Genomic DNA, 131531 nt, shown 5'->3' with positions numbered 1-131531 from the left:
AAGAAGATGTGGCACGTATATACAAGGGAATATTACTCAGCCATAAAAAGAAACGAAATTGAGTTATTTGTAGTGAGGTGGATGGACCTAGCGTCTGTCATTCAGAGTAAAGTAAGTCAGAAAGAGAAAAACAAATACCGTATGCTAACACATATATATGGCATCTAAAAAAAAAAAGAAAAAAAAAAGGTCATGAAGAACCTAGGGGCAAGACGGGAATAAAGACGCAGACCTACTAGAGAATGGACTTGAGGATATGGGGAGGGGGAAGGGTAAGCTGGGACAAAGTGAGAGAGTGGCGTGGACATATATACACTCCCAAATGTAAAATAGATAGCTAGTAAAATAGGCAGTGGGAAGCAGCCGCATAGCACAGGGAAATCAGCTCGGTGCTTTGTGACCACCTAGAGGGGTGGGATAGGGAGGGTGGGAGGGAGACACAAGAGGGAGGAGATATGGGGATGTATGTATATGTATAACTGATTCACTTTGTTATAAAGCAGAAACTAACACACCATTGTAAGGCAATTATATTCCAGTAAAGATGTTAAAAAAATAAATATTAAAAAAAGAAAGAAATCTTCCTTAGAGCCTTCAGAAAGAGTATAGCCCTTGACTTCAGACTTGCAGCCTGCGAAAGGGAATAAATATGTGTTGTTTTTGTCCACCTAGTTTGTGTCTTTTTTGTTATAGCAGCCCTAGGAGAATAATATAGAAGGGGAGAGAGACAGAGACAGAGACAGAGAATAAGAATGAATGGGAGGCACAGAGGGAAGGCTAGTGGGTTCTGCAGGGGCAGTTGTTGTGAGTGGGTGTATTCACTAAACCAATACGTACGGAGTGCTTGCTCTGTACCAAGTTTAATAAAAGGAGTCAGGAAAATCCTTGTTCTCCCTAGCCTTCGTTCCATCTGTACTGGGATGTGGACATTTCTGCCCAGTTGCCTCCAAATTTCCAGACTTGGCGGTGTGTGTTGCAAACTAACTCCCCCCAGGCTCCTCCACTGGAACCCCAGGGGTGGGGGGCCGGGGCGGGGGTGGGGAGTGCGCTCTGGGACAAGGGGCCCTGGCCTATTATCTCAGCAGCTACAGGGGTTGAGCCAACAGACCCTGGCTCCTGCGGGGGACTGGCTCCTGCCGGGGACTGGCTCCTGCTGTCTGCTTTCCAGCCAGGGGCCTATTCTTTGCTCTCTGATCCCCCCTCCTGTTTGGCCCCTGCAGGCTGGGTCAGCGCCCCCTGGCACCGTTGCTCTGAAGCCAGCAGCCCTGCTGGGCCATTCACAGGCATAGCCTAGCAGGGGTGGGGGACAGATGTTAGTTCCTTGTCCCCCTCCCCAACAAATACACACACATATGCTTGGTCCCTGGGAAAGGACCAAGGCAGAGAGAGTGATGGGAGGCTACAGGCTCTGGAGGGATGTAAATGGACTGTGTGTGTGTGTGTGTGTGTGTGTGTGTGTGTGTACTAGGGAGAGGCAGGGGCAGTAATCAGTGTGAGATAGGGGGGCTGTCCTCAGACTGCTCTCCTGGGCAATTACATGCCAGCAGCTCATCCACTACCAGCTGGCATGCAGGCTTTGAACCACCAAGAAGCTTCCCATACAGCCCCCAGCTTGGCCACTGAAAATTCCCAGCTATGTTCTCTGGCCTATGTGATGGCTCTAGGCCATGGAAGTTGACCTGGGGTAGCTATTCTCTCCATAAACACACACGCCCACACCCCAGACACACATTTCTTCCCACCAGACTCCATAACCCTATCAGAAGAAACTTACCCTCTCTCTCCAAAGACTCAACTCTCCCCATCCTCTCTGCTTCTTGCTACTCTCTTTTTTTGCCAACTCCCCTCAAAACTTCCTTTTCTCTTTTTTACTCTTTCTGAAGTGCAGACTGTTGCTGATAAAACCCTGGGAAGGAAGTAGTCTCCTGCGGCAGCAGAAGGGAGGGGCCTGGAACTCAAGTCCTTTCTCCAGCCTAAGGTGGAAGTTAGACGAGGACCCTCCAAGTATAGTGCAGACACTGAGTGCTTTAGGTCAGGGGTCCCCAACACCCCCCCCCCCCCGGCTTCGGACCGGTAGCAGTCCCTGGCCTGTTAGGAACCGGGTTGCACAGCAGGAGGTGAGTGGCAGGCGAGCGAGTGAAGCTTCATTTGCTGCTCTGCATCGTTCGCCTTACCACCTGGACCATTCCCCTACCCACCCCTCATCGGTGGAAAAGATTGTCTTCCACAAAACCGGTCCCTGGTGCCAAAAAGTTGGGGACCGCTGCTTGAGGTGCTGTACCAGCGCCTGTGGTCTACAGGTTAGGAAGGGGAGACAGATGCAGCGAGTTACCTACTCTCTCTAAATAAGAGGTAGAAGCCAGAGTTGCGTTGGTCGTTTGTGTGGTGAGGTGGGGCAGGCAGTGGGGAGACGAACAGGAGGCAAACTCCTTCCAGAACTGCCTGTGGGAACAGCATAGAGAGAAGCAGGACTGGAAAATGTGCAGGGCCAGTGTCCAGGCTGCCCATCGGACCTTAAGAAAGGGAGGCTGGGCTTTTTCTGCCCACTCTCTGCCCCACGCTCTACTAAATCCAGGGCTCCAGGGACCCTGAGCGGGCTGGGAATTGGGCTGTGGTTGGGAGGTGTTTATTCTCCAATACACCCCAGTTGAGTACTGCACCCTCTTTTGGCATTTAATATGAGTTGGTTTAAAGGGAGAGTATTCTAGAGATACAGAGAAATACAAAAAAGGAAAGAGAAGAAACAAGAACAAAAAGTGGGGAGAGAGAAAAGAGTATTGAGAAGGAGTGAGGCGTAGAAAAGGGACAGGAGATTTGGGCCAGGAGAGTCTCGGAAAGGAAGAGAGTGGCCCTACTTTGTCCAGCCTCCAAACCCAGAATGCCAGGGATTAGGAAGCAGCCTTGCCCATGGGCTGAGTTGCAGCCTCCGCTCAGGGAACCCTGAGCAAATAGCCCTGATCCCCACATAAAGGGCCAATTAACTGCGCTGTCTCTGGGAACAAATCCGCTAACAGGGTGACAAGCCCCTAGACGCTGGCAGGCCCTGTGTTTGCTGAGAGGCCCACCGGGAGCAAATCAGGGGATTAGGAGGGGGCAGGAGCCACATGGTGGGATGCGGTTTCCTGTCTGCTGCAGCCCTCCCTGCCCCAGAGCAGGGCTGGTGCCAGGACGCCGGATTTCTGTCCTGGTTCATCCTCTGACGTGATGGAACCCAGGTGACCTGGGTGGGTCAGCAAGGAGGGGAGCAGAGGGCTCCTGAACCGGGAATCTGAAGCATCAGAGCAGAGCAAGTAGTCCAATTTCTCCTTAACGGATGGGCAAACAGGTCCAGAGTGTGAAATCGCACTGGCAAATATAGGATTGGGACGTCTGGGTTCGTCATTCCTGAAGGGATTGATTTCTGGTGGGAAAATCTAACCCTTATCACCTCTCTTATCTGAATGCAGCCTCGTCCTGGAACAAGGATCAGACGTCAGGTCCTATCTCTTAGTAACTGGTCCTTGAGAAAGAATGTCACCAGCTCCTCTCCCACCTACCCCAATTTAAGGTCCGCTGGGGTTTAAGTCGTTTGTGGGGCGCCAGATTCCTAGTCCAGCAAGGACAGACGGGGTGCTGAAAGAACAGCTCCTAGGGCGCAGCCTCCGGTGGGGCAAGCCCTGCCCCACTGCCCCGCCCCGCCTCCGCCCTTCTTGCTTCTGTCCTGGCGAAGTCACGCGCAGAGCTGAGGCGGGGCGGGGGGCCGTAGGAAGGCACCTAAACGTCCGTTCGTTTGAGGCCCCCGAGGGCTGCTCTGAGGATTGAGGGAGGAGTTTGGGGACAAGCCCCCACCCCTTGACTAAGTCTCTAGTTCACTTGAGCGCTGCCTGCCTGAAATACCCAACTGCTGACTTAGCTTACGATGGGGTCTACGTCTGTGTAACACCCACCCCTCAGGATGTTGACCTGTTCACCCGCCTCCTCCCACTTCGGAAGCAGCCACTCCTCAAAGGTGATCTCCTCACACGGAGCCCTCCGGTTGAACCAGAACCCCACCATCAGCAGGGCCTTAGCTCAGATAGGCCCGGGTCTCTCTTCCCCTGACACCCCAAGGCCACCCCTAGCCTAGGAAAGTGTGTGTGTGTGTCTGTGTGTGTGTGTGTGTGTGTGTGTGTGTGTGTGTGTGGAGGGGGGCGACTGGGAGATCTTCAGGTACAAAGAACGCCAGAAAAGCCAGAAGCAAGCGGGTGGGGGGGTGTCGTGTCCCCTCCCCCTAAGGAGGATCGTTATCAAGTTTGAACTGATTTGAGCGAGTCTTCCATCAACCCCATGTCTTCTCTTGCACTTGCCTTTACAGGAACAATATTGCTCTCTTTGTCTTAGCCCCAGCCTCCCTGGCTCCCCTTCAGTCTCCTCCGAAAGGTGAGACAATTTAATAAAATGTGTCAGAGCAAAGTAATGCGAAAGCATGCCGATAGATACGAGATGCCTGGTTTTCCCTGGGCTTTCCGCCTCCAGTTTTATCCCTGTTGAGTATCCTCAGGAACTACTAGATTAGTGGTGCGTCTGGGGCAAGGACTCCCCGGTCAAGACGCGCCACCTCATCCCCCGGTCTCTCGGCTGCAAACCAGGCGACTGCTGGGCAAAGGGGTGGACGCACCGCGGAATTATTCTCCACCCACTCCCAACTCCCGCCCCAAACCACGCCAGCCGTCCGCACTCCCGCAGCAAAGCCCGGGGACTTGGGAGGAAGTGGAAGCCAGGACTCGGAGAGCTAGAGGAACGGTCTGGCCCTTCGCCTCAGTTTCCTAAAAGAGGAAAAGAGAGGAGGGATTCCTCCTTTGAAGTCAGGCAGAAGGGCAGAGTGCGAAAGAGACTCATCCCTCATCTTGGGTGCTTTGAGAAAGGAGGGAAACTCTCCCGAGGTGTCCAGAACCGACGCGGGACTCGGGGAGCGGGGCGGGGACTCCGCATCTCGCGCGCGACGCGACTCTAGTCTCTGGCCCTGCTAGTGGCCGTCGGGGTGGGGGTGGGAGGGTGGAAGGCGGCGGATTAATCCCTTAATTACGCGGTGATCCGCGTGGCACCTGCTTTCTGCCCGCCCAGCTCCCGGGGGACCCGGGCACGGGGGGGTGGAGAGAGAAGGACGAGGGAAGGAGGAGGGCACGCGGAGGCACGCGCTGTACCCAGGCGCGCCGGCAGGAGAGCGGCACCGTGGCTGGGACAGCGCGCAGAAGCTGTAGAGGGGCTTACGGCTCCCGGCCCGCGGGTCTCAGACCCAGGGGCTGGGCCCCGAGCCCCCAGCCCCGGTCCCAGTCGGGTCGCGCCATGCTGCGCTACCTGCTTAAAACGCTGCTGCAGATGAACTTGTTCGCGGACTCCTTGGGCGGAGACCTCTCCAACTCCAGCGACCTGCTCTTTGGCTTCAACTCCTCGGTGGCGACGCTCAACCAAAGCCAGCTGACCCCCGGCGATCCTTATCTCAACGGTGAGACCCTGCCCCACGGGGACTTCGGGTCCAGGGATGGGGTAAGGTGGGAGGGCGGCATGGACGGGGAGTCCAAAGCGCTCCTGCCCCAAGGTTCGGGACCCAGCTACGCCCTCCCGCGCCTCCCGGGTGGTGGGGACCAATGGATAGTTTGGGGCTTAAAGCACCTGAGTGGGGATATCGGCGGGAGGTCGAGGGCTTGGGAGGAGTTGGCAGCTGAGCCACCACTCCTCTCCTCCCCAACCGATGCCCACGGACACCCCAGGTGAGAAGAACCGGCGTAAGAGAGGCCGGGACCCACAGCACGGAGGGTAGAGGAGGGGGCGCGGTCGCTGGAGGGCCTGGGCCAAGCCGGGCCACTCGGTGACCCACCCAGGTAACAGGTTTCCGTTCGGGACCCTAAGTTTTCCAAGAACTCACTTAGGACGAGGGTGATGACGCCAAAATGTTAAATGTGTTTGCTACAGAAGGCGACAGAGGCGGCGACCATTTCAGGGAAACTTAGAAGTTTGCCCCTCAGAGGTAGAACTCACCGCCGGCTCACCCCGGCAGAGCTGCGGCGGGCGGGCAGCGCTGGCGGGGAGGTCATTACCGCTAATTACGGTGATTAATAAATGATTGAGACAGCGCGCTTTCCCCTAGCGCTGCGGGGAGGCGGCGAGAGTACATCTGCCGGAGCCTGGGGAGAGGGCCAATTGCGCCCCCTGCCGGCAGCATCGGGAACTCCCGCAGCCCTGAACGACTTTGCTGTTGATCCCCCTCTGGGCACAGCCTTCATCCCTCCGCCTCTACCCGCTCGAATCTACCAGCACCGTGCTGGGGACTCCAAGGTGGCAAGAAAGGAGACCCAGGCAATGGATGTGTGTTTGTGAGTGGGGTACTCCAGGTGCTGGGGGAGGAGCGCCAGAGCCTCATTAGCATGGTCATTAGCTATTCATTAGCTGCTGTCGAAGCATCTCCTGACACCGGGAACGACAGGGAAGAAATTCCAGGGAAAGGACGCCTGCAGCTGTGTCTACAGGAATTAGGGGGAAAGAGCCGATGAGAAGGGTGTGGTTTGTATGGAGGGAGCAAGGAGGAAGGAGATGGGGAATGAGATGGGATTCTCCAACCTCCTGACCCTCTTAGATTCCCAGGAGGTTAAGCACAGAGCCCTTCTCACGGACACCCCAGACGCGCCTCTGCTCCCCCAGCGCTCTTACAGTGTTTACACCACACATTGTCTCATTCAAACTCGAAAATTCAAGGAGGTGCGTTGATGGTCACATTTTGTGACTGAGAAAACAAACTCAGAGCGGATGAATAGTATCCTAATGGTCACGAAAGCAACGTAAAGCTTGGCAATAACAAACCAACTTCCATTACACCCAAAGGCCATGCGAAGGGGGGAAAGGGAATTTTGGGGCCTGGAAGAATCTGATTCAGGTAGAGACTGTAGAGGTCAAGATAAGGTAAGGTGAGCCAGGGAGGAAGAACCCTTAACTAAAGGTAGAATAGCCATATTCATGGAGTCTTCTTCCAAGTGCTTTACATACACTCTGGTCTTGTGACAACCCTATCACCAGTGCCACATTACAGGTAAAGAAACTTCGACCCAGACAAGTTCAATAATTCGCCCTAGTTCTGACAGCTAGGAAGTGTCAGCATCTGAGATTCCAGCCCCGGTCGGTTCCACGATACCCCTTGAGCTCTTATCCACTCTAGGGTCGCTCACGTGGGGTCTGGTCTGCCTAAACGGGGACTGGAATGGGATGGAGGAGAAGAAATGAGTGAGAAGCAGAGGTTTCCATCTGAAAGGGAGGAAATCGAGAAAGATTCCTTCCTTCCCTAAGTGCGAGGGAAACCGATCTTCTTGTCCCTAACCAGTTAGATACCCTCTCCCCAGGATAGCAGCAGCACGGGGCAACCCGTGCAGCTTTGTCTCCACTAGAACTTCTTAAGAGCCGGGGCTGAGAAATGAAACCCAATCCCGTACAGAGAGGCTGGAAGCAAGAGGTCCCCGCGGATTTTGGAACTGGGGGTGGGGTGGGGAGTTGGGGGAGGGGTCGGGGGCGGGAGGCAGAGAACAGAAGCACGGGGCTGTCCTTGGTTATTTAAGGACACCAGGTTACGCGAGGCGGCAGCGACGCCTACTGGCCATAGGTTACAAATCCACTTTTGACGAATCTGGGGGTGGGCGTCTGAGCTCAACCCGTTCGAGGATCCTGGATCCCAAACTGCAGAAGAAGCAGCGAGCAGAAATCTGTAGGCCAAGTGAGGGGCAGGAGTAGACATGCTGGTGAACGGATCTGAGTGACCAAGGAAAGTGAGGGATTCCTCTCTCAATGATTCTTAGCCTTTCTTAACTATATCAACCTGTAGAATAATCTGTTGAAAACTATGCCCTCTTAGAAAAGGAGCGTTACTCACTATTCCACCATCATTTGCGTTCAATTCCCGTGACTTCACAGGACCCAGAAACGTGATTATCTGTGGGGTGTCAGTAAGAGGGCACTGTGCCTATTCACGGGCTCCAGGATAAGGAGTCCTAGCCCTCAGCCCATCATTCACTTCTTCCCTTTCCTAAGCGGGGGGCCCCAGGCTGGGCCACAGCCTCCATATCGCTGGTCCGGGACCGCGCGGAGGCGAAGAACAAATTGTCAGCGCTGGTGCACCGCTTATGGCTGTTCACAGGTCTGTGAACCAGCGCGGGTGGGGGACTGAAAACCAGTCGGCTAGAGGCGCGGTCTACTTGCCAAGCCGTGGCCCAGTCACTCTGCACTTCAACTTGGCAGGAGGCTGGCGTCGTTAGCCGGCCTAGAAAGCCGGCCTAGGAGCAGGTGTCCAGATTCCTCTACTGATCTGCCTGTCCGCAGGCATCTTCTTTCCAGCCTAAGAACGTGCGGGGCACCTGTCCCGAAGGAGATACTCGACCCTACACACAGAGAGGGTGGGCAGGAGGGGATCTTTCTTCTCTCTGGAGATTCGATCTTTCTCCCGGTTTCCGGGTCTGAATGCTCTGCGCCCCCCACCCCCCTCAGGGTCAAAGGTCGGGCCGGAGGACGCGATGCCGCGCATCGTGGAGCAGCCGCCAGATCTGCTGGTCTCCCGAGGCGAGCCGGCCACGCTGCCCTGCCGCGCGGAGGGCCGGCCGCGGCCCAACATCGAGTGGTACAAGAATGGGGCGCGCGTGTCCACCGCGCGCGAGGACCCGCGCGCACACCGCCTGCTTCTGCCCAGCGGCGCTCTCTTCTTCCCGCGCATCGTGCATGGGCGCCGCGCGCGGCCGGACGAGGGTGTCTACACTTGCGTGGCGCGCAACTACCTGGGAGCGGCGGCTAGTAGAAACGCCTCTCTAGAAGTGGCAGGTAGGAGTCTCCTGGTTGCTTCCAGAGCCTCGGGAAGGCGGAGGGCACCGGGTAATCCCATCCAGAGCTAGGCCCAATCTCAACCCATTCAGCAGCTTCCCTTTGGGACTAAGACCTTTGGTCTCTAAAGCTCTCGCTTTGGTCGGATGAGGAAGTGGGCCTGGTGTTGTCGCAACCCGGGAAGAGTTCCGGCCTGCGGTCTGTGGTGATCCACCTCTCCCCAAAACACTTTCCTGTGTCCTCACCCAGTTATGTCACCCCACACCCTATTTATTCCCCTGGTCATTCATTCTCTCTCTCTCTCTCTCTCTCTTTCTCTCTCTCTCTCGCTCTCGCTCTCCCTCTCTCCAGTCCTCCGCGATGATTTCCGGCAGTCTCCTGGGAACGTGGTGGCGGCCGTGGGGGAGCCCGCGGTAATGGAATGCGTGCCCCCCCGCGGCCACCCAGAGCCTTCCGTGTCCTGGAAGAAGGATGGTGCTAGACTCAAGGAGGAGGAGGGAAGGATCACGGTGAGGGGTGGGGCCACGGCTGGGGATCCGACCGGGAGCCAGGGTCAGGGCCAGGGACATCCTGAGGGGCGAAGCCCTAGGCTAGGAGTCTGGGACATGTGTCAGAGGAAGAAGGCCTGAATCTATAGGTCTTGGAGGGGCGGGGGGAAATGACCTGGAGGCGATAAGACAAGAGATTTGAAATTGGGGTATTAGCTAACCAGAGGTTGAGAGTCAGCTACTGAGTGGGGGATAAATCAGCAGAGGTAGGACGGAATCAGTGTAAGAAGGTGGGGATTATGATGCCCCAGGGACTGGTGGGAGGTGGTCTGGGCTGTGGGAGAAATGATACACTTGAGACCCCACCTTGCGCAAATCACTCAAGGATTCCTTATCTGATAAGTGGGGCAAATTCACTGGTCTTCTTCATTGGCTTGCCGTGAGGATCAGATAAACAAATATGCTTTGATGGCTATAAAGGATCAAAGTTTCCATTATTACTCTGCAGCTCCGTGGAGGGAAGCTGATGATGTCACATACGCTCAAGAGTGATGCAGGGATGTATGTGTGCGTGGCCTCCAACATGGCAGGAGAACGGGAGAGTGGGGCAGCCAAACTTGTGGTCCTGGGTAGGCACGTGGGGTTTTGGAGTTATGGGAGTGTGTAGCCTGGGGAGTGAGTAACTGAGCAGACCTCCTGACTACTCACTCACTCACTCTGCACAGAGCGTCCCTCATTCCTGCGTAGACCAATGAATCAGGTGGTCCTGGCTGATGCCCCCGTGGACTTCCCATGTGAGGTGCAGGGGGATCCCCCGCCTCGTCTACGCTGGCGCAAGGAGGATGGGGAACTGCCCACAGGCAGGTGAGAAGCCCCCTCCTACTGCCTGTAAGGAGACCCAATCAGCTCAAGAACATACCCAGCCCTAGAAAACTGGGGCGGGGGGGGGGAAAGGAAGGCAGATGCCTCTCACTTGCTGGCACAGAGAAGTCTGTTCCCCAGAGCCTGTGGCCCCTGCACTAACCAGTCCCCACCTCCATTCATGGGTCCATGGGTAGCAGCTTCTGTCCCTGTTGAGGTCTACCTTGTCCTTATGTACCCTGATCCTGGTGTCTGTCCTGGGGTGGGTGAGAAAGGGTTTGTAGCTGTGGCCAATCCAGCCTGGGGGTGGGGGGTGGAGCAGGTATGAGATCCGGAGCGACCACAGCCTTTGGATCGGGCGTGTAAGCGCTGAAGATGAGGGGACTTACACCTGTGTGGCGGAGAACAGCGTGGGCCGCGCCGAAGCATCCGGCTCCCTCAGTGTTCACGGTGAGGGCCCCACCTGGGACTGCCTGCAGCAGGGATGAGACGAGGGAAGACGGAGGATGGGTGGAGGTGGAGAATGAGGAGAAAGGACAGAGCAGGAGATATGAGTGCATCCCCTGAGACTTCTGGAAGGAGAGGAAGGATGGGAAAGCTAAGCAGGCTTGAGCAAAAGGCGGACATCTGCTCCTGCTTAAGCCAAGCTCAGGCGTCTCTCTCCTGTTCCCTCTGTCTCCCTTCTTAGTACCCCTGACTCCCTGTTCCTTTATCTCCCCTCCCCTTCCCAGTCCCACCCCAGCTGGTGACCCAGCCCCAGGACCAGATGGCGGCTCCTGGAGAGAGCATAGCTTTCCAGTGCGAGACCAAAGGAAACCCCCCGCCTGCCATCTTCTGGCAAAAGGAGGGAAGTCAAGTAGGTGGCCAGCTCCACAGGCCTTCCCACCAGCTTCTCCTCTGGGTCTCAGCCATCCTCCTTCTACATTCTGCAAACTTCTCTCTGGGGTTCAGTCTTAGCTTTCCTTCCAGAAACCTGTGCAAGTTATTTGGGAGGATTAAATAAGATACTGAATATAAAAGGCCTGGAACATATGATAATATGTTTTGGTGGTAGGGAACAGTCCTGTATGGTAATTTCTTGGAGAATCTTTCTGTTTTGGGCAAGGCTGTCCTGAGGATGTAGCATGATCCAATTAGATCCTTCCTCCTCCCCACGCCTGGGGTCTGGGCTTTAACATTCTGCTCCGGAAAGCGAGTACTGTACCAAAGCTGCTCAGGGTAGAACATGACACGCTTTTCTAATTACAAAGGACTTCCACCAGGGGGAACTCACAGACACCCCTCAACCTCAGCAAACAGATCTCAGCATATAGAATTGGAATGAACATGAACTGAAGTTACAACACAAGTAACTCCCTCCAAGGGAAGGGTGGGAACTTTGCTGCTGGGAAACAGGGTCAGTAGAATAAAATAAGTCTCATTAACCCCATCCCACTGGGAAACCAGGCCACCCACTGCCTCGTTGCAAATCCACAGCCACAATTTTCCAACATCTTCTCTAGCACTGGGGACTGCTGCATTTTAATTAGATTCTTAAATGAATCAAAATGCTGATGGTAGTAGCGGGTGGGAATAGGTGTCAGTCAGGGGCTCAGCATGGTGCCATTAAAACCTGCTTCCCTACCTTCTGTGTATCTAACGTAAAACGTTAAAGCCAGAAAGAAGGGGAAAGTACTTAACATTTATCATCCAATGTATTGAAAGAGTTTCAGGTAATCACTTGACTGAATCCTCATAAGTATCCTCTAAGAGTCAAATTTGGGGAAATTGGGGCTCAGGAAGGTTAAATACCTTGCTCAGTTTCCTGACTGGTAGAGCCGGGATGTGCACCCCCCAAATCATCTAATAAAACTCCCTTATTCTTGTGAATAGGGTTAACTAGTTTGCCTAAGGTCACAAAACTGGCTTGGGACAGAGTATGAACTAGAAGCTTAGGAATTTTCTGGATCCTGGGGTTGGTGAGAATGGGGAGCTCTCCCTGCCAGCTGCCAGGTGGCTTGGTTGCTTGCTCTGTCCCCAGGCCCTGTTATTCCCCAGTCAGTCACTTCAGCCCACGGGGCGCTTCTCAGTCTCTCCCAGAGGCCAGCTCAGCATCGCTGAAGTGCAGAGCGGGGATGCTGGCTACTACGTGTGCCAGGCTGTCAGTGTGGCCGGCAGCATCTTGGCCAAGGCTCTGTTGGAGGTGAAAGGAGGTACGTGCCCATGGAGACAGGGCTGGACTCACGGCCTGGAAGGAGATCATGGCTTAAAGAGATCTGTTTTTCTTGGATTCTCTGTAATATGTCTGCAAGGGGAGAGGCATGTTCCTGAGACATGTCCTTGAAGTTTGGAAATCAGGTACAGAAGCCACTAATAGATGGCTGATCCCACACAGACAACAGATGGTTATGGAAGCCCCCCTGCAATATCCAGGGGAGGGGAAGTGAAGGAGCAGAGATGAGGACAAGGGTTCTGGTTGCCTGAACCCAGGACCCTCGCCTGAGGTGCCCAAGTTCTTCCTCTCTCAGCCTCCCTGGATGGGCTGCCTCCCATCATCCTCCAGGGACCAGCCAATCAGACGTTGGCACTTGGCTCCTCTGTGTGGCTGCCATGCAGAGTGACTGGGAACCCTCAACCTAGTGTCCAGTGGAAGAAGGATGGGCAGTGGCTGCACGGGGATGACGTCCAGCTCAACCTAATGGCCAACGGTACCCTGCACATCGCCAGTGTGCAGGTGAGTCTCACTCCTGGGGCCCAAGTAACTGAGAATGGCCACGTGGTCCACATGCCCAACTCTAGTACCTGCTGCAACTTGAACTCCACCTCTGCCCCTCTGCTCTCAGACCACCTAGAGTGGACAGCATCCTCCCCATCCTTCTGTATACCCACCTCCACTCCTTCGCCCTACCTTGCTCCACTCCCAGTTTGCCAGTCCTCCACCCTCTCCTGCAGGAGATGCACATGGGATTCTATAGCTGTGTGGCCAAGAGTTCCACAGGGGAGGCCACCTGGAGTGGCTGGCTTAGGAGGCGGGGTGAGTTTTTCCTTTGTTCCCTTGTTTTGCCAGCATCCTTCTCCAAACCTGCTTCAAAGGTGGCCAGTCCCTCCCCAAACCCCAGGACTGATTTTATCTTCTAAATGCCATGGCCATGGTGGTGGGGAAAAGGAGGACAGAAGTGGTGCCCTTGAGAGGCACAAGTGAGCAGGGGTTAGTTCACTATGTCCCCCCTCCACCATCACCACTGTCACAGCGCCACAGCTCCTCTGGGAAGGAGGAAGGTTATGCTGGGGCTATCTTTTCCCCAACCTTCTACTCAAAGATTATCTCCTCACTGCAGAAGACTGGGGAGTATCACCAGACACCCCTACAGAACACAGTACCCCTCCGGGGCCTCCCTCGCAACCAGTGGTCACTGACATTACCAAGAACAGCATTACCCTGACCTGGAAGCCTAACCCACAAGCTGGGGCCACAGTCACCTCTTATGTGATAGAGGCCTTCAGGTAAGGAGAAGGTTTTGAATGCAAACATGGAAAGTTACAAGGAGGGGCCCCTGTGTCCTTAAAGGCTTTGCTGTTGTGGCGAGAGGTTTGCCAGGGTGAGGAGGTAGTAGGGGGTGACAGAGAATGGATGAGATGAAATAGACAGGTTGGGCTCGGACAGCTCTGTCACCTCATTCTTGTTGTAGCCAAGCCTCTGGCAACATGTGGCGGACGGTGGCAGATGGCGTGCAGCTGGAGACACACACCGTCAGTGGCCTGCAGCCCAATACCATCTACCTGTTCCTGGTGCGAGCCGTGGGAACCTGGGGCCTCAGTGAGCCCAGCCCCGTCTCCAAGCCCGTCCGCACCCAGGGTGAGTAAGGTCAGGGTCTCTGGATCACGGGTATAACATGCAACATGGCAGAGCACCCCCTCCCCGCAAACCATAGCACCTGCCTGGTTCCAGGTCTGTTCTGGTGGCCCGGCCTGGAATAGGTGGTCATGCTTCCGTTTCACTGAGGGAACCAGAGAAGAGGAGAGAGAGAAAGAGAGGAAGATTGATTCAGTCATCTTGGTAGCTCCTCACTTCTGAGGCTTTACCCACAGAAAACGCAGATTATAAGTAGAAGGAAACTTGGAGGGTCATCTTCATGTGAGAGATGAGGAACAGGGCCTTTAAAGGGCGCATATGTAGCCATGCAGAAAGAATACTCATGTTAGCTGGACACCCTGGCCCACCTCTGGAAGCTCTTCCCCTGACCAGCCTGTTCCTGACCCTGGAATGTGCTCCGAAGTACTAAGTAGTGGTCTGTGGGGCAGGGCAGAGGTGGAACATACTCACACTCTCAGTCCTGACTCCCTGTCCCGGTGGCCCCTGCTGAGTGGGCTCTTTGGTCAATAGACAGCAACCCATCCGGGCCAGTGGAGGAGGACCCGTGGAGAGGCCAGCGGGGACTGGCTGAAGTGGCTGTGCGTCTGCAGGAGCCCGTAGTCCTTGGGCCCCGGACCCTGCAGGTGTCCTGGACTGTGAGTGTGGCCTAGGGATGAGGTTAAGGGCGGAGATGATGATAGGGGACAAAGGAGCCTCCAAGAATGGGTATGGGAGAGTGCGAGGTGAGTGGCTGGGGAAGATGGGTGAGTGGAGGAGGGGCTGGGACTGGAGGACTTGTGTGGCTCCAGCTCTCCCCCTGGTGTGCTTTGTCCTGTCTCCCACAGGTAGATGGCCCAGTCCAGCTGGTACAAGGTTTCCGGGTGTCTTGGAGGGTAGCAGGTCCTGATGGGGGAAGCTGGTCAGTGCTGGACCTACAGTCCCCAAGCCAGCAAAGTACTGTGCTAAGAGGACTCCCCCCAGGGACTCAAATTCAGATCAAGGTTCAAGCTCAAGGCCAGGAGGGGCTGGGGGCTGAAAGCCCCTTGGTGACCAGGAGCATTCCTGAAGAGGGTAAGGGGGTGGGGCCCAGAGCTGATGGGTGGACAAGAGGGAAGAAGGAGTGGGGGAGGATGAAGGTTTGCCTGGGGAGAGCAAGGAGCCGGTGGGAAGGGGGGATGCATCTCACTTCCCTAAGATGTTGGAACTGGGAGGATGAGGAAGGTTGGGGCAGGAGGGGCAGCTTGCAATGACTGTCTGTGTTCTTCTCACCATGCTCCACCCTGGCCCAGCCCCCAGTGGTCCCCCCCAGGGAGTGGCAGTGGCCTTGGGGGGTGACGGCAACAGCAGTATCACTGTGTCTTGGGAACCTCCGCTCCCCTCCCAGCAAAATGGGGTCATCAAGGAATACCAGGTGCAGGGGTTGAGGAGGTGGGCGGGCTGGGGAGTGGAGGGAGAGGGAGGATGGAGGCGTTAGGATTCGAGAGGAGGGAACCTAGGACTGGCTCTGGGACTGGAAACGAGGCTGGGGGAAGAGGAGAGAGGTTTCAGAGTGCCCTCTCTGAGTTGAATTACGCCCGGCTAAGCCCCTTCTACCATTCAGAGCTTCAAGTTTCCCCGTGAGGCCAGAAGCCACTTCTGAATCTCTAAACCCGGGTCTCGGCCTCCCCAGATCTGGTGCCTGGGCAATGAGAGCCACTTCCACCTCAATCGGTCCGCGGCAGGCTGGGCGCGCTCGGCGGTGCTCCGGGGACTGCTGCCCGGTCTCCTCTACCGGACCCAGGTCGCGGCGGCCACCAGCGCGGGCGTGGGCGTGGCCAGTGCCCCGGTGTCGGTGCAGCTGCGTGAGTCCGGAGGGGGTGGGAGGGCGGGGCTGGGAGTTAAGGGGGGTCCTGGGGTAGCGGTGCCTCTACTCCCCTCACCTCTCTGACCCCCACAGCGTCTCCGCCGGAACTGGAGCCTGGGCTCGAGGCGGGCCCAGGGCTGGCGGAGCGGCTGGCGAGGGTGCTGCGGCAGCCCGCCTTCCTCGCGGGCAGCGGCGCCGCGTGCGGGGCGCTGCTCCTCGGGCTCTGCGCCGCCCTCTACCGGCGCCAGAGGCAGCGCAAGGAGCTCAGTCACTACACGGGTGAGAGCCCGGCCCGGGGGCAGCGCGGGAGGCGGGGCACAAGGGCGTCGCGGAAGTGGAAAAGCGGTCCTTGGAGTGGGCGGAGCCTGGAGATCCCGCCCCCCCAGGGAGGGAGGCAGGGAGGATGGAAAGAGAGGAGGAGGGGCTCAACAGCTCCCGGAGCGGCGTCGGGCGAGGGGTCGCACGGGAACTCAGCCCCTTGGACAGGGGCCGGGTGCCCAAGATGGAACCGAGAGCTGTCGGGACCTGGGCTTGGGGGGTGGGGTGACGGGGAAGATCGGGGCCCAGAGGGGGCGGGGCGGGACCTGAGTTTGCTGAGAGGAGTGAGATTTGTCCTTAAAATGTCTCGGGAAGGAGCAGGCTTTGCGGTCAGCCTCAGTAGAGAAGGGGCAAGTCTGGGGGGCGGGGGGCGGAAACTCACTTCCTGGGGGTCGGGGGCTGGCAGAGGGAGTGTGGCCAGGATCCCAGGCGATAAATTGTCAGGCGGGGTCTGGATGGAAAGGGGGGACCCGCTGAAAGGAGGAGACTTGAGTTCTGCTTCTCCCTGGGAAGGGGCGTGTCCGGAGAGATGCGAGTCTCTTAGTTCAGAGGTTCTCAATCTTCGCTACCAGGAGTCACTTGGGGAGCTTTAGAAAATTACTGATGCCTGAGTCGCACCCCTAGGAATTCCGATGAAATTGGTCCAGGGTACAACCTGAGTGGTGGAATTAGGACCAGGCCCAAGGAGTGGACCAGAATATGGATATTTCTGACTTTTCTCCCCATTTCCCCTCTTCTTTCTCTCATGGATTCCTTTTCGGAAGCCTCCTTTGCTTACACACCTGCAGGTAAGACATCTCTGCCCCCGGGGTGGGGGGGGGCGGGGTTCGGACCCCAGGTAGCCGCGCTTCTCACACTCTCCCCGTCGTCTTCCCCAGTGTCCTTCCCACACTCAGAGGGCCTGTCGGCAGCCAGTTCCAGGTAATTCTCTTAGCTCATCTCCCCAGGATGAGACCACTCCCTTCGTCCCAGGCCCAGCTGCCTCCCCGTGCTGACCTCCGCCCTCCTCTCACCGCCACACTCACCGTTACTGTCCTCCAGCTCCCATTACCCCTGCCTCCCTTAGTTCGCTGGCCTCTTCAGGCTCTGTCCCCAGCGTTCACCTGCTGTCCCTCAGGCCACCAATGGGCCTCGGCCCTGCTCCTTACCCGTGGCTGGCAGACTCGTGGCCGCACTCATCTCGCAGCCCCTCGGCCCAGGAACCCAGGGGAAGCTGCTGCCCCAGCAATCCTGACCCAGACGACAGATATTACAATGGTGAGGAGTTCTGCTTCCCTCAGGGGTACACCAGGAGGCCCTACACCCTCTCTCCTCCCGACCGGCTGGGGCAAACTGAAGGGGGCCAAGGGGTCCCAGTCTTGCTGAGGCTGTGTGATCCTTGGGAAGCTGTGAGTGGGGGGAGCCTCTCTCATGCCTTACCTTTACCCCGGATTGGGATAGGGGAAGAAGTGGCATCCCCTTGTGCCCTCCATTCTCCTCTTGTCCTCTATTTTTCTGTCTCTGGCCCGTCCCCTCCCTGGGCCTCCCTCTTTCTCCCCCTCAGAAGCAGGGATCTCCCTTTACCTGGCTCAGACGGCCCGGGGAGCTGCCGCCTCTGCTGAGGGTCCTGTCTACAGCACCATTGACCTGGCCGGCGAGGAGCTGCAGACCTTCCACGGGGGGTTCCCTCCACATCCCTCAGGGGAGCCAGGCGACTGGAGCCAGTATGCCCCTCCAGAATGGAGCCAGGGGGACAGTGGTAGGACTCCAGTTCCCAACACCCCCATTTTAGCCCTGAGCAGCATCTTCCCCAAAGAGTATCCTCCACCCTCCCTTCTGGGACCTCGCCCAGCACTCCTTTCTGACACGTCTCACCTCTGCCTCTTTCCTGCCTATATCTTGCTGTGGCCCCATCCTGCTCTCCTCAGGAGCCAGGGGAGGCAAAGTAAAGCTTCTGGGAAAACCTGTACAGACGCCCTCTCTCAACTGGCCAGAAGTGCTGCCACCCCCGCCCCCTTCCTGTGAACTGAGCTGCCTAGAGGGGCCTGAGGAGGAGCTGGAGGGCCGGTAAGGATGCGCCTCGCCCGCAGATGCCCTGTACACGTGGGACCAGCTCAGGGCCTCCTGTCGGCGGAGGGCAAAGATGCTGGGAGAAGAAGGGAAGGGGGCAGCAGAAGGCCAAAGGGAGGGTATGAAGCTACTCAGTCACCCCGCCCTCCTGCCTCTTTGCCCCCAGCTCAGAGCCGGAAGAGTGGGGCCCACCAGTGCCCGAGAGGAGCCACGTGGCAGAGCCCAGCACCAGCGGGGGGTGCTTGGTCCCTCCGTCCCGAGGGGAAACCCCCTCTCCCACACCTTCCTATGGACAGCAGTCCACAGCCACTCTTACCCCCTCACCTCCTGACCCTCCCCAGCACCCCACTGACATTCCCCATCTCCACCAGACGCCCAGGTAGGGAGGTGTATAGTACCTTGCATGTTACAGGCCCTCCGTACCTATCTATTCAGTGGGTGAATGGGTGGGTGACCAGATGGATGGATGAATCTGGGGCCCAGAGGTCTCATGGCTGTATCAGGGTACAAGTGTGATTTGGGGAGAAATGTGGAGACTGGCAAGGTCTCTCACTCCTGACACTCATTGGAGGGACTCTGCAAGCTTCCTGGGGCATTTCAAAGTTGGCTTTCCTCGTATTCCACGAGCATGGGAGCATGTGGAGGACGAGCTGTGTCCTATTCATCTGAGTGTTAGGTTGATTGTTTAGCACGGTGCCTGGCACACAATAGGCACTTACTGTCTGTTGAGCGAACAAATGAAGCCTCATGTCATTGCAGGAGGGCGCCCCTTGGGCCAAGTTCCCCTCTCAGTGTATCCCAGCCCACGCTGAGCAGCCGTGAAGGGAGGCCTGCTGGCCTGGGTGCTGACCCCACGGCCCTCCATCACAGCCCCAGCGCTGCCACTAGTACAGCCAGCAGTGCCCCAGGTGAGTCTGTAGACCCCTCAACTGGTCTCCACCTCCCCACCCCCCGGAAGCTTGTTTCCCCTTCACCCTCAAGCCCCTTTCTTTTTTTTTTTTTTTTAAATAACTTTATTTATGTATTTATTTTTGGCTGCATTGGGTCTTTGTTGCTGCACGTGGGCTTTCTATAGTTGTGGCGAGTGGGGGCTACTCTTCGTTGTGGTGTGCGGGGTTCTCATTGCAGTGGCTTCTCTTGTGGAGCATGGGCTCTAGGCACACAGACTTCAGTAGTTGTGGCACACGGGCTCAATTGCTCCGTGGCCTGTGGGATCTTCCCAGACCAGGGCTCGAACCCGTGTCCCCTGCATTGGCAGGCGGATTCTCAACCACTGCGCCACCAGGGAAGCTCCTAAGCCCCTTTCTTGATCCACTCTCTTACCCGCTCCTACCCCCATCTCCCAATGCCACAGGGAGAACCCGGCAGGCGCCTGGGGAGATGACTCCTCCACTTCACGGGCCCCGTGCCCGAATCCGGAAGAAACCCAAGGCTCTTCCCTACCGGCGGGAGCACAGTCCAGGGGGTGAGGGGGCCATGAGCCTGGGAGGTGGTGACAGTAGGGGAAGCAGGCAGATAACCAAGGGTGAGCTCTGCGGGTTGGAGGAGGGAGCGAGTGGACCCAAACCTTGGGCTGTTCGTTCAGCGCCCTCTGACGCCGGGGAGTGGGAGTGGGAGAAAGGCCCCTATAGGGAGAAGCAGGAGAGCGCTGAAAACAGGTCTCTCCCCAGACTTGCCACCCCCTCCCTTGCCGCCACCGGAGGAAGAGACAAGCTGGGCCCTGGGGCTGAGGGTGGCAGGCAGCATGTCCTCCTTGGAACGGGAGCGGGAACACAGTGGAGAGAGGAGAGTGGCGCAGGCTGGGCCCCTGGGGGCCTGGCGGGGCCCGCACCTGGGTGGTAAGGAGGGCCCCTGCTGCACAAGAGGGTGGGCACTGGGACTGGAGCCTAACAGGGTGGTATGGACCGTGCCACTGATGCATTCATTTTCAACCCAGCTCACCCCTGACCTCCAGCTGGGAGGAGGTCAACATTTGCTCAACATCAAAGACACTTGTCTCTCCAGCTCTCTTTGAGCAAAATCCCCTTAAGTTCCCAAGTTGTATCCGTTCCCAGGACTGAAGCCCAGAGGAGAAAAGAGAGGGGGCCGGGCGCTCTGTCCCTCCTTTCCCAGGGCCCTCTCTGCGTGGGAGTTCCCCACGGGTTTCTGAGCACGTGTTATGTAAAGGCCATGGGCTGTGCGCTCTGCTTCTTCTCAGCCCCCAGGATGGTCTGCCCTCAACTCTGCTTCCAGAGCTAGGATGGCGGTTAGGGGGGCACGGGGGCAAGCAGCGATGTTCTCCCCCTGCCTGGGCCCAAATGCCCCTCTGTCTCATGCTGCAGAAGAGGCCTGGCTCCCCTACAGCCGACCAAGCTTCCTGTCCCGGGGCCAGGGCACCAGCACCTGTTCCACAGCCGGCAGCAACTCTTCGAGAGGCTCCGGCAGCTCTCGGGGCTCCCGGGGCCCTGGCCGGAGCCGGAGCCGGAGCCAGAGCCGGAGCTAGAGCCAAAGGCCAGGACAGAAGCGTGGAGAGGTAGGGGCTGGGGATGGCAAAAAATGAGAGTGGAGGGCTAGGGAGCATGGGCCACGGGGTGATTAAAACTAGGAAGGCAGAGAGGTCTTCTGGGGGAAGTGTCGAAAGGAAGGGACCCCGTGAGTAAGGAGGAAGAGAGGACTCCTGGAGCACAGGTGACAAAGGATGAAGACACATGACATAACAGAGGGGCCAGGCTCTGTAGGAGAGCTGGATCGGGAGAGAGGCTGACCAGAAATGAGGTGCATCCCCACTGGGTCCTGTTTGTCCTGACCAGCGCCTTGCAAACCAGCCTCTCTCTCTCCCTCTCTCTCTCTCTAGGAACCAAGATGACCTTTGATGAACTACCAGAAATTCCATGGGGAAGGGCGTGTCCCTGGGCTGGGAGCCTGAGCAAGAGCCCCTCCCCTTGGTGAATGAGGGCTGAGCAGAGAGGAGCAGGGAGGAGTCTCTTCCCTCTCAGCAATGATGCATGGGGCTCCCTGAGAAATTGGCCTAGAAGCCAGGAGCCAGCTCTTCCCTTGCCATCTGGGACCCATTCATAAAAAAGACAATAAAAAGAGTCTGATCAGAGCCCTGGGCCCTGTTTGTCTGGTTTTGTGCAGGATGTGGGGAGGAAGGGGGCTGCGAGCGTGTGTATATCATTTGAGCTTCTTCGGCTGAAAGCACTAGGGGAGGGCAGGGCTAAGAGATGCCACCTGTTTTGCCTCCAGAAGGAGCTGAAGCCACCGTCTTCCCAGTTACAACCAGAAGGACTTTCCGAACAACCAACGGCGAGAATCTTGTCCCGCCTTCCCAGAGCGGAGCCAGGGCCTCCCTTGGTGCCCTCCTCCCCTATCAGGAAATATACCCCTTACAATAACAGTAATTTTTAAAAACTCAAAGAAAGGAGGAGCTGATGGGGGAAATCCCAGCCAAGAAGGAAAAACAGGCTTTTTCAGACAACCACCACACCCCCTCACAAAGGGTGTGTGTAGGCGGGCACCTCTTAGCCAGATTAGGCCCAGATGTAGTTGGTTAGACTGGCAGAGAATTTCTTTTTAATTTTGGCCATGAACGCCATCGTCCCCATCACTCCCGAACCCACAGCCCACGCCACTCACTGGGCACTGAGGTCTGTTTCCTTCTCACTTGCCCAGTGACTGCTCCGGGCTCTCAGGGGATGGCCGCTGACCCCCCAGTCCCAGGCTCTGACCTCTCCTGCCACTTTGACCTAAGTGTATACAAATCCCTTTTTTCTCATTTCGTCTGGCAAATGAGGTTGGCATGTTTTCAAAAGGAATTTTACCAGGAAGCTAAAAGAAAAATAAAATCCAAAAAAGGAAAAGCAAATAAAGAGGAACGGATGTGTATCCAGAGCACTGACTCCTCATCCTGAGGTCACGACCCTGGGCATGCTCAGTAGCAACCGCCCAGCGTGTGGCTTCTGCCCCTGACCTTTCCCGCCAAGCGAGAAGGATGCAGCCCTGCCTACCCTCCAGTGGTTTTCTGTGGCTCAGGCTCTGGAAGTCCTGCCCCTCCATTCCTCTGTTCTGTTTTTTGTCTGAAGGGTGCCCACTAGCCAACCCTTACAGGTGGTTCTACCTTTTGTGAAACTTAGCTGCTTTGTCTATTTTAAGAAACCATCTGGGACTGGTCTTTGGGGAGGGCAGCTGGGACCCCTGAAAGCAGGAGTTGTCTTCACAGCACAAGTTGCTAAGACCAGCAGACCCCGAAAATCCCCCACCCCTGGGACCCCTGAAAGCAGGAGTTGTCTTCACAGGACAAGTTGCTAAGACCAGCAGACCCCGAAAATCCCCCACCCCTGGGACCCCTGAAAGCAGGAGTTGTCTTCACAGGACAAGTTGCTAAGACCAGCAGACCCCGAAAATCCCCCACCCCTCCCTTTCCTGCATTCTGCTTAAAGTCTGAAAGATGCAAGTAATTCCCCCCTTCATAACAGAACAGAAAGGAGTGACACCCAGAGTGTCAGTGAACACTCGATCCCTTTCTAACCCAGGAGCCCTCCCGAGGGTGGTGCTCCGCCGAGAGGTCTCATGATGGTGGCCCACAGAGTGACCTCATAGAACTCAAGTCATCGTAGCTTTATGGTATCAAATTCCTTAAGCTTATAGTGATAAGAGTATGAGGAGGGTGTATTTGTCCCACGTTTGTCACTCCTCCTTCATCTTCCTCCCTAGACTCATCCTTTGTCTTGGTGCTGAGATAGGGCCTCACTGCCTCAGTGGAGTCTCTCTTTATGTCCCTTCGTGGTGTGTTTGGGGAGAGAGCTAGGAATCGTCCAGAAAAGGCAGAGAGGGGAGGCCCTGAGATGAGAAGCTCCTTCCTCCACAGCCCTCTCCCATGAGCCACTGTTGTCCTCCAGGCAGACATTTGGCCCCTCCACTTCCCGTGATCCAAGTGGGTGGGGAGATCAGGATTTAGGGCTGCTTCTTAGGCCCAAATGACCTGGCTGTGGACGTGGATGAAGCAGTGGGAAAAGCAAGGGCTGGGAGTCAGGTGGAGATGATTTTTTCCCCCCGGGGGGCTCCAGGTCCGCTTTGTTCATATTTTGTTTTGCTTTCGTTTGTTTTCACAATCCGGGACGGAGAACTCTGGAGGCTGGGAGAGGTGGACCCTGACTGCAGAGATGCAGAGATCAAGACCCACAGTCCACAGCCCAGGCTGGTGGCTGACAGGGGAGAGGGTTCTGATTCTCCTCTTGGCAGTCTCGGGATCAGTTCATGAGGAGTCTGTAGGAGAAGTTGAAGGAGGATGGATTTATCCCCCAGCTCCTTAGCTCTCCTGCCAGACCCCAGGTGCCCTCTTGGACCCCATCCCACTGCCAAGAACCCCTGCAGTCAAGATCGCCACATCAGCTAGCCAGCCAGACGCTTACCGCCGGCCTTGGGTGCAGGACAGCTGAGATGACTTCTCTGGGATGAGATCCGGGAGGTGGAAGGCCAGGGAGGCAGCCCCCTTCCCAGCCACTTGGTGTGGTTTTTCTCCATGTCCTCCAACCAGTCTGACCTCCACTCCCACGGGGGCAGGGAGAGGGCGGAGTTCATGAAGAGGTCATCCCGGGGGGAGGGAGGCGACAAAGCATCTGTCAGGGAGGGTAGAGGTATCTGTGGAGGGTTGTCCTTCACCCTTATGGACCAGTTTAGGGCAGAAAGCTTGGGGCTGCTTAAGGCATACACCCAACCCTAGACATAACCCAGCCCCACTCGGTCCATCACCCCCAGTGGCCACATCCACAGGAGCCTCTGCCCCAGGGAAAGGAAGATGTCCACTGGTTTCTTCAGAGAACAGCTTGAGTTCTTTTGTCCTAGCCCAGCCCTGGCCTTCTGTCCTAGGTAATCCTTGCTCTCCTATCTACCACAAGTCTGACTGCTTTTTTGTGGGGGGCAAAATGTAGAGTTAGGGTTCGTAAGATGGGTTTAGGGGATCTAATAGAGTGTCTGAGGAAGGGCACTCCAAAGGGCCACGGGGAGCCCTGACTACCTTCTGTTGATTTGGGGATGATGGTCCCACCTGCTAGACACGTGAAACAGGCCGCCCAGTCACTTCCCACCCTGCCACACACAGGACAGGAAGAAGGCCTTGAAAGCACAGGGGGACGCATGCAAGAAAACAGACCTTCCCACAGTGGGGACGAATCTGAGTCACTGGGCTGGGGAGCAACGTTTCCTGGAGACCCACATCTGGTAAGAGGGTCCTGGAGGTAGCAGAATGGACTGTACAATCGGCTGCCTCTGGGATTTTAACTTGAACAATTTATCCTGTTCTGGTAGGTGACCTTGAGCAAGCTGATAAAGCTGTTGGACTTACAGTTTCTTCATTTGGAAAGGAACGACAAAGAATATTCTACAGAGAGTTGCTGTTAATGTTGAGTGTATGTAAAGCACTTATCATAGTGCCTGGGACATAGTCATCCCTCAATAAAAACTAGCTGTTTGGGCTTCCCTGGTGGCGCAGTGGTTGAGAGTCCGCCTGCCGATGCAGGGGACGCGGGTTCGTGCCCCGGTCCGGGAAGATCCCACATGCCGCGGAGCGGCTGGGCCCGTGAGCCACGGCCGCTGAGCCTGCGCGTCCGGAGCCTGTGCTCCGCAACGGGAGAGGCCACGACAGTGAGAGGCCCGCGTACCGCAAAAAAACACACAAGTAGCTGTTTTAGGGATGACGACCACGAGGACGGTGCTTGGGATGCTTTGCCTCTTGGTTGGGGAGAAGCTGTGTCCGCTCCAGGCGGTGGGGATGAGGAGGAAGACAGTGATCTCACGTACCTGTGAAGACGCAGTCTGCCTCCCTGGGCTCCAGCCCAAAGCCAAAGCTGTCCGCAGCCACGGCCAGGGCCCGGGCAAAGTGGGCGTCGGCGAGGAAGGAGCCGTCGGAGGAGCTGACCAGGCTGGCTCTGGCGCTGGGGGCGTTGTCCTCAGATGCTGAGCCCCAGCCATTGGCCAAGGAGCCCTCGCTGGGGGTGGGTGTGGGGCAGGGCCGAGGTGGGCACAGCAAGCCCCTCACCTCGGACCCCACCCCCGCTCCAGGCCTGCCCATGTCCGCTAGCTCCGAGGCCGTCGGGACGCTGATGTAGCCATAGGTGATGGGGGGTGAAGGAGCCCTTGGCAATGGAGAGACACTGTTCCTAGGAAGAGGCAAAACGGGGGATGGGACGCGGTCGGGGTGGGGGGCGGGGCGTGGAGTGGCAGAAACAGCCCCGTTGAGGAGGGTGGAGGCAGCAGACCTAGGCATACTCCTGTCTCGCGCTCCTATCTGTATCCTTTGGTTCCCCCTCTGGCCACTCACCTGGGGGTCTCCTCACCCTCACTGAGCTCCAGGCACAGGGCCACCTCCTCAGGGGTCAGCACACTGTCTTGATCCTCCCCCAGGGATGACAGTGATGAGCTGGATAGGCGACTGGATGCTGGGCTGGGACCAGAGAGGGAAGAGGCCTGGGGACTGGAGGGGCTGGGGGGACCGGAGGGGATAAAGGCGGGGACGGGGGCTGCTGGCAGTGGGTGGCAGGAGGGGGCTTGGGGCTCCACCGATTGCCTGATTGGGGTAAGATGGCAGGATGGTTAGTGCCGTCCTTCTGGCCCCTGCCACCCCTCCCCCAGCCCCGTCCACGCTCAGCAGACACCCCACACCCCCAGTGCCCAGCCCTGCGTCCTGACCCCATGCCCTCTTACTGGGTCTGTTGACTCTGAGCGGGGGGTCCACGAGGAGGGAGGGGTGCTGCGGGGAGAGGGTGAGTCACCAGCTCACTGGGGGAGCCGAGGAGCTGTGGTCCCAGGGCCCGCCAGGCAACCAGGGCCCAGGGCACAGCTCCTGGGGAACGACAGGCTGGGCGTGAGATAGCAGAACCCCCGTCAGCCCCGGGCCCCAGTTTGCCTGTCTATCCAGCCCCTCAGAGTCCTGTCTGCACCCAGCCAGCCTCCACAGAGACAGGAGAAGCCCCACACCCTGCCTCAGCCCCTCACCTGCCTCGTAGCGCCCTCCTCTCACCTGGGCTTTGGGAAAGGTTCTTGGAGCCTCTGTTGCCCAACTCACAGGCCCAGAGCTCCACAGGGTGGCTGGCCCGGAGCAGCGGGGAGCTGTTGGCCTGGTGCAGCTCTGCAAAGCAAAGAGTCGGTGGCTGGAGGCCAAGCCCCGGTGTGCCTTGCAGACCTCAACCACAGGCTCTATCTTCAGCTTCGTCATCCAGTTAAGCTTTAGGGTTCTTGAACCCAGAGGGAAGAGGGAAGAACCTCTCTCCATCCAGGCAGCTGTGATATAATGGAAGGAGCACTAAGCTTGGAGTCAAAACACCTGCACTCGTAGCCTGGCTCAGCCACGTATTAGCTGTGTGACCTCAGGTAAATCCGTTAACCTTCCTGAGCCTGTTTCATTTGTAAACAACCGCTGCAAAGCATGGTTTGGCCAGTTAACTAAAAACAGATTGGAAAGTTCCCGGCACCTAATAGATATATTAAAAAACAACTTTATTTCTCTTTACTGTACACATTCCAATTTCCTGATCTCTATACCCTCACATTGCTACCTACTCTCATGAATTTTGCCTCCGTGAAGGCAAATACTCCTTCTTTTCTTGGAGAGAATCTGTTAATTTCCACTTCTCACATTGCAAATATCTCACATGGCTCTGGATAGCCTTGCCCTGATAAACCCAAGTGTCTCTCACTTGGAGAGATGGGTTGGGCTGTCAAGTTGAGCTGAATGAGGAAGACAAAACCAGGGAGCTCCAGACCATGTCAGGTATGAAGGGAGAGAGTCAGCTGATGGGAAGAGGAACTTTAAAATAGGAAGATGTGGGCTTCCCTGGTGGCGCAGTGGTTGAGAGTCCGCCTGCTGATGCAGGGGATGCGGGTTCGTGCCCCGGTCTGGGAGGATCCCACATGCCGCAGAGCGGCTGGGCCCGTGAGCCATGGCCGCTGAGCCTGCGCGTCCGGAGCCTGTGCTCCGTCCGCAATGGGAGAGGCCACAACAGTGAGAGGCCCGAGTACCGCAAAAAAAAAAAAAAAAAAAAAAAGGAAGATGTGTTGGTCTCACCCAGGGAGGCAATGCCCTGCCCGTGGATATTCAGTACGTGTTGAATGAATGAGTGAATGGATGGATGATATCAGAGGTGCAGGTTTAAACACAGGGTGAGAAGAATCATGTACAAGATGGCAGCTATCATCAGGCCCATGTGGCCACTTAGGAGACAGGGCTCTGCGTGAACTGTGACAATACAGAAGACCCCCTGTGTGCAATGACTTGGTCAGGCCAAAACCAGAATGGTTTAAACCAGAGAGGAGCAGAATAATAAAGGGAAAAGGATTTTCCCAAGACCAGGAACAGGAGAACATCAAGCAAAGGAGAAAAGAAACAGCCTTCAGGTTAGTGTCACGTGATCAGAAGCCCAGTTAGGAGAGGGGACCAGAGACCAGGCAGGACTCTCAAGACAGAGCTGTCTAGTCAGTCCGATTTCAAAGATCTGGGGAAGGTTCAAAGCAGGGACAAGGCATTCATCAAGAATCCATCTGGACCCTAGGAATCCATGTACAGTAGCCAGACCTTCTGAGCCACTGGGATGAAAAGCCACACAATGGCTAGACTTCCTCCATCAAAGTTTCCTTTTGTAGTTTGGCTGGTTTGGTTTTTACTCATTTCCTTTCATTGTCATATGACCCAGGGAGTCCTGGAGGCCACCTTTGGGTGCTCCAACCCTGCTCTCATCACCTTTGTCTTGTCCTGTGCCTGGCTTCTTGACTAAGCTCAGAAATGGGGGCACCTGTTGTTCATGTTGGTTTGTGTGGAAAGGGAAGGAAAAAGGCCATACTCATCCCTGCTCCTATCATTTCCTCTAAAGGATTCTGGTAACAAAAAAACCCTCCTTCCACCTTGCTTGGAATTACTTGAATTTAGTTTCAATATTATTTGAATTAAACTATACAGTAAACATGTTATCAGGGTTAGGTGGAATCTTGTTGGGCACACCTGAATTGCGATAAATATTTGTTTGAATTAATTATTTAATGAGGCTGTTCAATGTATTGATGATATGTATCAGCAAGGTGAACTGAGAATAAGATATAATGGATTAGACACGGGAGACAGCAGTTGTGAGATTATTAGTCACAGAGGAGAAAACCCAACTAAGGTCAGATAATAAGAAAAAGGGGACTTCCCTGGTGGCACAGTGGTTGAGAATCCACCTCAGGGCACACGGGTTCGATCCCTGGTTTGGGAAGATCCAACATGTCGCGGAGCAACTAAGCCTGTGCGTCACAACAACTGAGCCTGCGCTCTAGAGCTCGTGAGTCACAACTACTGAGCCCGCACTCTAGAGCCCGTGAGTCACAACCACTGAGCCCGCGTGCCACAACTACTGAAGCCCGCGCGCCTAGAGCCCGTGCTCTGCGACAAGAGAAGCCACCGCAATGAGAAGCCCGCACACCGCAACGAAGAGTAACCCCCGCTTGCTGCAACTAGAGAAAGCCCGGGCGCAGCAACGAAGACCCGATGCAACCACAAATAAATAAATAGATTAAAAAAAAAGAAAAGAAAAGAATAAGCAGAGGACACTGAGAGAGCCTGCCAGTTTTAGAAGACAAGGAATCAGCAGTCTTTCGGACCAGCTGACAGCAGTAGAGGAGCTCCATGCCTCTGAGATCTTGCTGCCACTGCAAAGAGCCAGAGGTAGGCCAAGTGTCCACCAGCCCAGGGGAGTCACTGTTCTCAGCCCATCCTGGGCAGTGGTGGGGTGGGGCCGGGTGAGGATTAAAGGGGTGCAGTGAGGACCTAGATCTCTGAGTGAGGTTAGGAAGCTTCATCTCAGAATTGGAACCTTCTGAAGAACTGAGTGTAGAAAATCGCTCACCTTTTGTGGGGTAGTATTAATGTTCTCAGGCAGGGTATACGTTCTATTCAAATCAGTGTGGCTATCCACGGAAAAGCTAGTTTTTAAATGAGACTTCTGCAACCTGGTATTTCATTATCACAGATGATTATTTCTAATGCAATAGCTCTGAGGCAAAGCTGGAAAGGATGCCAGCTTGGCTAGTATCTAGAGTCATAAAATTCCAGATATTGGACAAGCTCTTAATTACTCTGAATCCATCTTTGTCTTAATAAAAGTTGGATTATATCCACTTAACAAAACTGGCTGTTGAACATTTGTAAATCTTACTAATCAGTACAGGAGGCTCAGGAAGACAGCAGAGAGAGTGCAGACAATGAATGTTCAGAAACAGGAGAAAAGAGTCAGCGAGAGAACAGAATTGCCCAGGGGCGCTCCCAGAGAGATTCCGAAGCAGACCATTCTGGCTTCAAATTTGAGAACTGCAGCTTATGGACATGGAGTTTTGAACAAGTTACCCAATTCTGACCCTCTTTCCCAATCTTGTAAAATTAGAGAAATAGCACCTAGCCGATATGTTGTGAGGATTAAATGAAATAACAAATGTAAGTAAAGCACCTCCCATAGAGGAGTTGCTAAAGAAACAGAGATTATAATTACTTCTGTCTAGAAAGTCAAAGCAGGTAGCCGGAAGTCAGGAGAAAACTCTGGACAGAAAGGAGATACTCCTTCTCTGGGAAGCCAGTTGGAGGTGGGTACCTGGGCAGACCCATATATCGTGCACGTACATAGTACATATGGACACAGTGCGTAGTAGGGAGGTCATGAGTGCCTGAGGCTTTGGGCTAGCACTGGTTACACCCCTCCAGGTTCTAGAGCTATCTGTGTGCTGGTCAGGCACTTTCATTAGACTTTGAGCTCGTAGAGAGCAAGGATTGTATCTGGTGTTTCTGGGTCCCCCGTCTGGCACACAGTGGTGCATATTAAATGTTTGCTGAGTTGAGCTGTGGCTGCAGCAACAAGGCTCACTACTGGTGTGGCCAAACCCAAGCAAGATCATGGTGTAAAGAAAAGCTAAGGCCAGCACACTCCGGGCTGGGTGCGTGGCGATAGGCGTCCATCAGGACAGGCTGCGAGTGGGGTGCGGCCCATACCCGGCGTCGAGGCCACCCCATGCTCTCTCCTGTCCCCCCTACCACCCGATTCAGGCTGTCCATTCCCCCATCCTTACCCTGCTTTTTTTTGGCCTTCCAAGCCTCTGCAGGGGCCAGAGACAAGCGCGGAGAAGGGAGGCCCCTGCGGCCGCAGAGGCTGTCTGAACTGGCCCAGGGACTGGAGAGCCTGGCCAGCTGGGGTGTGAGCCGCCTGGCAGCTGGGGCCTGGGGACTTGGCCTGGCTGCGGGGCTGGAAGGCAGCTCATTGATGAGGGAGCCATAAAAAGTGCTGGTGTCGGGAAGCAGGGGCACACCGGGGCTTCGGGGATCCCAGGAGATCACTGCAATAAAAACGACAGGAGGAATTATGGTGAACGCATCCCACCCATGCCCGCCCCCGCTCCAGCCCTGGGACCCCTGCTCCACTGCCAGGCCCACCCCACCCCCTCGGGACATGCTCACAGGAGCGACGACTGTCTAGTGGGTCCCGGGGGTCCATTCCCAGCCGGCTGCTGAGACTGCTGCTGCTGCTGAGGTCCCGAGAGCCAGAGGTGGAGCGCCAAGTGTCTGCCAGCCACGGGGAGTCACTGTGATCCATCCTGGGCGATGGAGGGTGGGGTGGAGGGAGAACAAGATTGGCCCAAACCTCCAACTCAGCGGGTAGCAGAAGTGGGGGGTGTTCTTCTCACTGCTTCTCAGCCCCTCACAGCCTCCTTAAGATCTCTGATCTGCTGTCCCAAACTCAGCGCTGCTTTCTTATCCTGGGATCAGGGGAAGTCCAAGTTGCCCAGAGCTAGGAGGTATCAAAGAGAGATAGCTACGGGCTGAGACAGAAAGAACACAGACCTGGAGCCAGATCTGCTGCAGCCTTAGCTGTGCAACCCTGGGCCACTCAGTCTATTAGCCTCTCTAAGCCCCCGTTTCTCCATCTGTAAGATGGCAACAGTAAGGCCTTCCTTACAAGGCTGATGCTGTAAGTTGAGACGAAGAAACGTGAGATGACTCAGCCAGCAGAGCAGGAGTTTGCTACCTGAATGTTGGCTTCTCTACCTCTAGCCTGGTTCCCTTTGAATGGGACACCATGCGGCAGGGATCAGACCAAAGCACTTTTCTGCCTAAAACCTTCAGTGGCTCCCCATTTACCAAGATAGAGCCCAGCTGCCTAGCATGGCTAACAGGGCCCTCGTTGGTCTGGCTTCCAGCTCCTCAGTCTGTGCTCTGACCCATCCCACACAGTACGCCCCAGCCAGACCAAAAGGCTTGTCTTTCCCTATGAACGCAACAGGCTATTTCTTGCTGTTCCCTTTGCCCTTCCCCTTCTAACTGTCAGGGTAAATGTGAAATCTTCTTCCTCCCATAGTTCCCCTCCAGCCCCTTCCTTGTACTTGTACATGTTTCTGCACCCCCAACTCTGGATTGCATTTGTGCTTGCGTGGCTGTCTCTGCTAGACGGAAGCTGTTCTAAAGGAATGAATCAACAAAGTGATCAGAGTGGAATCTCCCTCAAGGAGAAGGGATGAAATCCCAGGGGAGCCAGAGAAAGTTCGGGGCAGAGCAGACTAAGCCCAGGAGGTAGCTGGAAGGGAAAGACCAATGAGCACAGAACAACGCAGGAACACAGCACCAGCCAGCACAGAACCTTGCTCTGGGCCGAGAAACTGACAGCAAAATGGTAGAGCTGGATGTGTCTCACATAGTAGGTGCTTGATAAATTCCTGTTGAAAGATGCAGACCTGGAATGTGAACTCTCCCAGAGGAGATCTAATGAGATAAAGAGCAGGAGAAGGTGGGCAGAGATGAAATGGTTGTTCAGTGTAAAATTCAGCCAGTAGGAGAAAAAAGGATGTTTTCTTTTTTAGTGTCGTGTCTCATAATGGGAGACTTGCTCTGGCAGCCAAACGCGCTTGGAGCAGATGTACCTGCAGGCGGGCTCCGCTGCTGAGAACAAGGAGTAAGAATCCATCACGCAAGGGCAGAGCGCCCTCTGCTGGAACTGTGGGTGGATTATTGCGAAGGAAAGATGCCTCCGTGGGTAGGTGATTTCCTGTTGCCAAAGGGACTACTAGGGAGATGCTGAGCGTACAGAGCAAATTAGAAATCAGACTGGTCCTCCTGTGCTAGTTATTCTCCACCTAGCAGCACGAGTCAGCAGGACAGTGCAGTCAGTATTAATGAGCGCTTGGTAACAAGAGCACTGGATTAGGAATTCAGAAGGCAGCTACTAGCTGTGCAGCCTTGGGCAGTCACTTGAGTCATGAGTCTTCAGTTTACTCACCTTGTCAAGTGGTGTGATAGGAACACTAATGAAAGAGAAATGAATTCTCACTTGAAGTTCAAGGGAAATTCAGGTACTAGGATGCCAAATTGCCTGGCGGTAAGGGGAGACTAGTACTCCGGCCAGTTCTCCATCCCAGCTCCACTGTCCCTCGGCCCCTCGGCCCCGCCCTCGCCTCAGGCCCTTTCGTCTCTCACCTGTGTTTTAGGATGGCGTCCTCACTGGTATGTCTGTACAGACCTGGGAGAGGGCAGGAGGAAGGGTCAGCCCAGAGTCTCCAGCACCTGGCTAGCGGTCTAAACCCCTGTAGCGTTCTGGCTGGACCCAGGGATGGCCTGATCACCTGGGAGTCCACTTCACCTTCTCACCTGGGCCCAGGTGCACCCCAGCTCGGCGCCGGCGGTGGATGCACACGGCGGTGCCCAGTAGCAGCAACCAGAGCACAACACCCCCGCTGGCAATGACCTCTGGCCGCCTCAAGGCCGCCCTCAGCTGCTCCAGGGTCCACGGGCCGTGCGCACTGGGCTCCTGGGCAGCTTGCTCCACGGCCTGCTCTGTATGGGAATTAGAGCTCAGAGGGAGGGGGCGGCCGAGGCAGGAGGGTGGGGCAGACGAGGGGGAGGAGCCGGAAGCGAGAGCGGGGAGAGAGGAAGGCGGAGATGGGGCCTGAATGGGTCGGGGTGGGGCCGGTGGGCACTGTCCTCACCTAAAAAGAGGCAGACAGGGCTGCTGGGCTGCCCAGCCCCAGCCCCAGTGACTGCGGCCACTTGTACGCAGTAGGAACCTGGCACGCGGGTGGCGATCTCCAGCCGGGTCTGCTCGCCCGCCACTGTCCAGTTGGCCGGGGGCAACGAGGTGTTGCCCAGGCTCCAGACCTGAGGCGCAAACAGAGGGGAGCTCGCCCCCTGGCACCATCCCAGCAGCTCAGCCCTTCCTCTTGCGGATCAGACTCCGGGCGTGTGGCCACCCTGTCCTGCTGTTCACCTGGGGACGCCCCCTCGCATGCACCCACACGTCCTATTTCCTCCGCCCCCCACAGAGTGGGAGACACTTCTCTCTAGACCGACAGAGGAGGGACAAAAGTAATCTGCCGAAATAGGCGTTAGACCCGTGGTTCACAAACGTCAGTGTGCTTCAGGATCACCTGGAGGATTTGTTAAAATCCAGATTGCTGGGTCCATCCCCGACTTTCTGATTCACAAGGCCTGGCAAAGGACCTAAGCATTTGCATTCTAACAAGTTCTCAGGTGATGCTGACGTTGCTGGTCCAGGAACCACCCTCTGACACCATTGCCTTAGAAGCTGAGAGTCAGACACGGCCTGGTTTGATTCCTGTTCTGTTTCCCGCACCTGTGACCTTAGCCTCACTTTCTATGTCCGTAAACTGGGGACAATAACCCAGGGCGGACTATGGGATGAAATGAGATTCTAAGTAAGTGCTCGGCAGTGTCTGGCAGACAGTAGGGTCCTTGCCCAACAACAGTAAGTTTCCCTTGCTTCTCTGCCCAAGTACCATTTCTTAGTGCCCAGAGCAAGTGTCTACAGGACGCCAGGGAAGAGGGATCTCCTGGCACCACTAGGAAGGGGTGTGTCAGTTTGTGGAGGATACCTGGTAGCCACGGATGATGCCATTGTGGTTTTCAGCAGGTGGTGGGACCCAGCTCACGAGGACACTGCCGTTGCCAGGTTTTAGGGTCACCTCCTGGGGAGGGGCACTGGGCACTGGGGAGGGGGGAGGGAGAGAGGCTGTAAGGGATGCTGAGGCAGAAGGCTCTAGGGAAAGGAGCTGGAATGGGACACAGGGTCAGAGCCACACTGATGAGACTAAGAGCCTTTCTCAGCTCTGCTTGCTGGGCCAGGGCAGGAGGGAGCCCAGGGGTGGGACCCACCATCCGCCCGGCTAGAGTGGGACAAAAAGGGGCTGGGGGTACATTGTTGGGTCTGGGGGGGGCATCTGTCCCCGACCTTGCTCGGGCAGTCTCAGGAGCAGCACGTTGCTGTCGGGGCCTTGAGCCCGCCCGGAGGATGGTCTCACTTTGAACTCGTAGTCCTGGCCCCACTGGAGGCCCTCGAGCTCTGCGCTCTGCCAGCCAGCCAGCAGGGCCTCTGCCCACGGGGCTCCCTGGCCTCCGGGGGCAGCCGGGGTCCTGAACAGGGCCGTGTAGGACTGAGCAGGTGCAGCAGGGCCGCTCACCTGGGAAAGAGCCCAGAGGGAGAGGAGGGCTCAGGGCTCTCGTGAGCAGCCCTTTCTGGAGCTGTGATGGGCTCCAGCCCAGGTCCTGGGCCTCACCTTCCAGCTGAGCCACACAGCAGGACCAAGCTTGGTGCCCTTCGCAGGGTCTGGGTTCAGCAGGGTCACGTTTTCCAGCTGAATGCGCACAGCCAGAAGCTCCAGGGGCTCCTTGTGGTCCTGGGGCTCTGTGGGGAGCACAGGGCTGGGGTGGGGCCCATAGGCCAGAACGGAGGAATTGGGTGGAACATCCCTCGGCCACAGAGGAGCCAGAACTCGCCCAGGTTGAGAGCACTCCGATTTCTATTCTAGGATGGGGGAACCACCCCTAAGTGGGGTCCCCGCCGCTCTGACCCTGATCCCAGGTTCCGCTCCCACATCCCCTAACCTCAGCCAAAACCAGACCACACCACCCTAACTGGAGCCCCCGACCTTGGCCCTGACCGCCCTCCCCTTACCTTGGACAGACACCCTGGCTGCCCGGCTCTCCCGTCGTCCTGCGCTGTTGGTGGCCACGCACATATAGGTCCCTGCGTCACTCTTCTCTGCTCTTGCCATCAGCAGGGAACCTCTGGACACCTGTCAGGACCAGGTGCGTTGTGAAGTGTCCCCTGCGGGGAGGGCCTCTGAGTGCGGAGGGAAGTCTAAGGCCTCACCGCCTCCCCTTCCTCAAATTCTGCAGGGGACATTGGGCCAGGGGGCGGGTCAGTCCCTCGGGTGTGCACAGTTGTGGCCAGGACAGGGTGAGATGTGGGGAAGGGGGCTACACTCACCGAGTGCCGCCCTGGCTGCAGGGCCAGGGGTTTCCCATCCTTCCACCATGAGACTGTGGGCTCTGGGTGGCCCCAGGGCGGCCCACACTGCAGAATCACCTGCTCGCCCACCGTGGCCACCGCATCCCGAGGCTGGACCTGGAAATCTTCCCGAAGGACTGTGGAGAGGAGGGAGGGTCGCAGAGGGCGGGACCCAGTCCCCACATCCAGGTCCCGCCTTGGCGTCTCCCAGCGTTCTGCATTACCTGCCTTTCCGAAGAGCCCCACCTCCCCGGTCTCCCATCTAGGACCACCCCCAACCCAGGTCTCCCCGCCCAGGGCTCACCAGCCACAGACAGCCGAGCGCCCCGGCTGACTGCCGTGCCCAGCCGGTTGCTGGCCTCACACGTGTAGACACCCAGGTCTGTGGACAGGACCTGGTCATCGTGGGTACGTCCCCGGGGAGGGGGCCGCAGCAGCAGGAGGGTTCCGTCAGGTAGGAGGTGGTGAATGTCTGGGGGCACCATGCTCAGGGGATGCCCATTCAGCAGCCAGCGGATGGTGGGAGGTGGCTGGCCTGAGGCCTGGCAGCTCATCTTGGCTGGGCCAGGGCCCTGGAGCAGCTGGTCCTCCGGGTGGACGAGGATCTGGGGTGGGGAGTCCTGAGCCATGCCTCCTGGGAGAGGAAAGGAGGTGCAGCCCAGTCTGACTGCAAATAGGGCCCCCAAATCCCTGCACGCCTCATCTTCCTCCTCTTGCCTGAAGTTCCCAAATAACACGCTAGCTGGGAAGGGAGAAGGCCAGCATGCATGTGTGGCACCCAGGTGAGGGCCAGTGGAGCTCTCAGTCTGTCTGTCTCACACTCAACATCACCATCATCATCATCATCACCATCGTCTCTGGTACCCCCCCACTGCAAAAGGGAGGCAAAGGAGCAAGGGGGTCTCCTCGCTGCCTTGGCCAGGCCTCAGATCAACGGAGCGGAGCGTGGGCTAGGAGTAGGGAGGGCCACACTCACCTGTGACGAGCAGAAGAAGGAGAGGCAGGGGCTGACGGTCCCCAAGGAGACCTACTCCTCCAGAGCCCATGGCTGCCCTCAGGCCTCTGTCCTTGTCTGTAGCACTTTGTCCTACTGCTCTGAGCTCACAGCGGAGGGAAGGAGGGGCGGGCGCGGCGGCAGTCGTGGTTGTTTGTGACCGAGACTCTGCCCCAGGAGGGAAGCGGCTTTGAGGAAACCGATGCTTCCTGCCTGGCCCTCAGTGCCTTGGAGAATTGGGAGGAGACCAGAGGAGAGAAAGTCTCTGACCTTGATCCTTTAGTCATAACCTCTGACTCCAAGCCCCGCCCTAGGGTTTCTCTTGTGATCTAGTCTAGGATTTCTTAGAGGTAATCTTCAGCCTAACCATAACTTCAACCACTGTTTTGATCCTTTACCCCAAGCCTCTATTGAACCCTTGAATCTCAATCCCAATCCTTTGGCTTCCAAGCGACCCCCTGCTAGAGTGGCATGAAAACCCAGGGGTGGAATCTCAGGGCACAGTGTTCTGAAGCTGAGGGTAGAGGAAAGCAGGCCCCGGAAGCCAAGTGCGGGGAGCAAGTGTGTCTTGTCATGCCCCGGCCCATTTCCTGGGGAGAGGTCAGGGTGGTAGGTCAGAAGACAGGGAAGATCACAGGCTCTTGTCTGGGAGATGTCCACTCTGTGCGCCTAGTCAGCCCAGAGACAGATGAGATAAGCTTCTGGGAGACCTCGGGCAAGTGACTTAACCCCTGAAAGTCAGTTTCCTTTTTTGTAAAGTGAGAATAATAATAATTAATAATAATAATAGTTCCTACCTTGAGAGCTGGAGTAAGAGTGAGAGGAGATAAAGCATAAAATCATCTAGTACAGTGCCTAATGCATTGTAAGTGATCAGTAAAGCTTAGCCAATATTGTGATACATTTCTTTTTATGCACATCCCATCATTGAAACTATTTGAGCATCCTTGGCAGGGATATTTTTCAGGCCCTGGAAAGGTGGTTGGAGTATATGACCTTTAAGAGTTTTTCCAGGGCTTCCCTGGTGGCGCAGTGGTTGAGAGTCCGCCTGCCGATGCAGGGGACCTGGGTTCGTGCCCTGCTCAGGGAAGATCCCACATGCCGTGGAGCCGCTGGGCCCGTGAGCCATGACCGCTGAGCCTGCGTGTCTGGAGCCTGTGCTCCGCAACGGGAGAGGCCGCAGCGGTGAGAGGCCCGCGTACCGCGAAAAAAGAAAAGAGTTTTTCCAGCCCTGAAACCTCGTGTCTATAGCAGACAGGACTGTAGCTTGTGAGCCTGCAATGTCAGTGCTCACCCCGCTGCTCCCCACCCCCTGCCTAGAGAGATGCTGCTGTCCCCTCTCAGAGCCCAGCTCCTGTTTACAGGTCTCTTCCTTCCAAATCTGGAATCTCAGACATTTCCTGGAACTGTTCCCGGAAGGCCAAGGCCAGGCTCTGGAGGCTCAGCGGAAGAATGTCCAGCCTTTGTTCCCCATTGTTCCTGGCCAGCTCCTTTGTGGGGCCCCTAACCCAGCCGACTACCTCCCTTCCTCCCCCTTCTCAGCCTGGCCTCGGTCGGTGCCAGCTGCAGCCACGGCCCTCACAGCCTATCAAGAGGAAGTCCTTCTTCACTCCTTCTTCTCTTTCCCCTCAGATGCAGACCAAGACTGATTAAGACAATTAGAGCAAGAGAACACTGTGGTCTCTCCAAACTGGGCATTTCCAAGGGGTAAAAAATTGAGTTAAAGTAACAGAGTGACAGAGCTGGAAGAATAGGAATTGGGGTCAGAGAATAGAGCTTGGTGTTTCAGAAGCGGAGAAACTAAGAGCAGTGACAAACTCCATGGCGCGTGCCTGGGCGTATGTGTGCCAGGCATAGTGGAGTAGAATTTATGGGGTCAGGGATCTGTGGGGACAGAGTGATGAAGGAGGTATTCACATGGACCCTGAGGACAGCCAAGGGTGAACAAGAAAAGGTGTGGTGGGACAGATGGATTTACTGCACATCTAGCCAATTTGGGATTTCCCAGGTCCAGAGTCCCCCAGGCCTGCCTGACCCAGTGACTACCTGCTCCCCAGGAATGTTGCTGCTAGCAGTCCTCTTTAGTCTCTTCTGCTTATGCATTGGACTTGGGGAGACTAACCAAGTTCTCTGCTAATTATTTGATGGCAGCTTGATTTGACTCAAATCTCTATAATCCAGAAAGATGGTATAAACTTCCCTTGGGGGATAAGAGGGCAAGCCTCAAAGGAATTCAGATTCATGACTAGTGCTGTCCTCAGCTGAGTTGGAACGGGCAGGTGACTCAGCGAGGAGAGGCGCCAGTGCTGTACTGCAGGAATGGAGCCTGGAGGCTGCAGCAGCTGGGGAGGGGCCCTTGCCCCACAGTTACGTGACTCATCCCTGGACATGCCGTTGGCACAGCCTCTTTCCATTCCCAGACTCTGGACACCCAAGTGCTAAGAACTGATGGGGATTGGAAGGCCCCATTGTTCTGAGCTGTTCCTTAGGACGTTAAGACTCTTTCTCCTCAGTCCAAGCATCCAGGGCACTCAGGGATCCGTGGAGTGACGGCCGAGGGGACTTCCCAACAGTGAGGTATGTCTGGGTGGCTCTCAGAGACCACAGTGATCATTTCCAGCAACCTGTCCCATCGGCATCCTGACTGTCTCATTTCCACACGCTAAGGAAGAGCCGACTGCGTGAGTCATGGGGATGATGTTAGTCAATGGGACCCACCTCCAACTATTTCAAGGAAGCTCTGCTCTGGGACCCTGGGGATGTGCTGGCCAGTGACCAGCTTAAATACTATCTTCCTTCACCCCCTAGTTTTAGAGTTTTGGGTTTTTGTGAGTAACTCTTTCATTGCTTGTAAGAGGGAAGAGAGAGGAGAGAGATTAGGTGCTCTTCAAGGACCCTCCAGAGGACATTTTTTTTCTCCTGGTTTCTCTGGTGTCTTATTCTGTGTTTTCTGAAAATGCAGCCCAGGGACTCCTGCTGGTCAAGCTGGTGGGGTAAACAGTACTAATTCAGGTGGGATTTGATGTATCTTCGTATCTTCTAGAAAAGCATTAAAATCATTACCAGTGACATCTGCTCCTCGTGACTAGCAGCAAGGCTTTGCCAAAATGTGTGCTTGACCACAGGCACCCTCCTTCACTAAAATATACAACACTGAGCTTCCTCCTTGCTTCTGGAGCAGTCTCTCGGGGCCGTCTGAAATGCTTTCTCCTAGGCTGTAGTCCTCATTTTGCCCCAAATAAAACTTAACTCACAACTCTCAAGTTTTGCATTTTCTTTTCAGTCAACAAGATCTTCTCTTTGTCTTTGGTATACTCTAGCTTTACTACATTTTATGTAGGTGTGGAAATCTTTTAAGATATCTTGTGTGTCAACCTTCTTGAATCTGTATATTTATGTTTGTCATGAGTTCTACAAAAATTTCAGTCATTACTCTTAAAATATGGTCTCTTCTCCATCTCTCTATTCTCCCCTTTGAGCTCTTGAGGAAATGTGTGTCAGACCTTTCCATGCTACATGCCGTATCCCTTAATCTCTCTTCTCATATATTTCATCTCCTTGTCTATCTGTGCCTAATTCTGAATAATTTCTTCAGGTACAACTTTCAGTTAACTAACTCTCTTCAGCTGTTTTTAATGTGCTGTTAAACCCTTTCATTTTTATTTCAATAAATTATATTTTTATTTATGAGTTCTATTTGTTCCTTTTCAAATTTGATCACTTTTGATAGTCTCTTGTTGCTTGTTCATTTTTGTAATTTTGTCTTGTATTACTTCAAGCATTTCGTAATTATTTTATGTTTTATATCTGATAATTTCAGTATCTGAAGACCTTGGGGGTCTAAATCTGTTGCTTCTTATATTTGCTGACTTTCATTCATGATGATTTGTTTCCTTCTGTGTTAATGACCTTTCCTTGTGAACTCGTCTTTGGTTGGTCTTAGTCTCTGAAAATTTAAGGAGATGTTTTTTTCCAGAGAGGATTTGTATTTTTTATTTTAGGAGCCTGGGTTGCTACCAGCTGGGGGCCAATACCAATTTAATCCAGGAGTCTCAGGTTCAGCTCCCACACCTTGCCACTGGCCCAAGTCTGGTCTTTCATCAGTGCTAATATAAATATTTGCCCTTGGGTAATCCACATTTTATGCGTGCTAAGAAGTCAGGACTCACCTTACATTTCTAAGCTTTTATATATGCTGCTCCCTCTGCCTGGAATATGTGTCCTTTTATCCCCCCCACCACGCCCCATCTGATTAATCAATCTTTCTAAGACTAAGTTCAGGTTTGTTCTCCTCCAAGATACCTTTGCTGATGATCCCTGGTCTGGGTTAGATGCCGCTCTTACATGCCTCTGTGGCACCCTGTATCTACCTGTCGTTGCATTTTCCACACTGTATTGTGATAATCTGTTTACTTATCTGTCTTCCTCCATGAGACTCTCTTTGGTGGGGTCATGGCATAGTCACGCTGTTTCCCCAGTGTCGGGCACAGGGTGGGTCATGGTAGATTAATACATGTTTGTTGAATAAATGAAAGACACCTGAATAAATGAATGAATGAATGAGTGAGTGATGATTTTGGAATGGACAATATGGGATTTCCAGAGAGGGTGAAGGATGATGGAGGGATGCGAGAAGAAAAGAGAAAAGGGAAATGACTGGTATTTTTAGGCTGTTTGTTTGTTCTCCTTGATTAAGTGGAATAAAGTTGTCACTTTATTTCATCAAAAGTTTATTGAGCATCCAGTATGTGCTAGGCACTCTGCTAGATGCCAGTAATACAAAGATGAAGATCAAAATGAAACAAAAACAAAACCACTCCCCCCTCACCCCATTTAAGGCAGATTTGGCTTGAGCCTGGGAAGCTGGCCTCTCAGGGATGCAGAAGCGAGGTTTGGAATACAACTTGCCTGCATCTCACCTTAATCTTCACCCTTGCCTCTCAAGGCTGACCAGCATGTACCCATCTCCAAGTCCTGCATCTTCCACCTGCCTGAACAACTTTCCCCTGCATGCATTATCTCCTTCTAGATGAGGCACCTGGGGAAGTGAGGGGAGCAGTTCTGGCTAAGGAAGGGGAGCTGCAAAGGCACACCTGCTCAGAGGAGCCTGGAGAAGTGCATAGGGGCAGGGAGCTGGGAAGGGCACGACGTCCAGGTAAGAGCAGAGGGGACCAACTAGAAATGTTGTTGCCCTTGGGGCTGGGACAAAACTGGCCCCAGTGTGGAGTCGTGGGGAACAGGGACCTTGAGAGTCGCTCTGTGGGATGGTGCAGAGTCGGAGCAGGAGCTTAGGAAGTTAAGGAGGGACCAGGGATGCACTAGAGGCCTCAGGGGAGAGAGGTCAGAACACAGCGAGGGACTTCTCTTTCAGCTTTTTAATTGCGCTCTCTCTTCGCACGGTAGATTACTGTTCCTACAAACTGTTCAAGAGGCGGCGGCATGGGCGTGGCCTGGCTACACAGTGGACCAACCTCTCGGTATTCTGCTGTTTGTGTGACTGGGGAGTCTGCCCTTGTCCTGTTTCCTGGGACCTGAGCATCTGGGAGCAGGGCAGGTGAGAGGCCAGAGGCTAAGGGTTCCATCATGTCTCTAAGACATGCTGGGGAGCAATAAGCCTGCTCCTCCCCCTACCATTTTTGGGGAGAGTGGAACTTCATCCTCTTACAGCTGGAGGAAGCCCAACAACTTCCCGGGGGATAATGATTGTTTGAAAGGCTTGTTTTGTACAAAGCCAGGGAGAAGCCATAGGTATGTGGGGTCAAAAGACAGATCTTCACTTGATCTAGCCTTCTGGGCCTGAAGAATGAGTGAGAAGCCCCTTCTCTATGGAACAGAGACGGAAAGAATGCCGGGCACGCCGCTGAGGGAGGCTTTGGGAGGAGGCCAAGTGTGGGAGGCTTGAATCCTTTGCTCTTGCTAGAACCCCGGTAGCGGGGCAACGGTATGTATTGTACTTGAACTCCTCCTTCACCAGCTGGTAGGTACCGAGGTACCATATGCCTGAGAAGGGTGCTCCAAGGTGCTGCCTTCACAGTGATTCGGTGGATGCTCAGAACAGCCCTCTGTACACCCAGTAAAGGGCATTGGACTTCCCCTTAGTTTAGGACAGTTGTACGTTTGAGGCAAGTGGCCTCTCTAATCTGGGCTTGCCAAAAAAGTTCCCCAGGAACCAGGAGTTCGTTCGGAGGGAAGGGGAATGGGTGGGAAGCGTGAGGGCGCCCTAGGAAGGGCATAGGATAGCCAAGGGGGTTAGGTTACTGATGTTAGTTTCCATAAGCCCCTCCGGGGATTGGGCCGTAAATTTAATAATCTATATGGTCCTAAGAGGGCACAACCCACACGCACTGAGAACACAACTAAAGAGCCGGGAGCAAACGTAACCCGGTTTCACCATCTGATCCATCCTTCCCGCCGCGTCCCCCCATCTGCGCACGCTCACAATCGTCCACGCGCCGGAACCCTAGCGCTGGGTGAGGACCTCCATCTCCCCTCGCCCCTCGCCCCTCGCCCCTGGCGGGCTGCTGCCCCCCTGCCCTGCCCTCCCCCGGGCCGCGGGCAGCAGTGCGCGGGCGCCTCCCGGGGGGTCCCGAGGAGGCTCAGGCGCTGATCTCCACCGGGCCGGCCTCGTCTTGCTCGCGGATCAGGTGCACGCCGCCCGCAGTCCGCAGTGTGCGCGAGGCGCTGCGCGAGCGGCCGGGCGAGCTCGGGGCCCGGGGCGGCGACGTGTGCGTCCGGCCCGTGGCGGGGGAGCGCGCTGGAGAGCGCGGGTAGCGGCGGGCAGAGCGGCTGGGCAGCCCCGGCGAGCGGCCCGGCACGGCAGGCGACACGGAGTAGCCGGGCGGGCCGGGCTCAGTCGCGCTCCGAGGCTCCGGGGCGGGGTTCTCCTCGGGCTCCGGGGAGTCCTGCAAGGACACGTGCCGCGAGGGGTCAGCGGACAGCCGGCCAGGGCCGGGAGCGCGCCTGCTGTTCCAGGGCGCTGGGAATACCGAGGTGGAGGGGACATAGTTCCCTCCACACTCCGACTGCCTGGAGGGCTGCAGGCGTAGGTCTGTTTTTGCTTGCAACACAGGACACTTGACGTGGTGCCTGGCACATAATAGGTGCTCATTAAATGTTGAAATGCATTAGTTTGAGTGCTTTGTCCACTTACTCTGCACCTTCCACCTGCCTTGGACAGCATGGGACAGAGTTGGTTTATGGAATAGTAGGGAAATCACCAGAGACAGTGTCCAAAGACCTGGGTTTGAAGCCTAGATTTGCCACTGATTTACTTGTTTGATCCTGGGCAAGTCATTTCACCCCTGTCAGCCGTATTTTTCTCATCTCTAAAGTGGGGATGACACAAATATTTCTCAGGGTTATTCTGAGTCCTAGAAAGGTATACCAATATGGTATGGCTACGTAATACCAGAACATGGTAGGGGCTGGTGGAGTGTTTGTGGGGCGCCCAGCCTGAAGCTGCTCACCTTGTCCTTCAGGATGTAGAGTGCCATGGGGTTCTTCCGCTCCTGCTCTCCACTCCGTGGGAGGGTGTCTGCTGCACGGAGCAAAGAATGGGGTGGCTGGCCCAGGTACAGAACCCTTTCCACCAGCCAGCACCTACACTCTTTGCTTCCCGATGGCCAGCTAAGGCCATCGGGAAGCCAGCCTCCACCAAATGGTCCGGAATACCTGAGGTCCTACCTTGGCCGCTCCTCTCCCTGCTCTGCAGTCTTCGTGCAGTTGGTGCAGGAAGGGGCCCTGCAGAGCTGGCTTCCTTGTCGCCCATTTCGGCCTTTTCCCAGCAGCTTACTGATCTGAGTGAAGATGGGACGGGTGAGTGCGTGGCTGGGAGTTCACCTTCTGCTTTCAGGTGGTCATGATTCTGATCCATATATTCCAGGGAGTTTTGCTTCTCCAGCTTCCTCTTCTTCCTGCAAATCAACCCAGCACCCTGTGAACAGAGCTGTCGAGTGTGAGCAGGAGAAGTTCTGGGGGCGAGGACACGGCGGGGGGGAATCTGATGGCCATAAACGAGGCCTTGTAGCAGGAAGACGGGCTGAGTGCGGTGGGAGGGGGAGTAGTCCGGAGCTTTGGGATGCGTCCCATCTAGGTTTGCCTCCTGAGTCTGTCCCTATCATTGTGACTGGGCTAGTCATTTAACTAATCCGAGTCTCGGGTCGTTGTCTGTAAGCTGCAGATAATCACATTTAAAGGTAACACCCTAACCACAAACACAGTGCCTGGCTCACAAAAGGTGCCGTGTAAGTGAAACCAGTATTCATCGTGCTGGGGCTGTCAGGGTTGCGAGCACAAAATGTGGTTCCATATACAACACATGCAGTGGTAAGATGGATATCCTGGGAAGAGGTGCGGGGCCCTGGGAGGAAAGGCGTTTAAAGAGACGAAGGAAAGAACAGAGCTTGGGGCTGGGATGGGTTGAAGGATTCAGGTGCTCAGGGAGAGGAACTTGGAGAGTTACCCAGACTTTTTGGACGGTTTCCAGCAGGCACAGACTGTCACCAAGGTCACAAGGAGGAAGATGCCTCCTGTGGACAAGATTATGTAGAGGGAGCTTCTTCCTAGGGAGAGAGAGGCAGAGAGTGGGGAGAGACTTCAGAGGGGGCAGGAGGTGTGGTGAAGAGAGCTTCCTGCGGCCGAAGAAATAGAAAAGGAACCCCAGGCAGCATGGCTGGCCAGTGGTGGACCTTGCCCAGAGCTCACTTCCTACCTGTGGCTGTCCTCCAGGGAGAGCTGGCCCATCTCTGCCTCTCTCCCCCTCCAGTGGCACTCTGTCTGGGATGTCCTTAGCCTCTCATGGGCACCTGCCTCTCAGGGCTTTGAGTCCCAAGGGAGGGCAGCGGGAAACTCACTGTACACGGTGATCTTGACGGGCAGGCTGCGGCCCTGGCTGATGGGGTTCTCCACCACACAGCTGTACAGGTCATCGTCCTCCATGAGCACGCGGGTGATGGTGAGCACCTTTTGGTCGGGGGACAGGAGCATCCGCGAGTCGTTGAGGAGGGGCTTGCCGTCCTTCAGCCATGTGTAGCTGGGCTTGGTGCCATTCTCGTGCGAGCAGTTCAGGGTAAAGGCCTCGCTGAGCTCCAGCACCGTGGTCGAAGCCACTAACACCTGGGGCCTCGAAATGGGCACTGAGCCCGGGGGTGGGGGGAGCCTGTGAGCCACAGGCCAAAAAGCATCTCCCTTCCCCTTCTTAACTGCCTACCTTCCAACTCAGTCTGCGGTATTGAGAGATCATCACTCCAGCTCTTTACCACCATCCATCCACCCATCCATCCATACATCCACTCACTCATTTATTTACCCACTGTTTATTGAGCACATACTGAGCACAGGGAGTACAATGCCGAACAAGATAGCTATGGTCCCTGCCCTTGTGGACCTTCCCTTCCCTTCTTCCCGCATACCTTTCCAAGATGTCTTAAACTGACCCAGCCTGGAACATATTTTTGTTGGGCTGAGCTTAGGTCGAAATAGGTTCAAATATTGGCTCTACCACTTACTAGCTGCCTGAACTTATGCCCCAGTTTCCTCATCTGCAAAATGGGGTCCATGATATTAACTATCCCTAGATTATTATGAGCATGACATGAGTCAATATAGGCAAAGCACTTTACAATCGTTTCTGGCACGTAGTAAGCGCTGTATACGTGTTAGCTATGGCCTATCTGCCAACCTCTAACATTCCAGTTGGCTCACTCCCAAGCGGCTTTTGTGTGGGTTTTCCTGGGGTCTAGCTAATGTACTGGGTGGACGTGGCCCCAGTCCCAGTCACCAGTCCCGCCTCCTTCCCTGCCAGAGACTTTACCATCTACAGTGAGGTTGATGGTCTTCTCTCCAGTGAAGGTGTCATCGGTGATAGAGATCTCAACCTCATAGGTGCCCTCATCGGCCAGCTGCAGGTCGCTGAGAAGCAGGGAGCCGTTTTCAAAGAGGCGGATGCGGTCTCGGTAGTCGGGCCGCAGGGTACCGATGACCTCGGTGCCGATGGACTGAACCACGGTCACTGGCTTGTCCCGCTTCAGCTGCCACTTGACAACGGGTTTGTCACTGCTGGTGCTGCTGTACTGCACAGAAAGCAGGGCCGCCTTCCCCACTGTGCCATGGATCAGGCGCACCGGGCTGGTGATGTTCACCCCCTCCAGGGGCTCTGTGGACAGAGACCCACGAGGTGAGGGCAGCGTCAGGCCCTGGCTCCTAACCTCACTCCCATCTTCGAGTCCTCTGGTCTCTTCATGCCTCACCCTTCTGAACCCTTCACTCCCTGTCAGTCCTTCCTTCTTACCCTTCAACTGTAGCTCTGGCCCCTCCACTCCCCTGTCGTCCCTCACACCCATCCCTTTGCCCTCGATCCTTCTTCAATCTGGACCTCTGCCTCTGGCGGTTTTCCCTATCGCCTTCCTCTTGAGGAAGATTCCAGGTAACCCATACCTTATGTGGCCCATTTATGGAAATATGTATTGAGACTCCCCATGTGCCAGGCACTGTTCTTTGTCCCCAGGATATATCAGTGAGCAAAACTGACAAACATCCCTACCCCCTGAAACTTATAGGTCATTAGACCCTAGAGTGAATTTGTCAGATTTTCTCCTTAATTGGGCATTGGGAAAGTGAGGGATGGAGAAAGCATGGAAATGTAGATTCCCAAAGAAAGGAGGGTGTCGTGAGACAGTGCCAGTAGAGGGCAAGTTTAGGGGCCTGAGGACAACTGGACAACTCTCCGGTCATACCAAGAGCCTCCCCTATCCTTGTCCCAGCTGCACGTAGCATCATACTAGGCCTGCCCAGGGCAGAACAGTCGTGGAGATTCACCCAAACTCCAGCCCAATTTGCATCCCCTATGGAAGAGGGATCTGGGACAGGTCAAGCAAAGAGCTTGGAGTCAGAAGACCTTGTAAGATTGGACTCCACTGCTTACTGGCTGTGAGAATTTGGGCAAGTCATCCTTCTAGGCCTCACTCTTCTCTTTTAGAAAATAAGGATCATAACGATAACAAGAGCAAGTGTCTTATCCAGTTCACAGTGCAAAAGCATGATATGTATGTCAGTTATTGTGGTGTAGGGGAGAGAACACAGGATTGAGCATCAGAGATCGGGGTCCTATTGTTGACTTAGGACCTGGGAGAAGTTGCTTATCTGTTCAGGGCTCAGATTTCCCACAGGTCAAATGAGTGGTAACGAGATGGTCTCATGGTTTGTTCCAGCCCTGTAGTTAGTTCTGGGATTTTACCATCTTGTCCAATGGCAGCCCCATCCAGAGACACATCTCACATTTCAGAGATCTTTTAGGAACTTTGAGGCCTGAACAGATGCTGCTCGTTGGCCTTGTACCTGGCCTTGCAGAGCAATACAGCCACCTGAGGGAGGGGTCTTCTGGAGAGGATGTCAGCTAGGAACAGGACTGAGTTTAGCTGAATAGACACATACATGTCAGGTTCTCCGTTCCTCTGCACCCCCAGCTGCTTCCTTTGACTGTCATTGCCTCTGAAGTTCCCTCCTTCTTTCTCACCCCTATTTCCCACTCTGCTACTGCTGCAGTGTAGATTTGGGGAAGGTGAGCTGTACCTTTCCAATCCCTGCTCCTCTCCTTGTATCTCGAGGACCCAGACCAAACCAGGAGGCAATGGAACTAAAAGGTTAGTTGTGGAGATCGAAGCAAATTTTTTTTTTTCTTTTTTTCTGCGGTACGCGGGCCTCTCACTGTTGTGGCCTCTCCCGTTGTGGAGCACAGGCTCTGGACGCACAGGCTCAGCAGCCGTGGCTCACGGACCCAGCCGCTCCACGACATGTGGGATCTTCCCAGACCGGGGCATGAACCCTCGTCCCCTGCATCGGCAGGCGGACTCTCAACCACTGCGCCACCAGGGAAGCCCAAAGCAAATTTAATTTAAAAACATATCCAGTCCATTTTGGGAGCAAATGCATTGTTAAGTAATGAGCTTATCATCTATGGAATTGGTCAAGGAAACGCCAATTGACTCTTCTTTCACCTCCTTGTGCTTCCATTTCCTCCTCTGAATAGTGAGGTGGTGGGACCAGATGATCTCTAGGGGCCTTCTCCACCCTGACATTCTATGATCCATCACCTGTCAAGGATGTTACAATCATAAAACCTTAAGCATGGAAGAGACTACTTTAATGATGAAAGCCACCATATGTATGAATATTATATACTTGTTACTGAGAGGAGTCTCAATTGGCAGGAGTTAGAATGGACAAAATCAACTATTTTCAAAAATTTTTAATTAAAGGTATTTTTGTTCCCACAAAACTTTATAGAAATTGAAAAGAAATGAAATTTAGTTCTAGTTCACCTGATTTGGTCAAAGAGGTGGTGAGGGCCAGAGCCCTGTCCTCCCCAGTACCTTGGGCTGCCGCTAGGAATCCTTATGGCTCTGTGTATCAGGCTGAAATCGTTTGGCTACATGATCCTTAAGATTTCTCCGGCTCTTAGTTTCTGTGATAATTTAGATGGGATTTCCTGCCTCGCATCTGCTAGCCCGGAGATGGAAACAACCTAAGTGTCCATCATCGAATGAATGGATAAAGAAGATGGGGCACATATATACAATGGAATATTACTCAGCCATAAAAAGAAACGAAATTGAGCTATTTGTAATGAGGTGGATTGACCTAGAGTCTGTCATACAGAGTGAAGTAAGTCAGAAAGAGAGAGACAAATACCGTATGCTAACACATATATATGGAATTTAAGAAAAAAAATGTCATGAAGAACCTAGGGGTAAGACAGGAATAAAGACACAGACCTACTAGAGAATGGACTTGAGGATATGGGGCGGGGGAAGGGTAAGCTGTGACAAAGCGAGAGAGAGGCATGGACATATATACACTACCAAATGTAAGGTAGATAGCTAGTGGGAAGCAGCCGCATAGCACAGGGAGATCAGCTCGGTGCTTTGTGACTGCCTGGAGGGGTGGGATAGGGAGGGTGGGAGGGAGGGAGACGCAAGAGGGAAGAGGTATGGGAACATATGTATATATATAACTGATTCATTTTGTTGTAAAGCAGAAACTAACACACCATTGTAAAGCAATTATACTTCAATAAAGATGTTAAAAAAAAAAAAAAAGACAGCACCTACAATGTGAAGGTGATCTTAGGACTAAAAGGGTAGAAACCAGGCAAGGGACTTCTTCCTATTGGGTCGGTAGAGGATGGGCTGACTCTAGGATCCCAGAGAATAACATCTTGCAAATCAGATTATCTAGATTTATGGCATGCTGTGTTTATGTCTGTGAATAGTATCCTAGCCTCTAGGAAAGCCTTGTTTGAATGTTCCAGGAATAGGGCTGTGATGAATTTAGGAAAGACTCTTTAGGCCATATTAGGTTCAGAGCACTAAGTGTTACTTGCCTGAGGCTAGGTTGGTGATTGCTGTCATAAGGGAGTATGGCAAGGGATTAAGGTAAATCTCTGGGAGCCAGGGCCACATGGTCCAGCCCCCCTTTTACTGCCAATCTTAAAAATACATTTCCCAGCCTCCCTTGCAATTAATTATGATACTACTGAGTTCTAGCCAATACTACTAGTAAAAGTTGTGGACACCATTTACAGGCTGATTTAGAAAAACCTCCCTCCTTTTCTTTTTTAATCCTCTACCTAAAAGAAATGAAGATAAATCTCAGACTGACCATGGGAAACACATGTCAAAGTTGATAGCACTCCATCAGCTTGGTGCCTGAAAAACCTCATGGAACAGTCTTTCCTCATCCCAGGCCTAGCTCGAACCCGTGTACCCCTGCATTGGCAGACGGATTCTTAACCACTGTGCCACCAGGTAAGTCCCTAATGGTAACCTTTTAACTGGCATATCCAATGGGCTCTTTCAGGTCCTTATTATACTGGGCTCCTTGATACATTTGATGATGATTGTCTGGGAAACTCCCAACTCCCTTCACTTTCTGGATACCACAGTCTCCCAGGTCTCCCTCTGTGTCTCTGATTGTTCCTTCTGGGTCTCCTCAGTGGGCTTTATTCTCTGCCTTCCTCTGCAAATCCTGGGGTTCCTCAATGTTCCATATCTAGCTCATTTTCTCCTCCAAGGTAATATTTATTCATTATCCTTCTTTTAAATCTCACCTCTTGGCTGACAGTTTCCAAATACTTCTCTCCAACCCTCCAGCTTTAGGTTATTCAACATTTTCCCACAAATGTCTCATAGGCGTTTCAACCTCAACGTGAGTGCAACACTAGCTATCGTATCTCCCAACCTTGCCCCATTTTTTAAATGTATGGTTTCACACAGAAACCCTACCTCCTTCTCTAGATCGTTTCACTTCCTATAAATCCCTAGGTCCTGACTTTCCCTCCAAAATATTATCTCAACATCCCTCACTCCCCCTCTCTTTATTCTAATTCCAGCTCAGGTCATTTCTCTCCTGAACTATTGCAATAGCCTCGCTATGGTTTGACTTGTGTCCCCTAAAATTCATATCTTGAAGTCCTAACCCCAAATATCTCAGAATGTGACCTTATTTTGCCGTGTGGTCATTGCCAAGGTAATAAGCTAAGATGAGGTCATGCTGGAGTGGGGTGGGCCTCTAATCGAAGATGACTGGTGTCCTTTTAAAAAGGAGAAATTTGGATATACACACAAGCACAGGGAGAATGCCATGTGAAGATTAAAGTTAATCTGTCACAGCCAAGGAACTCCCAGAAGCCAGCAGAGAGCGCTGGAACAGAACCTTCCCGAGGGCCTTCAGAGGGAGCACAGCCTTGCCAGCACCTTGATCTGGAACTTTTAGCCTCCAGAACTGTGAGACAATACATTTCTGCTGTTGAAGCCACCCAGTCTGTGGTTCCAGCAAACGGATACAGGCTTCCTTTCCTATCTTGCTTGCCTGTAGTTTCACCTCCAATGCCTCACTGGAGAGTGAGGGATCTGAGCTATACTCTGGGCCCTGCTGGTTCCCAGATTAAAAACCATTCAATGTCCTCCCCCGCTCCCATTGTTTGCAAATTATATTACAGTTTCCTTAGCAGGGTTTACCAGACTCACCTAACTCCACCCACACTTTCTTCTGCAGCAGCGGTGACTGACTGGGCTGCTCCTAACATGTGATACCATTTCAAGCTGTTGACCTTGGCGCATTTTCCCAACTATAGTGTTCACTCCCACACCTATCTGTTTTTCTCATCTTTTAAAGTTCAGTGCAGACATTCCCAGGAGACCTCCCCTGACATTCCCCCACTCCCATTCTGTGCCTCCAGCACCAGCTTCCTGATGGGGCAGGTGACCTCTCTCTGATTCCTGGAACCCTCTGCCTCTCTGACTCATAGTAGTTTCTGCATTTGATTAAAATGATCTCTGCATCTTATTTGCCCCACTAAATCGTGAATTCCTAGGCTCTCTGGAATAGTGTGTGTGTGTGTGTGCGCACGTGCGTGCGTGTGTGCACATAAGCAAATGTATTTCAAATAAGATCATTTCTCCAAGAAGTTGGTGGGGGGAGGTAGGTGTCTATGGCGTGTGTGTTATGCATGGGTTGGTGTTACTCTCCCAAACCAGAAGGCCTATTATCTCCAAAGTTTTTTTCATCTCCCTTGTTATTTCACACTCAGAGAAGCCAGGGCGGCGGATGGGGAGACACAAAACCAAGATTTCCCCACCCCTCCAAGGCCCACCATAGTCCCTCGGAAAGAATGCCGGACTGGCCCACGCCAACAAGACATCCCATCAGAAACAGCTCATTGCCCTCCATCTAATGTACTGAATGCCGTGGGAGCTGCAAAGTCATGCAGGCTTTGGGGGATGGGGGGCAGGGGCCGGGCAGGAGGCACACAGAATGAAGAAATACATTCAACACGAATGCCTGAATTCACTGAGACGCTTCCCACGGTGGCTGAGCATTCTCCCCTCCTCCCACCCCAAAGGCATTCTGGCCCTCAGCTCTCCCCTCCCTCTCCTTTGAAAGCCCCGGGTCCCTTCTCCAGACCCTGTCTTACCCTCTGGTCTCCTACCTGTCTGGATCAGAAGCAGGTAGAGCAAAGGAGCGAGGCGCAGGGCATTGAAGGCTCTGGACAGGGCTTCCCTTTCTCTCTTCATTTTGGGTGGCGTTCTCCAGCTCTGGTGTACACAATTAGCATGATTTCTCCACTCTGGGCACGTCCCTTTGTACCACTCGGAGTTTCTCTGCCCGAACACAGCCCTGCCAAGTTCTCTCTGAATACACAGAGCTCTGTGTGTTGCTGCACTTGTTCTTTCCTCTCTTTCAGACCTGGCATTTTCTAGTTTCAAAGCCCTACATCCCGGGTTCGGAGGAGAGTATCTGCTTGGGAGATAATCTCCAGCACAGGGTTCAGTCTGATGGGTCCCAGCAGCCTAGCAGTTCTTTGCCGGCCTGTGCTGAGCCCCACTGCCAGGGGGAGATGAGGATTTGGGCTCAATGAATGGACTGGGCTGGGACACACACTAAATTGGACCTTGTGTGTCCCAACCTGTCCTGTCTCCACCTCACGCTCCCTGTTCCTGCGAAGGAGGGTGTGCGCCAGGGACACACCTCAATAAGCTCTGAAAATGGAGGGAGAGGAGCTTTTCAAAAGCTGGGGGGTGAGAGATTCCAGAAACTGATGAAGAAATGGGAAACTCCTGTTCCACCCCAAAGAAAGAAGATTGGAATATGGCTTGAATTCTATTATTTTCATACCTGTCCTGGTGCTGCTTGGGCTTCTCTCTCTATCATAGAATCACGTAGATGCTGGGGACCTTTCTCCAGAAGCTACTCTGCTCATTCCCCAGCCTCCAGCCCATTTCCTAGAACATGTCAGAACAAAGATGAAGGTAATAGCCCAAGAGCCTGGGGTTCTGTCACCAGCTACAGCCCAGCCATTTCCTCAAGTCTTGAGGCGTGATGAAGAGAGACACCCCAGCTCTACCCTGACCCTTCATTACCACGTCCACATCCTCTCCTGAGGGGCGTCAGTGGAATGTATGCTTGCTAACAGTGTGATCTGGGGATGGGTGTGCAACGTTGTTAATTCTCCAATTTCACATCTGTAAAAGGGGGAGAAACAGTAGCTTCCTTGTAGAAATTGTTGAGAGGATTGACGAAGATTTAGTACGGTAGGGTGCCTAGAAAATTCTTTGTTGGAGAGGTGATATATATATATATATTTTTGCGATATGCGGGCCTCTCACTGTTGTGGCCTCTCCTGTTGTGGAGCACAGGCTCCGGACACGCAGGCTCAGCGGCCATGGCTCACGGGCCCAGCCGCTCCGCGGCATGTGGGATCTTCCCGGACCGGGGCACGAACCCGTGTCCCCTGCATCGGCAGGCGGACTCTCAACCACTGCGCCACCAGGGAAGCCCCAGAGGTGATATTTTAAACTTTAAGAAAAAACTGCCTCTTCTTCTTTTCCATTACTTTAGGGATCTTTATATCTTGGTGAGACCAAAGTTTACAACTTCCCTTCTTGATTGTCTCTAACGCTGACCTTAGGTTTGTAAATTCAGTAGCTATCTCTCAAAGTATTCTTTTTACATACTGGAGACAGCTTGTGTAAGCCAGGTTTCTAGAACTGAAGATTGAGTGCATGGTCCATCTGAGCCAAAGGATGGGGAGGAGAGGTGGGAAGCACTGCTTTTGAACTTCACAGAGGAACTCCAAAAATATTCTGAAATACACAAGTCAGATTTTTTTCCTTTTGCATCTTTATGGTTGTGACTTTTTCCTACCCAGCTCAAGGCGCTTGTCTGCCTCTGGTAGAGTTAATGGTGTTTCAGCATGAAAAAGAGAAAGGCAATATTCAGCTTCTGACATCGAAAATCGTATTTTAGAGTCAGTAGCAAGACGAAAGGCTTGAAAGCCAGTGTTTGTAAGGTACAGAAGGATATTTTAATTTCTTTTATCTGCTCCTTTGATGTATCACAGAGCAGGCTGTGGACCAGATCATAGCGTTCTTCTATAGTTGTAGACAAATGGCCTCTTTTGCCTGTGATGGTTAGGTCCAGAGGCTTATTGTCTGAGGTAAAAGGATATGATGTTCAGGAAATAGAAAGCCTGAACTCTGCCTTTTTCATCCTGAAGGACTGTGGAAAGAGAGCTGCGATAGAGGGAGACCTGGGCAGGATCGAAGTTCTCCACATCCCCTCCAGGGATGACCTTAGGCTCCTTACACCCACGCAGAGTACGAAAGTGCCCCAAAGTGGCCACATGTTCCCTTGAGGGGACCCAGAGGTACTGGAGGGTAAAGCACCAACAGAGGGCAGGACAGGGAGCAAAGGGGCCGCACTGTGCAGGTGATAGCTGGGCCACCAACCGCCCCTCAGACGAGAGAGCAACCTAGACTCGTGCAGAGACCAGTGGGAGTCCTGAGAAGGCCACACAGGTCCTGGGACACCATCTCCCGCCTTGCCACAAGGACCCCTAAGCCACACCACGTATGCTCACACTAACCCTTCTCAGAGAAGAGCTGGGTTTGGGGAAGAAACTGGAAAGACTGATCCAATCAGAGACTGAGCTACCTCAAGAGAATGTTCAGGTGGTTGGGTTAGACTGAGTTTACCAGGATGGACTGACTTTTGGTTTTCCTCTGCTGCCCTGGGCGGGGGGTGGGTGGGTGGGAGGCTCACATGGGAGACCCCGGCAGCTGCAAAGGCGCAAAGGCACCACTGTGCCTTTGCACAACTGAGTGTACGAGGAGCAATTCTGCAATCCTGCTTCAGGTGTTTTAAGATGAGTAGCCCTACAGAAGCGTATATCATCTGCTTCTGTGCTTTCCTCATCTCAAGAACAGAGAGTTCTTGGATTGAAGTGCTGTGTCTTATTGGCCTCTGTAGCCCTACTGTGTAACACAGGGCGGGGCACATAGTAGGTGCTCCGCAGATAGTTGCTGACTATTGAATGGGCGAAAACTTGTGGTGGGTCGGGGGACCTCTCCAGCAGCTGGTGGAGTGGAGGGCGACTGTGAGGGGGACTGGGGGAGAGGAATGACAGCGGGGAGGGCACCAAACAGCACCTGCAGATGACAGAGTGATGCGTGAGCACACATGCGGCACCCCTCTTGGAATTCCCAGAAGTAACTGGGATTCACCTTGAGGCGGGCCACCGATCCAATAGGCAATGGGTGACAGAAACATAAGGTAACAGTCCAGCCAACTTAGTCTCACACACAGCACGTACCGGTGATCTCACCTGTCTGAGCTGACCTTGTTTTATCCTTCCATGCATTCCTTGGGTTTTTCCCTGTGGGTGTGTCTGTTCCAGCTAATTGTTGATGATTCAGACTGGGGTTTTTGTTTTTTTGTCTTTCGTTCTTTTCTTTTGGTACGGATATCCTGATTATATATATATATATATATATATATATATTACTTTTCTTTAGCTCTGAAGAGGGTTGTCCCCCTTGGGATCAGAAAACATGGTTACTGTGGCCATCTCCTCATTAGCCTGGAAGACTCTCCAGGGCAGGGGCTGTAATTCCTCATTCTTATGTGCCTCCTCCCAGGGAGGAGCTCTGAGCTCTGCATAACACGGCTATTAAACAATGTGTAGACACACGGCTTGACTGTCGGCATCCAAGGCCTGTGCCCTTACCTCCTCTGAGCACTTCAGCAGATGCATTTCCGCGGGCATCGTCCTCTCCTGAGCAGCTCGGCCCGGTCCTCTTGGCCCTCCGGCTGCACACAGGTGCTTCAGGCCACTCTCATTTGGCACCCGCTCTGGGGCTCCGGGATTCCGACCCTCCCCTCCCCCGCATGCATGGCAGCCCTGGCCTGCTGTACTCAGGACGCTATGCTGAGCACCCAGGCAGTGGCCCTGCAGCTCAGAATGGAAACCTCCCCCAACACACACACACACACACACACACACACACACACGAATGACGTATAGATAAGTAGGTTTTAATAACCCTACCATTAGATTTAAGAATGTCCCTGCCCACGTGGCCTCTTCTCTTGTCTCCAGGCTGCATGAAGAATGCTCTGGCACCGATACTACTGGAGAGCTTTGGTCCTTGCTAATACCATAACGTCAGTGGGGACTTTTATATTTAGCATCCTCCCCCTCCTTCCCTTCATTCACTTCCTGTTATCAATTGAGTCAAATCTGTCTCCTCCACTAAACTGTAATTAATCTTTGGTAGCAGAATGAAAAATAATCTAACAAATGGCACCCAAATTCCTCTTATAGAGTAAATTGTCTTTAGCAAGAAAAATATCTAGATACGCCACATGGAGTGGAAGGTAAGGTCTAGCAAAAGGCATCAAGACACAAAAAGATAAACCCCTGTGCAGTAGAGATAAACAGGAACTGGGGACGGAGAAAGAGCAGCGAGGAGAGACATGAGGGGTCGGGGCGAGGAAGCAAGGGGCAGGGGGCTGAAAACAACTGAAGAACAACTTGCATTGTTACGCTATAAACCCCTTCTCCTCTGTCTTCTTCAAAACTCTAAGAAAATTTTACTGCACACAAATTGCAGTATGTGTGTGTGTGCTTCTAGCTGATAGAATATGGCAAAGGTGATAGGGTAGCCACTCCCTTGGTTAGATTATGTTATATAAGACTTAGCAGACCAGAGAGACAGAGAGAGAGAGAGAGAGATGGTCCCGCTGACTCTGAAGAAGTCAACTGCCCTGTTGTGAAACAGCCTCGTGGCAAGGAAATGCTGGTGGCTCTAGGAGCCGAGAGCTACCCTCAGCTAATAGCTGGCAAGAAAATAGGAACCTCAGTACTACAGGCACAAGGAACTGAATTCTTCCAATGACTACATGAGCTTGGAAGAGGACCTTGAGCTTCAGAAAGGAATGCAAACCAGCTGACACCTTAACTGAAGTCTGATGACACCTTGAGCAGAAAATCCAGCTAAGCTGTACCCAACCCACAGAAACTGTAAAGAAAAATAAATGTATGTTGTTTTAAGCTGCTAAATTTGTGGCAATTAGTTATGCAGCATAGAAAACTAATACGGGTGTGTGTGTGTGTGTGTTTACACACTAAGACAAAGGACGGAGTTCCAGGTCTGCCTCAACAAGGTAGGCAAGAGTACAGCACATATAGAACAGTGAAATGATCTCTAAAGGGACTAATTCAGGTGAAGCAGGAGTTTGGAGTCAGAGATAGTGCTGAGAACTTAGGCCTTCAGAAATTTGGAGAAATACTGGTATCTTAGTCCGGGTTGCCCCAGAGGCAGACTCCAAGGCAAGAAGCTAAATAGTTTATTTGAAAGGTGATCCCAGCAAACAGGTAGGATATTGGGGGAATGAGAGATGGAAGGGAAGGAAGCCAGTGAAGGTTGCACATGAAGCAGTTTACTACCGTGTGGACAGCTAGAGCTTAACTGTGGGAAACAATGAAGAATAAGCCTCAGAATTATCCCACCCGAGGGGCAAGGGAGCTGGGATATTTATCCACCAACTGCCATCAGATATGGGTCGAAAGCTGCTTCTCCGGGGTAAGGAGAAGTTAATTCCCCAGATTTCTGGGTGACCTTGCAGGAAGGTAACCTGTCCAAACCTTCTCCCCTTCTCTAACTGCTCTCAAAGTGTGTGTGTGTGTGTGTGTGTGTGTGTGTAAGCTACTCCTACTGTCAGGCACTTTGTATCTATTTGTTCGTTTAATTCTCCCAGTACCTCCTTTTCAGTAGGTATTATCACCTCATTTTACAAACAAGAGAGACTAAAACTTCAAGAAGTTAGCAATTTGCTGAGGTCATATAGTTACTAAGTGGCAGAACCTGGATTAGAAACCCAGGTTAGTTGCTAACAAAGCTGAGGCTCCCGACCACCTCTCTGGGTCATCAGTCGGAAGTCCAAATCCTGGTCTAACCCTTTACCCCCAGCACCCACCCTCTGACTAAGCCCCAGGATGTAAGGTGGACCTCTCTGCCCACTCCTGGTGCCCTCTCTTGTTGCTGAAGTTATTTTCGATTCTTTGTTCCATAAACCTATATGTGAACGGTGCCAGAGCTGTCCCTACCATCGGTTCAATTTGCCAGAAAGGAGGGAGAGGGAGGACGAAGATTTGTGGAGCTGCTGTGCGTTGCCTGGGAACGAGGAATTTGTGTGAGGCTTTGAGTTGAGACAAGGCAGGGCCCTGCTGCTCCAGCAACCAGCGAACCAGGGACAGATTAGCCAGCTCTCTCTGGAACAAAACAAGCTTTCTGTGGGCCTGGAGAGTGAGGAATGGCCCTTCCCAAGGACATTTCTTCTTTTCTTTTTCTTTTTAAAGTTCCCCACCTCTGGTTCGCTTCTGAGAAACATCAAATATGAACAGAGATGGGAGTCAAAAGGCTCCCCGTGCCCTCCCTGGGGCCTTCATCCTGAACGTTGGTTTTGCTGCCTGTGAGTTCAGTGAATGTGAGGGGACGCCTGGAAGAAAAGCGTTCTACAGATAGGGTGTCTCAAAAAGGCGTGGGGTTTACTAGCAGAAACAATGTGATCCTGCAACAGCATGGGGTCCAGATTTCCATAAGCTAGGGAGGAGGTGCTCCCAGTTCCAAAGTGGAAAACTTGAAAACATCAAAGTGTTTTATGCTGAGAGTCAATATTTGATTTCTGAATAGAATTCCCACCCCCTCAGAAACTGAGAGGAACTCAGGCTTGTGTCCACGGTCGATGAACGTGCCCTATTCAGCAACTCTCCAGAGGAACAAAGAGGAGACATGAATTGGTATTAAAGCGTGGAGAGATCCAGCTTTCGTTGACCTATTTGAGATGTGGCGAGGACATTCTAGAAAACATCTCTGGATTTCTGTTCATGTAAAGCTTCAGTGATCAAAGAAAAACACGTTGAAAAATCATGGGGAAGCCACAAATTACCTCCAACTCATGAATGGCTTCATTTTTTCTTTTCTCCTAGATCCTCAGATGGTGTCCTCCCACCAACCTTGTCAGGAACGGGTTTGGTCCCATCCTCCCTCTCCTGCCCTCCTCCCAAAGAGGGAGGCACAGAAATGGAAATCAGCTGGCCAGCATCTAATAACTGCCTACTGTGTGAAGAGCACTGTGTTCCAGACTTTAGTAAGAGGAGTGGGATGTGGGGAAGGGTGTCACATTCAAAAGTAACAGAAAACACAATCCTTGCCTAGGTGCTTAACTCTAGTTGCGAGAGATGCATCTATATCTATAATACTGTTGATAATATATTTGCATTGCCCCTTATAAACTGTCTTTATTTATTTATTTATTTTTAATATTTTATTTATTTGGCTGTGCCGGGTCTTAGTTGTGGCGTGCAGGATCTTCAGTTGCGGCACGCAGGATCTAGTTCCCTGACCAGGGGTTGAAGCCAGGCGCCCTGCATTGGGAGCACGGAGTCTTTAACAACCGAACCACCAGGGAAGTCCCCCAATAAAGGGATTTATTATCTTATATAACCAGAGCCCTAAATAAGGGCATCTCTGTAACTTGTAAAAGTAAGTGGCTCAGCAATGTTATCAAGGATCCAGGTCCTTTCTGTCTTGTTATCTACCAGTCCCAGCTTCTTTTTTCATCGTACTTATCACCATTTGAGACAATATGACGTAGGGGTTAACACAGACTCTGAAGCCAAACTCCCTGAATTTGAAATATGGCTACCACGTTACTAGGTGTTGAGTTAAACTACTCAATCTCTCAGTCTCCGTATCTGTAAAATGGGGATGATTATTATAGTATTACCTACCTCAGAGGGTTGACTTGAGGATTGAATGAGTTGCTGTGAGGATTAAACATGTAAAATGCTTAAGCAACCTAAATGCCCATAGACAGACAGCGGATAAAGAAGGTGTGGCACACACATACAATGGAACACCACTCAGCCGCAAAAAGGAACAAAATTGGGCCACCTGTAGAGACCCGGATGGACCCAGAGACTGCCACAGAGTGAAGCAAGTCAGAAAAACAAACATTGTATGTTAACGCATATATGTGGAATCTAGAAAAATGGCACAGATGAAATAGAGGCTTGCAAGGCAGAAATAGAGACACAGATGCAAGGCTTGCAAGGCAGAAGTAGAGACACAGATGTAGAGAACAAACGCATGGACGCCAAGGGGGGAAAGTGGCGGGGAGGGGCGTTGAATTGGGAGATTGGGACCAACACATACACACCAATATGCATAAAATAGACAAGTAACAAGAACCTGCTGTATAAAAAACAAACAAAAAAAACAAACTATAGGCTTAGCAGGGCCTTCTAAAAATAAATAAATATGTAAAATGTTTGAAACACCTACCCTAGTTCTAGTTCATTCCTCAGGCTCAGCTGTATCCTGGAGACATTCCTGTATCCTTTTAATAAATTCTCCTTTCTCGTTTAAAACCTTCATTTGGGGTTCTCCACGGGGCTCCCTGCCATCAACAAATTGTCTTTTAGAATATGGTCTTATTTAATCGTCTAACAACTTTATGTGGTAAGAATTTTTTCCCGAGGGACATGAAGCTCAGAGAGGTTAAGTAACCTGCTCAAAGTCACACAGTTTATATGTCAGCATAGTGCAGATTCAGCTTGTGCTTCTTGGACTAGTGTTCACATACTACACTCCTGAAAGAGGTTGCCTCCACTCAGGCCCAGAAGTAAAAAGTGGGTGGAAAAAAGCAAGGCTCTGAGACAAGATATGAGACGAGGAAGGATAAAGGCGAGCAACAGGGACTTAAAAAAAAACAAACTAAAAACTCAGTCAACGAGAGCATGATTGGGTCCCCAGTGGTGAGTCTGGGGACACTAAGAAGATGAATTTATGATACATGGGATTCAACATAGGGAGAGACAAGGTTTTTTTTTTTTTTTAAATTTTATGTATTTTTGGGTTGCATTGGGTCTTCGTTGTTGCACTTGGGCTTTCTCTAGTTGTGGTGAGCGGGGGCTACTCTTCGTTTTGGTGCAGGGACTTCTCATTGCAGTGGCTTCTCTTGCTGCGGAGCACGGGCTCTAGTTGCGCAGGCTTCAGGAGTTGTGGCACGTGGGCTCAGTAGTTGTGGCGCACGGGTTTAGCTGCTCCAGCATGTGGGATCTTCCTGGACCAGGGATCAAATCCGTGTCCCCTGCACTGGCAGGCAGATTCTTAACCACTGCACCACCAGGGAAGTCCTGAGACAAGGTTTCTTAAAAGAAGGCCCCAACTAAGTTAGTAGGAAGGTGGCCTTGAAGACAGGCCAAAATGTTCACCCCTTGTTATAGTACTTTTAGGGTCCAGGTCTGTCTCGTTTCCAGATCCTTACCAGAGTTGGCCCTCCAGGATTCTGCATCTGGTTTGCTGCCCGTCAAGCTAAAGAATGTGATTCATCAAGATTATTTGGTTGTAAGTGACAGAAGTTCAACTTCAACTGTTTGAAGCCCAAAAGGAGGAATTTCTTGCACCATGTAACAAAATTTCGGAGGGAACCAGAATAATTGGGAATGAGATACTTAAAAGCCATGGCAGTTATCTCTCATCTCTCTTGCTTGTGTCTTGGTGTCAGCTTCATTCTCATAAACCTTCTTATGCTTTTTGAGGGGGGCCGTTGTTGCCAGTCACTCTAAGGTATCAGTGCTGCCCAATATAACTTCTGCATCTGTGCTGGTAAGCACAGTAGCTGTTAGCCACACGTGGCTATTGAGAACTCCAAATGTGGCTAGTAGGACTGAGGAACTGAATTATAAATTTTATCTAATTTTAATTAATTTGAAATTAAACAGCTTCATGTAGCTAGTGGTTAACACATTGGACTGTGCGGTTTGTTATCCAGGGAGGAGGAGAATTTTGACGAAGCTAGTTAAAAAAAACTTGGTGGAGGACTGTGGCTGGTGCGGAATAGGTCACAGACACAGCTCTGTATCAGTCACAATAGCCAGGAGGATAGAATACTATCCCAGGCTGGGCCATGTGCCCAACCACGTGCAGACAAATCAGTCTGCTAGGGGCGGAAGAGATGACTTCTGTGTTGCTTCTTAAAAAAAAAAAAATTAGCAAGCATTTATTGAAAACCTGTTATATATTACACATTTCACATATATTACCTTCATTCTCACAAAGAAGTCCTGAAAGGTCAATTGTTCCACCCATATTGTAGATGAAGAAACAAAGATGCAGATTATGTGACTTGACCATAAACAGTAAATTGCAGTCAGAATATAAATCCAGGTTTGTTTCCAAAGTCTCTGTTCTCTGCACTGTAATATGCTTTCTCTAGAGATGTGGGATATAGAAAATGAGACTATTAATAGTGGATAATTATAACAATCATAGAAGAACACACAAAATGAATGACTTGGTTTTCTCCAAACAGTTATCTTGAGTGCCTGCTACTTATTCTATAAAACATTTTTGAAATTCCTCTTTTGAAATTGCTTTTAGATCCTACAACATATTTTTTAAAGTATCTTTAGTGATTGCAATTTTTATATTTTAGAAGTACATTTTCTAAAAGAGTAAAAATATGGTGAATAATATTGGTAACAATTTATTAATAGATAAAATCATTTTGGTCCTAACTAACTTGTGTTAAGGCAAAGTCTCTTATCTTTGTGAAGTTTCTTTGGCTTCAAAGAACAGATACCCCAGGGAAGGTACCACCAGAGAAGAGGCACATCACAAGGATCTCAAATTGGAGAGCTCAAACACTGAAGCAGCTCCTGGAACCAGTTTTTGTGGGTAGCTCAGAATCTTCTGCTTTTCTGCTTCATCCTCCTACATTTACCAATTGCCTCCCTCTACTTTGCTCATCTCAGAGCTCTCTATGTTACAAACAATATAAAACCTAATGCAAATTGGCATTCACGATAAACAACTTTCTTGGCTCACATATTTTGAAAGTCTAGAGGTGGGGTAACCTTGAGACTTAGCTTAATCCAGAGGCTCAAAATTGTCAACAGGGAATAGCAAGGACTTTAAACTGTGGTTTGATGGAAAAAGAAAAATGATAAGGATTGTCTATGTGTTTTTACACTGGGAATTACGTGGCCTCAGAGCTGTTAGTGCCTTGGTCCCTGAGGCCTAACAACAGTCAGAGTGGGTTGTAGGTGGGTTCTCCAGGAAGCAGACTCTAAGACTCAAGTTCAGGATGTTTATCAGGGAGTGCGCTGGAGACTGGCACCTGTGGAAGGGAGGAGGAGGAAGCAGGAAGAGGCACAGGAAGAGGCTGAGCTGTGATGTAGGTTGGACCACCTCAGCCAAGCCCACGGGGAGCTCTGAAGCTGAAATGATGGCTCACTGGCGTTGTTCCAAGTCAGGCAGAAACTGCCAGGCCTTTACATCCCCAGACCCACCGGTCTCAGGATGCGGCTGCTCCTCAGAGGGTGAGGCTGCTCTCTGAAGCTGAGGCTGTCCCTGAAGGAGTCGACAGCTCACGGGACTACAACATTCTCAGAAGCTGGGCCAACAAGTCCTTCCTTGAAGGGGGATCTGGGAAGCGCATCTCTGTGTCCATCCAAGATGAGTATTTGGTAATGAGGAGGACAATGAAATTCTTGTTAATTTTTTTTTTATCACCCACCAACAGAAAGGGGAAAGACTTCTGCATCCACGACAAATTAGAGAATGTTTTGCAAAGATCAGTACAGCAGGTGCTGCTGAGACAACCGGAACGATCTGCTATTAGTGCCACATACAATGAAATGCGGCTGCAGAAACTTACTGCGCACAGGCAAGCAGAAGAACCCTCATCAATGATTCCAGTTAGAAGGGTTATTCTGTGAGGTGGGTAAGGAGGAGGAGGAACAAAGAGAACTTTCAGGAAACATCCCAGAACATTGGCTGTTAGCCCTGGGGAATCCTGCTTACATTTGGGAAAGAGAGTGGAAGAGGCTACGACTCAGCTGCCTGAGGATCCCGATATCCAGATCCCATGAGAGTGGGAATAGGCAGCTTTCCCACTTCCAGAGAGGTTCTCCTTAGGATGGGCCCTTAGGACGAACAGGTTACCAAGTTTTCTAATTTGTTACAGGTGGGGGGTGTCAGTCAGCCACAGATAGGACAGTGACGACCAAGCAGCACATTCTGAGTTCTGTGTGGGGTGGACCACTGCCAGAGACCCAGTGACTCAGGGCTTTGTGCAGAGATGGCCAGGGATCCCCCAGCCACACACATCAGAGATTATTAGCCCGATGAAGAGTGCTCTGGAGTAGGGCCGCAAGACTGCTGCCAGCAATACCCGTTCAAGTTTCTGAAGAAGACTGACAGTTCTAAGCAAACAGTTCCCTTGCTGAGAAACAAACTCTGGCCATACAGAAGATAAGCCTTGAGAAAACGTCAGAAAGTGGGTGCAGGGCCCAAGACATACGAGAGTATAGATTCATATGAAGCCACTGGCACAGCAGCTAGTGGGAGGCACAGACCTGAGGTAGAAGGTTAGAGACAGCAAGGAGCTACCTAATAACACTTCTGAGTGTGTGTGTGTGTGTGTGTATGTATGGAGGTGTACAAATCAATCTCCCTCTGGCCCTCTCCAGTGGTATGTTCTTCTCCTCACCCTTCTGTGTGGATGTGGGATGTGTTTCCTTCTTGTTACTTGATTACTCAGTGCTATTTACAAACCATTTATTTTTTATTTTATTATTTATAAAAAGGGAGCTCCTTTTTTTCTCAGCTTCACCTCTTGCTTTGAATCTGATGTGAGACTATGTCACTCGCTACTTTCCAGGCTACACTCATCTACCAGCCTCCAGGTCTTTTCCTGAAATTCCCTGAAGATTGTTGCACCTGGCTCTCGCCAACACTCTTCTGGTCATGTATCTTGGTGATTTCAACAACCTCAGGAATAATCCATCCAGTGCTCTTGCCCTCATTTCTATGACCTCTTCTCCAGTAATCTTGTTCTCCTACTCCCTCCCTTGGTCATACCATAAACTTTGACAGTACCAATATCTGCAGTTTCAAGCATCCCACTCTTGGATCACCACCTCTTATTTTTTCAGTGCATTCCTTCTAGTATCCTGCTCTAACAAACCTTAGATCCCCACTGGAGCCTACAATCTCTTGATCCTACAAACTTTACAAGGTCCCTTACCTACTTGTTATCCTTTCCCATATTACCTATCTTAAATTCCATGGTCAGTCATTTAATCACTCCCTTGCACTCAACTTTAACTCTCTTGCCCCTTTCTTGTCTGAGAGTAACAGTTTGGTAAAACCTCAACCCTGGTTAAAAGTAAAATTTCTACCTATGGCTATGCCTGTAACCATGAGACTGAAGGAAAACACTCAAGCATGCTGACTAGTCTCACTTTAAATTCATAATCATGAACGTCACATGGGTCCTTAAGGCTGTCTGGCAATTGTACATGTTTCTAGTTCATACTTCTACTCTCCTGGACGACTATTTTATACCTTCTTCAAACCTCCAACGTCTCTTCCTCTATTTTATTAATTGATGAACTTGCTTTCTATTTGTATTAGTTATCTCTCTCTGTGTTACAAATTACCTCAGAATCTAGCATCTGAAAACAACAAATATTAACTCATACAGTTTCTGGCTGGGTCGTCTGTCTCAGGGTCTCTTATGAGATTGCAGTCAAGTTGTTGGCCAAGACTATATAGTCTCTGAAGACCTGACTGGGGCTGAAGGATCCACTTCCAAGATCATTCACTTGGCTGTTAGCAGGAGCCTTGAGTTCTTTGCCACGTGGGCCTTTTCACGTGACTTCCCATGACATAAATGGCTTCCCCCAGAGGAAGTGATCTGACTGAGAATGAGAGTGAGAGCAAGAGTAAGAGATGGAAAGAATGAGAGTGCATGCTGGGGAGAGGGAGGGAGAGAGAGAGAGAGAGAGAGAGAGAGAGAGAGAGAGAGGGAGAGAGAGAGAGAGCACACGACAGAGAAAGAGAGAGAGGACACAGTGTCTTCTATAACCTCATCTCTGAAGTGACATACCATCCCTTCTGCCATTTTCTATCTGTCACACAGACCAACTCTGGTACAGTATGAAAGGGGACTACACAGGGTGTGAATACCAGGAGGTGGGGATCATCAGAGGCTACCTTGTAGGCCGGCGACAATTCTGTTTTACAGAGAAAACAGAGGAATCAGAAAAGAACTTCCCACTGCCATATTACCCAATTACCAGTATATATTCTATTTTCACTGCTAGTGTTATAATGAACTCTCTCTCTCCTGCTATCCAAGGCCAATCCTTCCAATTGTTCACTAGATCCTGTTCCCTCTTGCCCACTTAAGGACACAGATACAAAAATTCTCCTCTCTCTCTCCTGCGTCGTCAGTTTTCTTTTGTTTACTGGACAATTCCCATCAACAAAACATGTGCGGCAATATTAAAGAATCCTCCTATGATCCTATCTCTCCTTTCAGCTACGCATTTCTCTGTGTCCCTTTACAATAAAACTCATTGAAAGAATTGTCTAAAATGACTGTCTCCAGTTCTTCCTCACCCTCTCTTTTAAGTCTACCCCATCAGGCTTTTGCTCTCAAACTACTCTAAAAATACCGCTCTTATAAAAGTCGTCTATGACCTCCATATTGTTAGATCCAATGGTAAATTCTCAGTCCTCATCCTATTTGACCTAACAGCAGAGTTTAACATAGGTGGTTGGTTCTCTTAAACAAAACACATTCTTCACTTGGCTTTCAAGGTATCACACCCTCCTGGTTTTCTTCCTTAGCTTACTGGCTGATCCTTCCCAATCTCTTTGCATTTCCCTTTTCTTTCCAGCCTCTTTAATGTTGGAAAACCCCAGGGTCAGTTTCTCAGCCAGGCAGGCACCCACCCTGGAGTGATTGTACTTGCTGTTCCTTTTGTCTGGAACACTCTTTTGGAAAACTCTCCGGTGAAAATTAAAGTAGCTTGTTCCATTACCTCATGGAATTTTGCATTGGAGTCTTTGCTCAAAAGTACCTCAGTGAAGTGTTCTCTGGTCATCCTATCTAAAACTGCATCTCCCCTACCCTCCAACAGACTTTTTTTTTTTTTTTGGTACGCGGGCCTCTCACCACCGCGGCCCCTCCCGTTGCGGCGCACAGACTCCCGACACGCAGGCTCAGCGGCCACAGCCCACGGGCCCGGCCGCTCCGAGGCACGTGGGATCCTCCCGGACCAGGGGACGAACCCGTGTCCCCCGCATCGGCAGGCGGACCCCCAACCACTGCGCCACCAGGGAAGCCCCCAACACACTTTTAATCCTCTTCCTCAGCTTTTACTCTACAATGCTCATCAGCATCAGACACATTTGTTTACTTCATCATTAGTCTATTCGGTTACTTCCCATTGTCAATTCCATGAACAAGGGATATATGTCTATTTTGTTCACTGCTATATATTTCCAGTGCCTATAACAGTGGTGGTACATAAAAATCTCTCAATTATATATTACACAAACGAATGGGTATTCCACATGGATAATAGCGAAGTGTCCGAGAATTATAGCAAAGCTTGGAAGCAGACAGGGAGACCACTCACGAGGCTGCGATGTTTATATATAAGAACAGGTATGAAAGAGCTCCGTTAACGTGGCGAGGTGTACAAACATCAGTATGATTTACTGTTGGCTTAGTTCGTTCCTCAAGAAAGCCCTGCCAGGCCTGCCTTCTCCCATCCTTTCCCCGTGCTTCCCTCAATTGGTCCCCTGCCCTGCCCAATCAGCTCTTCGGCCCAACATACTTCTTTTCCTGAAGGATGTGGGATGGTCCCAGCGCCGGGACGCTCGAGGCACGGCCAGTGTGCGACACTTCCGCCCGCCTGTTACCCAGCGCCCACGCGGACTCAACCGTGCCCCACCAGTTCCACACGCGTTTATAGGTCCCGCCCACACAGCGAGACAGAGCGGAAGTGACGAACCTCTGGAGCGCGAAACCCCGCCCCTCACGCCTTTCCCGTCTCCGGGAGGTGACACAAGCCCGGAAGAGGCAGATACAAGGCCGCTGAGGGGCGGGGCGGGGCGGGGCGGGGCAGCCCCCTCCAAAGCGGCGGTTTACCGAAGGCGGTTCCTTTGGTGTCTGGTAGCTTGAATCCGTGGCGGACCGCGATCGATACTAGGCCGGTGCAGTCTCAGCAGGAGTGGGACCCTGAGGCTTGAGAAACAGGCTTTTCTTTGGTCCGGGACTCCCCGGCGTTCAGCGCTTCCCCCCATAACCGGACACCGATTATTCGGACTCTTTGCCTCAGACCCAGGTTCCCACCCCGCACCCTCCCAGCCCCCTTGCCCTCCGGCTGCTACGCTCTTTCCTCCCTTTCCTGCATCGCTTTGCCGCCACTGGCACAATCTTCGTTCTCTCAGATTCTTGTTTCTCCCCCTTCTTGTCCCTGTTCCTTTCCGAGAGCGATCTTTAAACATTTGCTTCCTTTATTTCTTACCCCTTCTTTTCCCTTTGTTCCTTTTTCCTTCCTTCTTCTCCAGTATCCTTGTCAGGCTACTGCCTCCTCCAAGGCTTCTCTCCTTTTCAGAAGCCTGTGGCATACGTGTGTTAGGGGCTTGAGCTTTTAAGGCGGTCGTTTGAAGATTTTAAGCTTTTCCTCTCTCCTAACCAGGAGTCGTAGATGCCAGGAGGTATGGCCCCCATCAAGAAGCTTCGAAATACCACAAAGTTGCCCCTGGCTTTAAACCCCCAGAAGAGCAAGGACGTGTTGGCAGTGCTGGCTGAGAGGAACCAGGCTATAGTACCCGTTGGGGCATGGGTGGAGCCTGCCCCGCCAGATAGTTCAGCAGTCCCGGCATCTGTGAGTGTCAGTTTGATGCAAGTATGGTGGGGTTCTTCCTCCATCTTTCTTTTTATTAGCCTTCTCAAATCCCTGGTGCTCAGATAAGATGAACAGTCTGGGGATGCCGTTTTTATTCTGTCATAAATAGATATGTTCTTGCATTAGGATTATAGAACAAATATGTATCTGCCGAAACTTGCTGCAGCTTTAGTCGGCATAATCAAATATTTATTACCTATATATATTTCAGTTTGCTTTGCAGACCCTTGATTGCTTTCTATGCACAAGACATAGGCACTGTCTTCCAAACACTCTACAATGTAGTAGGGATGACGACCACAGTTAATGTAACATTGATTGCTTAAAGTTTATGGTAAATTTTGTAATGGAGATTCAGTAAGGTTCAGATGCAGTGGGAGAATAAAGGAGAAAGAGATTAATTCTGATTGGGAGTCTGAGAAAGTTTAACTGTAAATTCCATGAGGACAGGGATCTTGATGTTTTGTTCATTCCTGTACTGGCATATGGCAAGTCTTCAGGATATAATTGTTGAATGAGTAAATGAGGTAATATAGTTTGTGTTAATCCTTAAAGAATGGAAGTGCTGTAAGTACAGATGAAAGGGAAGAGCATTTCAGATGAAGGGAAACTTTTGCAAATTGACATACGTGCCTGTCAGACAACTCTCTTACGTAGCTATTAACACAGGAGGACAATTTTGTAAGATTTTTTTTTTCCTTTTTGGTAAGAAGATTTTTGATTGTCTTTCACCAAACTGTGCTCCTTAGCTATTTGTTCATATATTATTGTGGTTCATTTATTATTATAAATACCACATTATATTTATAGTAAGTTGTTTACATATCTACTTTTCCTGATGGAGCATGTAGATATTTATGGAATGCACAAAATGTTTGAAGATCTTCAGAATGTATAGACAAGGTGCTGAACATGAGTTGAAAAGTATGAGGTGGGTTCTCTTAGTGGTCCTTCATCTCAGAGAAGAAATGAGACATGTTTCAAGTAAATGTTAAATAGCAGTGCCATGGCATGTATTCATTCATTTTATTTATGTCTGTAAGGATGTATATACATAAGCATTCATTTATTACTGTGCTATTTCCAGAAAGGATTTTGAGTCTGAGTAGTATATGATTAAGTGCTAAGACTATTATAGCACTTAACAAAGAAAGATATGGTTTTGAATTGATGTGACCCAGGAAAGTTTAATGAAGAATTTGGATAATCAGAAAGAAAGAGGATGATTCTCCAATTAAGGAGAATGGAGAGAGTAGGAAGTAAGCAAGATATATTTAGGATTTAAGGGTAGGTTAGATTGATTGCAGTGGAAGGCCTAGTAGGGGCATGGTGGTTGATAGGATTGTGGAAAATAGGAGTGGTAGGGAACCACAGGAAATTTTGGAGACGGGATTGACTTCATTCATTGTTTAATATTTACAGATTAATTTCATGATCAAATAGTGTTTTGATTAGATTAATTGCTTTAACATTTTTTTAAGTTCTATTTTTAAAAACGATTTATTTATTTATTTAACTTATTATTTTTGGCTGCGTTGGGTCTTCGTTGCCGCGTGTGGCTTTCTCTAGTTGTGGCGAGCAGGCTTCTCATTGCGGTGGCTTTTCTTGTTGTGGAGCACAGGCTCTAGGCACACGGGCTTCAGTAGTTGTGGCACACGGGCTCAGTAGTTGTGGCTTGTGGGCTCTAGAGTGCAGGCTCAGTAGTTGTAGCGCACGGGCTTAATTGCCCCGTGGCATGTGGGATCTTCCCCGACCAGGACTCGAACCCGTGTCCCCTGCATTTGCAGGCGGGTTCTTAAGCACTGAGCAACCAGGGAAGTCCTGCTTTAACATTTTTAAAGGTGAAGGAGCGACTGGCTCCTGAGGGACAAATTGGGTTGTAATGGTAACAATTTAGGCATGAAGTATAGCACCAAGATTTTAGTGGTAAGTAATGTAGAGGGAAAGCCTTGAAAAGGGGATTGAAATGGAAATGAAAAGGGGTAAATGTAAGAAACATCCCAGAAGAATCAGTAAGATTTGGTACAAAGGTATTTTGGTATTTAAATTATTGACACCTGTTTTTAATTGTCCATATTATGATATCTTTATAATATCAATAGCATAAAAATATCTAAAAACGACCAAGATTTTCTGTGTTAAAAAGAATCATCATATGTTCCCATATATCAACTCAAAATATTAAAGTCTTGGAGCATGTGTAAACATGTCTCCTTTCCTTCATTTAAAAAATTCTGATCATTACCAGTCAAAGGCAATTTGATCAAGCATCTAATAGAACTCTTTATCACTTTAGCATATACAGCCTGGGGAATTCACTCTTATTAACAGACGTAGGTCTTGTCAGCTCAGAACTTCTAAAGCTTGGTTACCCTAAGATCATGTCTATGCTAAAGGGAAATGCCTAATTATTTTTGTCCTTAAGTTTCAAGGAGCCATCAAATAACTATAAATGCCATAGTTTGAGACTGCCCCTTAATTAAATTATCATCCAAGGGTACTGCTTTCCTATCAGCATATATAGCTATCGCATTGTTTTATAATTTATCTGATTATCTACTGTTGCGTAAGAAACCACTCTAAAACTTAATGGCATAAAGCAAACAATATTGTGTGTCAGAAATTTGCGCAGGACACAGTGGGGATGGCTTGTCTGCTCCACAGTGTCTGAGCCCTCAGTTGGGGTGACCCCAGTAGCTGATGATGTCTGGGACACCTTGACTGGATTCTGGCTGGTGGCTGGATTTCTTGGTTCTTCTTTATCTGGCATCTGCTGGGCTGTAATATCCCACATGGCTTTCTTACTCATATATCTGGCACTTGGGCTAGGCTGAGTAGAATGGCTGAGGGCTGGCTGGACATCTTCCTCTTTCCACATGGTCTCTCTGCTTGGCTAGTATGGGCTTCCCTAGGTGGAGGTTGCTTTATGACCTTGCCTGGGAAGTCATGGAGCCAACACTTGTGCCTCAGTCTATTGAGTATACAGTCAGACTACATTCAGTATGGGAGATGACTACACAAGAACATATATACTGGGAGGCTTGATTCATTGAGGGCAGAAGGGGAGATCATCTTTGGAGACCTAGGACTATGTAATCTAACTATTAGTTCCACCATATATAAATTCTCCGAATGTATTCTTTGACTGTCCTGAGAAACACTTCATTCTATATTGCCCCTTGGATAGTCTATAGGGTGCAAAAAGGCTATGAAGAATTGGTTGTACAATTGAAACAGTACAGTTGTCCCTCAGTATCTGGAGGGGATTGCTTCCAGGAGCCCCCTCTTCCCCCACCTCCCCCACCTGCAGACACCAAAATTCACAGATGCTCAAGCAGTTGTATAAAATAGCATAGTATTTGCATATAACCTGTGTACATCCTCCTGTATATTTTAAATCACCTCTAGATTACTTACAATACCTAATACAATGTAGATGCTATGTAAATAGTTGCCTGTGCTTGGCATATTTAAGTTTTGCTTTTTTGGAACTTTCTGGAAAATTTTCTTTTCATCCATGGTTGGTTGAATCTGAGGATGAGGAACCTGTGGATACAGAGGACCGACTATTTATTTTTGTTTAACCCAGTATTTCTCAAGTTTATATGATTCTGGGAACCTCTTAACGTCCCATGGAACAAGTGTTTTCAGGTTCTGGTTGTCTTACACAATAATGTTGCTAAGAAAAATATGTTTCTATGGTACAATCTTATCTTTGGTTTACTCTTGAGATCCACAATTTGGAACCAGTCATGCACTTCAATAAGACGTTTGATAATCTCAAGGTGCAAGTAAAAGAGGGCAGACAGAGACAATGGGAGTAAAAGAAAGGCAGAATGGCTTAAATTTGTCTGGGTCTTGACTTAACTTGAGTCACTTGTTCAGGCTTTACTACATATATATCTACTTTGGAATTATTTTACTTAATTATTCATTGATATCTGTCTTGTACATTCTACTCCTATGGTACATACTCTTGTAGAATAGTTTATGGGATAGATTTCTTGGGAATTTTAATTTTAATTTAATTTAGTAGTTAAATTTTAATTTAGTAGTTAAATTTTAAATTTAATTTTAATTTAATTGGAACTTCAATTCATTTGATTTTGAGAATTTAATGACTGTCCGTGAAATAATTTGGGGCACCCCTCAGAATTAGAATTTGGAATCACTGCATTAGGAGAAGGGATAGATAGGAGGTATGATGATTTTATTTAATATGAAGATTCCTTATGGAAGAGAGACATAGTCAAGAGAAAAGCAGTACAGTACAGGGCATAAGTGTTGGAGTCAGAGAAACTTCTAGCTCTGCTACTTGTCAGCTATAGGATCTTGGGCTACTACTACAGAGTAATCCTTCTGAGCCCCATTTCCTCATGAATACCTAGTATTGGAGGTAGTTTTGAGGATTCATTGATACAAGGTAGTTAAAGTGTTTATCTCATAATAGATCTTTAATAATGATAACTGCTGTTATTATAATCAGTTTGTTATTCAAAGCACTTAGAGGAGGCAAACAATGATCAAGGATTCAAATGTGATAAAATGTTCCAGATTGTTTAGAATGTTTTGGAATTAATCAATTATATAAATATTGAGTACCTTTGTATTCAAGGCTCTGTGTTGTATACCATAGGGGAAACAAAGGAGAATTAAATACATTTCCTGCCCTCAAAGAATTCGTAATCTAACGGAGGAGTTAAGAAGTATTGTACTCAACGTTAATAAGAGTGAGAGGTACTAGATGGGTATTGGATGGTCTTGACTGAGTAGGCCTTTTCTAGACGGAGGTGGCAAGAAGGGCATGCTAGGTTAAAAATGAAGCCTAATTCTCATTTTATAATAAGACATAGTGGGTGAGTGGCGAGCAATCTGGTGTATCTGGACTATTTTACTCATTTTAGAAAATGTAACATAATGTAGGTTTGAATTGGTTCATTAAGAATTAATGAAGATACTTTTAGTTCTCAGTACAATGAAAAATTAAGATTTGATTTGAGTGCTCACAGATTCCAATTTTTAGTTTGTGATTTGGTTTAAGTTCTTGGTACTCACTAGCTACGTCTAGATTATCAGCTCTGAACTCCTGTGATTTCTTTACTGTACGGGGAATTTTGGGTTGTAGAACTGAATTATTTTTTCAGGGCTGTATTCTGACTGCTTTGTGTTTACAACAGAGTCCTAATGGGCAAAACGAATGGGACATGTAAGTTTATTTTCTATCTTTCATCTTTAAAGACTTCAGCATATATGATTGAAGAAGAGCTAAGGGAACAGCTAAGAAAGAAACAAGAAGCTCTGAAGCGTTTTCAGAGACAAGTCAAACGCCGAGTAAATCAGCAAATTAGGCTGAGAAAAAAGCAACAACTTCAGAGGTCTTATGAAGACGTAAGTTCAAAAGTGAGCCTGAGTAAAGATTGAATGGGAAGTGTGTTTGTAATGAGAAATGCTATTAGGCAATGGCAGAATCACTTTCTTTTGATTCCAGGCTTCGCATAATCTGATTTACTAGTGAGGGCAGTAGATTGTATATAGAGAAACTGTTGTTTCTGTTTCCTGTGTTGTTCTGATTCCCTCTTTTGCTTTCACCAAATAGTTATAAACAATGTCAGAGTTTGGGGTTGGGGTTTGAATTCTGGCTTTGCTGCCTACTAACTTTGTGACCTTGGGCTAATTACTTAAATTCTCTCCACTATAGTTTCTTTATGTGTGAAATGGGGATATGATACTTGTTTCCCAGTGTTGTTTTGAGAATTAGATAATGTAAAATATTAGCACGTAGTAGGCGCCTGGTAAATGTTAGTTTCTTTGCCAGCTAAAGTTTTCCCCTCCTTCCCCCCAACCCCGGTTTTAAAGCTTTTGGGCTGCTGGTAGACATTATTGGAATGCACTTGACTGGGGGAAGCTCACTCTTTCTTCCTTTGTGTAGGCAGAAAAAGAAGGCTCTATAGCCATGCACTCTTCAGATCCAGCAAACTTAACTCTTAAAAGAACGAGTGTTTTCCCAAACCATTTGAATGCTGCTATTGGAAGTGCTAGGTTACCTCCTTCCAGGAAGCTCGAGGATGGAATAGAAGATAGAGAGAATCAGAATGAACTATTCCAACAACAAGCCCAGGCTGTAAGTACATATTCATTTTATTTTATGTCTCTGGTTTTTTTTAGGCTATGATGTAGAGATTAGGAGGTGTCACATTCAACTTTGCTTTTTATCACCTTCTCTTTTTTTTACCTTTGTAAAGTGGGGAATAGTGGGATGATGTTTATTTTTATATATATTTTAAATTTATATTTATTGGTCAGACGCTTAAGAATCATCTAAAGAAAGGTGCCAAAGTGTTAGAGTTCAAAACTTATTAGAAAGAGCTTTAGGTCAAAGAATGTAGATTTTTCAATTATACTGAAATTGTGTTATGGGGAAGTTACTCTCAGTTTGTGGCATATGGACAAAAGATTATTTTTGTTTCTTTTTTCTGTCCCTCAATCTGATTATCACCATAAATTGATCTATAAGTCAAGTAATAATATAGTAAACTCTAAATTAACATATTCAGAATTTTTTAATGTCACTTTTTAGTGACTCACTTTATATAATGAATATTTAAAAATTAACCACCATGAGTAGATTTATCCACTCAAATCACTTGATGCCATCTAATCAGTAACCCCCTCCACCCTGCATAATGTACCCAGGCTTTTGTCCAGTTGATCATATTCTTCAACTCTTCTGTGGGAATAATCCTTAATCTTATCATTTTAAAATGTAATCCTAGGGTTAGTGAGAGGAGAACAAAAATGTGGAAAATTATGATTATGTGAAAATAAAAGTTGTGCAATTGCTGACTTACTTTGTCATAAGTATGAAGCAAATCTGATTATGCTGTTAGTATAAATAGGGAAAGCTTTATAATCACATGTTATGTTGAAATACTTATTAAAAAGATTTTTCTCTCTGCCCAAACTATGACTTTTCTTGTCATTATTTGGTTTGTAGTGATCATTTTTATAATCGTTTTTGTTTTTAAGATTATGAACAGTTTACTGAGCAAATATTTATTGAGCCAGGCACCGCAGAAACTGCAAAGGATAGAACATTGACTGAGACAGAATAACAGTCCTTGCTTTCATGCTACTGGTAGCTATAAATTCCATTGTAGTGAGGACTTTACTTCATTTGTATGATACATGAATAGGACACATCAGTCCACAGATATTTGAATATACTGTGTTTGTTAACCATTGTAGGGATACTAATGTGTGAAATAGGACCTTTCATGGGTTTATATTTCCAGGTAGAGAAACAAAGTTGGTAGACCCCCAATCTATTAGATAATAATATGGAGATATTTGCTGCATTGTTGATAAATTTGTGCAGTGGAAATTCAAAATTTTTTTAATTCCAAGGAAATATTTGGGAAGAATTCCTGGAAGAGGTGGAATTGAGCTATGTATTTTGAATTGGTAAACTGAATTTAATTGGTAAATTCAAAAGAACTTTGAGATAGGAGGAATAGTAAAAAGTCTAGAATATGTAATGAGCTTAGTATTGGGTTGGCCAGAAAGTTCGTTCAGGTTTTTCTGTGACAGCTTCCAAAAACCCGAACAAACTTTCTGGCCAACCCACTATATTTGCTAATAAGTGATGGAACCTTTCTAATTGATAGTGTACAGGGTAAAGCAACAGAAAATGAGGTTAGATGGGTAGGAAAAAATCATGTTATGAAAAGCCTTAAATGTTCCCCAAATCTAAAAAGTTTTTATACCGTTTTTTTCTTTTCTTTTTTTTTTTGGCTGTGCCTTGTGGCATGTGGGATCTTAGTTCCCCAACCAGGGATCGAACCCGTGCCCCCAGCCGTACAAGCGCGGAGTCCTAACCACTGGACAGCCAGGGAATTCCCAACCCTGTTTTTTTCTTAAAAGAAGATGCACTACTGAGGAATGTTCAGTGACTTAAACTACTTTAAGCCTGTAAACTTTTGCCCATTCAACACCATGACAATAGATGCTCAAATTTTTTAATCTTACTGTTTTTGTTGCAGTTTCTATCCACTAGATGTCGCCAAGAACTAGATAATGAGGCAGAGTTCAAGCACTAGCTCCTTTGGGACAGTTTCAGGCAAACTGAGAGTTGGTCATCCCGTCTCTACATGTGTTCTCTCTTCTTTACTTATTTTTCTACTGTTAACTGGTATTTTCATCATCACAGCTCCAAAACTTTGGCATACCTGAGGCTCCTTTAGCCTCTTCTCTCCAGCTTAGGATCTTTTAGGTCCAGCTCCTGTCTCTGACTTTTTCTCTGAACACTTCCTTGTTCATTATGTAAGGTAAGGAATCTTTATTGGCCCATCCTGCCTTTTTGCATTAGGTCTAGGTTACTGGCCAGCCTCTAGCTTGGTACACCTACTTAAAGGTATATTGATGCACTACATTGGGGTTCATAGGCTATGCTAAGGGCCTTATGTGAGTTTTTATGTGTATGGTATTTTGGGGGCTGTAGAAAAGTCTAACACACTGAAAAATCAATATGTTATCTTTTGCAAATAAACTATATTGTACCTGGATAGAAGTCAACTTTGGGTAGATTTTTATGGCATTAACATACATTTAAATACATAGGTATTAGGCCTCCATGGCAGTACAAGAGGTGAAATTCTATAAATGTTAGATCTCATCTATAGTCTTTTCCCATGACCTACATGTTATTACCACATTGTTTCATTTATATAGTTCCATATAAATTCTTAATTGTCTGAATAAATTAAAAAGAACTGAAGAAAATATGAACAATGAGTGGGGAACAGTATCACAGTAGATATCTATATTTGTCAAATTTCATCCTACATATTTGTTTGAAGTTTTACATTTTAATGTATGATCAGTGTTTGCATTCGATTTTAAGATTTGTCTCAAAATTTGTATATTTAAATCTCAAAATTTGTTTATATAGTACATTTTAATTTTATTGGTCAGAACTACCTTTGCTTATTGATAGCTGGGTTTTCTATGTAATTATATAATAATTTATTTCCATCAGGGAAGTTTTAAGTCTTGGTTAGCGATTCAGTGCCAGTCTTTGTTGATAACAACAGCTACAAAGGAATGAAAATTGTGTCTAAGCTTCTAGTACAGAAAAGACTTTTGGGGGAGTTCCCTGGCAGTCCAGTGGTTAGGACTCGGTACCGTGGCCCTGGGTTCAATCCCTGGTTGGGGGACTATCACGCAAGCCGCATGGCACGGCCCCCCAAAAAGAAAAAGAAAAGACAAGACTTTTGGTCAAATTTTATGTTTTGAGTAGTTACAAACACAATATGTATATGTGTTTAAACTTACATATGTAAATGTATATGTGTATATATACACATACAAATGCATATATATACACACACATACTCACCAATATATGTAGTGATCACCATTATCTTACAATAAGAGGAACGTACTTCTCTGCCTGTTCATTTTACATAATTTGATTTTTACCATCCTCCTGTCTTCTGTGTTTTGTTTAGTGCTTATTAACATTAACTTTGGTCTTTGTATTAGTTTCCTGTGGCTGCTGTAACGAATTACCCCAAATTTAGTGGCTTAAAATGACAGAAACTTATTCTCTTACAGTTGTGGAGGCCAGAAGTCCAAAATCAGTTTCACTGAGTCAAAATCCAGGTGTCCGCAGATTCTAGGGAGAATTTGTTCCTTGACTCTTGAAGCTTTTGGTGTCTGCTGGCATTCCTTTGCTTGTGACCACATCAGACCCATCTCTGCCTCCATCTTCACATCACTTCTTCCATATGTCTGATCTTCCTCTACCTCTCTTATAAAAACACTTGTGATGGCATTTAGTGCCTGGATAATCCAGGATTATCTCCTCATCTCAAGATCCTTAACTTAATCACACGTGCAAAGGCCCTTTCTCCTTATAAAGTAACATTTCAGGGATTAAGACCTGATATCTTTGGGTGGCCATCATTCAGCCTACTACAGTCCTCATAGCAGGTCATTGAAAGGATCTTTGGGTTGATTTGATGAAGGGTTTTGGTAAAGACAGAAAAACTGAACGTAATGTTTAGTCCAACTGCTGGAGCAGTTGAAATATCCTGCTTAAGGGACTAAAATCAATCTGCGACTAATAGAGGTTTGGACTTGATGGAAAATGAAGATTATGTACTCTTATTTTAAATCTGTTACAGCAAGTATTTTGCATCCTTGGTCACTTTATGCAGGGCAATAATGTCTACCACACTTGGCAAGGAGTAAAAGTAAGCATGTTCATGGCTTTGTATTTTTTCATAACTTCAACTGCAGATATACTATCTGTTTTTGCATTGTGATTAACTCTATCTTGACCCCTTTAGCCACTCTGCAGTAACCAAATTTAGAAGTCCTCCTCTTAGTAGAATAAAGAGTAATGTTTCAAGCTGATTTCTCTGGCTAGAGGTATAGACCTTCTAGAAACAAGGACAAAACAGAGGTGATAATGCTGTAAGGAAACCGGGCTGTTAGCAAGAGAGTGTTTTTATCTCTAGATCACTATTAGTAAATATCATAAAGTATTTGTAATTTATATCTGTAAATCACAGTCATTATTTCCCTTTAAGGGAGAAATGATGTCATTAAACTTTCATTGGATGGGTTAGAACTGGTCCTGGCTTTGCCATAATTTCACTGAGTAGTATAGGGATGTGCTTTTCTGTATTTTCCTTAAAGGAACATCCTATGCAGATATGTGAAATGTAAAATAGGCTGTGTGCTTCTCTGAAAAAGAAGTCAAAATAGATACTGACTGAAATTGCTAGGTAGAGATAAGGAATGAACACAAAATTAACATATTTAATATTAATATTTATTATCAATTGTTACCTAGAGTACCTGAAACAAATTGGTCTGTTGATAGATTTGAATTTGTACTCTAAATTAGGAAGGCTTCCTGGAAGAAGAGACATTTGAGAAAAGACTAAATAACTATAGTTTTCAAATGTTATGGGTGAAGAAGAGACTCATGTAAATAGGAAAAAAGGATTTTAGGGGGACTAGGAATAGAGAGTCTTCTTACGAGGAGTGATAAAAGTGATCAGGCATGCAAGGACCAGTTGAAGAAATAACTCTTTATTAAGAAGATGGATAGAAGGTAAGGAATGTGTCTGCTCAATAATTTCCAAATTCAGACTTATAGGTTCTAATATTTTTGTGTACGTACTTAATATAAAGCCTACATTATTAAAAAACGATTTGAGTAACAGCACTTAAATCAAGTTATGAAATACGGTCTCTTAAGATAATGAAAATAATGTTGTAAATACACTTATCAGCAGATCAGAAAATCTCATTTCCAAGTAATCCTCTGGTCTTAGGTCTGGCAATTTTTAATAATAGGGGCCTGTTTTCCTGTTGGAACACTTAGTGAATTTGGTATTAAGACTTTAGCCTGTTTTTCTTTTCTTTTTTCCCCCTTTCTTTGGCAGCTTAGTCAAACCATGAAAGAAGCACGTCACCGGCTGGCATCATTTAAAACTGTGAATAAAAAAAATGCATCGGTATTTCCAGATGATCAAAAGAAAAACTTTCCCACCCAAGAGGTAAATTAAATTCTAATGAGCTGTTTCTAAAGATACAGATAAAAAATAGGATAAAGATTAATTTACATCTCTACATTATTTAGACCTGAAAAATAATTGGAAATAACCTTAATTATCCAAAAGTAGGGAGCGGTTTAAAAGTTATGATATATTCGTTTATAGCTATTATCAAAAATATCATGCTTTCAAAGGGTATCTGAAGACTAGGGAAAGTGTCTGGGATATAAAGTTAAGTGGAAAAAGTAGGATATAAAATTAGATACAATGTAAGCTCAATTAAAAAATTCATTCCATAAATATTTATGGGATGTCTACGATTGCCAGGCATTGTTCTAGAAGCAGGACTTAACAGTGGTGAAAAGGTAGACAAGGAGCTCCTGTGTTAGTAGGGAAGCATATAATAAATAAGCAAATAAATACAAAATATAATTTCAAATGATAAATGCTATGAAAAAAATAAAGCAAAATATCGAGATGGGGAGAGAATGCTATGAGCACAGAGAAAGGCCTGGAAAGAAATGGCCCAAGAGGTTAATACTGATTATTTCTGGATAGTGTTATTACGGGTGATTTTTATTTTTTTCTCTTGGTTTTCTTTACTGTAGAAATTTTCCATAATGTATATATTTTATTTTTTAATCAGGAAGAAGTCAATACCATTATTTTTCAAAAAGAAAGAAATTCTTTTGATTCAAAATAAAGAATAAGTTTAGGGTGAATAATTGGAACCTAAATATGGAGTTAGACTTAAAAGAATATTTAAAGCTATGCTTGTAAAATTACATTGTTTTGGTACCTCCTTATTTCCATGTTCACAAATTTGGATGTTACACCCATGTATTTTCCTGTGTTTACTTAATTTTAGCATTAATTTCAAGTTTTGATGGGCAGCATCAGTAAAATGGCTCATTAATTACTCTTTTTTTACTCTTTTTTTTTTGGTACCATTAAGAACTCTGTCTCTTGCTTAGTTCTTTCTCAGTTTTGCTTCCTAATTGGTATTTTTTTACATTTTCCTAGATTACATATATGTTTATATTTTATTTTTGTATTTTTTCCTTAAGTATCTCTGTGCAACCATCAAAGACATTTGTCTCTTATATGTTTGCAGTTGGTAGAATACTAAGCTATAATACCTTCCTCTTCAGCGATAATTAAGAAATTTATAGTTAAATATAAAAAGCAAGTGGGCATGGGTGTGCCTACATATGGCATTCCATCTTAGATGCATTAAGTATGGTTACCTTTTTCTAGGATTGCCTTGTTGTGACTTAAGAGTCTTTTGAAACTAAATTCTTGACTTAGTTTCTTGACAATTTTCATACCTCTACCACGGATTTGGCAGTACTATAGTTTGGTCCATAAGACTGACTTCCCGGTACTGCTCAAAGGAGATGATTGGACACATTTTATTTAAACCAGAAAAAAAAAAAGGGTTATCAGAGCCTAGAGACTGATACTTCACATTGTGTGGAGCATGTTCAAATCTTTCAACTGATGTTTTTCCCAGAAAGAGTACTGTTCCTAGGCCTGACTGAAATAATTCTCCAGTAGAAGGGAGGAGGATTAAGTCTGAGATGACATCCTTGTGTAAACCAGTTTGATACGTCAAAGGTGCCATTTAAGTGTAATTCATTATGATGTTGATGGTGAATTCAGGCTAGCTGCTTGCTTCCAAAGAATGCATGTGTGTTTTTCAGGTAAAACATCACAAACAAATCTACTCCATATAATTGAGAATGATCTAAGAAATTAGTGAAATTTTTCTTATCAAGTATGTAGTCTTTCCCTCAAATCTGAACAGTTTTCTATCCATTCAGTTGTGTGAAGGAGGAAGCTGCCAGTCAGAAAGGAGAACAATCTATAACCCAGTTGAACTCTGGTTTCGTATTCTTGTTAGACTTATTTTGACTGACATCTGGTTGTTCCAGATTTAGAGATAAACGTAGAAGAGATATATTTGCCTTGCCCACTGTTAGATCACCAAGACAAAATTGTAAGCCTTCTGAAATTGTTACTGGCTAGGATAGGGGCAAATTATCATTTATAAAGTTAAAATATTCTCCTCCCAGGATCAGCTCCGTGCTTTGTGGCCACCTAGAGGGGTGGGATAGGGAGGGCGGGAGGGAGACGCAAAAGGGAGTGGATATGGGGATATATGTATATGTATAGCTGATTCACTTTGTTATACAGCAGAAACTAACACAACAATGTAAAGCAATTATACTCCAATAAAGATGTTAAAAAAAAATTCTCCTACCAGGAATTTCACTTCCATGTGTTTGATATGTAAGTGACTTGTTTGTATACTTGAAATAGAACTCAGTATTCTGTATTAGACTACCATAACCTGCTAGGATTGCTCCAGATCTTTCACAAAAACTCAGCTTAGTGTCATGAGCATATTGCTTTCTCTAGACCATTTATATTTGTATTAATTTTTCTTTTTTTTCAGAAAGCACTTTGTAGGAAACCATCATTCACCAGGATAAATATAGGGATAAGAGGAGAAATGCCCTTTGAGGTGCATCAAGGTCTTTTAACTCTTGTAGATTACCAGAAATTTATGGAAGATCAGGTAGGGAAATGTAAAGAGTAGAGGAAAAAAGATGCCTTGTTAGAACTATCCACAGCTAATTAAGGATGGGTTTAAGTATTAAGATTATAATGCCCAATAGTTGTTTTTTTCTAACAGTTCTATTAAGCTATAATTCACATACCACACAATTCACCCACTTAAAGTGTACAGTTCAGAGGTTTTTGGTATATTCACAGGGTTGTGCGACTGTCACCACAATCTAATTTAGAAGATTTTCTTCACCCCTGAAAGAAACCCCGTACCTGTTAACTGTCACTCCCCAGTCCCTCCCTGTCCCTACCCCCAGTACTAAGCAACCACTAAACTACTTTCTGTCTCTGTAGATTTGCTTATTCTGGGCATTTCATATAAATGGAATAATATAATATGGCGTCTTTTGTGACTGGCTTCTTTCACTTTGCATAATGTATTCAAAGTTCGTCCACATTGTAGCATGTATCAGTACATCAGTATGTCACACTTAGTATATCTGTTCATCAGTTGATAGACATTTGTGTTGTTTCCATTTCTTACCTTTTATGAATAATTGTGCTGTAAGCAGTTTTTACATGTTTTTGTATGGACATTCATTTCTCTGGTTGTGGAATTTCTGGGTCATGTTAACTCTATGTTTAATATTTTGAGGAACTGCCAAGGTTTTTTTTTTTAAATTTTTTAAAAATTAATTAATTTTAAAATTAATTTTGGCTGTGTTGGATCTTCATCACCGTGCGTGGGCTTTTCTCTAGTTGCGGTGAGCGGGGGCTACTCTTTGTTGCGGTGTGCAGGCTTCTCATTGCGGTGGCTTCTCTTGTTGCGGAGCACAGGCTCTAGGCACGCGGGCTTCAGTAGTTGTGGCTCGTGGGCTCTAGAGCACAGGCTCAATAGTTGTGGTGCACGGGCTTAGTTGCTCCACGGCGTGTGGGATCTTCCCAGATCAGGGATCGAACCTCTGTCCCCTGCATTGGCAGGCAGATTCTTATCCACTGTGCCACCAGGGAAGCCCCTGCCAAGGTGTTTTCCATCAACAATGTATGAGGGTTCCATTTTCTCCGCATCGTCTTCAAAACTTGTTATTGCCCATCTTTTTTATAGCCACCTTAGTGGGTGTGAAGTGGGATCTCTCCATACTTTTGATTTGTATTTTCCCAGTGACTGATCATCTTGAATATCTTTTCATGTGCTTATTGCCCATTTATATATCTCTCGTGGAGAAAATCTGTATTCAAATGTAGTGCTGTTTTTAAATTGAGTTGTCTTTTTATTATCAAGTTATAAGAATTCTTTATATGAATACAAGTCTCTTATCAGATACTTGATTGCTAGTATTTTCTCCCATTCTCTGGGTTGTCATTTAACTTTCTTAATGCTATCATTTGCAGCACAAAATTTTTAGTTTTGGTATAGTCTATTTTATCTGTTTTTCTTTTGCTGCTGTGCTTTTGGTGCAGTATCTATTAAGCCATTGCTTAATCCTATGTCTTCTAAGAATTTTATAATTTTATCTCTCATATTTAGGTCTTTAATCCATTTTGAGTTAATTTTTATATATGGTGTGAGGAAGAGTTCTAACTTAATGCTTTTGCATGCATTCTTGTTTCTACCTGTAATAGATACATTTGGTTGTTTTTTTTTCTTTTCTTTTCCATTTTTGTTTGTGTGTTCTTTAGGAACCTGACACTGAGGAATCTTCATCTATTATGATAGATAAGAAAGGGAAAAAGAATTTGTCTTGGGGGGACCAGCAGGATCTCCTTTTTGAAGACAAGGATATACCTTTCAGCACAGTTCAGGTAAAGCAGAGTGAAAGGAGATAGTATAATAGAAATTAAAGTAATTACGATTTGGACTAGAGATGCCAGTATTCTCGTACTGGTTTGAGACTGTAGATTAGGTTCTATTGAGTTGAGCAAAGACTGTAATTTTGCATTTTATTTTAGTAATTTGTTTGACTACTGTATCCTTTTAAGATTATTTTAGGAATCTCGCAGAAAACCCAGTGTTGCTGCTGCTTGGCATTCTATATTTGATGTTTATGTTCACTTTTAGAAAGTACAATTCAAAAATCCATTATCTGCTGTGATGGAAGAGGAAGAGGTAAAGCAGTTACATCAGGATGTTCTGCCAGAAGCCCAGGATTATCTTCCAGAAGCCCCAGGTGACCTGCTGCAAACCCAGGGTGATTTGACAGGCGTCTGCAGTGTTGAGCTGGAAGCCCAGAGTGCTGAGCTGAGGCTCGGTACCCAGGATATCAAGCTGGAAGGCCAAGCTGCTGAGCCCGAAGCCCAGGCTGTTAAGACCAAAACTCAGAGTGTTATGCTCAAAGATCAGAGTGTTGAACTAGAAGATGGGAATATTGGTTTGGAAGTCCAAGGTTGTCTACTCCAAAACCAGGCTTTTCTACCCACAGACCAGCATATTCTTCCCAAAGACCAGGATGTTCTACCCAAATGCCAGGACCAGGATTTTCTACCCACAGACCAGCATGTTCTTCTCAAAGACCAGAATGTTCAACCCAAATGCCAGGACCAGGATTTTCTACCCAGAGATCAGGTAAAATAGAGTGGAAAGGAGATATAACAAAAAGAAATAAGCTCTTTAAGGCTTGTAGTGGGATATGCAAGGACTATACTGCAGCTGATTTGGAGAGCCATAGTTGGAACAAAATAGTTCACTGATTGATTTATCAAATAAATGTCCAGGGTTCTTATTATGTGTTAAAATATTGTCAGCAGCATATTACCCCTGTCTGGACAATTTGCTTTTTAAAAAATTTTCTTCATTAGGGAAAGTATTTCTTGCAGCTGTCATCTGTTTTGAGAGTTGAAACATGGGAAAAAAGAGTGACCCACAAGTGTCCAACAGTATTTTTTACCCAGCTTCCAAGGTCAGCCCTCCACCAGAGATCAGGTAGACCAAGAGGAAGAAGAAAGGGATCAACAGAAAGTAAATTACTTAGGGTTGTGGCTGGGTTTATGGGAAATAGAGTATAGTGTGTTAATTTATTCTATAAGATGTTCAATTAAACTCTGACCTCAGTTAACTCCTGAATTCTCAGTGCAACCTAAAGTATTATTGATTTACCTGTCTTTCTTAACTGAACAATTGCTATTTTATATTTGTTCTTTTTTAGAAAGCAAATTTGAAGCCGCCAGCATCAGTTTTGATAGGTAGGAGTCGGGGAGAGGTGTTTCCTCTGGATGTCCATCAAGATCTTCTACACAGGCATCAAGATCAGGCCTTCATCAATGGCAAGGTAGAGCAGAAAAAGGAGAGGGACCATCAGGAACTGCATTGTTTGGGTTTAGTTTGGAACTTTCCAAGATTGTTCTTAGCTAGATTTCAAAAAGTATGGTTTTCTGTTTTATTCCATAATGTTTCACCTTATCTGGAGTTGAAAAAATTACTGTAAGGCTCCCAATAGAGCCTAGAATATTATTGCTATCATGTTACTGCCACTGAACAACTTACACTTTATGTTTTTTTCTCTCTTAGAAGGTACGCTTCAAGGAGTCATATTGTGATATGACAAATGAGAAAGGGAAAGAAGACTTTTCTCTGGCAGGTTATCAGTATCTGCCTCCTAAACGTCAGGACCAGGCCTTCATCAGAGATCAGGTAGAGCACAATCAGAAAGAGATAGAGAGGAAATAAAGTAACTGGATTTCATACATTTTCAACCACTGGTAATGTGAAATATAGAATCAGATCCTTGTTCGGTGAACTGTGTCAGTCAAATCAGTTCTGTCATTCAGAAGGATGATAAATCACATTCATATTCTTATTGTGGAATCAGATTATTTTAATTTACTAAGATTATGCTATAACTTTTGCTGAAGCCCACATTATTACCACAAACATACTGCCCTTACGTGAATATTATAGGAAGAATTAGCAGATCCTAAATTACTTAAAATTTGGGGGGGGGTTGTCAGACTATTCTGTACATGTTTGGGGATTAAAAATTAAGATTTATAGAGTTGGGGTAAAAGTATAACATCCTCGTTCAAACCAAAATGTATCAGAATAGCCTCATCTGGTGCCATTTCCCTGGAGTTCTCACTGAAGCCTAGAGTATTAAGGTTAGCATGTTGCCCTGGTTAGACGACTTGTTTTCTGTTTTTGTTGTTTCTTTTGAACATGTTTCTGAAGCAACCGTCATCTTTTATGAGAGAAGAGAGAGAGAGAGATGAATTGACTCTGGGGTGTCATCAGAATGTTAAACCTAAAATGCAAGATCAAGCCTCCCCTAGAGAACAGGTAGAGCAGAATGCAGTGAGAGCGCTGTCTACTTTCTAAAAGAGTAACAGATGAAATTTCTTAAGATTTGGGCTGGAGCTTGCCAAGCTAGCTAGTATGTAGACTACATAGAATTAAAGCTTCTAGAGTTAGGCTAAGAGTATGATGTCTTCATTTATTTCAGAATGTGCCAGATCTAAAGAGTCCAGGTGAGAAAGCATACCTCTGTCATTTGGGTTAAATAAGAGACAGGTTTTATATAAAGTTGATTGGTTATCCGTAAATTGTTCTTCTTAAACTCAAGTCCTTCAGCAAATTTGCCTTTTGACATTTAGTCTTATACATACTGAAGGAATTCTACTCTTGGCCATCTGAAGCAGTACACGAAAGCCAGACATCAGATTTGCAAACCAGTTATGATGAAGGAAAAAACAAGCTGTTTGCCACTCAAAACTTCCTAGACTTCACCACTTCTAGTGTTTCTGCATGGAGTTATTGGGGACATCGAGTAGGAGTACTTTGGGAGATGACACAGCTTTTTTCCTGGCTTTACCTGAGAAAATGCTAGCAACATTATAAAAATATTGCCTTGTCGCCTTATCTTCTTCCAAATGTGTTGTTGAATAAAGAGTTGCCCCATGCAAAAAATGAAAAAGAAAAAAAGTGCCAGAATAATCTAGGATTTGCTTCAAAATACTCCAGGAAAGAAAGTGGGAGAAGAGATGGATGAAAAAACATGATGTTGCTGGGAGGGACAAATTGGGAGATTGGGATTGACATATCACACTACTCTATATAAAATAGCTAACTAACAAGGACCTACTGTAGAGCACAGGGAACTCTACTCAATATTCTGTAATGGCCTATATGGAAAAGAATCTAAACAAGAGTGGATGTATGTACAACTGACTCACTTTGCTGTACACCTGAAACTAATACAACCTTGTAAAATCAACCATACTCCAATAAAAATTAAAAGAAAAAACAAAAACAAAAAACATGATGTTGCTAATTGTCGGTGCTGGGTGATAGGTATCTTGGGACTTATTATACTAATTTTTTCCCCACTTCTATGTATGTTTGGAAATTTTATATTAAACACACACATGCACACCTCTAATTGTTATATTACCCTCCCCTAGTATCATTATTTCAGAGTTGTCACTGTAACCTATAATTTTTGCTTAAACAATTAGTCTTAGACAATTACTTTTGTGTTTTGTTATTCCTTTAGAACAAGTGTATCAAGCAGCCCTCATCTTTTGAGAAATGGGAGATTGAGAGACGAGTTGCTTCTGAAGTGCCATCGGTATGTTTCACCTGGTATTCAAGACCTAGCCTCTCCCAGAGAATAAGTAAAGCAGAATATAGGGAGAAGTAAGTAACAGAGAGTAAATTCCTTAGGTTTTGGTTCAAGATTGACAGGGCAAAGTAGTCACTGTTTCAGGGGTTTAGTGTTAAGGTCAATAACAATGGGCAAAGATATAATGTCCTCCTGTTCTGTGACCATTCTGCCCTGTTAAAACTACTTCTGGCCTCTTCACTGAAGCTTTTACTATTGCCCTGGCATGATGCTACCGCTTGGACAATTGATGTTCAGTGTTTGTTTTCTTTTAGCACAGGAATTGTGGGCAGGCCTCACATAATATGACAGATGAGAGATGGAGAAAGGAGTTATTTCTGGAGCACCATGAATATGTTTTACACGAAATCCAGGATCCAGGCACCACCAGAGAGCAGGTAGAGCAGAGTATAGTAAAATGTAAGCAGCAGAAAGTCAGTTAGTTAGAGTTTGATATAGACTTGCCAGAGCTATGCTACCAACAACAATGATGATGCTGATAGTGTTATCTCTTATTAATATTATCAATAATGTTATTAATATTATTAAGACTAACAGCTTAAATTCATTAAGCATTTACCATAGCCAGAATGGTTCTAAAACTTTGTATCCATTGTCTCATTTAACTCTCACAATTACCCTGGGAGATGGATACTATTATTATCCTTGTTTTATGGATGGAGAAACTTAGGATTGCTTCGCAGATACAGTTAAGATCCATAGTAGTGGCAAGAAGTGTAATGTCTACTTTTATTCCGTAATATATTAGACTATTCTGATCTATTTAGATTACATCAGGGGTATCGCTGCAGCCTAAAGTATTTTTACTGCCATTACATCACTGCTCACGCCATTTGGTGAATGCATTTGTATCTTTTAGAGCTTACGCTCCATACGGCAACCATCTGATGGAACAGCTGAAAGATGGCAAGCAGGTTTGCTTCCGGCTGGCCGTCAGCATCTTCCACCCAAGCACCAGAGAGAGGCTCCCAGCAGCAGACAGGTAAACCAAACTGTAGAGTATGAGTCCTGGAGTTTAGATAGGGTTGTGGGTCCTACTGAGCTAGGAGCAGTAAGGCTGAGCAAAACGCCGATTCTGGGTTTATTTCATAGTGTGTAAAACCTAAGATTACTCACCAAAGCCTAGGGTATTGTCAGGAGCGCTTGTTGCCTATTGGAAAAATTGTATTTTTTACATGTATGTTCTTTTATTAAAGGTGTATTTCTGGTGGCCCTAGTCTTCTATGGTGTGAGAGGGAAAGAAATAAGTGGTTTCTGGGGGGAGGGGGAGGGAGGATCTTTCACCAACAGCCAGGACTAGATCTCCATCAGTAACCTGGTAGAGCATAAGGTAGGATCACCAAGAAAGAAACTATTCAGAATTTGGGCTGGAGCTTGTTAAGGTTATATTGCCTAAGTTTTGGTGTATTGATTTAAGATCTATAGTTTTTCAAGAAAATGTCACAGTACGCTGGCCTACTAAGATTTTTCTATGACTTAACTGAAGTCTAGTTTATTCCCACTAGAATTTTACCATTGTCTGGATAATTTCTGACTTGTGGTTTCATGTTATTTTAAAGACAGAGCCTTCAGGCAACCAGTGTTAGAATATATGAAAGAGATAAAGAGAAATTTCCTCTTGGCTCTTTTAAGAGAGCAGAAAGGAAAGGAGGCATAAAGGCAGAATTATGGATTTGGGCTGAGGTTTTTAGGACTGAACTGCAGGTCCTTTGTTATTTTTGGTTTGGGTCTCTTAAGATTGCTAAGGGAAGGCTGTCATGTTTTCTTCTGCATCGCCGTTTACATATCCTGAACTATGCCAGCCCCTTTTCTACTTCAGCTCTTCTGCTTTTTTTACCCCTCTGCTTGGATAGTCTTCTCCTTTTTCTTCACAAAGCTGGTCCCTTCTCATCCTTTACGTTTCAACTTAAATGTCACCTTTTTAGAAAAGACTGCTCTGACCACCTTATCAAGATTAACGTTATTAATATTATTAAGACTAACAGCTTAAATTCATTAAGCATTTACCATAGCCAAAATGGTTCTAAAACTTTGTATCCATTCTCTCATTTAACTCTCACAATTACCCTGGGAGATGGATACTATTATTATCCTTGTTTTATGGATAGAGAAACTTAGGATTGCTTCGCAGATACAGTTAAGATCCATAGTAGTGGCAAGAAGTGTAATGTCTACTTTTATGCCGTAATATATTAGACTATTCTGACCTATTTAGATTACATCAGGGGTATCGCTGCAGCCTAAAATATTTTTACTACCATTATGTCACTGCTCACGCCATTTGGTGAATGCATTTGTATCTTTTAGAGCTTATGCTCCATACGGCAACCCTCTTCTGTTTTTCCTCTGTCCCTGCATTCTGTTTGTTTCCTTCTCCATAAACAAGACAGTTTGTAATTATTTACTTATTTACATGACTTCCACTAGTCTATAAGCTTTATGAGGAGAGGCACCACACTTGTTTTGTTTACCGGGGTGTGGACAGCATTTAACATGGTGTCTGGTACCTGCTGGTTTCTTGCTAAATTTGTTTAGAAAGAATTAGTCAATCAAACACTTATTGAGCACCTGTTTGATGTTAGCCATTGTTTAGGTTCTAAATATCAAAGATATAACTATGAACAAGACAGAGCACTCAAATTTCAGACAGTCTAAAGAAGAGAGACTGACAAATAAGCGATAATTCTGAAGCAACATAATTAGTGGTGGAGGATGCATAGGGCATTAGCTGAGCACAGAAGAGGGGTACCTAATCCTGACTGTTTAATTGAGGGTGCAGCTTTGGTAGTCAGAACCTCTTCTTCTTGTCCTTCTGCCATACCAGCCCTGAAAATCCTCAGCTCTGGATCAGTCCTTTCACCTTTTAGGCTCCCAAATAATCCAGCCTTATTGGAAAAAAGCTCTTTAATGGTGTAGGTTTATACACATTCATCCTTACGGTTTATAGTCACAGCTGGGTCCCCAGTGCTGCCTAGCTTTTTCCTTACTTGCCACTTGTCCGCTCCCTCACCTATGGCCCACACTGATCATTCTAACCCTTAAATACTCCTTAAAGTTCCTGCTGCACCCCCATACTCTCAGACTTTCGATAAAAGAAAAAATAGAAGCCATCATGCAATAACTCCCTTGACCATTTACTTTTTTGCCATTCTTACCTGTTCCTACTAATCTCAGAGGAAGAGATGTCTTTCTTTGGATCCATATTCTGGATTCTCTTGCCATCTTTTCTTCTGGGTCCAATTTTGAATATTATATTGTGAGACAGGTTTCTATTAAAATCCTCTGAATAATGTTGCATATTTTTGTTTGTTTTGGCAAGCAGTCAACCTGGTTAAATTCAGATTATACGTTCTTTCTCATCTTCTGTGAACAGTGGCTCCAATGTTAGTTCAGGTCTCAAAGCCTTCATTATACTTCTTTAAGTCCATCCCATGCATGCACAGCTCAGGGGTAATTCTGGGATGTGTGCCAGTTCATACACAGAATTAAGGAATCCACTTTTCTAACTCATGCATCTTTTTTTTTTGCGGTATGTGGGCTTCTCACTGTTGTGGCCTCTCCCGTTGTGGAGCACAGGCTCCGGACACGCAGGCTCATCGGCCATGGCTCACGGGCCCAGCCGCTCCGCGGCATGTGGGATCTTCCTGGACCGGGGCATGAACCCTTGTCTCCCGCATCGGCAGGCGGACTCCCAACCACTGCGCCACCAGGGAAGCCCTCATGCATTTTTTTAAAATTAATTTTTATTGGAGTATAGTTGATTTATAATGTATTTTATAATGTATTAGTTTCTGCTGTACAGCAAAGTGAATCAGTTATACGTATACACATATCTACTCTTTTTTTAGATTCTATTCCCATACAGGTCATTACAGAGTATTGAGTAGAGTTCTGAACTCACTCCTCTTGAGGATACCCGCTCCATATACTCTCCAGATACCAGGGGCCACATTTCCTGGAATTTTTAGTTACAGTCAGTGAGAGAGAGAGGCTCAGAGTGGGCTTACTCCTTGGCCAGTGCTGGAAGTCCAGTTTTTCTTACTTTTTTGAAAACAGAAAATTTCATTTTTATTATAGCAAAAGTAAATACAAATAAACAAAAAGAAAAAACCCCCAAATTCCAGAGATAGCCACCATTAGCCTATTGCTATGTATTGTTTTCAGATTTTCTCTGTAACAAATAACTTTAAAAATAACAGCCTTATTGAAATATACAATCAATTCTCTTTATTCATAGTAGTTATGTCCTATAAAGTTGCCATAAACACTGAATTTTAGTGAATACTGGACCATTCATTGCTCAACTGTTTTGTGTGAATTTCTGTTTAAAGACACCTTGTTTAATTTGTGTTGTTGATTCATTAACATTGTAGTCAGGGCCAGTGTTACTATAGCTTGTGCCTGAACGAAGCTTGTCTAATATATGTAAATATTTTCTCCGTAAGGCACATCACAGCCTTCTTATGCTTAAGAACACTAGGTAGTGCTTCAGCACTGTGCTTGAGGGATGTTTTAAACAGCAAAATCAACAAAAAAAGCACAAAAATGCAAAAACCTTTGCACCAAATGTACCTTGAAAAGGATACTTGTTTACAGTATGAAGGCCCAAAGGCAGAGCATCACCGTGTTCGACCTCAGCTTGCAATGTGTAAAACTGACGATTCAGATTTTTCACAGCTCTGTGCATGTCTGCAAGTGACCACAAAAGCACTGCGAGTATTCATTTTGTGATAACAAATACATTTTAACGAATAGGCAAATTCACAAATAATATAGGAGTATTCAAATAATGAGGATTGACTACTTTATATACCATACAAGTAACCCATTTAAAGTGTACAATTCAGTGTTTTTACTATATTCAAAGGGTTGTGCAGACTTTGCCACAATCGGTTTTAGAATATTTTCTTCACTCCCCAAAAGTCATACATACGTCCATTAGCAGCCACTCGCTCCCTTTTTCCCCTCACCCCCATCCCCAGCCCTAGGCAACCACTAATCTACTTTCTGTCTCTATAGATTTGCCTGTTCTGGACATTTTATATAAATGGGATCGTGGAATGGCCTTTTGTCACTGACTTCTTTCACTTAGCGTAATGTTTTCAAAGTTCATTGACCTTGTAGCATGTAGTAGTACTTCATTCCTATTCATTGGATAATATTCCATTATATTCATATAGCACGTTTTATTTATCCATTCATCAGCTGATGGACATTTGGATTGTTTCCACTTCTTGACTGTCATGAATAATGCTGCTATGAACATTTGTTTATAAGTTTTTCTGTGATATGTGTTTCCATTTCCCTTGGGTATATACCTAGGAGGGGAATTGCTGAGACTTATGGTAATCATATGCTTAACCTTTGAGGAACTGCCAAACTGGTTTCCAAAGTGGGTGCGCTATTTTTCATTCTCATTGGCAGTATTATGAGGGTTCCAATTTCTCCTCATCCTCACCAACACTTGTCATTGTCTGCCTTTTTAATTATAGTTCTCTTAATGGGTATGAAGTCGTGTCTCACTGTGGTTTTGGTTTACATTTACTTGATGATTAATGATGAGCATCTCTTCACATGCTTATTGGCCATATGTATATCTTCTTTGGAAAATTATTAAATCCTCTGTGCAACTTGTAATTGGATTATTTATCTTCTAATTATTGAGTTATGTAAGTTCTTAATATATTCTACATACAGAACCCTTATTTGTTTTGTGATTTGCAGATGTTTTCTCCTATCCTGTGGGTTGTCTTTTCACTTTCTTGGTGGTTTCCTTTCCTTTGCAGCACAGAAATTTTTAATTTTGAAGTCCAGGTTACTTATCTTTTCGTGGCTTGTGCTTTTGGTGTCATATCTAAGAAACCGTTGCCTGATCCAAGGTCATGAAGATTTACTGCTGTGTGTTCCTCTAAGCATTTTATATCTCTTGCATTCTGCAAGGTCTTCAATCCACTTTGCATTAATTTTCTTATATGGTGTTCAGTAGAGGTCCAACTTCATTCTTTTTTGCACTTGGATATCCAGTTGACCCAACATCATTTGTTGAAAAGACTCTTTTTACCCGTTGAATTCGCTCGTCACTCTTGTCAAAAATTAGTTGATTACGGGCTTCCCTGGTGGCACAGTGGTTGAGAGTCCGCCTGCCGATGCAGGGGACACGGGTTCGTGCCCTGGTCCGGGAAGATCCCACATGCCGTGGTGCGGCTGGGCCCATGAGCCATGGCCGCTGAGCCTGCGTGTCCGGAGCCTGTGCTCCGCAATGGGAGAGGCCACAACAGTGGCCCGCGTACCGCAAAAAAAAAAAAAAAAAAAAAGTTGATTGTAAATTTAAGAGTTTATTTCTGAACTATCAGTTCTATTCCATTGATCTATAAGTCTATCCTTATGTTAGTACCACACTGTGTTGATCAGTGTAGCTTCGCAGTAAGTTTTGAAACTGGGGAGAGTGAGTTCTCCAACTTGGTTCTTCTGTTTCAAGGTCATCTCAGCTATTCCAGGTCCCTTGCATTTTCATATGAATTTAAGGATAACCTTGTCAACTTCTACAAAGAAGTCAGCTGAAATTTTGATGTAGAGTGCATTAAATCTGTTGATCAATTTGCCATCTTAACAATATTAAGTCTTCTGATTCATTTAGATCTTCTATTTCTTTCAACAATGTTTCGTAGATTTCAGTGTATACAATTTACACTTCCTTTATTAAATTTATTCCTAAGAATTTTTTGATGATATTTTATATGGATTTTCCCCTTAATTTCATTTTCAGATTGTTCATTGCAAGTACCTAAAAATACAATACAGTTTTGCATGCTGATCTTATATCTTGCAACTTTGCTGAAAGATAAATAACTTTTAAGCTAAAAAGATAAAAGTAATTTTAAACTTTTATTTCTAAAAGTTAGAGATCATAATTTGAGCCATATAATGTCCAAGTAAGTGTACTAAGTTATGTCAACAGGCTTTTCTAATAATTAGGGGGGAAATAAGCCCCAGTTTCTTCCCTGCCATGTCAGTTGATGGCAATAGTATTTTCAAGCTTTTATTCTCTAAACTCACACCTTTCAAGAATATGTATAAATTGAAAATGATTACAGATTTGAGATGTTAAGAGATCTAGTTTTATATCCTGGATTCAGTCCCAAGCACACACTCATGATAGAGTGATTTCAAGTGATCAATTTAGAAGGGCTTTCATTCTGAACATTTTGATCTGTCATTAGTTCATTCTCTTTTTTTTTTGGCTGTGTTGGGTCTCTGTTGCTGTGTGTTGGCTTTCACTAGTTGCGGCGAGCGGGAGCTACTCTTCATTGCAGTGTGCAGGCTTCTCATTGAGGAAGCTTCTCTTGTTGAGGAGCATGGGCTGTAGGCGCAGCCTTCAGTAGTTGTGGTGTGTGGGCTCAGTAGTTGTGGCTTGCGGGCTCTAGAGCACAGGCTCAGTAGTTGTGGCACATGGGCTTAGTTGCTCCATGGCATGTGAGATCTTCCCGGACCAGGTCTCGAACCCATGTATGTCCCCTGCATTGGCAGGCGGATTCTTAACCACTGCACCACCAGGGAGGTCCCCATCCATGTTTTTGACCTGGATATTTTCTTTTCTTTATTGTTTTTGTTTGATTAATTTCTTTCTTTTATTCTTTCTTAAAGCTTTATTCTTTTATATTTGTTTAAAAAATTGTTTTTATCCAGTTGAGCTCAAGATTGCAGGAGAAAGGAATCAATAGATGAAATTATCAAAAACATACGTAGGGCTAACTTTTGGCAATTTTGTCTCTTTGTGTGACTGGACTTTCTAACAGGTTGGTGGTGAATATCAATCAGGATTGAACACTGAATTCCAAACTCCACTGGCACTTCAGTCGCGAGTAAGTCAAGAGGAAGACAAGAAAGAGGTATGTAGTGATAATGGCTTTTGGACATCAGTGTTTCTACTATAATAGTATATGTGAGATTGGAAACAATTTGTAGTGTCCTAACACATTAAGAGCTAGTACTACAAATTCCATAGATAAAGGCACAAAAGTTGCTTGACTCATTTTAATATGTTGAACTTCTCTTCTAAGCTTCTAGGATTTAGGGTACCTTGATGTGAAATCAGAGAGGTGATCCTAGTGAGTTTCTTCAGTTAGTGTATATTTGCCATAGTAGCTAATTTAAGGAAGAGTTTTAATTTGTGACTTCCTTTTTTTCCTTTTCAATCTAAAGTTAGTTTAAATGAACAGTTTTTAACACTGGCCATGCACCAGAATCAGACATGGAGCTTTTTTCCAAATACAAATGCCTGGACCCAAAGCAGATATACTGAATCAGTATCTTAGGTAGGTTTGGGGCATCTGTGTTTTAAAAAAACACCACAGATGATTGTGATGTATCTTCAATATTGAGAACTGTTATTATAGTTTTAATAATTTTTACCAAAAAGACACAAGCTACTCTAAGGACAAAAATATGTCTGTGTGTATACTAGTGCTCTTTGAGTAGCTTGTGCCCTTAAAAAGAGAATATATAAATTTGGAAGTATGAACAGATCACGCACAGGGTAGTAGCATTTGCTTTTTTTTTTTTTTTAAATTATTTATTTATTTATTTTTGGCTTCGTTGGGTTTTTGTTGCTGCACGCGGGCTTCCTCTAGCTGTAGCCAGCAGGGGCTACTCTTCCTTGTGGTGCGCGGGTTTCTCATTGTGGTGACTTCTCTTGTTGCGGAGCATGGGCTCTAGGCACGTGGGCTTCAGTAATTGTGGCACGTGGGCTCAGTAGTTGTGGCTCACGGACTCTAGAGCGCAGGCTCAGTAGTTGTGGCGCACAGGCTTCATTGCTCCGCGGCATGTGGGATCTTCCCGGACCAAGGCTCGAACCCATGTACCCTGCATTGGCAGGCAGATTCTTAACCACTGTGCCACCAGGGAAGCCCCAGCATTTGCTTTTATTATACTTGTTCCCTTTAAAAGTATGATGCGCTGATATTCCTCAGTCTTCCCTCCCTCCTCCCCACCATATTAGGCTAGGCTTAGAGTGTGCTTTTGTAGTGTGGTTTTAATTTTGGAAAGTTAAAGTGACGTTCTGTTATAAAATACCTCTTACATTCTTTCTTTGGTTCTGCTTCTGTGGTACTTACTACTTGGGAACACAGAGTAAATATAGTATGTATCTTATCATATTAAATATAATCATTTCCTCAAGGGCTATTGACAACTGACCATGCTAAGTGCAAACTAAATTAGTACTTCTTTCTCTGATTTGTCTGTTACATCTAATAGCTATGTGCTTGAAAATATAAATCTCTTGCTATATGTGATATTATCCTGAGTCACCATAAATAGAAGGAAATTAAGGACTTAATTCCCTGTGACTTTTGTGTCATATAGTTTTCTTGTCTATGGCACAAGGATTTTCCTTTTTTGGAAAGTCCTCTGAGAGCGGAATCCTAACAATTTTAACTTCTTTTCTTTAGCGTCAAAAGCAGTACCTGAGATATAGACGACTTTTCATGGATATTGAAAGAGAACAAGTGAAAGAACAACAGAGGCAAAAAGAACAAAGGAAGAAAATTGAAAAGTAAGTTCTTTGATCCTCATTGTGAGCCTTAAATTACCAGTTAAGATGATTTTGGAAGCTAGGTTTTAGAAATAATCAAGCAGTGGTTTTACCTTCTTATCCAAAGTGGAAACAACTTTTTTTTTTTTTTTTGCGGTACGCGGGCCTCTCACTGTTGTGGCCTCTCCCGTTGCGGAGCACAGGCTCCAGACGCACAGGCTCAGCGGCCATGGCTCACGGGCCCAGCCGCTCCGCGGCACGTGGGATCCTCCCGGACCGGGGCACGAACCCGTGTCCCCTGCATCGGCAGGCGGACTCTCAACCACTGCGCCACCAGGGAAGCCTGAAACAAACAGTTTTTGATCTGGGTCGTTGTATTAAAAGATGGTTAAGAGCTATGTTTTTTTTTAATAGACTTTTTTTGGGAGTAGTTTTAGGTTCACAGCAAAATTAAGCAGAAAGTACAGAAAGTTCCATTTACTCCCTGCCCCTACACCACGGACTGCTTCCTCCACTTGTCAATATCCTGTACACAGTGATACATTTGTTACAACTCATAACCTACATTGACATATCATAATCTATATTTTACATTAGGCTTCAGTCTCAGTGTTGTACATTATTATAGGTTTTGACAAATGTATAATGACATGTATCTAAAAACGTAGTATCATACAGAATAGTTTTGTTGCCCTAAAAATGTTCTGTGCTCTGTGTATTCATATCTCCCTTCCCCCCAGCCTGTGGCAACCACTGATCTTGTTACTGGCTCCATTGTTTTGCTATTGGGTTGGCAAAAGGTTCGTTGGTTTTTTGTGTAAGATGGACTCTAGTAGCAATTAGTTGTCTTTAACTTCATTCAAAATAAGTTTGTTAGATTGTATGTGACAGCTTTCATCTCAGCGTGCATTTAAGGAAAAGACTTATCAAAATTGGTGAATTTTTGTGTAGCCATTTTAATATTGAAGATGGAAGAAAAAAAACCAACATTTTTGGCATATTATGCTTTATTATTTCAAGAAGGTTAAATACACAACCGAAATGCAAAAAGATATTTGTGCAGTATACAGAGAAGGTGCTGTGACTGATCGAACATGTCAAAAGTGGTCTGCAAAGTTTTGTGCTGGAGATTTCTTGCTGGATGATGCTCCACGGTCAGGTAGACCAGTTGAAGTTGATAGCAATCAAATCGAAACATTAATTGAGAACAATCAACATTATACCACACGGGAGCTAGCCGACATAATCAAAATATCCAAATCAAGCGCTGAAAATCATTTGCACCAGCTTGGTTATGTGAATCGCTTTGACGTTTGGGTTCCACATAAGTTAAGCGAAGAAAATCTTCTTGACCGTATTTCCGCATGCGATTCTCTACTTAAACGTAATGAAAACGTTCCATTTTGAAAACAAATTGTGAGGGTGATGAAAAGTGGATACTGTACACTAATGTGGAATGGAAGAGATTGTGGGGCAAGCGAAATGAACCACCACCAACCACACCAAAGGCCAGTCTTCATCAAGAAGGTGATGTTGTATATGTGGTGGGATTGGAAAGGAGTCCTCTATTATGAGCTCCTTCTGGAAAACCAAACGATTAATTCCAACAAGTACTGCTCCCAGTAGACCAACTGAAAGCAGCAGTCGATGAAAAGCATCCAGAATTAGTCAGCAGAAAACGCATAATCTTCCATCAGGGATAACACAAGACCTCAGGTTCTTTGATGACCAGGCAAAAACTATTACAGCTTGACTGGGAACTTCTGATTCACCCGCCACATTCACCAGACACTGCACCTTCGGATTTCCATTTATTTTGGTCTTTATAAAATTCTCTTAATGGAAAAAATTTCAATTCCCTGGAAGCTGTAAAAGGCACCTGGAAGAGTTCTTTGCTCAAAAAGGTAAAAAGTTTTGGGAAGATGGAATTATGAAGTTGCCTGAAAAATGGCAGAAGGTAGTGGAACAAAAGGGTGAATACACTGTTCAATAAACTTCTTGGTGAAAATGAAAAAATGTATCTTTTATTTTTACTTAAAAACCAAAGGCACCTTTTGGCCAACCCAATATTTTCAGAATATCATATAGCTGGAATCATACGGTATGTAGCCTGTTCAGACTGACTTTTTCCCCTTAGTATTATGCATTTAAGATTGCTCAAATTCCTTTTCATGGCTTGATAATTCATTTCTTTTTAGTGCTGAATAATATTCTAAAATCTGGATGTACTACAGTTTATTTATCCATGCACTACGAAGGGATATCTGGGTTTCTTCCAAGATTGGCAGATACAAATAAAGCTACTATAAGTATCCATGTGCAGGTTTTGTGTGGGCATAAATTTTCAACTCCTTTGGGTAAATATTGAGGAGTACATTTGCTGGATTGTATGGTAAGAGGATGTTCACTTTTCTAAGAAACTATCAAACCTTCTTCCAAAATGTACCACTTTGCAATCCATCAGCAATGAATGAGAGTTCCTGTTGCTCCACATCCTTGTCAGCATTTGATGCTGTCGGCATTTTGAATTTTGGCCATTGTAATAAGAGTGTGTGTTATCTCGTTATTTTAAATTGCATTTCCCTGATGACATGATGAGGAGCATCTTTTCATATGCTCACTAGCCATCTGTATATCATCTTTGGTGAAGTGTCTGTTCAGGTCTTGGGCCCATTTTTTAATTGGGCTATTTGTTTTCTTATTCTTGAGTTTTACGGGTTCTTTGTATATTTTGGATAATAGTACTTTATCAGATGTGTCTTTTGCAAATAATTCCTCCTAGTCTGTGGCTTGAATTCTCATTCTCATGACATTGTCTTTTGGAGAGGAGATGTTTTTAATTTTAATGAAATTCAGCTTATAATTATTTTTTTCATAGATCATGCCTTTGATATTATATCTAAAAAGTCATTGCTGTACCTAAAGTCACCTGTATTTTCTTTTGTGTTATCTTCTAGGAATTTTGTACTTTTGTGTTTTACATTTAGCTTTCTGATACATTTTGAGTTAACTTTTGTAAGGGGTATAAGGTCTGTGTCCGTATTCCTTTTTTTTTTCACACAGATATTCAGTTGTTCCTATACCATTTGTTGAAAAGACTATCTTTGCCTCATTATATTGCCTTTGCTCCTTTGTCAAAGATCAGTTAAGTGTATTTGTGAGGGTTTATTTCTGGGTTCTCTGTTCTGTGCCATTGACCTATTTGTCTATTCTTTTGCCAATACCACACTGTCTTAAAAGGGGAATGATGCCTGTAAGAGACTCACTTTAAGGACACACATAGGCTGGAAGTGGAGGGATGGAAAAAGATATTCCATGCAAATGCTCACAAAAAGAGAGCAGGGATACCTATCCTTGTATCAGAAAAAATAAACTAAGTTAAAAAAGAAGGGTCACAATAGACAAAGAAGTCACTATATATGATAAAAGGATCAATTCATGAAGATGACATAATGATTGTAAATATCCAACATCGGAGCATCTAAATATAAAGCAGATATTAATAGAACTGAAGGGAGAAATAAACAATACAGTAAAAGTAGGAGACTTTAATACCCCCCTCTCAACAATGGATAGATCGTACAGAAAGAAAATCAATAAGGAAACAGCACTTTTGAGTAATACTATAGACCAAATGGATCTATACACACATATACAGAACATTTTATCCAACAGCAGCAGAAAACAACATTCTCTTCAAGAACAAACAGAACATTCTCCAGGATAGATCATATGTTAGGCCACAAAACAAATCTTAACAAATCAAGAAGATTGAAATTATATCAAGCATCTTTTCCAAACACAATAGTGTGAAACTAGAAATCAATAACAGGAAGAAAATTGGAAAATTCACAAATACATGGAATTTAAACAACACACTCCTGAACAACCAGTGGTCCAAAGAAGAAATCAAAAGGGAAATTTTTAAAAATCTTGTGATATTATGGGATATGGCAAAAGCATTTCTAAGAGGAAAGTTTATAAAGAGAAAAGATCTCAAATAAACAACCGGACCTTCCACCTGAAAGAACTGGAAAAAGAAGAGCAAACTAAGCTCAAAATTAATAGAAGGAAGGAAATAACGATTAGAGCAGAAATAAAGAATAGGGAAAAAATAGAAATGATCAGCAAAACTAAGAATTGGTTTTTGAAAAGATAAAACAAAATTGAAAATCCTTCACTAGATTAACCAAGAAAAAAACTCAAATAAATAAAATTATAAGTGAAAGAGGACTCATTACAACTGACACCACAGAAACACAAAGGTTTATAAGAGACTACCATTTACAATTATATGCCAACAAATTGGACAACCTAAGAAAAATGGATAAATTTCTAGAAACATACAACCTATCAAGACTGGATTATGGAGAAATAGAAAATCTGAACAGACCAATTGCAAGTAGGGAGATTGAATTAGTAATCAAAAACCTCCCAACAACAGTTGAGGAGCAGACAGCTTCACTGGGAATTCTACCAAACGTTTAAAGAGGAATTAACACTGATCATTCTCAAACTTCCAAAAAATAGAAGAGGAGGGAACACTTCCAAACTTATTATGAGGCCAGCATTATCCTGATATCAAAACCAGACAAGGACACTACAAGAAAAGAAAATTACAGGCTACTATCCTTGATGAATGTAGCTACAGAAAGTTTCAACAAAGTATTAGCAAATTGAATCCAACAATACATTAAAAGGACCACACACCAGGATCAAGTGGAATTTATTCTAGGGATGCAAGGATGGTTCAAATCCACAAATCAATCAGTGTGATACACCATATTAACATAATGAAAGATAAAAATCATGTGATTGTCTCAGTAGACGCAGAAAAAGCACTTGACAAAATTCAACATCCATTCATGATAAAAACTCTCAACAAAGTGGATATAGAGGGAACATACCTTGACATAATAAAGACCATATATGACAAGTCCATAGCTAACATCATACTCCATGGTGAAAAGCTGAAAGCTTTTCCTTTTAGGATCAGGAACAAGACAAAAACGCCTATTCTTGCCACTTTTATTCAACATAGTACAGGAAGTCCTAGCCTGAGCAGTTAGTCAAGAAAAATAAATAAAAACATTAAATTGGAAAGGAAGAATTAAAAGTGTGACTATTTACAGATGACATGATATTATATACAGAAAACCCTTAGACTCCACCAAAAATCTGTTAGAACTAAATGAATTCAGTAAAGTTGCAGGATACAAAATCAATTTACAAAAATCAGTTGTATTTCCATATATTAACAATGAACTATTGAAAACAGAAATTGAGAAAACAATCCTATTTACCATAACATCAAAAAGAATAAAATACTCATGAGTAAATTTAACCAAGGAGGTGAAAGATCTTTACACTGAAAACTATAAGACATTGTTGAAAGAAATTGAAGAAGACACAATTAAATGGAAAGATATTTCATGCCCATGGGTTGGAAGAGTTAGTATTGTTAAAAATATCCATACTACCCAAAGCAGTCCACAGATGCAGTCCCTATCAAAATTCCAATGGCAGAAATAGACAAACAACCCTAAAATCCATATAGAACCACAAAAGACCCTGAATAGCCAAAGCAATGTTGAGAAAGGAGCACAAAGCTGGAGACATCACACGTCCTGATTTTAGACTATATTAAAAAGCTATAGTAATCAAAATAGTGTGGTATTGACATAAAAACAGATACATATATGATGGGACAGAATAAAGAGTTCAGAAATAAATCAATTAATTTGTGATGAGAGAGCCAAGAATATGCAATGGAGAAAGGATAGTCTTGTCAATAAATGGTGTTGGGAAAACTGGACAGCAGCATGCAAAAGAATTAAATTGGACCCTATCTTACACTATCAAAAATCAACTCAAAATGGATTAAAAACTTGAACTTAATACCTGAAACTGTAAAACTCCTAGAAGAAAGCACAGAGGTAACCTCCTTGACATTAGTCTTAATAATGATTTTTTGAATATGATACCATAAGCACAAGCAACAAAAGCAAAAAAAATCTAGTGAGACTACATCAGACTAAAAAGCTTCTGCACAACAAAGTGAAAGGGAATTGTATGAAATGAGAGAAAATATTTGCAAACCGTGTAACCGATAAGTGTTCATATCCAAAATATATAATGAACTCACTCAACCCAATAGAAAAAAAAATTTAAAAATGCGCAAAGGACCTGAACAGACATTTTTTTTCAAGAAAACATAAAAATGGCCAACAGGTACGTGAAAAAGTGCTCAACATTACTAATCATCATGGAAATGCAAATCAAAGCCATAATGAGATACCACACCTATTTGAATGGCTGTTATCAAAAAGACAAGACAGAAGGGCTGGCAAGGATGTGGAGAAAAGGGAACACTTGTGCATTCTTGGTAGGAATATAAATTGGTATAGACATTATGGAAAACAGTATAGAGGTTCCTCAAAAAATTAAAAGTAGAGCTACCATATAATCCAGCAATTCTACTTTTGGATATATATCCGAAGGAAATTCAATCACTATTTCAAAGAAATATGTGCACTCCTATGTTCATTGCAGTATTATTCACAATAGCCAAGACATGGAAGCTGCCTAAGTGTCCATTAACAAGTGAATGGATAAAAATAATGTGGTGCAAATATAACAGAATATTATTCGGCCACGAAAAAGAAGGAAATCCTGCCATTTGTGACAGCATGAATGAAACTTGAGGGCATTATACTAAGTGAAATAAGTCAGATAAAGAAAGACAACTACTTTATGACCTGACATGTTAAATCTTAAAAAGTTGAACTTACAGAAACAGAGAATAGATTGGTGGTTGCCAGGACTTGGTGGGTGGGGGAAATGAGATGTTGGTCAAAAGGTACAAACTTTTAGTTATAAGATTAATAAGTTCCGGGATCTAATAATGTACAGCATGGTAACTATAGTTAGCAATACTGTATTATATACTTGACATTTGCTAAGAGACTAGATCTTGTATGTTCTCATCTGCCTTTCTGTCTGTCTATCTAGCTATCTAAAAGTATTGGTATACATTGTATACCTTAAAGTTACACAGTGTTTTTTGTCAATTATATCTCAGTAAAGCTGGGAAAAAAATATGAGTTCCAAGGCAAGGACCTACCGTCTTATCTGGGTCTGAGAGTGATTCTGCATTTATTCAGCAGATATGAATTTGGCATCTTTCATATCCTGACACTGTCCTAGGCACAAGCAATACAAAGATAAATAAAATGTGGTTTCTTTTCTTGAAGAATTCATAATCTAGGGTGGATGGGGAAAGAACTGTATGCAAATGGGTTATATAATTATTATAATAGAAGTAAGTACAGAGTCCCTGAGAGCACAGAAGAGGGATTACTGATTTCATATGGAGTGTTAAAGAAATTATTACATTTCACTTGGACCTAGATGGATAAATGTGTGTTTACTGGGGAAGTGGATAAGGATGGTGAGGTAGAAAAATCAACAAAAACTGAGTCAGGGTGGAAGGAAATAATAGTATTCATGCAGAGTTTTATAATTTATAAGGGCTTTCATATATTATCTTGTTCATATATTATCTTGTTTTATTGTTTCAACAATAAAACAAATGTTTGTTGAATGTTAAAGCCTACCACGTGGCAGGCACTGTACTGAATGCTGAGGATGTGCAATTTGCATATGTGGCAGGATAGTGGTTCATAGCACAAATTAAGAATCAAATAGTCTTAGGTTTGAATTTTCTACCTATTGGCTATGTAACCTTGAGTACAGTTCTTCATGTGGATGAACTTCTTCATGTGGATGAACTTCTTTTTTTTTGAAAATTTTTTGGAATTTTTAAATTTAATTTAAATTATTTTTTATACAGCAGGTTATTATTAGTTATCTATTTTATACATATCAGTGTATACATGTCAATCCCAATCTCCCAGTTCATCCCCCCACTCCTCACTGTCCCCCCCGGTTCCATACGTTTGTTCTCTATGTCTGTGTCTATGTTTCTGCTTTGCAAACTGGTTCATCTGTACCATTTTTCTAGATTCCACATATATGCGTTAATATACAATAATTGTTTTTCTCTTTCTGACTTACTTCACTCTGTATGACAGTCTCTAGGTCCATTCACATCTCTACAAATAACCCAATTTTGCTCCTTTTTATGGCTGAGTAATATTCCATTGTATATATGTACCACATCTTCTTTATCCATTCATCTGTCGATGTGCATTTAGGTTGCTTCCATGACCTGGCTATTGTAAATAGCACTGCAGTGAACACTGGGGTGCATGTGTCTCTTTGAATTATGGTTTTCTCTGGGTATAAGCCCAGTAGTGGGACTCCTCGGTCATATGGTAATTCTATTTTTAGTTATTTAAGGAACCTCCATACTGTTCTCCATAGTGGCTGTATCAATTTACATTCCCACCAACAGTGCTAGAGGGTTCCCTTTCCTCCACACCCTCTCCAGCATTTGTCGTTTGTAGATTTTCTGATGATGCCCATTCTGACTGGTGTGAGGTGATACCTCACTGTAGTTTTGATTTGCATTTCTCTGATAATTAGTGATGTTGAGCAGCTTTTCTTGTGCCTGTTGGCCATCTGTATGTCTTCTTTGGAGAAATGTCTATTTAGGTCTTCTGCCCATTTTTGGATTGCGTTGTTGGTTTTTTTAATATTGAGCTGCATGAGCTGTTTATATAGTTTGGAGATTAATCCTTTGTCTGTTGATTCAGTTGTAAATATTTTCTCCCATTCTGAGGGTTGTCTTTTTGTCTTGTTTATGGTTTCCTTTGCTGTGCAAAGGCTTTGAAGTTTCATTAGGTCCCATTTGCTTATTTTTGTTTTTATTTCCATTACTCTAGGAGGTGGGTTAAAAAAGATCTTGCTGTGATTTATGTCAGAGAGTGATCTTCCTGTGTTTTCCTCTAAGAGTTTTATAGTGTCCAGTGTTACATTTAGGTCTTTAATCCATTTTGAGTTTATTTTTGTGTATGGTGTTAGGGAGTGTTCTAATTTCATTCTTTTACATGTAGCTGTCCAGTTTTCCCAGCACCACTTATTGAAGAGACTGTCTTTTCTCCATTGTATATCCTTGCCTCCTTTGTCATAGATTAGTTGATCATAGGTGCGTGGGTTTACCTCTGGGCAGTCTATCCTGTTCCATTGATCTATATTGCTGTTTTTGTGCCAGTACCATATTGTCTTGATTACTGTAGCTTTGTAATATAGTCTGAAGTCAGGGAGTCTGATTCCTCCAGCTCCATTTTTTCCCCTCAAGATTGCTTTGGCTATTTGGCATCTTTTGTGTCTCCATACAAATTTTAAGATTTTTTTGTTCTAGTTCTGTAAAAACTGCCATTGGTAATTTGATAGGGCTTGCATAGAATCTGTAGATTGCTTTGGGTACTATGGTCATTTTCACAATGTTGATTCTTCCGATCCAAGAACATGGTATATCTCTCCATCTGTGTCATCTTTGATTTCTTTCATCAGTGTCTTATAGTTTTCTGAGTACAGGTCTTTTACCTCCTTAGGTAGGTTTATTCCAAGGTATTTTATTCTTTTTTTGCAATGGTGAATGGGATTGTTTCCTTAATTTCTCTTTCTGATCTTTCATTGTTAGTGTATAGGAATGCATGAGATTTCTGTGCATTAATTTTGTATCATGCAACCTTACCAAATTCATTGATTAGCCCTGGTAGTTTTCTGGTGGCATTTTTAGGATTATGTATATTGTCATGTCATCTGCAAACAATGGCAGTTTTACTTCTTCTTTTCCAATTTGTATTCCTTTTATTTCTTTTTCTTGTCTGATTGCAGTGGTTAGTACTTCTAAAACTATGTTGAATAAGAGTGGCGAGAGTGGTCATACTTGTCTTGTTCCTGATCTTAGAGAAAATGCTTTCAGTTTTTCACCATTGAGAATGATGTTTGCTGTGGGTTTGTCGTATATGGCCTTTATTATGTTGAGGTAGGTTCCCTCTATGCCCACTTTCTGGAGGGTTTTTATCATAAATGGGTGTTGAATTTTGTCAAGAGCTTTTTCTGCATCTATTGAGATGATCATATGGTTTTTATTATTCAATTTGTTAATATGGTGTATCACATTGATTGATTTGCATATATTGAAGAATCCTTGCATCCCTGGGATAAATCCCACTTGATCATGGTGTGTGATCCTTTGAATGTGTTGTTGGATTCTGTTTGCTAGTATTTTGTTGAGGACTTTTGCATCTATATTCATCAGTGATATTGGTCTGTAATTTTTTTTTTTAGTAGTATCTTTGTCTGGTTTTGGTATCAGGGTGATGGTGGCCTTGTAGAATGAGTTTGGGAGTGTTCCTTCCTCTGCAATATTTTGGAAGAGTTTGAGAAGGATGGGTGTTAGCTCTTCTCTAAATGTTTGATAGAATTCACCTGTGAAGCCATCTGGTCCTGGACTTCTGTTTGTTGGAACATTTTTAATCACAGTTTCCATTTCATTACTTGTGATTGGTCTGTTCATATTTTCTATTTCTTCCTGGTTCAGTCTTGGAAATTTATACCTTTCTAAGAATTTGTCCATTTCTTCCAGGTTGTCCATTTTATTGACATAGAGTTGCTTGTAGTAGTCTCTTATGATGCTCTGTATTTCTGCAGTGTCCATTGTAACTTCTCCTTTTTCATGTCTAATTTTATTGATTTGATTCCTTTCCCTGTTTTTCTTGAGGAGTCTGGCTAAAGGTTTATCAATTTTGTTTATCTTCTCAAAGAACCAGCTTTTAGTTTTATTGATCTTTGCTATTGTTTTCTTTGTTTCTATTTCATTTATTTCTGCTCTGATCTTGATGTTCTTTCCTTCTACTAACTTTGGGTTTTGTTTGTTCTTCTTTCTCTAGTTCCTTTAGGTGTAAGGTTAGATTGTTTATTTGAGACTTTTCTTGTTTCTTGAGGTAGGCTTGAATTGCTATAAACTTCCCTCTTAGACCTGCTTTTGCTGCATCCCATAGGTTTTGGATCGTCATGTTTTCACTGTCATTTGTCTCTAGGTTTTTTTTGATTTCCTCTTTGATTTCTTCAGTGATCTCTTGGTTATTTAGTAATGTGTTGTTTATTCTCCATGTGTTTGTGTTTTTTAAGTTTTTTTTCCCTGTAATTGATTTCTAATCTCATAGCTTCATGGTTCAGAAAAGATGCTTGATATAATTTCAATTTTCTTAAATTTACTGAGGCTTGATTCGTGACCCAAGATGTGGTCTATCCTGGAGAATGTTCTGTGGGCACTTTAATTCTTCTAGGTATTTGTTCTTTAATTTTTCTAGGTCTTTGTTAAACATTTCTTGCATCTTCTCGATCTTTGTTTGCCTCCATTCTTTTTCCGAGGTCTTGGATCATCTTCACTATCATTATTCTGAGTTCTTTTTCTGGAAGGTTGCCTATCTCCACTTCATTTAATTGTTTTTCTGGGGTTTTATCTTCTTCCTTCATCTATTACATAGCCCTCTGCCTTTTCATTTTGTCTTTCTGTGAATGTGGTTTTTGTTCCACAGGCTGCAGGATTGTAGTTCTTGCTTCTGCTCAAGTGTTTTGATTGGATAAAAGTGATGAATGCTGCACTCTCTGCCTAGCAGAGAAAAGGGTAAACTTTCTGGTCATAGATAACATAATTTGGAGCCTGTAAAAAATTTTAAAACAATATTATTCAGTCAAAATTTTCTAGGCATGTCAAGAGATAAGACCAGATAACCAAAAGCTAACAGAAGCAGGCTTACAGATGCCACAGATACTGGTGTTATCATACAAGGACTTTAAAACACTTGATTAATATCTTTAAGTAAATAGAGGAAAAGATGGAAAGAATAGATGAAAATATGGAGAATTTCACCAGAGAACTGAAATCTTTAAAATAGAATAAAATAGAAAGTCTTAAATTGAAAAAATATGATCTTAAAATATGCACTCCAGGGCTTCCCTGGTGGCACAGTGGTTGAGAATCCACCTGCCAATGCAGGGGACATGGGTCCAAGCCCTGGTTCAGGAAGATCCCACATGCCACGGAGCAACTAAGCCCGTGCACCACAACTACTAAGCCTGTGCTCTAGAGCCCGCAAGCCACAACTACTGAGCCCGTGTCCCACCCCACGACTACTGAAGCCCATGCGCCTAGAGCCCGAGCTCCGCAACAAGAGAAGCCACTGCAATGAGAAGCCCGTGCACCAGAACAAAGAGTAGCCCCCGCTTGCCACAACTAGAGAGAAGCCTGCATGCAGCAATGAAGACCCAACGCACCCAAAGATAAATAAATACATAAATAAAAAAAAAAAGAATTATCTTTCACTGGTGGAAGTAAATCATTTTTTTCTATTCTTTCTGATTTTCAATTTTTTATCATTAGCATATTTGATTTTGGGAGCCTAAGCAATATCTATATTGTAAGGGACCCCTTGCTGAATATCTTGTTTATTTTGCTATAGAGAGTACAAAGACTTCTGAAATTTTTATGTGGCAGTCCACTGGTGAGAATAGTTTTCCTGTGAGGTGTTTAATAGTTCCTTTGGTATGTTTTCATTCTCACATTTTTTTCCCCTTTGAGATATATTATAATACTCTTGTCCTAAAAGCAACTTGACAAAAACTGCTGCAGTAAAAAAGTGTGTGTGTGTGTGTGTGTGTATTTTGGATTGGGGTTAGAAGAGAGAGGCTTGGAAGAATCCTCATGAGGTTGTCTAGGGTATCCTTTAGGCAGAATTCTATTTAAATATTTCAAAGATCTTTTCTATTCTTAATATCCTTTAGGATTGTAGTTATATTGATATAATCTCCCAAATAACAATTTCAGAACATAAGGACATTGGCTCTCGGACGTTTGTTCCTATATCTAGGCCAGATTTGTCTTACTATAACCTAGTTATTTTGCCATAATTATGATCTGATCTACATCAAAAAAAATCTGTTTTCTGTTGTGCCCATATATAAGTGTTTTTACAGACTCATCAGGCAAAAGACAGAATGGAAATTTCAGTTCATTTAACTGAAGCCAAGACATCCCTGCTGTGGGTATTTTATGTCTACCTTAAATCGTCTTATGACATCCCTACCACATGGCATAGTTGGTGGGGAATTCTTCTTTAGCTACACTGCTGACCTTCTGTGAAAGCTTTTCTACTTAAGGCTTTTGTTTTATTGCCATTTTCTCACCAGATAATCTTTTTCTTGTTGTATTTATGCCCTTGACCCCAGAAAAAATATGAAGGTCTCTGTCTTACAGATGGTATCAGAACATTAAATCTGTTGTCATTGACAGTTTGCAAGTAATTAAAATTTATTTTTTGCTTTTTCCTTGTTGAAGAAACTAAATCATGTATGCCTTCTTTGCATGGGGGTTATATGTTTTAACTGAAAGACAAAAGCCATTTTAGCAACATTCTAAAGTAAACATATACCTGCTTTCTGAATCGGGATTGTTAATAACCACTTTACCTCACCCAGTTGTTACAAGAATCAAATGATATGTTTTCATTCGTTCACTTAGCAGCTGCTTATTGAGCATCTATTAATTGGTAGACATGATGCTAGATTTCAGAGTTGCAAAAAATGGAAGACATGATCCCACCCTTCAAGGATCTTACTAGATAGATTTCACTGACTAATGGGGAGACAGATAAATGAATAGGTAATCATAATACCATATATTAAGTATTACAAGACAGTATAGCAAGTGATTAAGAACATGGGGATACATGTGTTGAAGTCCTAGTTCTGCTGCCTACCAGCTCTGTGACTTTGGGCAAGTTACCTTCTATAAGCCCCAGTTTCTTCTCTATAAAACAGGGATAATAATGATATATACCTTAGAAAGTTGCTGTGAGGATTAAATGAGGTAACATAGTAAATGAGCTTAGTATAGAATCTGGCATGTAGTATATGCTCAATAAATGTTAGTTGCCAAATATTTAAGGGAAAAAATAATACCAAGTTTTATATAAAATATTCCAGAGAATGGAAAACATGGAAAACAGGGAATACTTCCCAGATAATTATAGAAGACAGTATAACCTTAATACCAACCTGTCATGGGTATTACAAGAAAGCAATGTTACAGACTTTCTTTCATCAACATAAATGTAAAAAATCAAGTAAAATATCGGTAAAATAAAGTCTTTCTTCTTATGTCATTAGAAGGAAAAAATTTCAAGAATGTCTGAGAGCACGGAGACTGTGTTTCGAAATCAAGTGTGAAAAAGGCCCCCCGTGGGGCAGAGCTGTTCAATCACACAAAAAAGAGAGACGTCAGTCCGGCAGGAAGCCTGGCTGGGATATAAATTGCCCAGGGCCAGGGCATGTACCAAGGCTGCTGCCGCTGGTGCCCGGTCCATTTTCTCCAGGACAGGGAAGGCTTCCTGGGCTGAGTTGTGAAGGGTTAGAAGAAGTAGTATGAGACAAAATTGGAATTGGACTGGGGAAAAGAGTAGATGGGGATTCTAGGCAAAAAGAATAGCATTGTAAAAGCAGTAACTCCTGAAGGAATAGGACACTTCTGAGTTGGATGTGATTGGAGCTAAAGGAATGGCAAGAAGTAAACCTTCAAAATGAGGAAAGATCATAAAGAACTTTGTACGTCATGAGAAGGAATTTGGATTTTATCCTGAAAACAGGAGCCGTTTAGAGGCATTGTGAGGAATAGATAAAATGGCTAAGACTAGACGTTAGGGTATTATTGAAGTAATATACTTATAGAGAAGATGAGAAGTGAAATTAATTTTTTAAAGGTTATTAAATATTAAGCCCTTACTGCATATTAAATGCTTTACATAGATTATTGTATCATTTAATTGATATACAGTCCTGCAGGGTAGTGGTGGCCACCATTCATTGAGTGTTTACAATATGCCAGACATACTGTTGGGTGTTTTAGAGGCATTAGCTCATTTGCCTACTTCAATAACTGTATGAAGTAAATTTTATTATTCTTTTTATTTTACAGATGAGAAAATGAGCCCCAGAGAGGTTAAGTAATTTGCCTAAGATTAAGATCACACTTAGCAATGGCAGAACTGGGATTCAATCCCAGATTTATTTGACTCCATCACCTAAGCACTTTTTTTTTTTTGCTGTACGTGGGCCTCTCACTGTTGTGGCCTCTCCTGCTGCAGAGCACAGGCTCCGGACGCGCAGGCTCAGCGGCCATGGCTCACAGGCCCAGCCACTCCGTGGCATGTGGGATCTTCTTGGACTGGGGCACGAACCCGTGTCCCCTGCATCAGCAGGCGGACTCTCAACCACTGCGCCACCAGGGAAGCCCCACCTAAGCACTTTGAAGGCTGTAACTTCAGTAAGTTATAAGCCAAGGCCAGGAAGGCAGCGAGGAGGAGGCAGTTTTAAGAGCAAAAGAGATAGAATTAATAAAATATTGTCGGAGGAGAATTCAAGGGTAAATCCCAGGTTTATGGCTTAGGCCACCAGGTAAATGGGATACTATGAAACATTTTCCAGGAAGGAGGTGGAGGTGGAGAGGATAAGTTTAGTTTGGGGCATATTGGATTTGAAGTTCTTAAAGGAGATCCAAGTAGAGTGTCCAGTAGGAAATATTATTTTTAGTAATGATTTCAGAAATCACTAAGGAAGAATACTATCAGAATCAAGAAACAGAGAGACAGAGAAAAAAAGTTGAACAGAAAAACATGATCAGCAGGCAAAGATTTAGACTGTGCTAGATTAGACCTTAATCATGTTGTACCAAAGAGGAAGATTTCTTTCATCTCCTTGAGAAGTTATTTTTCTAACAGAGCACCTCTTTTTTTTGAATATTATTTTATTGTATTTTTTTATACAGTAGGTTCTTATTAGTTATCTATTTTATACTTATTAGTGTATATATGTCAATCCCAATCTCTCAATTCATCCCATCACCACCACCTAACAGAGCACCTCTTTTAACTCCTGAAATAAATCTATTTCTTGTTCTTGTATGCAGAATTCCTTTTATTTGGTAGTGTTAGTGTTGGCAGATTTCTGTGATTGCTCAAGAAGTATGAATCCATAGAGCCAAAAAGATAGCCCTCGATTTTAGTTCTAGGTCTCTATCTTGTTTTAACTTTGTAAAGGATTAGTGGTGTGGCTTTATACGGAACATAGCTAACAAGAGTTTTTGAGTTGTTGTTGTAATTATAAGAATATATTTTTAGGGCTTCCCTGGTGGCGCAGTGGTTGAGAGTCCGCCTGCCGAGGTAGGGGGCGTGGGTTTGTGCCCCGGTCCTGGAGGATCCCGCGTGCCACGGAGCGGCTGGGCCCGTGAGCCGTGGCCGCTGGGCCTGCGCGTCCGGAGCCTGTGCTCCACGATGGGAGAGGCCGCGGCAGTGAGAGGCCCGCGTACAGAAAAAAAAAAAAAAAGAATATATTTTTAATGCAGTTTGCCTGTGATAATCACTTTCTTTTCAGGATTCTCTTCAAAATGTAAATATTGACATCTACTTGTTGCTTAGTTCTGCAAACACCCAGTGTAGCAAGTTTACAAATCAATTTGCAGTGTTTTGTATTCTTACTCTCTTTTACTGAAAGTCTGACACTGGTTTTAGAATACCTTTTAGCATAACCAGAGAACCAGTATAATTGTATTCACGTCAGTGCCCTGGGAAAAACCGATATGTTGACATGTTGATTTCCAACCTAGTCTAGTTTCTATTGTGTGTCAGCTAAAAGATATATTTATGCAAGAAGCTTTAAAGACATCCAAGAAGAATAATTGTTTATATCAACTTTTTTAGTTGGTTTTTGCCATTTTTTATTTTTATGATCCTTTCTGAAACTACTGTATGGCAGTAGTTCTTAACCTGAGAATCTGACCAAAGCTACAGATTCTTTTCCCAGATAAATACCTTTGAGACACTCAAGTGGAATGTCAAACTGGCAGGTAGTTAAGTAGGTTTGAATCTCAGAGGAATGGTCTATGCTGGAACTGTAGCTTAATGAGTTACAGGTGGTAGTGGGTGGTAACTGAAGCATATGGTATGCGTAAAGTCACCTGGGAAGAAGGCATAGTGTAAGATATGGAGAATGCCTAGATGTAGTGTGTTTCTGCTTATGTACTATGACTTTTTGGAGAGCCCCAAACTATTTTAATATCTAAGATATTTTGCTCCCTTGAATCAATTTTTGCTGCCTTGGGTACAATGTTGCCCCTGTTGAGAATGTAAATGCTAGATGGATTAACCTGTAGGCCACCACTGTCCTTAGAGAGACTTGTTTTGGTGGAGTGATTGATGGGTCTTAATAAGCCATAATGGAGTGGGAGAGGAGATCAGGAAATAGAGAGAGAAAGCTAGACAACTCTTAAGATGTTTGACTGTGAGGAGAGGAGTAGCTATGGGGGAGAAGGGGGAAAGGGCTGATTCCATCATTTCTAGTAATTGTCCTGTTACCAACATTTGAGAAACAATGCTGGTGTGTTTCCTCAGCTCTCAGTTTACTGGTATGGAGAACAAATGGTATAGAGAATTATACCAGTAACTAAGCTGTTCTGTTGTCATTCACTTGGCTCCATTTGTTTCACTATTGAAAACCTCACTTTAATTTCTTATCTACAGAAAAATCTTTTCACATTCGCCTTTTTCACAAGCTAAGGAGTTATTGAACTAATCAAATATGAATGCCCTAAAAACATTTACTTTTTTTACTGGCTCTCTTTGGAATAAGATCTTTATATAAGAAGATCTTTAGCCAAGGGCACCTATGATCTTAGGCTTATCTTTAAACTTTTGTACTCTTTTAATCTCTTCCTTTTATTCTCTTATTTCATGCATTATATTTTAAGAGAGCACAGCAACGTGTATTTTAAAGCCAATTTTGGGGAATTCCCTGGTGGTCCAGTGGTTAGGACTCCATGCTTCCACTGCAGGGGGCACGGGTTCGATCCCTGTTGGGGGAACTAAGATCTCTCATACTTTGCGGCACAGCCAAAAAAAAAAAAAAAGTCAATTGTGAAGAGGTATGTGTCTTGTGGCTCTTCTCCACATTACCTTTCTCACATTCCTGGTCCACAACCTTATATGCCTCTAAATCTTGATCCTTGCTAGTTACAAAAACATTATCTCTCTGCCCAAGTGGCAATAGTGAGATTTCTTACCTCTACCCTATTACAACTTTATATCGCATTTGAGTTTGAATCATACCATAAAAGCTATATTTATGTTCTATACTCTTTGAGGAATACTCACCTTAGACCTACAGTTGTAACTCAAGAAAGAACAGCAGAACAGTTATAAGAAAATCCTTGTTCAAAGTGGCCTTGTCACTCTGCTAGAGGTGGCCAGAGATTAGTTGTCATAATCTGGATGGACTTAGTTGCACATACAAGTTTATTGTGCTTTTCCAGTGCCTGTTCTTTCAGCCTTTATAGGACAGCTTCCTGGGTTTTAGTATATACCTGTGTTAATCTAAGTAAAAGGAAGCCCATAATTCCCCTGGAGCAAATAGCCTGCTACAAATGGAGAGAAGCCCAGAATTTTCAGCAGTTCATGCTTTATTGAAGAGGTGTGAGTATGAATTTACCTCACACTACTGTTCAGAAAACAATAGCTCATTTGTTTCAAAGTAATTTTTAGCAACTGACATTATCAGAATATATTTATTAGTTCTAGTCTTGAATTAATTATATTTCTTAACAAAAGCTCTTAAATTAGGTTTTCTGACAATTTTCTCACTGAGCAACTCATTGCCTCTCTGCAAGTAGGTGTTTTTTTTTAAATAAACATAATTGGTATTCAATAAACTACACATATAAAAGTGTAAACTTTGATGTTTTCTCTCTCACACACACACACAACGACCATCATAGTCAAGACAGTGAACATATATTATCATCCTCAAAAGTTTCCTCATGCCCTAGGTAGCACCTCTTTCCTGCCCTCCCTGTCTCTTTTTCCCCAGGCAACCACTGGTTTGCTTTGTGTCACTATAGATTAGTTGGCATTTTCTGGAGTTATACAACATGTACTCTTGGGCCCAGCTCCTTTTATTCAGAGTAATTATTTTGTCCTTGTTGTTATGATACCAAGAGTTTATTCCTTTTTGTTACTGGATAGTATTCCATTGTATGGATATACCGCAATTTGTTTATCCATTCATAGTTTGATGGACATTTGAGTTGTTTCCAGTTTTTGGCTATTACAAATAAAGCTGCAGTGAACATTCGTGTGCAAGTCTTTGGAAAATGTTACCTTTTCTCTTGGGTGAATACCTGAGAGTGGACTGGATCATCATGGTAGGTATATATTTCATTTTTTAAAGAAACTGTCAAAAGGCTTTCCAAAGTAGTTGTACCACTTTATATTACTACCAGGAAGAGTAATATAACTTGTAACAGTTCAAGTTCCCTTACATCATCACCAACACTTGGTATGGTCAGTCTTTTTCATTTTAGCCATTTGAATAGGTATGTAGTGGCATCTCATTGTGGTTTTAGTTTACATTCCTTGAATGACTAAATACGTTGTACTTTTGGCATCATATTTAAGATATCATTGCCTAACCCAAGGTCACAAAAATTTTCTTTTTTGTTTTCTTCTAGACAGATTATCATTGTAGGTTTTACCTTTAGGTCTGCAATCCAGTTTGAGTTAATTTTCACATATAGTTTGAAGTTTATTTTTTGTATGTGGATATCCATTTGCTGAAAAGTTATTCTTTCTCCACTGCATTGCTTTTGTGCATTTGTTAAAAGTCAGTTGTCCAGCAAACAGTAAAAGAGAAGATTGATGTTGGACTTCATCAAAATTGAAAACCATCAAGAAAGTGAAAAAACAACTACAGAATGGGAGAAATTATTTGCAAATTATATATCTGATGAGAGACTTGTAGTCAGAATATATAAAAGAACTCTTACAACTCAATAATAAAAAGATAACCCAATTAAAAGGTAGACAAAAGATTTAACTAGACATTTCTCCTAGGAAAAAATATAAATGGCTAATAAGCACTTGAAAAGATATGCAACATCATTAGTTATTGGGAAGTGCAAATCAAAACCAAAATGAGATACCACTTCACACACATAAGAATTGCTCTAATAAAAAAGACAAATTATAACAAGTGCTGATGAGGATGTCTAAAAATTAGAAGTCCCATACACTGTTGGTGGGGAATGTAAAATGGTACAATCACTTTGGAAAACAGTTTAGCAATTTCTCAAAAGGTTAAACATAGAGTTACCATATGACTCAGAAATTCCATTCTTGGGTGTATACCCAAGAGAACTAAAAATGTACGTCCACACACAAACTTACACAAATGTTCACAGCAGCATTATTCAAAATAGCCAGGAAGTGGAAGCATCCCAAGTGTCCATAAACTGATGAATAGATAAATAAAATATATAGATATAGATAATATTTACACAGTAGAATATCAGCAACCAAAAGGAATGAAGTTCCAGTACATGCTACAACATGGACTTATGCCAAGTGAAAGAAGCCAGTCACGAAGGGCTGCATATTGTATGATCCCATTTATATGAAATGTCAAGAACAGGCAAATCTATAGAAACAGAAAAATTAGTATTTGCCTAGGGCTAGGTGGGAGTGGGCGGAAGGTGACTGTTAATGAGTACAAGGTTTCTTTTGGGGATGATGAAAATGTTCTCAAATTACATTATGGTCATGTGAACTTTATGGTATGCAAATAATATCTCAGTAAAGATGTTAAAAAAAATGAGCTGTCCTTATATGTGTGGGTTTATTTCTGGACTTTCTCTTCTGTTTTACTGATCTATTTGTCTATCTTTATGCTAATACCATGCTGTTCTGATTGGTATAGTTTTATAATAATGCTTGAAATCAGGTAGTGTTAGCCCTCCAGTTTATTTTTCCCCAGAGTCACCATGGCTATTTTAGGCCATTTGCATTTCCATATGAATTTTTAAATGTGTGTCAATTTCTACCAAAGAACCTTCCTGGATTTTGAGTGGGATTGTGTTGAATCTATAGATAATTTGGGGAGAATTGACATGTTAATGATATTGAGTCTTCCAACCCAGGAACATTTATTTAGCTCTCCTTTAATTTTTCTCAGTTATAGTTTTCAGTGTATAGGTCTTTCACATTTTTTGTCAGGTCTATCCTGAAGTATTTCATATTTTTGAAGCTATTGTAAACGGTATTTTATTTATTTATTTATTTTTAATTTTTGTGGTACGCACGTGTCTCACTGTTGCAGCCTCTCCCGTTGCGGAGCACAGGCTCCGGACGCACAGGCTCAGCAGCCATGGCTCACGGACCCAGCCGCTCCGCGGCATGTGGGATCTTCCCGGACCGGGGCACGAACCCGTGTCCCCTGCATCGGCAGGCAGACTCTCAACCACTGCGCCACCAGGGAAGCCCTGTAAATGGTATTTTAAAAATTTGTCAATTGCTGATTTTGTTGTTGTCATTGTTAGTATATGGAAATATACAGTTGATTTTTGGATATGGATCTTTGTACTCACTTATTAATTCATTGGATGTTTTTACATGGTAATCATGTCATCTTTAAACAAAAACGGTTTTGCTTCTTCCTTTAAATCTGGATGTCTTTTATTTCTGTCTTGCCTGATTTCACTGGCTAGAACCTCCAGAATGTTGAATAGAAGTGATGAGAGTGGACAATCCTGATTTTAGAGAGAAAGCATTTAGTCTTTCACCATCAAGTATGATGTTAGCTATAGTTTTTTCTTAGGTTCCCTTCTCTTCCTAGTTGGTTGAGAATCTTTATCTGGAATGGACGTTGGATTTTGTCAATTTTTTTTTCCTCTCTAGCGAGATGATCATAGGTTTTCTTTTCTAGTTTGCTAATATGGTGAATAACATTGTTTGATTTTCCAATGTTAAATCAGTCCTGCATTCCTGGGGTTACACCCCACTTGGTAATAATGTATTATCCTTTTAATGTATTGTTTGAGGGACTTCCCTCATGGTGCAGTCATTAAGAATCCGCCTGCCAAGGCAGGGGACATGGGTTCCATCCCTGGTCTGGGAAGATCCCACATGCCACAGAACAACTAAGCCCGTGCGCACAACTACTGAGCCTGTGCTCTAGAACCCGCGAACCACAAATACTGAGCCCACGCACCACAACTACTGAAGCCCGCCTAGAGCCTGTGCTCCTAGATCCCGTGCTCTGCAACAAGAGAAGCCACCACAATGAGAAGCCCGAGCACCGCAACGAAGAGTAGCCTCTGCTTGTGGCGACTAGAGAAAGCCCGTGCGCAGCAACAAAGACCCAATGCAGCCAAAAATAAATAAATAAATAAAATTATAATGTATTGTTTGGTAAGATTTGCTAAAAATTTTGTTTAGAATTTACATATATGTTCTAGGAGATATTGGCTTTTACTTTTCTTGTAATATCTTTGACAGGTTTTGTTTTCAGAGAAATGCTAGCCTCATAGAATGAGCTGGGAAGTATTTGGGAGGAAAAGTTTATGTAGAATTGGCATTATTTCTTCCCTAACTGTTTGGTAGAATTTGCCAGTGACTCTCCCTGTTTCTGGACTTTTCACTGTGGAAATGTTCTTAACAACAGTTTTTCAACATTGATGATAGAAATAGGGCTATTCAGGTTATTTATTTTTTTCTTGATGAGGCTTTAGTAGTTTGTGTGTTTCAACAAATTTGTCATTTCATCTAGGTTGTCTAATTTATTGGCATAAAATTATTCTTAGTATTCTCCTATTATCCTTTTAATATCTGTAGAATCTGTAGTAGTTTCATTTCTCTTATTTTTTCTCTTAAAAATTGTATCTTCTCTCTCTCTCTTTTTTTTCATGATTAGATAAGCTCAAGATTATCAGTTTTATTGATCTTCTCAAAGTCCTAGTGTTTGGTTTCATTAATTTTTTTATTCAGTTTTCTAATCCATTGATTTCTGCTTCAATCTTTAATATTTCTTTTCTTCTGCTTACTTTAGGTTTAATTTCCTCCTCTTTTAAGTTTCTTAAGGTAGAAGATTAGGACATTTACTTGATACCTTCCTTCTTTTCTCGTATAGGCATTTAGTGCTATAAATATCATACTAAATACTCTTTAGCCACATTCAATACATTCATTTTCATTTGGTTCAAAATACCTTCTAATTTCCCCTTTTTTCTTCTTTGGTCATAGGTTATTTAGCAGTGTGTTATTTAATTTCCAAGTATTTGGAGATCTTTCAAGGATCTTTCTGTTATTGATTTCTAATTTAATTCTATTGTACTATGTATGTCTTGAAATCTTTTGAATTTACTGACACTTGTTTTATGGCCCAGAATATGATTTATCTTTGTAAATGTTCTAAGTTCAATAAGCTTATAATAGAAGAATGGGTATTCTCTTGTTCTATAAATGTGTATTCTGCTATTCTATAAATGTTGTGGAGTGTTCTATAAATGTCCATTAGGTCAAGTTGGTTGATGATGTTGATCAAGTCCATATCTTTCCCATTTTTATGCCTAGTTATTCTATCAATAATTGAGAGAGGGTATTAAAAATCTCTGCCTGTAACTATGGATTTATTGTATCTCCTTGAAGTTCCATCAGTCTTTGTTTCATGTATTTTGAAGTTCTTTTATTAGATACATAACTGTTTGGGATTGTTATGTCTTCTCAATTAATTGACTCCATAATTATGAAGTGATCTTTATCTTTGATATTTTGTTTGCTCTGAAATCTACATTGTCTGATACTAATATACCTACTCCAACCTTCTTTTAACTAGTGCTAGCATATCTTTTGTATTTATTGTATTTTTAATCTATTTGTTTCTTTGTATTTAAAGTGTGTTTCTTGTCAGCAGCATGTAGTTGGGTTGTGACTTTTTGTCAAATCTGACAATCTCTTCCTTTTAATTGGGGTGTTTAGATCATTTACTTTTAATGTGATTTTTGGTAGGGTTTGATATAAGTATATTATCTTGCTGTTTGCCCCATCTGTTCTTTGTCCTCTTTTTCTCTTTTTATGCCTTCTTTTGAATTACTTTTATATTTTTATATCTATTACATCTCCTTTGATGGCATGTTAGCTATGACATTTTTGTTATTTTATTGGTTGTTCTAGGATTTATATCATACATCTCTAACTTTTCACAGTCTACCTTCAAATGATATTATACTACTTCACATATAGTATAAAAATCTTAATATAAGAATCTTAAAGTAATATTCTTCCATTTCTCTCATCCCAACCTTTATGCTATTGTCATACATCTTACTTTTTTTTTTTTTGTGGTATGCGGGCCTCTCACTGTTGTGGCCTCTCCTGTTGTGGAGCACAGGCTCCAGACGCGCAGGCTCAGCGGCCATGGCTCACGGACCTAGCCGCTCCGCGGCATGTGGGATCTTCCCGAATCGGGGCACGAACCCGTGTCACCTGCATTGGCAGGCGGACTCTCCGCAATGGGAGAGGTCACAACAGTGAGAGGCCTGCGTACCACAAAAAAAAAAAAAAAAGACCTAACACAGCCATAAATAAATAAATAACCATGTGCAGGTTTTGTGTGGGTGTTTTCAACTCCTTTGAGTAAATGCCAAGGAGTATGATTGCTGGATTATATGGTATTGGATTTTGTCAAATGCTTTTTCTGTATCTATTTATAGGATCTTGTGATTTTTCTTATTTAGCTTATTGACGTGATCTACTACATTAATTGATTTTTTTCATGTTGAACCAGGCTTGCTTTCTTGGCATAAATTCCACTTGGCTGTGGAATGTAATATATGTACATCATTGGATTTGACTTACTAATATTTTTGAGGAATTCTGCCTCTTGTTCATGAGAGATATTTGTTGTAGTTTTCTTGTAATATCTTTGTCAGGTTTTGGCATTAGAGTAATGCTGACCTCATAGAATGAGTTAAGAAATATTCTTTCTGTTTCTGCCCACTGAAAGAGATTGAAGAGATTTGGTATAATTTCTTCCTTAATTGTTTGGTGAACCCATCTGGGCCTAGTGCTTTCTGTTTGGGAAGGTTACCTATTATTAATTCCATTTCTTTAATATATAAGCTTATTCTCCAATGTATTTTTCATCTCAGAAATTGTAGTTTTCATCTCAAGAAGTTGATTTCAGGCTTTTTTACGTCTAAACTTTTTGAACATATAGGATCTAGTTGTACTATCTGTTTTAATGTCCTTCTGTGCTAATTCTAATAACTGTCCATTCTAGGTTGATTTTGATTCATTGATTATTCTCTTCATTATGAGTTGTATTTTCCTGCCTCTTTGCATCTTATCTTTTTTTCTTTTGCGGTACGTGGGCCTCTCAATGTTGTGGCCTCTCCCGTTGCGGAGCACAGGCTCCGGACGCGCAGGCTCAGTGGCCATGGCTCACGGGCCCAGCCGCTCCGCAGCATGTGGGATCTTCCTGGACCGGGGCACGAACCCGTGTCCCCTGCATCGGCAGGCGGACTCTCAACCATTGCGCCACCAGGGAAACCCTGCATCTTATCTTTGATTAGATGTCCAACATTGTGAATTTACCTTGTTGGTTACTGGATATCTTTGTATTCTCATAAATTTTCCTGAGCTTTGTTTTGGGATGCAGTTAAGTTACTTTGGGGCTTTGCTTTTACAATGTTGGGTGTGTCTGGAGCAGTGCTCAGTCTAGGACTAATCATTATTTCCCACTACTGAGGTAAAATCTTTCTGAGAACTTTACCCAATGTCCTGTGCATTATGAGTTTTTCAAGTCTTGACTGGTGGGAACAGGCTCTCTATTCTGTGCTCTGTGTGAGCACAGGACACTGTTCCCTGTTATTCTTTCAGATGGTCCTGTCCCTGGCCCCAAATCATTTCCTCGCATACATGCACAGTGCTCTGCTGTGTATTAGAAGGAGACCCTCTGCAGGTCTCTGTTCTCTCTCTGAGCAGCTCTCTCTCCCTGGTTTTCTGTCTTAGGAACTCTAGTTGCTTTTGTGTCCCTGGACTCAGGGAGTCTACCAGGCTCCACCTCAACGCCCTGTGCTGCTGCCTCGAAACTTTCAAGGCAGTAAGCTTGGGCACCTGTAGGGCTCACTTCATTTGTTTTCCATCTGTCAAGGATCACTGTCTTTTGTTGTCTAATATCTAGTGTCTTAAAAACCATTGTTGTTTTGTATTTGGTCTGGTTGATTTCTGGGTTGATTTGTTTATTTATCTATTTGGTTGTTTAAGGTGGGAGGGCAAGCCCAGTCCCTATTACTCTATTTTAGCCAAAAGCAGAAGTCCTGTCTACTTGTAGTTTTAACCTGAGAAAGTTCTTGTATTAGAATTCTTAAAGGAAAACTCTTTTAGTAGTAACCATTGGTCATTTCCATCCAGGAGGCTATGTGTATACATGAACTACGGGATAAACTCAAATCAACCAGCAGGAGTTTTTGAGGCTTTTCGAGGGGTGTTAAACTGCTTTCCTGACTCCCCTGTTTCTGGGAATTTCTTGAGTTATTTGGATCTAGAAGCTAATTCTAAATAATGATTTTGTGAAATTCCTAACCACGTTATGATTTTATCCTCAGAATTAAGAAAAAGAAAGAGCAGCAACGTTATGCTGAAGAGCAGAGGATATTAAGAATGAACTTTCATGAAGAGCCATATTCAGGGGAGAAGATGAGTGAGATACTAGCCCAGCTACAACTTGAGGAAGGAGCCAGAGAAAAACAACAGAAAGAAAAGGAACACCAAAGGTACTTTGAAAAGTTCTGTGTGAAATTTTGGTTCTAGAGGAAACTTGTTAGGAAGTCAGTGTTCTCATTTTCCTTACAAAAGAGTTGACTGTGTCTTCTCATACTTTGGGGAGTACAGAACTTCATCACATTTCTTGATTGCCTAATACCTCTCTGGAATCGCACTACGTCTTTCCTAGTGCTGCTTCCCAGGACCAAGAGGAAGAGTTGAGGCACAGAGATATGAAATAGTTTAACAGTTAAAGCTGGTAGTAAAATAAGGACTCATACTCATTCTCTTCCTAGTGGTTCACTTTGCCTGGTCATACTGTATTTTTATAGATACGTAGAAGCTTTAAGAGCCCAGATCCAGGAGAAAATGCAGCTGTATAATATTACTTTACCTCCACTATGCTGCTGTGGTCCTGATTTCTGGGATGCTCATCCTGATACCTGTGCCAACAATTGTATTTTCTATAAAAACCACAAAGGTAAGTCTCTTAAAGGAATGGTTGGGGCCTGGTGGCAGTTAAGAAAACAGCAACAGTAAAAGTAGTGATTGTAGTAATTTAGCATTTATTGACTAAGGGCTTACTATATATCAGAGACTATTCTACCCCCTTTGCAAAACAACTCTGAGGCAATAAAAATAATTATAGTGAGTTATATTTCTCTTTGAGATCTGTTATCTTCTTGTCTCCTTTTATGCTGGGGAAATATTTCTAGCTCACTCCACAGTAGTGAGACTAGGGATTCAGGTCCTCCTGTAAATGAAGAATATTAGAGCTTGCCTCTTACGGCCATCTAAGTTAGGCCTTATCTAACATAGACTTATTATTTATCTTCACATATATATATATTATTATAATGTGTAGATATCCACATTGGACTTTCAGTTCTGCTAGGGATCACTGAGGGAAATGAGGACCAATATAAACTCTACCTTTATCAGGGATCCCAGCTAGAGAAGATGAGTCATTCCTGCTGTGACTAGTATTTCTGTTTCCTGTCCATTCTTAAATATATTGATTTATATACTGTAGAGATTATATAGGCTTCATACACACACTGGAAGTACTGCAAGTATTTGTATTCCTGTTGCCCTGTGATAAGAGTTCCTTATCAGTCCTGTGAGTATATTTTAAAAACACAAATCTGATCATGCCATTCCCCTATCATCAAACCCGTAGGACTTACCATTACAGTACAAAATACATGTCATATTTGGCATATTTTCTCTCTGGCTCCAGGCAACACTCCAGCCTTATCGAACTTGCTACTGCCAGGACATGCCACATTTTTTTATACCTTCGCACCCCACACACTCATTTCTTTGCCTAGAATGCCTTCTTTCCTTTATTTTTATTAATCTTTCAAGACCATCTTAAATGTTACCACTTCTGGAAATCTTTTCCATCTTCTGCTAGTTTTTCTTTCATTCCAAACTTCATTCTGTGATGACATTTTGTATATGCCTCTGGTCTGGAAATATTACACTGCAATTTAATTTTTGTGTCCATCCTCTCCCTTATCTTTTCTGTAATCACAGAGTACTTGGCATGTGGTAAGTACTCAATAAATATTTATTCAGTGAATGGGTTAAAGTTAATTCCTATGAGACTGGGCAGAGAAACAGTACTAACAGAAAAAGGTTGGGAGAATTGTTTAGAATCTGACTTCATTCACCACTGTTCAAATCTTTATTTGCAGCATATACCCGGGCACTACATTCAGTCATCAATTCCTGTGATATCCCTGAAGGGAACTCAGCTCTTCGAGTCGCCATTCATAATTTTGCTTCTGCACACAGACGGACTTTGAAAAATCTGTAATAAGAATCTGAAATCAACTGTTAGTATTTCAACCTTCACTTAAAGTCAGCCCTGAGAGATTATTTACGAAAAGCTGTTAAAGTTTATAAGATGTGTAATCTGAAAAGAAAGACTGTCCCACATAATAACAGCTATCACTATAATTAGATCATGACCATTGTTTCACTCTGTGCTTGGCACCAAGATTGAAAGTTGGCTTCCGAACTTGTCTCTTTGCTGTAAACCACATGGGCCACGTTGCTTTAAAAATGATCAGTCAGACTGGTAAGGATTCTCTCACTCTGCTCCGCTCTGATCAGAAGAGATTATTAGAAATCTTTGAGATTATCTCATTTATTGTCTTTCTATATCTGTACTTTGAGTCTTGACAAAATTGAAAATGTCTGGATGAAGCAAAAGAGAAGATGATGAAATGAGTTTCTGAGCCTCAGTGGCCATCTGTTTTGCTGTTAACTTTTCTAGTTGTGTATAACAATTAGAGATGAGAACAATCTGAATTTGATGTATGTTTTCTTTTCTCAAAAATTTTTCTCTCCTGTTTTTTAATTTATTCCCTCTTTCCCCATTCGGTGACAATGGACATAGGACTTCTTAATTTTATAATTTTTATTGCAAAAAAGAGAAAGGCAAATAAACTCTGTCTTTTGGGCATCTTTTATGTGAAATAATTGTGAGTGACATTTCAAAAAGTGAATCTGAAGTCAAAGTGAATAAAGTTCTACCTTATTTCCCTATCTTTAAAAAAATCTGGTGAATGCCATACCTACAGAGCAGATGAAATAAAAATTGCTATAGTTAGTATGAATTTGTTATTTCTTCACAGTGTTTCTTGACAAAAAATATGAAAAGGTTTAATATTGTGAATTAAAGATAGGTACTGACATTTTCTTTTTCCTATGTCTTCTAATGGTCAGTGTTAAAAAAGCACTAGGTTATGTCTCAAAAAACACCTAAATCTCTAGCCAGGTCATTGCAAATAAGAGTCAGAATTACCCATGTGACAAGATTGACTGGTTATTTAACCAGATTAATTATTCAGTTCAGTCAAAATCCTTATGTAACTATATCCTTGATTTAGCCTTTCTGAGTTGTATTTTTTAACAGCTTCATTGAGATATAATTCATAGAGCATTTGATTCACCCACTTGAAATGTACAATTCAGTGATTTTTAGTGTATTCTAGGGTTGTACAACCGTCACCACTAACAAATTTTAGAACACTTTTGTCACTCTAAAGAGATGCCTCTGTGATCCAGCAAACCAAAATAATTGAAAGCAGGACCTTCAACAGATATCTGCACACCCATGTTCATAATGGCATTATTCACAATAGCCAAGAGGTGGAAGCAACCTGAGTTTCCAACAGCAGATGAATGAATAAACAAAATGTGGTATATACGTACAGTGGAATACTATTCAGCCCTAAAAAGGAAAGAAATTGTGTCACGTACTATAGCATGGATTAGCCTTAAGGCATGATGGTAAGTGAAGTAAGCCAGAAACAAAAAGGCAAATACTGTGTGATTCCACTCATATGAGGAACATAGAGTAGTCAAATTCATGGAGACAAAGTGGAGTGATGGTTACCAGGGTCTGGGAGGAGAGGGAAATGGGAAGTTGATTAATGAGTAGAGTTTCAGTTTTGCAAGATGAAAAAGTTCTAGAGGTCTGTTTCACAACAATGTGCGTATACTTAACACTACTAAACAGTATACTTAAAAATGGTTACAATGGTAAATTTTAGATTATGTGTGGTTTTATTTTTTTACCACAATTAAACTTTTTTTTTTTTTTTTTTTTTTTTTTTTTTTGCAGTACGCTGGCCTCTCACTGCTGTGGCCTCTCCCGTTACAGAGCACAGGCTCAGCAGCCATGGCTCACGGGCCCAGCCGCTCCACGGCATGTGGGATCCTCCCGGACCGGGGCACGAACCCATGTGCCCTGCATCGGCAGGCGGACTCTCAACCACTGCACCACCAGGGAAGTCCTAAACTTTTTTTTAAATATAGAAAAGAAAAATCCCATACCCATTAGCAGTTGTTTCCCACTCCCCTGGCAATCCCCAGCCCACTTTCTATCTCTATAGATTTGTCTATTTTGGACTTTTCATATGAATGGAATCATATAATATATAGTCTTTTGTGACTGGAGTCTTTAACTTAGTGTAATGTTTTTCAGATTTATGCATGTTGTCGTGTGTATCAGTACTTCATTGCTTTTATTGCTGAATAATATTCTCCTCTATGGATGTACTGCATTTTATTTACCCAGTTATCAATTGATGAACATTTGGGCTGTTTCTACTAATTAGCTATTATGAATAAGGCTGCTATGAACATTTGTTTACAAGTTTTTCTGTGGACATACGTTTTCATTTCTCTTGGGTATATACCTAGGAGGGGATTTGCTGGGTCATATGGTAGCTCTACGTTGAACATTTTGAGGAACTGAAAACTGTTTTACAGAGTGGCTGCACCATTTTACATTCCCACCAACTGTGTATAAGGGTTCAGATGTCTTCACATCCTCCAACCCTTGTCCTTATCTGTCTCTTTAATTATGGTCATCCTACTGGGTATGAAGTGGTATCTCGTGGATTTGATTTGCATTTTCCTGATGGCTAATGATGTTGAGCATCTTTTCATGTGCTTATTAGCCCCTTGTATATCCTTTTTGGAGAGCTGTCTTTTAAGATCCTTTGCCATTTTGTAATTGTGTTATTTATCTTTTGCTTATTGAGTTATGAGAGTTGTTAATATATTCTCCATAAGGTCCATTATTAGACTTATGATTTGCAAATATTTCCTGTTGTTCTGGAGATTGTCTTTTCACTTTCTTGATGGTTTACTTTGCAGGACAAAAGTTTTTAATTTTGAGGAAGTCCAATTCATCTACTTTTTCTTTTGTTGCTTTAGCCATTACCTAATCCAAGGTCATAAAGATTTACTCCTGTGTGTTGTTCTAAGAGTTTTATAGTTTTAGCTCTTACACCAAGGTCTATGATCTATTTTGAGTTAATATTTGTATATAGTGTTAGATAGGGGTCTAACCTCATTCTTTTGCATGAGGTTATCTAGTTGTCCCAGCGTCATTTGTTCTAAAAACTATTATTTGCTCCACTGAATTGATGTGACACTGTTGTTAAAAATCAATGGACCATTGGGACTTCCCTGGTGGTCCAGTGGTAAAGAATCCGGCTTCCAATGCAGGGGACGTAGGTTTGATCCCTTGTCGGGGAACTAAGATCCCACATGCCTCAGGGCAGCTAAGTCTGCAAACCACAGCTACTGAGCTCACACCCTTCAACTAGAGAGCCTGCGTGCCACAAACCACAGAGCCCACGTGCTCTGGAGCCCACACACCACAACTAGAGAGAAGCCCTCACGCCGCAACAAAAGATCCCACATGCCGCAACAAAGATCCTGTGTGCCGCAACTAAGACCCGATGCAGCCAAAAAAAAAAAAAAAAAAAAAAAGCGTTGGACCATTAATGTTAGGGTTTATTTCTGAACTCTCAGTTCTATTCCATTAATCTATATGTTTATCCTTAAACCAATACATTCTGTCTTGATTATTGTGGCTTCGTAGTAAGTTATGAACTCGAGAGGCATGAGTTCTCCAACTTTGTTCTTCTTTTTCAAGATGTTTTGCTATACTGAGTCCCTTGCATTTTTTATACAAATTTTAAGATCACCTTCCTGCAAAAAAGCTAGCTGAGATTTTGATAAGGATTGTGTCGAATCTATAGGTCAATTTGGGAGCTATTGCCATCTGATCCATGAACATGGGATGTCTTTCCACTCATTTAAGTCTTTAATTTCTTTCAACAATGTTTTGTAATTTTCAGAGCATAAAATGTGTACTTTTTTGTTACATTTATTCCAAAGTATTTTATTCTTTTTGATGCTATTTTAAATGGATTATCTCCTTAATTTTATTTTCAGATTGTTCATCACAAGTGTATAGAAATACAGTTGATTTTTGTGTATCAATCTTGTATCTTGTAACCTTCCTGAATTAATTTTTTATGCCTAATAGTTTTTTAGGGCGTTCCTTAGGATTTTTCATCTATAAAATTTTCTCATTTGGAAATGGGGACAGTTTTACTTCTTTTCCAATCTAGATGCCTTTGATTTCTTTTTCTTGCCTAATTGCCCTGGATAGAACATCCAGTACAATGTTGAATAGGAATGATGACATCTGTGTCCTGTTCCTAATCTTAGGGGGAAAGCATTTAGTCTTTCACTATTATGTGGGATGTTAGCTGTGCATTTTTCTTGGATAGGCTTTATTAGTTTAAGGAAGTTCCTTTCTATTACTAGTTTGTTGAGTGTTTTTATCATGAAAAGTTGTTGGGTTTTGTCAAATGCTTTTTTTGCATCTATTCAGATTATCATGTATTTTTGTCATTTTTTCTATTAATAAGATGTATTATATTAATTGATTTTCAGATGTTAAAGTTTTTCACTCCTAGGATAAGTTGTATTGGTTTTTATTTGTTTCTTTGGTCTCGTCTAATGTGTTTTGATTGTTTGTTTGTTTTTTCTGCTTGTTTTGTTCTACTTTTTTAGTTTGGTTATCTGATATAGGTGAATCGACTTGTCTGACATCAAGTTAATGGTAGAATGGTGATGGGATTAGGTCTTACACAGGACCAGAGAAATTTCAAGTCTTCTTCCTCTAGGTTAAGTCTATGAATATAAATCTCACCTGAGAA

At 45.2% G+C, this 131531-nt stretch overlaps 4 protein-coding genes and 1 long non-coding RNA gene across 25 annotated transcripts; 3 read left to right on the top strand and 2 right to left on the bottom strand.

Annotated features, from left to right (window-relative positions):
• Nucleotides 1-5304: 5304 nt before the first annotated feature.
• ROBO3 (roundabout guidance receptor 3) lies at nt 5305-21287 on the top strand. Its single transcript, XM_032641834.1, has 28 exons — nt 5305-5464; nt 8485-8811; nt 9163-9320; nt 9808-9928; nt 10025-10163; nt 10483-10610; nt 10892-11016; nt 12181-12352; nt 12668-12873; nt 13092-13173; nt 13478-13643; nt 13829-13995; nt 14524-14648; nt 14838-15063; nt 15282-15403; nt 15662-15833; nt 15929-16114; nt 16918-16941; nt 17032-17074; nt 17271-17410; nt 17697-17891; nt 18061-18199; nt 18369-18581; nt 18962-19110; nt 19557-19667; nt 19873-20040; nt 20524-20714; nt 21036-21287. The coding sequence occupies exons 1-27, from the start codon at nt 5305-5307 to the stop codon at nt 20682-20684; spliced, it is 4125 nt and encodes a 1374-aa protein (XP_032497725.1). The 3' UTR covers nt 20685-20714; nt 21036-21287.
• Nucleotides 21288-22783: 1496 nt separating this feature from the next.
• ROBO4 (roundabout guidance receptor 4) lies at nt 22784-36686 on the bottom strand. 5 transcript variants are annotated; one of them, XM_032641534.1, is made up of 18 exons: nt 36464-36686; nt 35792-36121; nt 35467-35624; nt 35152-35272; nt 34754-34881; nt 34429-34657; nt 34073-34185; nt 33170-33338; nt 32832-33017; nt 32661-32703; nt 30651-30787; nt 30266-30529; nt 26199-26306; nt 25883-26021; nt 25500-25745; nt 24980-25338; nt 23593-23799; nt 22784-23446 (listed from the first exon to the last, which is right to left on the bottom strand). In XM_032641534.1, the coding sequence occupies exons 1-18, from the start codon at nt 36531-36533 to the stop codon at nt 23436-23438; spliced, it is 3018 nt and encodes a 1005-aa protein (XP_032497425.1). In that variant the 5' UTR covers nt 36534-36686; the 3' UTR covers nt 22784-23435. The 5 variants fall into 5 exon arrangements, with proteins under 5 accessions (XP_032497425.1, XP_032497427.1, XP_032497426.1 ...); XM_032641536.1 differs by having other exon boundaries at nt 25500-25622; XM_032641535.1 differs by having other exon boundaries at nt 25883-25928.
• A 2231-nt stretch (nt 36687-38917) lies between these two features.
• Nucleotides 38918-59598, top strand: LOC116757816. The gene is made up of 3 exons (XR_004351092.1): nt 38918-39058; nt 50113-50283; nt 59307-59598. It is a non-coding gene; the product is annotated as an uncharacterized LOC116757816 (long non-coding RNA).
• HEPACAM (hepatic and glial cell adhesion molecule) lies at nt 41201-56730 on the bottom strand. Of its 12 annotated transcripts, XM_032640126.1 has the most exons (11): nt 56364-56407; nt 56043-56125; nt 53398-53499; nt 53153-53259; nt 52467-52638; nt 46293-46634; nt 45334-45615; nt 44943-45042; nt 44153-44394; nt 43948-44018; nt 41201-43383 (listed from the first exon to the last, which is right to left on the bottom strand). In XM_032640126.1, the coding sequence occupies exons 4-11, from the start codon at nt 53186-53188 to the stop codon at nt 43078-43080; spliced, it is 1551 nt and encodes a 516-aa protein (XP_032496017.1). In that variant the 5' UTR covers nt 53189-53259; nt 53398-53499; nt 56043-56125; nt 56364-56407; the 3' UTR covers nt 41201-43077. The 12 variants fall into 12 exon arrangements, with proteins under 12 accessions (XP_032496017.1, XP_032496018.1, XP_032496026.1 ...); XM_032640127.1 differs by lacking the exon at nt 56043-56125 and having other exon boundaries at nt 56364-56730; XM_032640135.1 differs by having other exon boundaries at nt 52467-52654; nt 53153-53499.
• An 8720-nt stretch (nt 59599-68318) lies between the features above and the next one.
• CCDC15 (coiled-coil domain containing 15) lies at nt 68319-130267 on the top strand. Of its 6 annotated transcripts, XM_032640120.1 has the most exons (18): nt 68336-68528; nt 68886-69074; nt 74334-74483; nt 75025-75216; nt 80552-80665; nt 84914-85036; nt 85293-85796; nt 86377-86499; nt 86739-86861; nt 88717-88791; nt 89100-89222; nt 89705-89827; nt 96642-96734; nt 98295-98398; nt 124836-125003; nt 125325-125473; nt 126693-126833; nt 128630-130267. In XM_032640120.1, exons 2-17 carry the CDS (start codon nt 68895-68897, stop codon nt 126812-126814), a joined length of 2466 nt encoding a protein of 821 aa, XP_032496011.1. In that variant the 5' UTR covers nt 68336-68528; nt 68886-68894; the 3' UTR covers nt 126815-126833; nt 128630-130267. The 6 variants fall into 6 exon arrangements, with proteins under 6 accessions (XP_032496009.1, XP_032496011.1, XP_032496015.1 ...); XM_032640124.1 differs by lacking the exon at nt 89100-89222; XM_032640119.1 differs by lacking the exon at nt 128630-130267 and having other exon boundaries at nt 126693-127465.
• Nucleotides 130268-131531: the final 1264 nt, after the last annotated feature.

This window comes from Phocoena sinus, chromosome 8, assembly GCF_008692025.1.
Source record: "Phocoena sinus isolate mPhoSin1 chromosome 8, mPhoSin1.pri, whole genome shotgun sequence".
In the NCBI taxonomy this organism is placed as follows: domain Eukaryota; kingdom Metazoa; phylum Chordata; class Mammalia; order Artiodactyla; family Phocoenidae; genus Phocoena; species Phocoena sinus.
The sequence above is the reverse complement of the archived record's forward strand: the minus strand, read 5'-3'. Positions and strand labels throughout refer to the sequence as shown.

Coding starts and splice junctions, on each gene's coding strand:
- ROBO3 (XM_032641834.1), top strand. CDS start 5,305: ATGCTGCGCTACCTGCTTAAAACGCTGCTGCAGATGAACTTGTTCGCG. Junction 9,929..10,024: donor AGCCAAACTTGTGGTCCTGG/GTAGGCACGTGG, acceptor CACTCTGCACAG/AGCGTCCCTCATTCCTGCGT. Junction 12,874..13,091: donor TGCACATCGCCAGTGTGCAG/GTGAGTCTCACT, acceptor CCTCTCCTGCAG/GAGATGCACATGGGATTCTA.
- ROBO4 (XM_032641534.1), bottom strand. CDS start 36,533: ATGGGCTCTGGAGGAGTAGGTCTCCTTGGGGACCGTCAGCCCCTGCCT. Junction 26,307..30,265: donor GAAGGCCAAAAAAAAGCAGG/GTAAGGATGGGG, acceptor TTTGCTTTGCAG/AGCTGCACCAGGCCAACAGC. Junction 25,339..25,499: donor GAGGGTGAGGAGACCCCCAG/GTGAGTGGCCAG, acceptor GCCTCTTCCTAG/GAACAGTGTCTCTCCATTGC.
- HEPACAM (XM_032640127.1), bottom strand. CDS start 53,188: ATGATAGAGAGAGAAGCCCAAGCAGCACCAGGACAG. Junction 52,639..53,152: donor CCCAAGCAGCACCAGGACAG/GTATGAAAATAA, acceptor GTGTTCGGGCAG/AGAAACTCCGAGTGGTACAA. Junction 43,384..43,947: donor TCTACATCCTGAAGGACAAG/GTGAGCAGCTTC, acceptor GTGTCCTTGCAG/GACTCCCCGGAGCCCGAGGA.
- CCDC15 (XM_032640120.1), top strand. CDS start 68,895: ATGCCAGGAGGTATGGCCCCCATCAAGAAGCTTCGAAATACCACAAAG. Junction 74,484..75,024: donor TTCAGAGGTCTTATGAAGAC/GTAAGTTCAAAA, acceptor TCCTTTGTGTAG/GCAGAAAAAGAAGGCTCTAT. Junction 88,792..89,099: donor TTGCTTCTGAAGTGCCATCG/GTATGTTTCACC, acceptor GTTTTCTTTTAG/CACAGGAATTGTGGGCAGGC.